The 144179-nt window shown below is 38.4% G+C and overlaps 1 protein-coding gene across 2 annotated transcripts; it reads left to right on the forward strand.

Annotated features, from left to right (window-relative positions):
• The first annotated feature begins 32803 nt into the window (after nt 1-32803).
• On the forward strand, nt 32804-88718 carry KITLG (KIT ligand). 2 transcript variants are annotated; one of them, XM_065656189.1, is made up of 10 exons: nt 32804-32957; nt 57467-57580; nt 67346-67408; nt 71274-71453; nt 73358-73520; nt 74413-74508; nt 81202-81311; nt 81778-81854; nt 83297-83380; nt 84650-88718. In XM_065656189.1, the coding sequence occupies exons 1-9, from the start codon at nt 32943-32945 to the stop codon at nt 83334-83336; spliced, it is 858 nt and encodes a 285-aa protein (XP_065512261.1). In that variant the 5' UTR covers nt 32804-32942; the 3' UTR covers nt 83337-83380; nt 84650-88718. The 2 variants fall into 2 exon arrangements, with proteins under 2 accessions (XP_065512261.1, XP_065512270.1); XM_065656198.1 differs by lacking the exon at nt 74413-74508.
• The last annotated feature ends 55461 nt before the right edge of the window (nt 88719-144179 follow it).

Consider the following 144179-nt stretch of genomic DNA (forward strand, 5'->3'; position numbering starts at 1 on the left):
TTAGCTAATGTGTTTTCAAAGGCGTGTTCCTCTTCATGACATGATCTCTGTCTCTGCTCTTTTTCTTAGAATTTTACTCCTGATGGAGGAAACCAAAACCTCTCCCAGTACCATAACCCAAGAAGTCATTCATTAACTTTCTGGGTTGTGCTTGGCTGCTCCTGGGCCTTATTAATCTGTCACCAGGGATAGTGACTAGTAAATGGTGACTAGTGACCACTCTCTCCTTGTCAAGAAGCTATTTATCCTTCTGAGGTTGTGCAGCAATTGCCCTTCTAGCTATTTATCCTTGATACTGTTTTACAATTATTTACACTTCATTGATTATGTCACATACTCTTGAACGCTTTCCAATCTAACTTATGCTATTGGTATTTTTAACCCTGCTTCCCAAGAGATTTGAGTAGGAGGCATGCTAGACTATTTTCTATTCTCAGCTTTCATTGATAGAAACCTTTGGTTGCAGTGTCCAAAAGCTGACTGAAGACCAGGACTGGGAATGTATGGGCAGAAAGGGGGAGAAAGCACTCAGGATTTTTTTGTGTGAATGCATCATTCATGGTAAGAAAATCTCTGTCATCATTGGCTGCAGTTTGGCATTTTTTTAAATCTCTGTAGACTTTTCTTCACACTCTTTCCCAACGCTCCCTTGTTGCTCATAGTTTATCTCCCACTGTCTCCTAATCTGTTAATTTTTCAGCTCTTTTTTGTATACATAAAGCCCTGTCCTTTTGTTAGGTATCACCGGTAACCAAAACCAGTGACAACAAGACAGCCAGTTACACTTTTTCTTTCTCAGTCTCCCTGTGACACCTACTCAAGCAGCAGGCCTGACACTATCAATCACCCACACTCTTCCATATCTTTTCATCCTCAACTACTTTTGCAGCACAAATTACAATTTTTTTCACCATCCCAGGAAATTTTAGGAATGGTAATACTACTTTTTCATTCCCTCAGTGAAGAATTGTTTTCTTCCTCACCTAAATTCCAGAAATCCTTACATCTAGCTGACAAGCAGCAGGTGAAAAAGAAAAAGAAAAAAGAAAAAAAAAAAGGCATGCTGTTCTACAAATTAATACTATGTCATAACATGATGTCATAAGGGGGGAGAAGGGTGAATTAAATTTCACGGGATGCTCGCCTATACCATTTCATAACTTCTGAGCACTGACCTTGTCACCTTAGATATTCTTAAAACAAAATTTTTAACAAAATCTATTAGTCCAGCTGAACCCACTGTTCTTTATTAAAAGTCTTGTTCTTTTCCTGCACAGTGGTTTCCATTACCTTAAAGAAAACAGGTTTTACTGCTTGAATGCACAGAGGTTTGTTCAGATCTTCAACTCTGAACTTGTTTACTCGAGGACACATCCTTTCCTTTTGAATTTTCTGACACCTACCTTGCTCAATCTACTCTAAACACAGATGCATCTATTTTTCTGCCATTCTGACATTCCTATGCCTACTCAGAATTCTCTATTGAATAAAATTCAAGCTGCTGCTTCTCAGCATCAGAAGTTTTACTCCTCTCTACTTATCCAGTGTCTTGCAAGTTATTCAGTCATACCTTAAGACACCTCCTGCTCTTATAGAAATGCAACATTTCATAACAGATGTCCTTCTGGTTTCTACATTTCCACTTAAAAAACCTGAATTCTTTAAAATTCATTTAACTTATTACAACACCCAACTCAGAAGTGGTCAAAGAGCAGTCATATCATTATTTCGTCATATGGACATAAAGACAACTTATAAAAATATATAATCATATGCCTATTAATTTATCTGTATTCTCTAGCTTTTGTGTATTACATCTGCCTTATTCTTTTGAGCTGTATACAGATACAATTTTCTGGAATGTCAGCAATACATAAAAGCTGAAATACAAAGGTCACAGGTTATAATCACTTAGGGATTTCAACACATTTGAGAATAGTAGATTACTACAAAGACCTGAGTAATGGTAGAAACATAGACAGTGTATATCAAGAAACACACTGTTAGACTTTCTGACATTGAATCTGATTTTATATCATTATCAAACTTGCTTAAATAAAATGCCAATTGTTCCAGATTTACTAGAACTATCAGAATCTGATCCAAATGCAAATAACTACAATAAATTTTGGAGAAAAAAATATAGAGGTAAGATACTTGTCGAGATGCGCTGTGTTTCTGAAAGACAGCATGTTCAACAAATTAAATGTGAGAGATTTGGCAGCAAAAATGCAAGTACAATTTAGGTTTCACACAGAGAAGAATCAAGCCACACTGCAGGAAAGCAAAAGTTACTTTCCCCATTACTCTGGTGACACTACATGTGGAATAAAATTTATGTCAGAAAAATCAAAACATTGAAAAACTGGAAAGTGTTTGGAGAACCACAACTTTTTAATGTGTTTATAGGAGGAAGACTTACAAGAAGAAATTAATGGAGCTTTTTTCTTTTCTTTGTTAAGATATGGTTAGAGAAAAAGACTGTTATTCACTGTTATTATTTATGTCCATATACTAGGAAACAAAACCTCAGCTAGTATAAATCTGTGCATTTTATATGAAAACAGAGTAGTTATGCTGATTTATATTAGTGGAGGATAAGGCACTCAGAAGAGAAGCAAAATTTAAATTTATATGAAGATGTAGTAAGAGAATTTTAGTAGAATATAATGAAAAAAAAAACTGTAAAGAACCATTACATTTTAGAGCAGCCTCCCGAGAGAACTGGAGCAATGGAGACTGCTATGACTAAGAAAGTAAGAAGTGTTATAAATTGTAATTATTAATGGTACAGATGAAGGACATCATCAATGTGACTAGGGCTTTTTCTTTTCCTATTTCAAACTTGTGGGATCAAACTAAAAGAACGAATTAGAAGATTTTAAGGCTGTGATGTGTTTTTCTTACTTTTATACACATTTTTAAATGGCAATAAACACCACAGATTTGTGGTCTCTTGAATTACTATCCTGACATTTATACAAACAATAACAGATGATCATGCTTTAGAAAACCATAATGAAAATATTTTAAAACCTCACTAAACAGCACTGTCTGATTCCTGTAAGAAGTGTTGTGCAGTGGCACTGTCATTTGCAACAATCCGAATTCTGACACGTACAATTATAAAAGGAGGGCACTCTCCCCTTGCAACAGTCATGTCATGTAATCATTTATATGGTGTGGTATATTTTTTATGTTATTTTTGATATGCTGGCATTCCACCTGGCAGACTCACAAGTTTGGAAGACATTCTCTATCTCACTCACTCTCTTCCCTCTCTGCCCTTGTAAAATATAACTGTTCCCTACAAAATGGAACAGATGCAACAGGAGACACTGACAGGTTAGCACAGACTTCCAGCTGAAACTTGAGTCCAAATTCTCTCATCGTGCGCACAGTTTATGTGTTGAATCAAACTGTAGGCTCAAGGCTAGCATTAGCCAACTGGCTCAGCATTAAGCAGAGCTTTACTCCAGAGTGCTCTATGGAGATTATGACATAGGAAGAGGTGGGAATCAATCCAGCTGTCCCAGATCCTGGAAGAGAATTTGGACTACTCTCCCCTTGAGCAAGAAGATGGGCGGTCCATCCTTCTGTGCAGGGCTAAATTCAAGAGGTGCAGTCTGGGAATGTACAATGAGCTGGACTCTTCAGGGAAGAAGTGCAGAGGAACACTTTGACAGATGATCTCAGGTGAGCACAGCAACCAGCTACTCAGTCCTGTCGAGACTGTGGCAGTTCTAATAGACTGGTACCCAAGAACCTCATTCAGGAGACAAGGGGAAATGTAGGCACACACAGTTTATAAATATCCAAACTTTTCACCAGCAGGTGTTGCTGATTATGGTGCCTACTTGGAGAGTACTCGAGCGAGTATTCACTTTTTGTGAACCTTTGGGTGAGTGAAAAAGGGAAAACTGGAAGCAGGACCACCTATGGACTGTTGGAAGTCTGGTGCTGGGACAGGTTAAGATCTACAGCTGCAACTGGGGGAGTGTGGCACTGGGAGATGGGGAGATTTGAGAGCCTGGAAATAGAAGAGAGACAACTCTCTCAAAGCAGTGGGGACAAGGCAAGACGTGGTGGTGACTAGGGAAGGAAGGTGATATGAGGAGTTGAAGAAGTGTTGGTGAGGACATATGTGGGGTCCAGAAAGAAAGACTGTAAGTAGAAGAAAATTGAAAGCAAGAAATATGTAAATGAGAAGAAAGCCAGAAAGAAGGAAATAGAGTTGTCTGTGCCAGAAAAATGGGATTTGGAAGAGAAATCAAGGGTGAGAAAGAGATAGGAGTGGTCCTGGCTTCAAGTTAGAGAACACATGAAAAAGAAAAGAGACCATGTTTTGAGTGAATGGGCAGAAATATATGTATTCAGAAGAGACATATATTCTGAAAGCCTGCAGTGAAGCTGGCATGGACTGAGTCTCTCTCAGTCCTGGTAATGTTTAGAATTAGAATGTTTAGGCCCAATTTTGCAAGTTTCCCATAATCAGAATTTCTAAAAGTCACTGACAAAACAGATGTATAAATTCTCTGTTTGTTATTAATAAATTACTGTATCGTGAAGTTCTTATTAAAAATCTATCTAATATGTTTATACAAAAAACATAAAAACAGAATGTCGCACAATCTGCTTTGCTATACTCTTGGCCAGAGTTAAATAAAATCCCATAATGAAGTGGTTCACTTCTAGCAACACAGTTCTGGTGGCTATACAGTAGATGCTAGTATGCATCTTAAAGGTTTCCTTTAGTTTTGCTACAAAATGCATAGCTCTGTATGAGCAGAATGATAACAGAGGTACAACTAAACATTGTTTTAATCTCTCAGATGGCTAAATGAGAGATCCACAGAGTCATAAGTACTTTTACAGTTTTCTGTCCCTTAAGTCATTTCCAGGGAGGAAAAGCCAAGGATGATTACATTATTCTTCACACTACTAATAGGTGTAACTTCCTCCTCCTCTGATATCTGGAGGTTATATATAATATTTTTGTCATTCCTATCTTAAGAGGAAGGAACTGAAGTAATTCCCTGCACTGACAACATCAGGAATCTTAGTCTACCCTCCCCAAAAGAAAGTTAAAGGGAGAATCTGTTAAAATTCACCTTAGACATCTGCACATATCTGAAAGGAAGCACCTATTTTATTCCTATCTAAATCTATTCCTAAAGGTGGATCTTTGGTCTTAAAAGTATCATACTGTTCTTAAAAAAAAAAAAAATTGCCTAACTGGCATTATGCTTCTAATTTTTTGTCTTGTATCTGTTCAGTTTACAAATAATAAATGTTCTTGTAATTATGCCAGCCTTGCATACTCATTCTGAAATGTCATACTGTGGGCTTTCTCATGTGTATATCAAAGAACAGGCGCAAACACATTTTGAAGTTAGTAGAAATCTACCCACTGAAATATATTCAACATCTAAATCCTAGAATTTTCAGTGGATTATATACGTTTAAATAATCCCAGAATTTCACAGTGGAACATGATTATTTTTTTGTCATGATGCACACGTTAAATATGTGTGCATGTGTCTGTCCCTTAGGACCCAATTAGATCCAACTGTCCAAAATAAACACAAAAAATAGCCTGACATACAACACAGATGGCAGTGTATTGATGTGATACATGAGCTAGCTGTAAACAAGAATCAGAACGTACCAAGCCACAGTCACAAGATACAGCGCAAACCACTGTATTTTGAATGTCAGAGATTTAACCACCCTGAGTGTCATGCCAGACGGCTGCTGGTATCCTTTAGAGATGCCTTGGCTGTCATCACACAGCTCTGCAGCCTGGGGTGCAATCCAATCCATAGCCCCTCTGTAGAGGAGCTTACAATTGCAGGAAAGCAGCATATGAAGAGCAGAAGAAATGATAATATGTCAACATATTATTTTATGTTCAAATTTATCTTTCAAATTTTCAGCACTAAGCTTATAAATCGAGCACTTAATTTGCAACAGTTATAGAATCATAGAATCATTTTGGTTGGAAAAGCCCCTTAAGATCATTGAGTCCTACCATTAACCTAACATTGTCAAGCCTATCCCTAAACCCTGTCTCTAAGAACTTCACCTATGCATCTATTTGCTTTGACATTAAAATCAACATTAGTTCCAGATATGCAGAGATCAGATGCATGGAGTAAGTGTGCTGTTTTTACAGTCTGATTTCAATTACAAATCTCTCCAACACCAGCCTCCAGGACTGTATTTCTGTGAGTTATACAAAATAATACAATATATTATTACCAATATCTTAAACATAGTTATGTAAAACAACATAACAAATGTCACTGTAATTCTACAGTAACATTAGGATATCTAGAACTGAAATTTGAAAACAAGCTTTTAAGCTTAATCAGAAAAAACCCCACCATAGTCAGTTTGTAATTCCACATCTCATAGTTATGTTCACAGTGCCATTCATTGTTAATTACATTTTCAGTACTCTCTATTCCTCTCTGTCTATGAAAACAGACATCACAGAAAGACATGGATCTCTAGTTATGACATCATCACACTAAAAACCAAGCCCAGCTTACTAGCAAGACTGATCATACAATTAGCTGGCTGAAAACATGCTTCTCACTAGAACCAAGCTCTCCTCTTTGACCCCTTTTTCACTCCCCACAATGTCAGAGCTCACACTTCTCATCTACCAGGCTCCTACTTCCCAGGTCTGCCCCAAGCCCTATGCATTAGCACTGCCATCCCCTTCCTCTCAAGCTGTTTCCTCAGAATCACCATGACGCTTCACAAATTCCTCCTGCCTGCCACATAAAGCCCCCTCACCATGCCCCAGCCTAGGAAGGTCTCCACTTCTCCTCACCTCCAGCAGAGATCTGTCCAGTGAAACCCCTGAAACCAAGTGTGCAGCTCCCAGCAGCAGAAGACAAGCGCTTCCTAGGAGGCCACCGAGCACAACAGCTACCTCCATCCCTTGCTGACAGGTGGGATTGCTATGGCACAGCCTGTTCCCTCCTGGGATATGCTTGGCCAGGTCAGGGAATTGCAGCATGACAAACCATTTCTTTCTTCTCAGAGGAATTAGGCAAAAAAAATCCCTTGTGAGGTTACTGGTACTAACGCAACAACAAGAGAGAAATGTGATCGCTATCTGGTATCTCACATTAAAAAAAACCAAACAAACAAAAAAATCCAACTGATTGACATTTAAGCAAACTTAATGTTTGTTTGAATTCAGAATTCTTTTGTGTGTTTTCTTAACTAAAGATTGTTCCCCTCTCTGTCAGTTTGGCCACACTTCCAAAATGAAAATAAATCTAATCACGCTAAGAGATTTGAAGTTTTTTAATGCATCTGCCCATTAGCTTCCATTTTTTAACAATTGTATACTACTTGCATTGCAGTCATTAAAAAAGCACTAGGAAGGTAGCTTACCCAAAAACTAAAAAGCTTTCATTTCTGGCACCACACTGCAAATTGAAGTTGTAGAACATTACATTAGGGGTAAGCAATCAAGCTAATCAAACGAAAATGTTTCAAATGTTTCTCATAGAGATCCTGACAGCAAACTGGTCTCCTATATGAATTTCAAATCTCAAAAGAAAAGAGGCTAAAGCAAGCCGTTTTATTATACAGAAGAAGAGAAGAAAGATACCAGTGAAGCCAAAGATCTATGTTCTCTTTCCACCACACACAAAGATCCAATGTGAAACATTTGGAAGTAGGAGCAGTCAAAATCAAAGAGCAGTCATCCAGATATACAATATACAAATCAGCAGTTAATGAGCTTGTATGTAGGCTTATTACTCAACAGCTCTGTACTTCAACCAGGGACACTACAGCCGACGATGCTTTGAATGCAACCAGCTTATGTCCTTTTCTTAAGTCGCTTGAGTGTTCTTTGGTTGAAGCCCCATTCATCAAGAGAATTGTCCACCATGAGCAGGGGCAACATGCACTATTACTCCTTGAGTGTTGAACCCTCCTGAGGGAATAGTGGGAAGAAAGAAGTTTTGGTTAAACTCTTCTCTCAAACACAGCTCTGTTGTTGGTAAGTAGCAGCAGCTGCAGTAGGCTCTTATCCAATGTGGTCCAGCCACTGAAACTGGGAACATTAAAAAATTAACTAGTTTGTTTTGTTGTTTTTTTTTTTTTTCCTAAAAAGAGAAAGGTCAGATTCTGTAGGCAGTAGGCTGAAGTAAAATTCAGAGAATGCTGCTAAGAAGATAGTACATGGTGGGAAATAAGACAGATCTGATATTTACTTGCTGAGCTTCCCGTCTTATCTAACGGCATTTGTAAACCATACAATCCTGCTTTGGCTCCATTTTCTGAAGTAAGTTGTGGGATAGGCAGTTAGCCTACTGTGATACAAAAAGACATGAGTTCCAGACTTGGCAGCCAGATACATCACATCCTGGGCAAAAATCTGAAGATTTCATAATCATCTGAGTTGCACAACTTCTGGTGGTTTTCTCATAACTTGTCCTTTCATTCAAAAAAAAGGTCTTATTTTTTCTTTTCTAAAAAAATAATATGCAGTGTAAACCACTGTAGTGCCAATCCCTTCACCCAGATTTATTTTAAAATGTTTTCTGCCAACTGCAGATACAGGGAAAATAACTGTGGTGTCTCGACAAATATATCAGTTCTAGCAAGGTTGTGAGAGAATGTGGAAATTGGGGAAAATTCCAGTTTTATTAAGCAGGTAAGAAAAAACATAACTAAAGGCAAGCTACTTTTGGAAACTCTTGCAAAAAAAAGAAAAAAGTTCTTTCTCCACATCCTATTTTAAATAGCTGAAGAAGAATGTTTTTAGAGCAATAGGACTAGGAGAGTGTTAACATACCTATGTAGATTTATTTTTCTGTGTTACAGACTTGGAACATATTTGGGAAAAAGATGAAGCTGTGCAGTTTACCTCTTAAAGAAAAATACCAGTCATTATTAATTCTGTAAGAAACATTAAGCAAAACAAGCTGATGTACTCTGTACTGTATGTTCAGTCACCAGTGAATCACATCCCATATTAATAAAAATAGTTAGAGGTGGCCAACACTACTCACACAACTGTTCGTTAGTTAATTAGAGACAATGGTGAAAATTGCTATTTGGGTGGATATCACAGTTCTTTCTAGAGTAAATTCAGCAGGTTATTTCACAAGGTCAATCATGGGAGATAAGAGAAGATTTATAAAGAGAGGGTAAAAGTAGATATAATAAATTCATTTGAAAAACGTACACTATATATTATACATTTTGAACATATGTTACTAATTATATTAAAACAAAATTATTCAGATGGAATGCAATGAGGCAAAAGGGCTATAACTATTTTAAAGAGTCTCATGAAGATTCCTCTAGGTTAGGTGAATCCCTAGGGTCCAAGCAGCTTGTGTTATTCTGTTCTTCTGACATTTATTAGCATATGCCTGTGCAACAGAGTCTAGCCAGATATACTAAAGCATTTTAAAAATAATTGCCTGTATGTTTCACTCACACTCTTAGATAGACACTGATGCAGTAGATTGTACTACACAGAATCATTTAGCCTATCTCCAGCCTGGAGCTTAGAAGGAAGCTCAATTCCAAAACAAAGAATTCTAGGAAAGCTTTTAGGGGAAATAATGGTACCGAAGAAACTGGACAAAAATGTTGTTTTTACTCTCTGGAGAGATGTTCTATTTCACTTCAACTCAGATGTCTTCGTCATGATTTACTGTCAAAGAACACCTTCATGAAAATGACCATGATATGCTTTAAAATATTGGCAGCAGCAGCAGCAACAACAACTAAAAAAACCCAAACAAAAATTTGAAAAAACCCACAACCATAAAAAAGTAATTATGACTGTGGTCAACTCTGAAATGAAGAATTACCTAAGAGTAATGAAGCCTGCTAAAAAATATGCTAAAAGAGGTAGCTAAAAGATGAAAAAGAAGCTGACTAAAAGAGTTAAATCTCTGTCAGCAGCATGAGCGCAACTTAGAGACTATACCGAAGGTAAAAAGGATATGCATACTTCCTGTCATGAAAGACTTGAGAAAAGCAAAAGGAAGCCAGCATGGCTAAACAACAGCGCAAGAAAGATTAGTAAATGCAAGAAGGCAAGTTGGAAAACATTGAAGTGGTGTCCAAATATGGAAACTAGAGAGGATGAAACTTTGGTAGGTTAAATATAAAAACAAGGCAAACCAGAAGACCACTTGAAGAAAGTTTGCAAAAAACAACGATAAATATTTTTTCAAACATATCAGGCACAGGAAGTCTGTCAGTGAGTCCAAAGAGCCAGCAGATATTCAGGGGATAAAAGGAGCACTCAGGGAAGATGGTGCCATAAAAAAGAAACAAAATTAATCCTCTATTTTTGTGTTCAGTGTAGATGCATGTGAAAAAGCTCTAAGTCCAGAAACTTTCTTTACTGGGAACTCATTACAGCATCTAACTCAAATTTGAGTGTTGGTAAAAGAGACTTTGGCAAAAATAGATAAAATGGTAACAGCCAGGACTGGATTTCATTCATCAAGAAACTCAAGGATAAAACAGCTCAGTTCATAAGTGTGGTGTGCAGCCTTTGAATTAGAAGTGCCTGAGTGTCTGTGGACTGGAAGGGGGCAGATGTGATGCCAGTTTTTAAAATGAGTTCCAGAACAAACCCAATGAGCTAATAACTAGTAAACTTATCATCTCGACAAATTGGTGGTAATTACAGCAAAGAACAGAATCAGCACACACACACATGAACAAATACCATATACTGTAAAAGAGCTCAAGGCATTATTGAGAAGGGAGGCTTTGCCTTAAAAGCATTCTTTGAAGGCAACAAACTTGTTCATCGGGGAAATACCGCCACTGCAGTCTACCTGGATTTCCCAAAACTGTCCAATGAGGTGCTTCATCAAAAACTCTTGTGGGTCTTAGAATAAGACAGAGCATTTACTCATTCATTAAAATAGGATAAAGATAGGAAACACTCAGTAGCATTAATTTGATCCCTGGAAAAAGGTCTACATGTCTGCATGCTGGGACTGTGCTGCTCAAAATTTTAGAAAATAGCAAGGTGATAGTGTTTCCTGAGACTCTTACATTATTCAATGATAGATAGATAGATAGATAAGATAAAGATAAGCATCAGCTATGAAGTGTAGAAAGAAAGCAGGAGCCATAGTGACTGGATGCTAAAAGGGTAGATAAGATTTAGTGACAACCAGTGTAAAGTGCTGTGCAAAACAAAAAAGCTAATGACCGGTACTCCACAGGAATGAGTTCAAGGATTACAGTAGATGTTTCTATGCTCAGTACCTAGTAACCATCAGAAAAACAAACAGTGTTTAGAAGTATTATGAAGAAAACAGACAGCATCATTATGTCACTGAATAGACTGTACCCTCTTCCTTCCAACAGAAGGTGTCAGCAAATAAAACTAGTGATTGACTGGGTCAAAACAAACAAGGTAATGTAGCTGAGCTATGAAACTTTTTGCCGCAGAATTTTCAAAGAGTTAATGAAACACAAAATGATCAAGGGCTATTAAAAAAAATTATCATCCCTGACACAAATTTAGGCATTGAGCCACAAATTGCTGGAAGGCAGGAGAGTATTCTGGGGAAGTAATACTGTAGGCTCTCTCTACTTCTCTATGTGTTGTCATGGAGAAGACTTAGGACAGACCTAATTGCAGTCTTCCGATACCTAACAAGAGGCTACTGAGAAGATGGAGGTTGGACTAGAGATCTTCTGATGTCCCTTCCAACCTGAATGATTTTGTAATTCTATGATTCGTTAAGTTTCGGCACTACTGGAGACAGGCTACTAGGCTAGTTGGGCTGTGGTCCAATCCAGTATACCAATTCTCATACACATGTATGCATTAAAATACACGCTTAGAAACTCAAGGTCAAACTCAACCTCAGTAGCAACTCACTATCTTTGCAAACCAAATGATGCCAAGTGTCGCTTATATTTGCAGCTTCAAGAGATAAAACTGGCTTCCTGAGTTTTACCTTCATGCTTTCAAAAAGCCAAAAATATTTAAGTCTTCACAATTAATAGAGATTAAAATATCATATCTGAGTAATTTAAAAGAAAATCAGTATCAGAGAGAAACTCATTCATAAACTGAATATTTACTGGGTTTTGGTAAATAATGAAGACACCAGTTTAATTGGCAATTTTAACGTCAGTCACAGGACTGACATATTACTGCCAAAATGTGACATGTTCAGGAAGAATGAGCAAGGAAAAATGGGAGAAGGTAGTCTACTGTAAATTAAGACTGTTCTATGTTGTATAGATGTACAAAATTTTAGAGGTATAAAATATATTATCTGATGAAGAGCTGAGAATGTGAATGGAAGAATAACCACAAATAAAAGTAAAAGAGAAAAAAGAATATGTACACTGTCAGCACATGAGACTACTATAGCTATTTTCATTTGAAATAAGTTGGGGTTTTTTTAATGCAGACTCTCCAGTAAGATATTTCAATACACTCAGGCTCACTTTTTTATCTTGGAGGTAATTATTAGCAGGCTATTGCTTTAGAGACTAACAAATAGAGGAAGTAGTTGAAAATAGGAAAATGGACAATCATTTGTATGCAACTGATCAGAAAATACTGCAGTACCACTCTAAAAAGAGCAAGGAAGGGAAAGAGTGAAAGCAAAGAAAAAAAATAAAAGGCAATAAAACAGATGTTATAAAATCTAATTTGGGAATGTGTGGTTTCGTTCTCATGGGAAGGTAGAGGAAGGGGAAAGTAGTAGGAAAGCAAGCACTTACTGAAGGAAACCTTATCAAACACACAATTAATCTGAGACACAAAGAATAGAGGAGGAATGGCTTTTGCTTCATTAGGCACAACTGAAGCAGAAACGAATCGTACAAGAGGTGGAACCTGACAAAAGGCACATCAGAAAGAAGTGGTACAAAGGAACATCAGAAGTGCATGGGGTAAATCAAATGCTATTGTTGACATTGAGAAGCAGCAGGTGAGGGGAGCTGGATGAGAAGAGAAAGGAGTTAGCAGGAGTGCTAAAAGACAAAGCAATGTGGCGTTAAAGGAAGGCAAACAGGGACTGCCAGAGTTTGAATCTCATAACTCCCAATCCTACAGAAAATTGGCTGTGCAATATAAGACATGGGACAGGGAAATATTCAGCATCTGTGCAGAAAACGCAGGCCTGGGCCATATAAAGGATCCTTCGTTTTTCTGCCATTTCGGGATTTCTGCCATTTTGTGTAGAAAGAGAATACAGTCAGATTTTTTAAAAACACAAAGCCCTTACAATATCTATCAAATCTGAGTTTGTGTAAAAACAATACTATATAAAAGAATGTTAAATAAAGTATTGAGCTATTCTACTTAGAGTTTAGATATAAAGGTATATAGTTCTTCTATAATGTAATTTCTCTGCAGTTTTTCTCTTAGTCTAGTGATAATTTAGAAATGTAAAGAGTTGTCTTGGCTCTCAGCTAGAACTCTATTGAGAATGAAAATGTGCAACAAGTAAGACTCCAGCAGTTTCACCTGCCTTGTTGTGGCCCTCATGAGTGCCTACCCAGTTCTAGGAGATACTGATACCACTCTTACTTCTGTATGCGTGTCACCAACATCAAAGGCTGCTACCCTTCAAAAGAGAGGGAAAGTATTCACCATGACCTAAACCAATGACTCATCCATAAGGAGTTTATATTGAAGTTCACACCTGGACTGAGTGGTCAAGTGATAGAAAATGTTACCAGTAAATTCATCAGCTTCTTCATAAACTGAATAATTACATCACTTTGCATAAATTAGCACAGTTAAGGTTCAAATAAAGAAAGCAATATTGCATTGGAATACACCTCTTCTGCTTCCAGAGGTGTTCACAGATAGCATTAATGTTCTTTCATTCATTTTACAAAAAACACAGGGTGCTAAGTCAAACACTATGAAGAACATGCGAGAGCAATATCTCCTTTCCTTAAATGATTAACTGTTCTAGGAGCATGATGTGATTTTTTTCATTGAAATAGATTACAAAAGGCTTGTGATTCTCTGATTTTAAAATCACCGTGAAGCTGTTATCTAAAAGATCTAGTTAGAGGAAATACAATTCGCTGGGCTATATACATGTCACTGCTTGAAATTTTATGCCATATGTGATACAGTATGTGACTCGCTTTTCATCTGTACGTTGACTGTAATGATGAAAACTCTATAAAACATTATATAGATAAAATACATGTAAAATATATAATGTATAGTATATAAAATCTGTAGCATACAACATGTAATATTTAACATTTATTATGATATATAATCACATGAATTATATAAAACAGGTCAAAAAGATAAAAACTTTCAAACACAGCAGCAAACATTGCCTAATTAAATACATAGCGTAGTATGAGAAACAAGTGGGAAGACTGCAAAAACATCTGGAATTTGTTCGCTGGAAAATTTGCTCACAACAGAAAATCAAAACAAAGAAGGAAAAAAACAAAAAAGAAAAGGTTAAGAGTGAGGTTATTCAATCCCATCTGGGTTTCTCTTTTCTTTTTTTTTTTTCTTTTTTTTTTTTTTCTTATGTGGGCTATGTAATCACAATTCAAAATAATCACAGAATCACAGAATGGTTGGGGTTGGAAGGGACCTCTGGAGATCATCTAGTCCAACCCAGTTACATTATAACAGAAGTAATGAAAGAAAAAAAAATCGTTTGTTCTGTACATGTTTAATACATTTGTATAACTTTACATATAATTACTTTCAAGATAAGGATAGAAAAATGGCATTGTTTGTATAACTATTCAGGAGTGAAGCACCAGAGTTATGGAGGAACCAAGCAGCAGAGCCTAATTATCCAGTCAATAAAAATATTGTCTTAGAACTTATTGTCTTTTATATTCTGTGACATGGATTTCTTCACTTTCATCACTTTGAGCTCAACCAATAAATGAGATTCAAAAGGTATATAAAGTCTATGCCTCTGGGGTTTTTTTGCCCACTGGCAAGTACAAGAACTGATCAAAGCTAAAGCTCCAATTGTGCAACGAAGGAAGAGTGTCTGAAAATGCATCTGTTTTGTGGAGTGCTTTTTGTTTCCCAGGAAATGATGGTATGAAGCATGCACTCCCACCAAACAACTCCATAAAATATAAGCCTCTAGGTGTTCCCATAGACATTATCTACCACAGACTAATTAGCCTTTCCTCCTTCTAGCTCTGGGCTAGTTCCATGGAACATCTTCAGAGACCATAAATCTCTCTTCAGGCAGCTAAGGCTACATATACATTAACAGGTAGTTCAGCAAACAAAAGCAGATTGCCAGACTGAAGCTGCTGATACCCCTGCATCCACATTATGTGTTTCGGGGCCTGTCCTTAAGACTAGATCTGTCTGATGCCTTGAACTGAACATCACCATCATGCACATGATTCATAGCTGCTCCAAGGGATGGTCAGTGGTTTGGACTGCTACTAAGGGTTAGAGCACATCTGTAAGTTCATAGGGAAAGCTTCTGGTTTCATTTCACACAGATGGAAACTAGTACACATGCACGAAACTTGCTTTGAACTTGCTTTAGAAACCAAGCCAACGTGCATTAAATGGGGATGACTGAAACTTACTTTCTCAACTGCACTACTGTACTGAATCAACACATTCATACACACAAAGCCTACATCCAATAAAGGAGTGTAACTGGTCTTTTCATCTAGCTGTGCATATGATAAAATTTCTGTTCACAAAAACCTAGCTCAAAACTTTGATTGTGCAAGCAAAACTGAATTCTACCTTTATCTTCAGAGTGGCAAAATTTGCCTTCATATGAGAAACAGACAAACTCCATTGAAACCGCCCTTCTGGATGGTGAAGGTAAAGCCCTGCTGAAAAGGCTGGTGTGGCTGCAATGCAGCCATCTGCAGGGGAATAGAAGAGGACATGATTATGGCTGGGAATCGCTTGGCTATCTGTGCCTTACTTTCCTCCTCCCATTGCTGGAACTCCCTACTACTTTCATGACCTCTCCTCCAGCACAGAGGGGACAGGGTAGAAGCGACTGACCAGACAAGTGCAGGGTCATCCCTGCAAGCAGCAGGGATGTGGCTGACTATTAACAGGAACGAGAAAAGTCACCCAGTCCTGTCTAAGGAGGACAACATCTGTAGAATCACTCCACTGTAGCAAGCTGTAAGACTTTTCCTCTTGTTAGCTCCAGGCCCCTATCCCTTAAACAACTGGAAGGGTGTTGCCTATTCCCCTTAACTTACTGCATGATATAATTCAGTGCTGCTTAGACTGCAAAAGCCACCCTGCAGAGAGCTGCCTGTGCTGTGGAAACAAGGCACAGGCAGAATTAACGTGGGGTACATCTGAATTGGCCAAGCAGGAAACCGGGAGAACGATTCCAATGCTGTAAAAGCTAATGGAGTGAAAGCTCCAAATCTCCAAGTCACGCAACTCAATTTGTGTTAACGGGCTATAAAAATTGTCAGACTCATATTGCTGCCACTGTCAAGGAAGACAGACAGGTGATAAAGGCCAGCTGTGTGACAAAATTATTGTAAATGATGGAATGAAAGCTAGAGGAGGGAAAGACAGCATGGCTATAGAAAAGTTCTGTTTCTCAGGTTGAGTACAATGATTAGATAAACTTATAATTTATATGTGAATCTTTTTCCATGTCAACTGCCCTAATGTTTTCTTCACTCACAGCCTTATTTAGGCAGTAATAAGACAAACAACAAAATGTCTTTCTCAGCACTTGACTTCCTCTATTCCCCAGACCAAAGTTAGCTTAGCACTTACAGGTCTAACCTTGGCTAAAATTAAATTGGAGAAGGTCTCAGAAAAAAAAAAAGAATGTTGTTAATCCCATCAAAGTGCTTAACAATAGCCTAAACTATTTTTAAAGCACTTGTTTAAATTTTAAAGCAGTAAGGGATTAAGAACAAACACAGGCATTTCTTGTCTCCCTTGCGTGTAAGTAATTTTAAAGGTCAAGCATGGCTTTTTTAGTCCTTGAAAAAGCCCTCCACATTTTTGAAAGTTAAAAAGCATAGGCCAGATAATCAGCTAATGTAAATTATCAGAGCTCAGTCACGGTCAATACCAGAGACCAATTTACACTGGCTGAGGTTCTGGCTGCTGTTTTGTAAAATTCCAGGAGAAAAAGATTACAGCATTTTTAAAGAAATATATCCTGAAAGAGGAGATGCAGCTTTCCCTGTTTGAGCCAGAGGGAATGAACTCATAAGTACCATAAATCAAGACAACGAAAACAGGCAGTTAAAGTCCAGTTCTTGCGACAACAGGTATACTGTTTATTTAAGTTTGCAATAGAAAGCCAGGCTGTACATGCACCTGGGTAGGAGCTCTCTACCAAGGCAAAAAACCAAGCACCATACTTTTCAGATGCCATTCCATTCATTCCAGTAAGTGTCTTGACTTAAAAGCCATTAGAAAAGAATCACACATGCCTCTGGCACAATAGTTCTCTCAAAGGACTTTAGAAGCCCTGTTGATGTCCCTTGGACAGAAGAAGCAAGTCAGCAGCTTGGAGTTCTCAAGACCTAAACCAGGAGTTTCCTAAAGCTGACTTTAGAATATGACACTAAGAACACTGTTTTCGTCATAACATGTACAAACTGTTTCTTCTGGAATATCAGAGAAGAAGTTTGTCAGTTTTTAAAAAAGAGTTATAATTCACCTCTGAAATGTCTTTTTGCTGATTCTTGCCATGATGATGAAAAACAGCAGAGTGGTATTCTAGACCTCTCCTTCCAGATCTGCAGCTAGTGGATATCTGAAAGCTGCGTAAGACCTGATCCAAAGGCTAATTAAATCAATGATATACCTGATCACTAGAGGAACAAAATCATTATTAGCAGCCTAATCCTGATTCCATGGAAATCAAGGAAGCAAATTTTCAATGGGAACAGCATCAAATACTTATGCTACTTTTTAGACCTTTACTGAATAACTTTTAAAGTCTTTTCAGTAGGTACTATTTAACTTAAAATTCCTCATGAATAAAGCATCTTGCAAGACATAGTATGAACAAAATTAGTAGCTCCTTATTATAAAATTTTGCTATTAAAATCAGACTCATAATCATTTTCCCAGTGCTTCACAAGAAGACATTTGCAGATCTAGGAGAAGGATTCCTGAATCTGTCTTTTCTTCTGCGCTCCCATGCTGTAATCACTGCAGAGTGTAAAGAGCATATTCATGTAAGAACACTTTATTTTCTAAATATGGACAACTGGTTATTTTTCTGAGTGAATTTCTGAAAAGAAATGATCCTTCTTGGGTCTTCTATTCTAGGCTTAAGTCACAATAAATATGTTTTCCTTCACTTTTACTCTCCCATTTCAGTGCATGTAAATAACAGGTAGGTTGTAGCAAGTTTTTAACTTACTTCTACACCAGAACTGACTTGTAATCACAATTCAAGAACCTAACACGATAAACACTTCTGTGATTACTGCTAACAGAAGCTGAATAGTAACAGAAGAGTCATATAACGATTACTCCCAATGAGTAAAAGTCAAAAAGTATAGGGACAGATACGTGTGCTGGTTTGACTGAAAATGAGTCAATTTTCTTTGTGCAGTTAGAAATCTTTCTTTTTCATAGCTAGCACAGTCATTATTTGGACTTAGTTTGAGAACAAGAAATAACACCCCAACACAGAGTTAATGTTTTTAATTGCTCTGGTCTGAGAGCCAAGGACACTCTGAGCGCTCTGCCCACAGGCGTGAGGCATCAAGGAAGGGGGGCATGGATGGGGCAGAGCTTGACTGACATCCAGATTGATCAATAAGAGTATTCCAAACCCGTTAGCATCATGCTTCATATTTAAAGAGAGGGGGGATCTTCTGCTCTCTCTCTCGGGTGTTCTCACTCTTGCTCTCGGGCATTTTCTCTCTCAAGCCGGGGGAGTTTGGTTCAGGACATTTAGTTCAGCCATTTGCCATTTTGCAAAGGCCTCTGGGCTTTTCTGCCTTTTCCCTTTTTTTTTCCTCTCTTCGGGACCAGGGTGCTGCTTCCTGGGACTGGCTGCTTAGTGTGGACGGAGTTCATGAGGAATTGCCTTGAGTATCTTTTATTTCTGTTTTATATATATATTTACTAGTAGTGTATTAGTATTTTGTTATTTTATTAAACTATGTTTATCTCAATCCAAGTTTCTCCCTTCCCTTTTCATTCTCTCCCCTATCGGCAGGGGGAGGGGGCAGGGGCTAGTGAGCGGCTATTGCGGTTGTATTGCTAGCATGGGTTAAACCACAACAATATGCATACTCCACTCCTGGTTGTTTGAGAGGTTTCTAATTCCACATTTAACAGCAAGCAGCACCAAACATTAAGCTGGTCTACACGCTACATACAATGAGTCTTTCCTAGCAGATAAGTCCTCTGAGATGAGCATGAGGCTGGGTACTGGAATTTAGGCCACCTGAATATAAGCCATCAATAGAATTATTTTAAATGTCATGTTTTATTATTTCGCATTTTTAAAATTCAAATAATTTCTACACCAGGATCAAAGTATAGGATTCAAAAACAAAGATACAAATATCAACATACAAGCAAGACTTAAAATGCATTGGTTTAATGATCTTTTGCAAAAGGGCACTCTTTCTGTGCTCAGAAGGCATTTCAAACTGCATTTGACACACAAGGCAATTAATTATTTTTGGCGCATTTATTTTATCATATTCCGCTCTGTGACATCCAATGTAGAAAAAAAGCTGCTTGTTTAAAATTTATAAAATGCTGGGGTTTAGCTTTGCTTCCTGGGGATTCCCATTCTAGGGTGACTATTCTCCTCTGTTTTTACTCTGTTCAAAACCACTAATAAATCTGTGTGATAATTAACATACTTTAACTTTTTTTTGTTTGCAGTGAGTGATAGATACTTAGAGACTGGATGAAATATTATAAATATACACACAGGAAGGGAAACTATGTTCTGGGTGAAGCATCTTTATTATCTCTGCTCCCTCAAGAAACACTAATAGAAAATGTCACTATATAAGGAACCTCCAGAATTACAAAGCCTGAGTTATCTTTTTAAACCATATGCAGAGATTACTGCAGTTCTAGCATGCATTTTCCAGCTTATGAAACGCTAAAAGTAATGCTATCCTTCTTTTATTAAAATATTTTTAGGATCCAAAAGCAAGGACTAAGAATATAAGGAAATGCCAAATCAACTTTAGTTGCACATTAGTTAGTCAGGACATTTTATCTCTTTATGCATCTGTCTCACACATTAAATGAAAGGGGAAACAGTAGATGGACATATAATTAGACATTCTGTACAATTAATTCATCAAAGACACATAAATGTGGTTTCAACAGACACAGTGTATGTACCATTTATTAAATTCTGGAACACTCACACGATACAGTCTAATGGTTTCTGTACAGAATTTCCTGTCTTTAAAAAAAAAAAAAAAAAAAGAGGGAGAGGTGATGGAACTTTCTGATTTATAAATTAAGTTACATGTCCAGGGAAAACCCCTAAACTCAGTTCTTCAGCATGCATGCAGACCTGAGCCTGAGCTGCCAGTCTCATTTGAATAGCCAGCAGCTAAGGCCAGTTTCTGTTCCACATCAGAAAATAAGCCGCCGCCACCACCACCATTCCAGAAATCCAAGTCCATCCTGTTTTCTTTCCCATCATTAGAAGCCTGTGCTTTGCTGAGTCTGGAAAGCAGAGACAATATGCCCATCTTTCGCCTTCGCCTTCCACTTCCACTGTCATGGCTCTGAAAGCTTTAGGACATTTGCAGTTCTGCATGTATCTCCATGGAGCAGAACAGATTCACTCTCAGGTTGTTCATGTTCAGCTAGTATTTTAGCAGATTGCTAAAGTTTTCCTGGGAGACACAAGTCCCAGAAAAGAAACTGCATTTTTTTCAGTTTCTAATTTAGACAAACTCAAAGAGAGTTTCACGAGATAAAGGAAAACGCATTTTTCTAGGCTAAATTCTTGATCTGTGACAGCCTTAGAGGAGGTATTAGAACATTTAACACAGATACAAGAAAAATGTAAAATGAAAATGGAACATATTAGGCAACCAGGCTGTTTCCAGCTCCCTGTATAATTATTATAAACCTGTTTCCACTCATCCTGTAGATGTTCTGTGTGTTTGGAGACAGAGCGGAGCCTCCTTCCAGTATGCAAGTTCCCCTTGTGTATAATTCCTTTTCTGCCAAGGAAGAAACCTAAAGTGGTTACTAGACGCTTATGTGGTCCCAGAATTCCAGAAGTGAATGCTGCCATTTGTCTCTTCCTAATTACCATGAATTCTTCCTTTGTGTATTCAATGCGGATTGGATTAACGCAGCTATTCTGTTTAAAAATCAAACCTCGGCATCGTCACTTGCAATGCTCTAGTAGCTAAATTTATAGTATCTTATCTTACTGAGGAATCTTTGCTGTGTTCCAGGACCATTTGTCAATGTCAGCACAGTCATTGAAATGGCACAAGTTCATTATATTGTTATTGTACATACAGCATAACAAAAAACTAAACAGAAGGTCAAATTCTGATCATGTGAGTATGTATATAAATCAAGAATATTTCCACTGAGTAAAACGCAATTGTTGGAATAGTTGGCCAAAGATCCAATTTATTATTGTGTCACCCAAAGAAATAATGATTAGAAATAAATATGTGGACACAAGTGCAGTTAGTAGAATATATAATATTATAACTCTGTACATTTAGATTTCCCTTAAAAAGCAAATGGAAAAAGATCAAGAGTACAAAGGGATTTTCCATTAGTTTACCACAAAAGAAAATCCAATATGGAGCCTAAACTGCTTGAAATAAGAACTTCAGTCAGCTAAAGGAATTTTTCAATACGATGAATATATTTTGCTTTAAGCCACTTACTTTTGCAGCCTTTTTTCACCACTCTACCTACCCCAGGAAAACTGGCCATTGAGAAAACAGGTTTCTTAAAATTAAGTGCAGGTTTTTTTAATCCCATGCTTTGATCAACAATTAGTGCAGATTTTATAAAATAAGCAGAGATGAGACCCATTACTAAATCTGTCCCATAATATTTCCTGCTTGGGTCAGAGATAGGATCAGTTTCCAGGACCATTCTTAGTTCTTCTGTTTCTACTACCCTTCTACCCACTCAGGGCCCACTCAGGCCGGCCTGAGGATATTCGAACATGTTTGAAACATCCAAAGCCTGACACATTTCATTTCTCCCCAGACAAAAGAAAAGCACAGAGAGAAGGGTTTTAAACTGCTAAGGATCTAGTTCACATCACAGCACCAGGAAAGGATCAGTCTCTTTTACTATAAGCGTATGGATACATTCATACTTGTTTTGAAAGACCAGTTCTTCTCGGCATCTTTGTCTTGTAAAAGACAAGTTTAAGATATACCAAACTGCTTCCAACATAATAGATTCCATTTGTAGTATACCTCTACATTGGCATGAGGTTTTTTCCTGACTCACAGCATGAAAACATATGACTTACAAGAACTTGCACGACCTACTGATCCTTAGAGTAATGAAGAGATGTGCCACTGCCTCATGCAGGCTAGGGAAAACTCTCTTCTCCCTGTGTATCAACCACTACGTCACACATAAAAATCATACTAGGTGGTTCTATTGCTGAAAGTACAGATTATAAAGGACAACAGTGACAATGCTTAAGAGGGAAATGTTTCTCGTCATTATAAAGAAGCATCACATACCTGTCTATGGGGGCATGCTTGGATATTCATTTGTCGGGAAAAGCAGAGATTAAAGAATTTCATGCACTGACATTCACCAGGCAGTTAGGATAACTATCTCCCCTCTGATATGACAGCAAGGGATGGCCTTGGCCTCCAGCTCTTGTTACCTGCCAATTTCTCCTACAAACACAATATATTATCCCCTTTGTATGCTCACCAAACTTCATATAGGTATGATTTCTTCCCCGTTCCTTTTGGAAGGCCCAAGCTGGCTATTGGCCAGTTTATATCTATATATCCTAGTTTACTGTTCCTGCTTTACCTCCTTATTTCCTGACCTCCACAGAAAAGTATGTCTTAGCCTTTAGCCTTCCAGATGAAGAAAACCAAGACCTTTTTATCCCTTTCCACAAAACAAACTTTCCATTCTCCAAAATAAGCCTTCTTTCCTGGTGTACAAAATATATAATATGAATAATGAATAATATTTTTGGTTTTGTCTTTTCAGCCAGGGTTAATAGAATTCTTCATCCATTATTGAAGGTGAGAACTTAGGAGGGCCTCATGCCTCGACACTTTTCTGTTGCTCTAGGGTGTACGGTAGACCAACTACCATATCTGCCTTCTCCACAGCTACAACCGTTTCTTAAATATTAAAAACCACAACTGATCTTGCTTTATTTCATTTACAAACCTTCTTTTCACTGAAAAAAGTTTTATTACAAACACTAAAGAAAATCCCTGTTTTCCCCATTCGTGATTTCTGCCTTTTAGAATCGGATTTAATATTTCGTTTTGCAAAGAAAATGAATGTGTTGAGAAAGTAAATGTGTTACAGAAGATGAAGCAGGCAGCTCAAAGCTGTGTATTTGTCACTAGCTGCAGCACACAGCTGTAGAGCTCCAGGATCATGCGCTGCCAAGGGAACAGCAACCCACTTCAGGGCCAGGGCCAAGACCAAGAAGCTGGCAAGGATACACACGTCCTCCTATAGAGACGAATGGACATACAGAGAAGGGGGGACAGCTAGGGCTCAGTCTAGAAGAGGAGAAGGAAGGGCCATGAATACAGAGAGCCAAAGTTCTTAGAGAAAGGCTGCCATTAGCGGCAGTAGAATTTGTTGATGGCAATTTTTAGCAGCTGGGTCCTGTCAGATTGAACACCACCATTTCCAGTACCAGCCTGTAGTGTGCTGTCTTCATTACTACATAAGCTCAGCTCCTGTCTGTCAGAACAAACACGCCTCCTTTTTCAGACACTTTTTGACAGGGTAAGCTATGATAAAAGATAGAGAACGGAATTTATCAAAGTCATGGTATGATTTTCCTATTAAAGGCACTAAAAACTTTAAATTATTACTTGAGAAAAGATATGCAGATATATGTTCGATACATAATAAATAATTAAGCACCAATACTACAGTAAGTGCTCTTTTGTAAATTCAACAATAATTAAAGAACACAGGGTAAGCAAATTATACTAAAAGGTGGTTTGTTTAAAATGAAAAGGAGATATATTTTACAAGATGAATACTTAGCTTGTGGAATAGATATCAATAAAATAACGGAGCAAAACTTCAGAAAATTTAAATAAGACTCAAATGGATAACAAAAATGGCACTGCATTTTCTCTGTCTTTCACTTGCTTTCCTAATGCTTTCTGAAATAACCATTCACTAAACCTAGGACTAAGGGAGAAAATATGGCAAATCACCCTTCTGCAACAGCTGAGGATGATGACTGTTAGATATTGCATGACACAGGGAAAATGAAACAAAATGAAAGCCATTAAGCACAGTCCTCCAGAGCTGGAAACTCTGGGAAGAGAGTTGTCACATGAATCTGTCCTTCTAAAAACAATACTTTGAATTCATATTACTTCATAAAGGAAAGCAGACTACATTTCCTTTTTATAACTACTCTTTAAAACTAGCGAGTGACTTAATAGATTGAATATAGTAAATGAAAATTGCCACTGTTTACAAAATCTTAAGAAGAAGGAACAGGAAAATACATCATCCTTTCAACATACAGGTGGCACTTCTTTAATGTCCAGTAGAAGAGCAATGTAGTGGTTAACCCCGCATGAAATCAGACTGAGGAATGACTCAGACTTATGTATTTGTCACAGCTCTCCGTTTTGGATTATTTCCAAAATGGGGAGGTAGGGGAAAATCTCATTTCCACATTTCTTCATTATCTATCCTGTCAGACCTCAGGGACTGCACATGGATTAGTACTGCCATCTTAATGAAATCAAATATCAAAGCAAAATACTTTAATTCTGTATTTTCTTATGGAAGCAAACACATAGTGAACTGGACACTCAGGGGGATTTAAACTGTCACAAAAAACTAATTTAAAATATTTATCATCATTCTAAGTGGAACTCTAGTCCTGCACAGGGCCTCTTCCTACAGCTGCACTGAAAACAGCCCAGTCACATTGAGTCATTTTAAATAGGGAAAAATCATTAACTTTCTACCTTTCCTTTCTCTGTTATCTTTAAAGGGAGATCTAAAGCAAATACATGGTCTCCTTCAAAACGTCTCAACTCACTGCCTGATGTACCTGTCCTCCGTTCTTCAGCAGTTTAAAAGCTTTGGCTGTTTCCCTACAGTAATACATAAGGATAACAAGAGCAGACAATCTGTCAGTGTATCATAACCTCTTGTTGGCACAGTGAAATCTCCCTCGGTGAGCTCCAACAGCAGAGGATCTTCCAGTCAAGGACAGAACACTTATGCATGAGGTCACTTCTGCATTCTCACTTTTTTCCATGTTAATAGAATGCTATGACTGAATTTCCAAACCTCAAAAGGGAGGAAATTCCAGAATTAAGGTTGACTTTTACTACACAGGTGCTGCCGTTGGGCATTTCCTGAACATCTATTTTACCAAACTTTTTTTTTTTTTTTCCCCAATATAATTTGCAAATACTATTTTTAGTGCATGCATTAAAAGAGGCAGTCCAAACCACAGTTTTAGTCCTGGATCCAATGGCTTGCCCCAGGATAAGTGGCAGAGGACGACTCTCTTCCTTCCCCAGAACAGGGGAGAACTGCCTGTTGGAAATGGATCCTGGCTTGTAGCCTTCCTCTGGCTGAGCTCAGACCTGGAGAACATCAGTTGGCTGGACCAAAACCGTGCCAAAATGAGTGCTAAAAATCAAACTCCAGAGGCCATTGCATGTCAGTACTTGAGCCCACGCTTCGTCTCTGCTTGGTTTATTAGTGTACGTATTGCCAGTAGCTCGGGCAGTAGGATCAAAAAGCAGTAGGGAAAGGAAAGAACTATTTATGGTAAAGGATGACTCTGGCCCAAGAACAAACGTATAAATTAGCAATGAAAATATTAGACTTCAAATTAAAAGAGGGTTTCCAACCATGCGATGAGTCAAATTCTACAACAACATTCCTATAAAAGAGTAGGGGCAAGAAACTTAACTCATTTTGTGCTGGAAATGGATAAGCCTTCAAAGGACTTAATGATACAGTTACTCTTGATGGCAGAGGACTCAGCCTGGGAAGTCCTTTTACTCCTACCTACATTTTAGTCCTTCCTACAGTCCTAATGCAATCAGACTTCATCAAACAAAGAGAAGAGTGATGACATACAGCTCTGAAGTCACCATACCTAATACTGTGCTCTCCCTTTCTTCAGACTAAAGGTACTATACCAAAAACAAAAAATATCATTGAACAGGATTAGTCTCAGTTTTCCCTGTAAACAGTGAATATTTATACCCAGTCCCACTTACACAGCTTTTTGTTTTCAGATGAAACCATTTTGTCATGAAACTCCCTAGGGTTGTAATTACTGTGAACAGGATGACAGACTAATGCAAATCGAGTGATGTAGGCAACAAATCTGGGAACAGATATATTTATTTCTCATACATTTATGACCTATAAATTACTGGAATCAAAATAAAAATATAACAAGGAGCTACTTAAGTATGGCAAAAATTATAAACTATGTTATTTTCTTTGAAATAGAAATGTACAAGTAAAATAACATGGGGGTTTTGAGCTTGTATAACTATAATTAATGCATTAGGCTACACAAACTGATCTCATGACAGGCAAACAACTGAATTTCAGACATAATAAGCAGTGGTTGTCTTGTCCTGTAATAAACATCCAGTTGCACTATAGATGTCCAAGATGATATATCAGCTTGCGTCTGCCTACCTCTAACATTGTCTGGGTTGCTGAATGTAGTGTATAATTGTCTTATTTTCTCACAAAGTGGAAAACAGGGCAAAACGTGAGGAAAGTTAAAAAACATATGAACATTGGGGAAATTATTATTATTTAATACAGTAAGTATTACTCTTTGTAATGCTGTAGGCAGTGTGTTTTACACTGTCTGTGAACATGCTCCTTGGAAGCACGAGCTCCAGTACTTTCGAGTAGTCATGTCAGTGCCTCTGGTATTCCTGTTTAAGAAGTAATTACAAATCTCCCTGTTCCTTCATGACTGGAAGACTGTGGAAACTAAAATAACCCCTACTATAAATGTGGGCATAGAATTCCATCCTTAGAAGTCATATCAACTACAGCATCTTAAAGAAACCAGTATTTGTAGCATAAACTGCTCTTTTTTCATCCAATATGTCAGAGGCATGCCACAGTAGATGGGTGGTAGACTTCAGGAATAAAGTATTCAGAGTTAGGACTACTAACTGCATCTGTCAAACAGAGAGTTGAGCACTGTTCTCCAATCAAATCCAGTACAGAAACCTTTGCAAATAAGAGTAAATTGTCCTTGCAGCTTGGGTACTCCATCATTTCAGAAACAGGACAAAGGCGGTGTTTGGCCTCTGGTAAACTGAGCTGTGCTCAACACTGTCAAACTTCACCACTGGCAACTACCACAGCATGGTGTACTATGGTTACATGCAAACTTGAGGCTTAGAAAAAAGCTGATCTGTCCATCTCAATATATACTCTGGTCTATTTCTGACCAAATGCCAAGACCAGGGTTGGATGGGCACCATTCATCCCTGCAACCTCCTGCACCACAGAAGGAAACAGAGGCATGCCATCAAAGTAATCACAGTGTACTCCAGCAGGTCTCCCTGATCTGGACAACTAAATAACTTTCAAGATCACGCTTGTAAGTAAGTCTTCAAAGCACATGTAGCTCTTTTTAGTGCAATCGCAGATGAATCAGATCCCTCTTAGCACACCTGCAGACAAAAAAAAAAAAAAGAGTCACAACCAAAAAAAATATTTTAATGCTGCTGTCCTCTGACCTTCTTGGAGTCTTAGTGGCTGTAAAACTTTACAAGAGTTTCGCAGAGCCTCACGTTTCTATTAACATCTACTAAACCATCAGTTTTTCCCAAGTTATGTTCTCCATGTACCAGTTTTTTTCTAGCTTAAAATTCCCTCATGACAATGAGATCTTCAGATTCTTATTTTAGACTTCTTTAAAACTGTAGTGTATTGAAAGAATAGTAGAAAGAAGCTTTTATGTAAGTCAAGAAATGGACATCTACTTTTTAGCTGCTACCACTACATTTTTACAGGCTCCGATCAAGTTTTATACAACATCAGTGTAACTTCCTGTTTTGGGCTAGTCTTCCCTGTCAAAAACTTTTCTTAGCAAAAGAGGGTATCTTTTGCATGTTAATTATCCTGCTGTAAAATCCCAATGGAAATAAAACTGTCACTTTACTGCAAAGTAAACCAGCAAAGACACTAATAGACAGAAGCAATTTTAAGCTTTCAGTAAAAATCTGTCATTCCTTCTCTCCATCAGTATTCCTGACCAGGATGGAAGTCAGATGAACAAAGTCCACTTTCCCTCCAGGGAAAACAACGACTACACTCCAGCTTTGCCTACCTGCTTGTCTCCATAGCTCCCTCTGGGCAAACAAAACTCACACACAATCGTGCATCTCTAGCCTCCTTCACTGGCACTTTTTAAACAAATTTCCAGCAGTCTGAAGCCACCTGGCTCCAGTTCTGTGCTGTGCTGCTTACTTCTTCTTTTTCCTGTATCTAGATAGCTTTTAGAGTGCACAGGTTTTTTTAAAGAAGCATCATTATGAGGTACCGAGCGACTCATACTGTCATTTCAATAAATAATTGATTTTCAATTCATTTTTTTTAATATGGAAATATCTCTATTCATCCAGAATATTGCATTTACCCCCAGCTGGTCTGCCGATCAGTCTGACAAATGAACTGGCTAGTTAGTGATTTTACCATATCACAACATCATTACCCCTAAAATCCCAGTCTGTACTAATATATTATGAAGAATCAAACAGTTACATGGAAACTGCCTTTCACAAATTAATCTTTAGAGCCAGATCACGTGAATGAAAAAATGCAGCTGAATCCTGCGCTCTTATGGTGCTCAATGAAATAAAAGCAGCTCCATAGTGGTGTAGGTGTCCCTGTGGACCGAAGTCTTGATTGACTCATTCACTTACTTGCTGATTAGCTATACTGAATAACCACTAAGGTTCTCCCTGTCATGTATATAAAGCACAAAGGATGTATGGTGCTCAAAATAAACCAACGTCACTTCAGTATCTGTTAAGCATAAGAAGACTCAATTAGAAATTCAAAACACTTACTTTGATCCAATATTAAAGTACTAATACTCAGTTGTGGTTGTGCTTCAAGACTAGAATATATGAGTTCTTAATCACAGAATAACACCTAGTACATTTTGTGGTATCAAAGATAGGGAAGATCTCTTAAGTTAGTTATCTCAATATACTTCTTCAATATCAAAGTAATTCACATAACTTCTGTAGATCTTGCAAGTTTGCAAAGTTTTTCTTTTGTTCAGAGAAGCAATTCCTCTATCATCAAGTACTTCTGTAAATAAAACCTAAGGAAGCTTGCAGGCACCTTTTGAGTTTGACTGTATATACTTCAATTTTAACTCTTATTTTTATTTCTTTCCGCCTAAGGTAGGTTACAAAACTTGTATCTATTACTCCATGTCCCCAAAAAAGACCGAGGGGAGTGGAATTAACTGAGCTAATGCTACAGAATGGGCTTCTGTGCCAGTAAAGGCCTCCACATACTCAGGGTCTGTAACAGATTAGATGGGATCAGTGTGTTATCTTTCTAATATGTACACACTGGTGTTTGTTTAGATGATTCCACAGGAAAAATTTTTCAATTTTCCAAGCTGGTGCAGAGCACTTTTTTAACTCAGAAACCTCAGTAGCTGAGTCTGGATCTAATTCTGCATACTCCTGAATTCTGGCTGTTCCAGCCAGCAGCCAAGCTATCGACACGCTGAGCAGGGTCATTCTTCTCACAGCTGGAACTATAGAAACCACGGCAGACATGCCACAAAATTCCAGAATAAACAGCACTTAACAGCCATTTCTCACCTGCAGAAGATGGTGAGACTCTTCCATTCACACTAGACTGGAAAGGTGTCATTTATGCTTCAGTTGTTGCTATTTCCATGTACGCAGAATGGTACTCCTGGTGAAGGACAATCCTGCTGAGTAGGTGGAACCAAATCCTGTGAAGAGATGAAGAAGAGCTGGGTTGACCAACACTATTTTCCATAGCTTCCCTGTGAAGAAACAGGTTTACACAGAGCTATTAGAGGAGCCTGTGCTCACCCTCAAGCATTTAGAGGTGCAAATGAGGTAGGCCATAAAAGACTAAATGTGGTTTGCAGTTTTGCTTTGGAAACCTACCACTCAATGCGCTAACAGTCCATGGCTTACTAGTTCTCACCTGGTAAATCAAAAGTTGGTACCACATTGGACATGGCCAAGACTAATAAAATCACGTTTTCTTATGGGTTATGGACGTAAGTTATTAACAAATTTAAAGTATTAAACTCTGAATTTCAAAGAAAAGACTTCCCAAACTGTACTGAGGTCAATGTCAGCAGCAATACCCTGGCAAATTGCCAGCATAAAGGAAGAGATGAAAAGGCCATTATTTGACTATAGCTGGGCTCATTTAAACACAAGGGCAGATTCAAGAACTCAGATCAGGGATGGAGAGAAAAGGTGCATGATGCCAGGGTGGTAAAGAAACTTAAGTCTTACTGTCTCTGCACAACTATCAGTAAGGTAACTGGATGCAGGGCATCCACTAAAGCTTTCCTGTCATGACTAACAGTGGACTGTGACAGAGCTCAAGACCAAGAAAGACCAGAAGAGTTTTCCATAATGTAGGTAACTGCTATGACAGACTACTCTTTCACACTTTCCAGGGCTTCTCCCCAGGAGACTAAACCTGTCATCTGTTCTAAGGAGGAAATATGCCATGACATTTTAATTTCCTGGCCCTATTTGCTAAACACGTAAAGCGTGGAAGCAGATTGGGTTGATCTCCACTAGGTGATATAAAAAATATCCTTTCAGTGAGTGTGGTCCTTGATTTTTTTGTTGTTTCAGGCTTCCTCCCTTTCACTGCTTGTCTATTGCTTGAATCATAACCTTTTAGATGAAGAGACTATTACTATACACTATAAAACAGTCTGACAAAGCTCAGAGTGTAACACAAGAACTCCAAGGTAAAACAGCAAGGTAATAATCCATAAATGCAAAACAAACCTGTAACGAATTCATCACCAATGTCATGCTGTAAAAGGAAATTATCAATCCATTTGTCTGTATTGGATGCAGAGTCACAAGAGATTAGGTGTTTATCTGTCCTACACTTAAACCCAAATATATAGTGGAGTTGGGGATTGGTTCAAAATCTTTCTGTACCTTAACAGCTCATCTTTAATTTGGAGAAATTTAGTCTTTTGAAAGCTTGCCATTAATTCTAGGTTAAAACTAAGCAAACTTTTCTAATGAAATATCTTACTGTGTACTCTTAGCATATCTAATCTCCCTTAGGAAATGACCTTTGACTTGGGTAGACTATTCTTTCTTCATTCCATGTTAATGTGCTTTTTAATCATCACCAAAGATTGCTGTCTCAGGAAATGCTAGTTCCATAAAGCACTCTGCTTTCCATTTAATGCACACTCAAGACTTACCCTGTGTTAACCTGACAGCTGTCTTCTCTGAAGAAGACTCAAATTCTATCGCTACTGCTGGGATGGATTTGCCAGCAGGACTCCATATGGTATCAAGCGTCGTTTTTCCACACCCAACACATATACATTATTTACACAATATGCAAGCTGTAACAGCATGTTAAAAGACCTGCAAGATCACCTTTACAAAGCATTAGGAGGCACTGCTCAACAACTTTTCTGTGGCTGGAGCAGGTAAAAGGAGTTCTGAAGCTCTAGTTGCAATGCATATTACACTGCCTAACTTGTATTCGCCGATTATGGAAAAGGCAGCACTGAAATGGAAGTCGCAAATCCGGAGTTGCTTCCCGGCTGTGCGCGCCGCTGCTGCAGACGGGTGCTGCGCTGAAAATACCGGGCGCTGGCCGGGAGTCCTGCCAGCCCTCTGGGCCCGCTGCCTTCCCCGCCGCGGGCCGACGCGGCGCCCCGGCGGCGGGAGGGACCTCCAGTTCTCACCGGCGTGGGTGGGGGAACCCCACCCAAGGGCTTGGCTCAGTGCCGTCAGCCTAATTGCCCTGGAGTGCGGCGGCGGCAGGAGGTTTCCCTGCAAGTTGTCAGAGCCCACCGCGGAGGAGGCCGGAGACCCCCGCCCCGCACGGGCTGCTGGGGTGGCTTCTCTCGGTCACTGCCGAGCTCCCGGGCATCGGATGGGACAAGCCCTCTGCCACCCTCCCAACCCCGCGGCCGATAGCGAGCGCCCCCTGCTCCGCATCCCACCCCGCATCTCCCCGCGCATCCCCGCCTGCCGCTCCCCGCGGCGCTCAGCCCGCGGCCCCGCCAGCCCCGCGGCGGGCGCGCTTCCCTACTGCGCTGGGGAGGGGCAGGCTCGGCTTGATCCTGCCTCCAACTTCCCCAACTTTACTCGGGTTTCCCCCTCCCTGCAGAGTCTGCCTGGGCTCCCGGTCCTCCAAGAGGGAGGGAGGGAGGAAGGGAGGGGAAAGGCGTGTCTTGCAAGGGCTGCTGCTGCCGCCGCCGCTGCTGGAGGCAGATCGGAGATATAAAAGATCTGGCCGGGGGCCGGTTGTGGTTCCAGTCAGTGCGGGCGCTCACGCCGCGGGGAGAGGGGCGCAGCGGGGCGGCGGCGGGGGAAGCGGGGCAGGCAGAGGCAGCGCGGGGCTCGCCGTGGGCAACCCCAATGCGTGGACTATCCGCTGCTGCATTATGCTGGAGCTACAGTTCCTCTGAAGGGAGTTTGCACACGGCCGGCTGGGCTGGACTGCAGCGCTGCCGTTCCTTATGAAGAAGGCACAAGTGAGTGAGGCCGGGCGGCGGGGGCGAGGGGCGGCCGGGCGCTGCGGGGGGCGATCGGTCCGACCTGCCGGGCAGCGCTGGACCGCGGCTCGCCGGCGGGGAAGGTCCGCTGCGGACCGGGGCGCTGCTGGGGTCGGGGCAGCCGCCGGGCGGGGAGTGCGAACCCGCGTCCGTGGGGGTGTCCGCGGGGGGCGGTAGCTCTCAGGCGGCCCGGGAGGTGACAAATTTTACAAATATTACCGCACGGTCTTGCCTTCGGCGCCCGCAGCCCGTGGAAAAGTTGCAGGAAGCGGTCGGATCAGCGGCTGAGCCGTGGGAGATCACAGAAGGCACTTGGAGTAATTGCCTCAATAAATCAGTTGCCTGTGTTACACTAACGAACTGAGTGCGAAAACATGAAATAATCGGAGGCAGCAGTGCCGCGGCTGCTGTGCTCAGTGGCTCCATTCAAGCCGCTCCGGCGTGCGGCTCCCGGTCGGTGTTGCGGGCAGCCCCCGGTGTGCCGCCCCTCGCCCTCCCTCACCCCGCCGTGAAGACCCCCGCTGCACTGTTGTGGGGGGTCCCTGCCTTTATTTCTCCAAGTTCTGTAGAGATTGCAATCGCTGCATTGCCCATTAAAAAGAAAAAAAAAAAAAAAAAAAAAAGGAAGGATGGGGACAGACACGAGTGTAAAAATTATCTCGTAACAAGAAGCAGCTCAGGGAAACTCCACAGAGAAAAAGTTTAAGGCTCGACTTTGCAAGGTGTCGGTACCCTCCATCCTGGCTGACCTCAGTGAGAGCCAGGGGCTACTCAGTGCCGAGATTGAGCTCTGGGAAAGAACAGTGCATGGACACACCGCTGGTCCTGCACTGAGGGCTTTTGCCTTTGCCTACACTTTTTGGTTAGAAGCAAGATTCTTATTGCCTTTGTCTATTTCTTGGCAATTTGCTGTGTCGTCCACACACCAGTAGCCTGAAGACACTTCAGCATATGGTCATTGGAAAAGACATAAACTATATTATAAGAAGAAGGGAAAGACCTTACTGAAGCCTTTTGGGCAGTTAAGTAGTTTTTCAAGAGATGTCAGGAATTAGAAATATTCGCTTTTTGAAGTATTTAAATCTCAGCTGGCCAAAGTACTGGAGGATGTACCCATGCTTAAGGAGTTATAACTTGGAGACAATTTTTGTGATGCTGAAGTACAGTGAGGTATTATCTTAAATGATCAGTTCCGAATTCTAACAGCATATATCTCTTGCTGTTATTCTCTTTAGATGACTAAAGATGCTTTGTACCTCAAAGCCGTTGATTCAGACCCTAAGTACAAACTCGGTCAAATATGCTGAATAGATTATTAGCTGGGAAGCGTCTGTTAAAGTGTAAGAGCCATATTTATGTGAGCTTAGTTGTATGCATTCATTTGATATCAGAGTGGATAGCAATAAAGTCACAACACATTATACTAGCCAATGCAATCATATATGTAGGGCTGTTTCTTCAGAGAAGAAAAAACTGTTCAGCAAACAAATGAGGATTTATGAGTGCAAGTGGTCAAGGATTTTATTTCATACAAACTGTAAACTTCTAAAACCAACAGAACAGTTCTGCAAATTCAGAGCAAAGCAGGAATAATCCCTCTCTCCCAATAAACTGGGAAAGACAGGCAGTCCTGGCATTCAGGACCATATGGCTTGACTCAGGGGCTTATGAGCTGTAGCCTGTGGAACAGCTTCTTGTCATGGTGTTGAAGCATCTGTCAGCCTTCAAGCAGTTATGCTTCCTGCTTTTTGGAGATAGTGACAGACTCCTAGCTCTCCAAAGGATTGTTTCCTTCATTTTAAGGATTAGCAAACAAATGTGATACCAAACCATTAATCATTCCAAGGGGATCAGAGCAGGAGATACTTCGAGAAAGACTTTGCATTAAAACCGTGAAGACCATTGTGCAAAGAGAGAGCAAGCGAAGTGGATACAAGGAGGACTTCAGTGCATTGAGGCACCCAGCACCTTCAAGTACATTTTTGTCTTTATGCTCTCATGTGGCTACTTTTGCCCTTGTCTAGTCTGGTAACTGGCATAGTGTGAAGAACAGGATTGGGAAGCCAGGAAAGAAGTTTACATTTCTTAAATAAAATATTCTGCAATAGACATAGTACAGAGAGTGAGAACAACTACATCATTGAGCCTTGAAAACAGTAATACCTGGATAGTGCTTAAACTAAATCGGGGATTTTGTTGTTTGAGGTAATGTTACACAGGGATAATATATAACTAGTGCAGCTGAAGGTAGCTGAGTCATACATCAGTGCAATGGAAGTGCTGAAAGAGAAGCGTCAGGCTGAACATTAAACTCAAAGTGAGCAGGTTGGTCAGTTTATTTAAATCAGTCTTAACCTGAGAAACCACAGGAGCTGCAGAAGCATGTTCTCCAACAGTGTCAGTCCTAGAAGGATTGTTTCTGAAACTATACAGTTTGATAAATATATAATCCCTTGTTTTAAATGTACTAAGACCTCCTGGATATATTTTTTTAAGTAAAATGCCTTTGAAAATGTGATTAAGCATTGAGGGTCCAGTCATACAAATCCTTTTTCAATGAATTAATCTTATTGAAGGATTACTTTTATGAGAGGATTTGCAGGTTTATATACTTAGTAATTAAAACTGTTATGAGAAGTGAGTTTATGTCATTTTGCATGCTAATATAACAAGAAATAAAATATCACTCATGTTGGACAGCCTTGGTGCTAGTGTGATACAATCTTGCAAAAACATGTAGCAGATTTTTTATTTGCTTGTTCTTTGTTTGATTTGAAGACAGTCTAAACAGGATTAAGTTCCTAAGAAATACGCCGCAAGGAGGGGTCACCCATGGGGCTAGCTCAGAAGGTTGCTGATGTTAAGGTATCACAGATACTTGGTACAGGCACTTGATCTTCAGCAGTGGGTTAGATGCACAGCCTCTTAGAAACTGCAGTATTAGAAGGGTCTTAGATCTCAGCTCAGCTTTTTACCTCCGAATGTGTGCATTATTGCTGGTAGTTAAAGGACCTTCTTAGGTTGTCCCATCTGTAGTATGTTTGTGTCCCTGAAATGGGAGCCTCTGGAGAAATTATTATAGAATGGTACCTGGAAAAAGAATTAGTACACAAATTGCCAGTTCCAGTCTCATATTGGCAGGCAAAATCAGAAACACAAAGTAGATATCTGATACCTTGCTACAAGCTTGCAGAGTCATTATTTTAGGGGAGATAGTGAGCTCTGATCTCCAATGTTTCTTGCTCATGCTGCAAAAAAAAATGAACACTAAGTACTGGAAGACATTTGGAGCTCACAGTAGGTATAGATCTGCTGCTCATCAGACAGAAAAAGAGAATTTGCTGGAGCCAGAAAGATGTTGTGCTATTCACAATGAGCAGTGGACTAAGGTCTCGTGTTTTCCCTTGGTTTTGACTCTGCTTAGGGAGGCCAGTTTTCAAGTGCTGCAGCTGGAATGAATGTCCTGGAATAAAGTGTTATATGGAAAATAAACAGCAGATGACCTGGAAGACTCTAGGGTGGGGGAGTATTTTGAAGGTGTGTTTAGTGATCTTTTTATTATTTTTTTCTCTGCCTGCTTGTATTGGGTGCCTGTAAGTTTTTATCTCCATGAACTGTGTGGCACTTGGCTTTGTAGTTTAAACTGAGGCCGCTAACCCAGTATGCTTCTGACCCAGTTCTGCCGTCGTACTGAAATCTGGTTTCTCCTTTCGTGCACTGCATGTCAGTTGTTCAGGTACAGTTCTGCAAGCTGACAGTGCCATTCTCCAAGTTTTGTTATGCGGCTTAATGGTATGCTGGCTCATGTAATCGCCATATTGTACAAAAGTTAAGAGTTGGCAAGATGCAGCCCTTGGCTTCGGGTGGGCAATGCTCAGTATGCAGTATGTAAACACAACACCCATTTATTTGAAGCAAGGCAGGAAAAATCTCCCTACGCAATTCCATTTGAGTGGTGTGGGAGCTGACAGATGAAAACGAAAGTGTTTGTTCTTGCCCTGGTCTTTGGTAAGCCAAACCTGAGGTTAGTCAGCCTTTTAATCACACTGCAAATCCACTTGTTTTTTTGGTCTGTTTCGTTTTTTTTTTTTTAATTGTGCACTTGTGGAAAAAGGAGATGGACAAATGTAAGGTGAGTGGAGAAGGGTGGCGCTCCTCTTTATTTTTGTTGATTGGCCTGCATTTGCATTGCATAAAGCCGCAATACCAACGTTTGTAAATATTACCAGTGCTGAAATAACTGACTGCAGGAAGCATGTAAAATACAGGTTTCTTTGCTGGATGATTTTAGTTATTGATAAATGGAAATTGTATCAGACATTATTAATATGAGAATGAAAGTAGAAAATATGCTATAGTTACTAGCAGAGAGAACAAAGGTAATTTTAAGTATTTCATTTGATTAAAGCTGGTAGCACTCATAATATCTGAGGTCAATGAAAGTAGATATTCTAATGAAGATATTATTTCTACTGTACATCTAAATAAAAGCCAGTTTAAGAGTTCAAATTAATTAACACTTTGGATCACAATGAGGTAGGAAATAAATGATCATCTCATTTTCTATTATTATCTAATAACCACTAGGCGAATGATTGGTTTTTGTTGCTGTTTGAATAATGTTTAAATTATATGAGGTAGATGGATGCAATAACCATTTTAAATCTGATTAGGAATTTTCTGCTTTGTACAATTTTTGTGTTATTGTTGCTGTATGGAGCAGACTTAAGTTTGGGTGCAAGGCAAAAATAGCATCAGGTCTAAGATGTCACTGCAGGTATTGCTTGAAGAAGGTCCTTATGGTACCAGCTGCTTTGAAGCTGTGCTTTGGAGCACACTGTTTTACAAACTGTCTAAGTCCCAAACCTCCAGCTATTCCATCACCACTTGAAGCAATGCTAGAAGTGAGACCAGGTGGTGCAAGCCAGGGGAGGGTGACTGCAGGGTCCCCCTCTGCAGGGCCAATAGTTGACCACTAGTTAACAGTGGTCAATACTCCTGGGATGATCTCTCAAGCAGGTCTGCTGTAGACACCCCTTTCAGATACCTGCCAGGCCCAAACCTTCACTTCTGTTAATGAGCACTTGTAAGCATGCAGGGACTGCAGTATTTGCTTATTTTTATTTTTCTTCCTTTTTTGCTGCAAAACCTAGTGGCCGGAGAAAACCAGGTTCAGGAATAACCATTGAGATCCTACTTAGCCCAAGCCTTGAGAGCTGCGTTTTCTCCCATGTGTGATTTGGCACCTGTATAACAGCCTTTCACATGGTATTTTTTAGTGTTCCAGTGAAGAATTTCTAAGAGTCAGGATGGGTATCTCTGTGCTCTTCCACCTTCACTGGCATCTCACTGGCATTGGGCAGCAGAGCTGGGAAGTAAGAGAGGAGGGTGTGCTGGAAGCCTTGGGGCCCGGGCAGAGGTGAGTTGCACACTTCAGCTCAGACTGATGTTCTCTAAAGCCTGCAGGTTTAGTCTGGCCTGTCGCAGGAGGGTGAGATTACCTCTGGGTTTGTGAACAACCTTGATTCAATCCAGACAGAAAAAGGCTAATCTAAAAGAATTTACCTGAGCATTGATTCAAAAAATTCCTCTCCGTTTAAGGAGATTCCATAATTGTGTTTAAAATGGGAGCAGGATATCAAGGTGCTGACTTTTGTGGTCTGACTGAAGTAAGGCAGTTAAGGAGTTAGTCATGATACATTTAAATTAATAATAGGCTGCACATATGCAAAGTAATTTGCTAAATGAAAAGAAGTGCTTAGAAATTTAGGAACATTGAAATTTAAAGATGCTCATGTTTTATTGTAAAGTCCTGAGTTCCAGCCCTCTAATTTCCAGCCTCCATTTACTTGTTATTAAGTGAACTCAGCAAAATTTGTCTTTTGCATTAAATGGCAAGCAGACAATATTATGCATTATGTCTTTAAGCTGATATAGATCTGAATGTCAGTTCTTCTTGAGATTTGTTTTTCTTTGACTACTTCGAAGCATGCAGGAATAAGAACATTAGTCAGCCAAATGAATTTAGGAAGCTTGTATAACACTGCTTGGCACCCTCTTTCGTTTGGATTAAAAAAATTATTCCTGAATAAACAGAGCTTTTTAGTGGTTATATTAGAAAAGAGGGGAAAATATATCTCCAATATTTGTAATTGCTGTATTTTTCAAATTACTGTGGTTCTGCAATGTGTGGACTGCATTTCTATTCTAATAGCAAAAACTATCAATGCTGTATTTTACACCGGTTTAAATGGTTCTGATGAGTATTGCATTCTTTATTTTCAAGGAAATATGAACCTTATTTATAAACCATAAGTTTAAATACTGTCACTGAGGATGCTTTGATCTTCTGTATTATAATCCCTGGCAAAGAATGTGCCCTAGATTTGCCATGCATTCTCTAAATCCATGTCCTTTAAAAATCCTGGCCATAATCATAGTCTGTTCCAAACTGTTTTGATAAATTTCTTCAGTATTTGTTCCTCTAATAGTGTAAAGCTGGGCAGTGAAAGCCCTCTTTTCAGGCTACTAAATCGAGTGAAAATCTTGCTATTTTTAAAAAATAGACTCCATTTCCAAGCAAGGTGGTGTTCATAATCCCCCACCAATTTTCTTCTGCTAGGGATGTTGGAAGATTTTGTTGCCTCCATGTCTGTGACCAAAATTTCTGGATTTTTTTTTTTTCTGTCTTCACATCTCAAGCCCACATTGAAAAATGATTGTTCATTCTTCAAGTTTTTCTCTCCTCTCCCTATTCAGACAGTAAACTCACAGTGCTACCCTCACTTATTTGTGCACCTTTCCTGGCCTCTGTTGTGTTTAAATCAGCATCCTCACCTCTGACAATACAACTTCAGTACTTCTGGTAGCCAAAATACTGAAGGTGTCTCTGTCACCATCCTGTTTCCTTTCACACAGTGTAGGCTTTATCTCTGGTGAATGTTTTATATGGTTTTATAGTAGTCTGTACATCTTTTTGAGACCCACTTCAAATATTAATCATCTGAATAAACTGGTTTTACTGTATTTCATCTTGTCTGTAAAAACGAAGCAGTTCAGAATTAGGATGAATCCACTGTTCTGTGGAATATGTTGTTTATTTATATGACGGCACTCATAAGCTATTAATATGAAGAGTCCTCTGAAATACTGGCCTGCCATTTCTAGAAGCAACAATACCTTTTTCTCTGTAACATCAGTAATTTTCTTAATATATTAAGAAAATCCTTGCTTGCCTTTTTTTTTTTCCCAAAAAAAAGCTCATCTACTTATTGACACCAAAGGAAATCCTTTTAGAAATTGTTACTACATTCTCCTGTATCTCAGCTTTGTCACATAACCACATTAGAAATATCTGATTCAGTGTTTTCATTTGGCCTTTAAAAAAATCTGGCTTAAAACATTCTTTAAATCAACTGGAGCGAATTTCCTGTCTTTCTTCTCTTTCTTCTCAGCACATTTTTAAGAATCTCTTCTCACACACAGGTTTTAGTGATCAGCTAGACATTTGCCAGTACTTTTGGTCATTCCCACTGTAACAGAATGTTGTCGACATTTGCAAACAGTCTGATGCATATGTGAAGTTAATCTGATTTTAGCCTACTGGTTTCTTTCTTTTGAAACAAGCCCCTTTTGCTTTGCATCCAATAACATTGTTTCAGTTACTGTTGAATTTGTACCTGTTTAAAGTGCTAATTGTCAAACTATGATGTGCTTTTTGGCTTTATTCACTATGACAGATTATTTTTCTTAACATACGTACTCCATTACTTATTTCAGAATAAATGGCACAATTCCTACAAAACTAGGGAGAATTTTTTTTACTGCACGAGTTGACAAGTATCACTTAAGTAAACTTGCTAAGAAACTGCGTCACTTATGAAAATACCTAACTAGCCTTATAGGAGTTTCAGAGTGTAAACATTGAAAAGTATATAGTCTGAGGAGATTTGCACTAATCTGGGATATATTTTCTGTAAGATTAATTATGGAAGCCAAAGAAATTTCATGATAGGCCAAGCGTCTTCTTTAAGAAGAGTAGTCCTAGGAAACTTGTGAGAATTACGTGCCTAAATCACGTAAGAAGTCATATTATATTTTGTCAATATTTGCTTGAGTTTCTCTATCAGCACGTCTATAACAAGGATGCTGCTGAACATATATCAGAAGGGTAGTTTGACTACTGACAACTGTGGTTCTTTGTAATCCACACTGATATTTTTGACCATATGTAAAGCTCTATAGGAAGCAAACGCTCTGCACAAAATCTACAACTGCATTTTTTATAAGTGCCCTCTGTGAAAAATCATCAGTAAAACTCAGGTAAAGTAGTTGTTTTTCCAAAGGGTTGTGTTCTGTCTCATTGTTGTAAATCTTGTGAGTATACCAAATATTTCATATCATTTATTAACTGAATTCAAAGTACTGTATTACTTGTGTCTTTAGAATTATATTTTATAGGCACCTCTATTTAATAGACATCTATATTTCTCCAAAATAGTACAGATTTTGGGAGCTTTTTTCCTCAGATTATTTTTCTTCCAGTTGTATCTGCATCTCCACAGTCATACCGAGCTGCAAACTGTCTGACTCAACATGTTCTTTCAGTATGCTTACCCCACAATTTCTGCAGTTTTTAAGGAAAGCCACAAGTGGAGCTTCAGGTTTAAGTTTAGGTATTTACAGTTCTCTCTAGTTACCATAACTCAAGCGAAAACATTGAGGCAGCATTTGAATGACATTTGTATTAATTCCGTGGTCACAATTCTGTGACAACGGAGTTAGCTGTGCCTCTTTGTTCTAAGCTGAGGGCACTTGCACGTTGATGTAGATCATGGGAATGTGCCTGTTCTTCCTGGAAACACAGGGGAATTGTGGGGCAACACTGAAGCGCTAGAAACACTTTGGTGGAGTTTGTAGTCGCCAGCCTCTACAAATCCCAATCGAAATAAAAACCAAACGATAAAAAATAAAATCAAAAAACCTAATGCCAGCTACAAACCACCAGGACATTAGAATGACAGTTCGTGTGGACAGGTTTAAAGTTTGGGGCAAGATATAAATTATGACTCAGGTTAATTTTACGGGAAAGGCAAGGCGTTCATAACTTGGTAAAAATAGCTGATCATGGTGTTCCCTTCTTTTTCTTAAATATATAGTAACTCTTCACTCATTAACTCCTAATTATTGTCTTTAGAGTTAATGAATATGCCCAGAGTTTAAAAAAGAATTTTTCTTAACAGCTTGCCTCTATTGTTGCATTGTCAGCAGATCTTGCTGTATTTAAACCAGTCAGTGGAAGAAGATGGGAACATTGCATTAATAGAGTTGAATGAAAGGAGTAGAAAAGCCCAGCTCCTGCAACACAAATGCTTTCAATGTACTAAAATTCTTTGTGCTTCAAAATGGGTGAATAAAGACAAAATGTTGAAATTACTTATTTAGCTTTAAGATTAAAAAAAAAAAAGCCTAAAAAAACCGGGTAGACCCATATTGTATCTCCCTTAGGGACAGAAAGCAAAATGTAGGGGTAAGCCATTAAATTATAACATGGCAAAAACCTAAGAGGTAACGTTCTCGAATTGTCAGCAACCTCGTATAGTTCAATCTGGTAAGAGGGTTCACAGATTGATGACAACATGTGCAAGCTACATAAATTACTCAGGTTAATTGAAACTAAAAGAGATTCCGAGGAACTTTGTAAAGGTTTAGAGAAGATAAAAGAACAGATGGCATGGTGGCAAGTGGAGTTCATTGTGTCGAAGTGCAAGGGGGCTGCATTTTGGAAGGAATGTTTTGAACTAATTGTAACTACATTAATAAGAACAGTTTTCATCAGTTTGTACAAACTTTTTACAAGCTCTTTTAAAATATTCCTGTAGCAATACTTGGTCAGGAAAAATGGGTGAAAAAAATCCCTATATTTCACCTGTGCTAGAACAAATCAACCAACATATTGAGATGCAGTAGGAGCAGGAAGAGAAGTGTAAAAGGAGAATGCTTTTATGATGATGATAGTCAGCCATCCTGAAAAAAAGTCCTGGTTGCCCCATCAGAAAAAAAGAATATAAGAGCAATGGTGATCCTAAAATAGGGAAAAACATTATACGGAAACAATGCATATGAAAGGGGACTGAAAGCTGAGGGCAAGAAACTACTGAGAGATCTGTATAGTGGTACATAAGAAGTAGTAGTGAGAAAGATTACTGGACATTACTCATTTTTTCTTGGTACAAGAGCAAAGAAATACTTAACACAATTGAAAGTCAGAAGATGCTAAAACGGGCAGTGCTACCTTCACACACAATTAGCAGTCTGGAAAGCTTTTTGACACTAGATATAATATGGCTTGAAATTCAGCTTGATAAATGTCAGAGTGAGCCCAAGAGGTCACTTCCACCAAAAGGGGTAGTCCTAGTCTTCTCATCCTTGCATGTCTCTTCTCCTCCTCCACTCATTCCTCGGGGATTAGTTTTCTGTCTCTGAGCTGAATTGGCTTGTCACTGGCTGTGAATTTACTCACTTGCGGAGGGGTCGGGTGAATGTCAGAGCAGGGAAGCTGCAGAGGAGGAGATGCTGAGAGCTTCTCTCAGCAGCAGGGAGCTGTTAGGTTGCTTCAGACCATCTCATTAACCTCGACTGAAGAAAAAAGGATTATACACTTAAGTAGGTAAAAAGCCATGGTTACTTTAGTTTATGCTCTGAGCATGAAAGGTTGCTTATCTTCTAATTCATGCAATTAGGGAGAAATTTTCAAATAGGCAATATATTCTGTAAGTGTGAGTGATCAGGCTTCTTCAGTTTTCTGTGGCTACCAGACTGATCATGTACCAATCTGACACTTCTTATTTTCCAAATCTTCATTGCCTTAATTGCACAAGTCAGATTTGGCCTAATTATAAACTCAGTTTCATACACAACCATCTGCCAAAATTACCATCTGTAACAATTCAGCCTTTAGTTTTGAAAAAAGGAAAATCCTTTGAAATAAATTGTAGCTGAACTCCAATTACATATGAAAGTAATGACAGCTGAGAGATACTGAAAGATCTTTATTTTACCATGTGAGTATGAATGGTGAGAACCCACAAGATTTTATGCAATGCTGACACGTTGCATAGCCCTAGCCATTGAAAGACAGTGGAGTTTCAATGGACCATCCCTGAAAGATGCTCTTTACAGTATTTCAGTATCAACAAGAAAAGGCACTTAAAGTATGTCTTCCCCTTTTAGGGGTGCACAGGTATTCAAAGTATCCTTGAGTTTCTGACGCAGTAATGCAGTCGCTGGCTTTTTATGTTGTAGGAAACATTTTGATCAGTCCCATCCCATTTTTGCCATCTTCAACTTACATTGTCCTGAAACAACCTTATACATTGCTTCAAATTCCTAAAATGGCCATTCTGGCAATTTGCTTTCTCTAAAAAAAATAAATAGTGCATATGTCTCATGAAAATAATTTCAGAAAGAACTTTTAAAATTAACAGTGGCACAATGCATTTTAGTAAATCTTGAAAAAGGAACTGATGTTCATTTTCTGTGGTAAAAAGATGTGCAGTTGGAATAGTAATATCTCTTAGGTATTTTTGATATATGAAAATTTTTCAATTTAGGTCAAAAACTTAAAAAAATGTTGCTGATTTGTTCCTACTAATATACCAACTTAATTACTTTAAGACAAGGCGTAATGTATTTGTAATTCCAGCTTGCTGAGGTAAATGGCTTATTGCCTGCCCAGTGCTTACGTTGTCTTGCAAGCATACTTAAATGTTTTGAAGATTAGTTTCTAATTTGATGTGCCAGTTACCTGATTTGTCTGCAGTCTCACAAGCTTTAACTTCAAGGCATTTGAGATTAATCTCATCCATGAGTATACTCCTTTGGATAAATATTATTGTCACAAAAAATATAGATTTGTTTTTAATGTACTTATATTTCAATAACAGTGTAAATATAAGATTGTGTTATTCTTTCACAGATCATTACCTTAAAGCTATATTGTTCAGTTTGGTTCTGAGAATGTATGGGAAAATGTCTGATTCAAATGATGTAGGAAATTAAATGCTGAGCTTAGAGCATTTTCTGAAGGTAAAATTATTTACTGGGTAGATTGCATGAATACATATGAGAGAACTGAGTTGAAATCAGGATCTGGAATTTAAAAAGTTGTTGGTTTTTTTTCCAGTCAGAAAATGATTTAAATTTGGTTTTGGTTTACTCTGTGTTATTTGGAAAGAGCTGAGATAAAACAGCGTGTTTCTCACATTTCTTGGTGCGCTACTAATACGTGCAGCTCAGCTTGTCAGGTACAGTGATAAAAAGAAGTACAGCATTCTGAACAACCTACTGAAATCTTACAAATGAATAGTTTGAAATAGGTACAGGGAGAATGTAAGCCTGGCCATGTTGTTTCTGATGGGCTCATTGGAACTTCGTTTTGTTATTGACAAATGTGCAGTCATATGCTCAAAGTTTTTGAATGGTAAGGTTTAAACTCACACATTTCACGGGAAATATTGCAGGAGACTTCCTGGTTAGCTCACTACTGTATCAAGAAATGCTATGTAAATGAACAAAGAACAGTAGTATTTTTATTGTGACAAATCAGTTCAACATGCCCAAAGTCCTCAGGGTTTTTCCTGGATCTCCTGATAAAGGAAGATGAAAACTTGGCACCAAAGCCAGGAGATGACCAGGAGATGCAGGTTTCATTTTTCCTTCTTTCTTTTTTTTTTCTTCTTTTAAATAGCTTGGGGTTTTTTTAATCTTTTCCTCTGACAAATTCTCTTCCCAAAACCTCCTGCAGTTTTTGTAAAAATTGACTACAGATTATTATTAAAACGTCTGCATTGGCTGTTTATGGGGCCAGAAGCCACCTTCATTGCCTAACAACGTGTTTTGTTGGAGATAGAACATAGTGTGGAAAGTTTTATGTATTTGTTTTAAAACTTACACTGTTTCTAGCAAACTAAACAGTGCTAAATTCTCCTCTGCATATTCACTTATGGCACATACTAGGTCTTTTATTGACTTAGTGTTTTGTACATAACATGCTTGTAGAACACGCTCGTGTTAAATCCATAAAGCCACATTTCTGAATCATTAATGGGTATACAGGCACATAATTTATAGACATTATGTCCAATATAGTAAATTTCTCAATTAAATGAAAGTAGACCAAAGGGCCAGAAAGTCAAGCTTCACTATGGAAGACCATGACTTGGCCCCATTTTTGCAGCTGAGCTCTGCACTGATGACACTTTTTCATCCTGCAGTAGAGCTCTATGTGAAGAATGTTTTTCATCCCTGTTACATGCTCCAAGGTAATCATATAGGTTTAGAATACTGCTTATTAAAGAATCTTTTGAATTCTGAAAGAATGAGTAACAGGTTTTATTACTTATGTTCAAAATTTGAGGTGTCACTACTGATGATGGAAGTGAACCTAAAACATCCTTTAAGTATTTCCCAAAAGATCCAAGATGAAAAGCAGCTGAAGAGCAGAGTGACTCTTTCATCAGTGTTGTAGTTAGTGTTGAAAACTTTGACCAAAGGCTTGGCAAAAAACAAAACAAAACAAAACAACAAACAAACAACAACAACAAAAAACAAAAACAAAACAAAAACCAAAAACAAAACAAAAAAACCCTGCAGCTCCTGGCTTTGGTGTCAAGTTTTCATCTTGTGTGAAAACTTATCAGTTCTGGTGCACCTAAATTTCCTGTTCCAAGCCTTTTTAAATTGATGCAGATGCTGTTTTCTGGAATATATCCAGAGAAGCCAGCTTTTGTGTGAGTAAATTGGGAATACCTTTTATGTCAGCTATTACTGGCATAAATGGGATAAACCGCTCTAACTAATGAGGAACAATGCTACTTAAAAGTTGCATGACTTTGATTTTAAGTTGTTTGCTCCTCTTCAGAAACAACCACCTGGCTGGATAATGCATCTGTTGTAATATCTGCAACAAGGCTCAGTAAGAGTTGGGGTAATCCTCTATTTACATTTGCTGAAGAGCAGAGCCTGTGAAACTAAGGTACCATAGAGAGTAAATAAATGCAGTTTCTAATCTGAGAAGAGGTAAGAGAAAGGGAATGCTTGCTTTATTTTCCATGGGGTTTTGAGTTTTTATTGCTTCTGTGTGGCACTGGAAGTCAGATGGGCTTTTTAATTAGGCATAAAGAAGATTCGGATTGTAGGACTGATCTCCATAAATACATCAAGAGAACAAACTGGAAAGATGGGAGTATAACTGCATAAGCAAAGGAGCAGTGTTGCCATGAGAACACATTGATATAAACTGCTATCAGTACACTTAAACTGGACAGTGCAAGAAGGCTTTTAACCATTGGAACAGTGAAGAACTGGAACGATTTCCCAAGATTCACCTCAAATATTGTGTTCAGTTTTGGGCCCCTCACAAGAAAGACATTGAGGTGCTGGAGAGAGTTCAGAGAAAAGCAATGAAGCTTGTGAAGGGCCTGGAGCACAAGTCTTATGAGGAGCAGCTGAGGGAACTGGGGCTGTTCAGCCTGGAGAAAAGGAGGCTGAGGGGAGACCTGATCGCTGTCTACAACTACCTGAAAGGAGGTTGTAGCATGGAGGGTGTTGGTCTCTTCTCCCAAGTAGCAAATGACAGGATGAGAGGAAATGGCCTCAAGTTGTACCAGGGAAGGTTTGTATTGGATAGTAAGAAAAAATTCTTCACGGAAAGGATTGTCAAGCATTGGAACAGACTGCCCAGGGAAGTGGTTGAATAACCGTCCCTGGAAGTATTAAAAAGATGTGTAGATGTGGCATATAAGGACACGGTTTAGTGGTGGACTTGGCAGCATTAGTTTTATGGTTGGACTTGATGATCTTAAGGATTTTTCCAACTTAAATGATTCTATGATTCTATGATTTATTCCGTTCACTCCCACTTTACTCCTACGCTATTTCTGTTTGGTTATATCCAGTCCTATTACATATCTAAGCTACCTGTGACATCAAAGGAGTGGGGTATAACTGAACTGTTATCTGAAGCCTACTTATCCCAGGAGTTACCTGAAGTCCACATTGGCTTTGAAGACTGATATCTGCTGTGGAATGGGGCAAATCAGTCAAGAGATTTGTGCTCTAAGAATACCAGTTTTTTGATTGCCTTTTGAGGAGGACTGCCTACACCTAGCGCTGTATGTTGGAATTCAGGTGCTGATACCATTTGCATTACTAGCAGATGATGCCAGAGCTTTTCTGGATGGACTGCAGAGTACCACATTTGTGTGATGTTGGTCATGAGATCTTCACAATGGCAGAGAGACTGAGGAAAGCTGCTGGACCTCATTGCCATGATCTTTATCATGATGTAAACCACATAATTCATGGAACCTCTGTTTCTCACCTTATCCTGAGTGCTCTTGTAGACCAGCAATGTAGACAGCTGCTATAAGAAGTCAGGAAATGAATAGTCTCATGATATATAGTACAATACTGATGTGAAAAACATCGTTCTTCCGTGCTGTCAAAGTTTATACTGGTGTTGGCATACCTGAGAGATCCAAATAGTGTTCTTTAATCACACCTAAGTTCATAATTGTAAGGATGTAATACAATTAAGGTAGGTGGATGAAACACTCTTAATCTTGGCTGTACTGGCATCTAGGTTTAGTCTGTGTTCAGCAATTATATTTTTGTAATTAGATCTGTCATATTGAGCAGGTCAGCAAAATTAGTTCTGAATTTGCATCCCTGTAAAAAATACAGGGCCTATCAGGGATATTATTAAATAAATTCAGAGTTCAGAAACAGAACAATATCTTTCTGTGGACGTGTGTTTGCTTTAAGACCAAGTTGACCAGTCTGTGATTTACATTTCAAAAATCATCATCTGGTTATACAAGAAAGTATAAAAGGATTGGAGGAAAAAAAAATAAAAGAGAGAAACATGCATAAAAACTTTTAAATTTTGTATAAGAATTTCTTTTTCCTGATGTTCTCTTTCCAGATGCTCAAGTGTGAACTGAAAACTATTAACATTTATAATATAGTTTACTTTCTAGGAAAGTTGATGTGCATGAAAGAGTAAGAATGCACTTAACCTATTTTACTTCATACTACAAATGAAATACTAGGGAGGACAGAGACATTTTCATCATGTACCTGAGTTTCATTGTATGCCAAGTATCAAAATAGCTGATGTTTTTGCTGTTCTTGATTTTTTTTTTTTTTTAAATTTTCAGTATAATAGTTCTCCCAGCCCAAATTCCATGCACTTTGTAGCAGATGGTAAGAAATAAAGATCCAATACAAAGTTTCTGTAAGAACTCTTATTCCATTTTCTTTACTGTTTCTTGAAGGTCTAAGATTAAAAAGTGTGGCTCTGTATAGATTTTCATTATAATTCAAAGGAATATTCAAGATAGTGGATTTTTTGCACAAACTTGGCAAACAAGCAGGACATCTGAAATACATTTTTAAAACTGATCTTGAATTAAGTATTTTACTTAAGAGAATGACTTTTCATTCCCTGAGGAAGTCAAATTATCCACCTCCATACAGTGTGAAAATCTTGTCTTCCCTACCAAGAGAATCTTGTATCTTACTTTGCCTTTCCCTTTCAGTTACTTAAAAATGCCTTTGGATTTATGCTAGAAAACTTTCATAAGTGCTCAGGAGGGGGAAAAAAAAAAAAAGGCAACTTCCTCTTCAGAGCTTGTGGAAGGTTTTGTTGAGTCAACTCAAGTCTGATTTTCTACTTATTTCTGTTTTGATTGTGTAGATATTTTGGCTCTCAGTGTCTCCGTTAACAGAAGAAGTAAATATTGATCTCTATCACTCTAAAGTGGTATAGAAAAATGTCCTGGGTGATTGTAATGGAACCTTACAAGGAGGGGGAAAAAATAACTCTTGCCAGTACTTATGTCCTAAAAAGACCTATGAAGACCTTTGTAGGTCCTCATAATCTCTGATTATGATTTAACAGGAAGACTTCTTTCAAAATATGTGGGGGGGTTGTTTGTTTATTTGTTTGTGGTTTTGTTTGGTTTTGTTGGTTGTTTTTGTGTGAGCGGGCGTTTGTTTGTTTGTGTTTTTTTCCAATTTAATCTTTTTTCCTATTGAGACATTTTTGTCCATAAAACTGCTGGTTCTGTGCAGAACTAGAATGGCACCTGATGGATGCTAATCAGTAAATATTTGTTTTGACACCATTACCACAAGGTCTGGAGGCAACATCCATATATAATTACCTGTCTCTTGGTAACTTCACTTCCCAGTGTTTGGGAACTAAACAAACTGACTGTCATCCAGGACACATGGAAACTGCCTGAATCCCTGATTGTCAAGGGAGATTAAAGAGTGGACAAAATATATTATGGAATGGATAACATTTTTAAAGAGACAAAGCCAACATTTTTATAACAGCCAAATATTTTGCATTGGTATCCTTACAGGGATGGCAGATAAATATATTAATTTACACATTAAAAAACACTGTTTCGTAGTTTACTGAACATAATTGCAAAATACGTGGATTACATTGATTTCCAAGGCAAACTGTATCAATTTACACTTCTTGCTTATTGTGTTCATCTTGGTTACAGCTGAAACACAGCAGGAGTGTGGTTGCACCTTGCTAAGTACAACAGAAGCACATTGGCTGGAGCAGCCTGCTGCTTCTGCATCTGTGAAAGAGAGCTGGAAGGAGTAGAGGATGATAGTAATTGGCCTGAGGTTGTATGAAATGAAGTTGGCATATAGTCTAAGCAGCTTCCTAGTTTGCCCAGGATCTGGATGGTGGGAAAGAATAGCGTGATTCATCACTTTCTCAGCACAGTAAGACCGTTATCTTGAATTTGTCTGTCTCAGGAAAAAGATGTGCATAACTTGGCAGAACTAGAGAATGGTTTCTCCTTCCAGATGAAGAAAAAGTAGTGAAGAATAAGTAGTTCTGCATTAGCATTTAACAGATTTGGAACTATTTTTATCCATTGACCTGAACAGAGTTATTTCTGATTCATTAACAGTGTACCTTAGAAGGAAACAAGGTCTGTAAGCATCTGGATATAGCAGTTGTCTTTTCCTTTGCACATGTGGCTGGTGGAGTCCAGCAAGTGCCACTTTAGCATTCTGCCACTAAATGGAAAATTAGCTGAAAAATCCTCTTCTTGTCAGTTGTCATTAGGCATTCCATAAGTACTCCCCAAGAAAGTGAGTGTACAAAGGTTAGGTGGAAGAGGTTTTATGGTTGGAAACATCACGGAAAGGCAAATATATAATGTCACAAAAAGATCAAACAGCTGTGAAAGCAGGTTGCCTGTTGAACTCCTTTGAATTTAGGGGGCAACGGCACCTTTCCCTGCTTATGTTTGTAACAAGAACTCATTAATTTCCTTCCCCCTTATCCCATGAAGTACCCTGATATTATTTGTTTTAGATATTATATGCAGAAGTGGGTATAAGAGTATTCTGCACTTCATAAATAACTGAATATATGTTCAAATATTTCATGTCTAAAGTACTCCAAAACTTAGTCTGAAATAAGTGACCAGCATTTCTGTAGTCTGTGTTTAAATCAGAATCTAAATAAATCACTCTGATACTCCCTGATGAATTTTGTTTACTTTTATCATAATTCTCCCTACTACACATCATTGTTTAAAAAAATGAAGAATAGTATCAGTCACTAGAAAAGTATGCATCTGCTTTTTGTAATCTTAACAAAGCTTGTAGGGCGTGATCCAAAGATTTTTTTAGGTGTCTCACCCTAGCAGGGTAACTCACTGAGCTGGAGTTAGCCTCTGTTTTGTTCAATGGGCTGCCAAAAGGTTATTCAAGAAAACTCACATGTTGACTGGGGAGCTTCCCAGAAGTTAGGGCGCCCAGATGGAGGAGCATGTGCGAGGCGAGGATACACATAAACGTTCTGATGCCTGTGCAGCGAACTGTCTTTTTTTTTTTTTTCCTATGTAATGGCCTGCCAGTGTAAAATGCATAAATGTTCTGGAAAATAAGGTTTGGGAGTACCAGTGTACCCCCATTTTGCCCCTTCTGGCTAGGAAGCCATCATAGGTGGGAAAGTGCCTCTGGTGGTAATTACAAGGGAGATGTCAGAGGAACAGATCCCAACTCCCATGAGTTGGAATTACCTTGGTTAGAGGAAATTTAACCTTGGTCTGTCACTCATTAGTGAGTACCCTGGTCGTTAGGCTATTATATTTGGTGAGACCAGTGCATATTTTTTGAAGGACGGGGATGGGTGTACACTGGACTTAATGCTTCAGCTATGTGTTATTCAGGGATCATGCAATGTTTACTCCAGCTACACTGAAGTTATCTCCAGGGTACCTGAGAGCATGTAGGAACCTTTCCAGTTCCAGTTGTGCTTGCCAAAGTACTTCACTGCTTCCAGAACTAGATGGTCATGTGTGGGTGACTTTTTTTCCACACCTAACTCGCTCTTTTGGGGTTGGAGCAATATTTAGCATTTAAGCAGTGTTTAGGCACAGCCATTTAGACTATTAAATTTAATGCTGTCATTGGCACAGGTGAAAGTATCACTGAATACCATGAAAATGGGAATTGGATTACATTCTGTATAAATGCTCTTCTTTCAGTTGAAGATAATTCCACGCTGATGGTGAATTTCTTAATTGGTTAAAGACAATCCTTCCATGACTTTAATTATCTTGATCACAACAAAATATCTAAATAGATTAGTAGACATATGAAATAATTATTGTGCTTTTATGCTTCTGGATGCTTTGTGGTTAAAAAAAAGTAGCAAGATCTTTTCTTGCTATTTTCTTTTTCTCTGAATCTTCTTACAAAAAGCTTTGTAAGGCATAAGTATGAACACTGTTAGCTATCCCAGACTGACTAGCCAATGTTGTCTATGGCAGAAGTTCAGAAGATGTGACTCTGCAAAGCAGCATGCAAACACTGCCTGAGGAGCCAATATTGAGAGATGTTCCTACCTCAGCACTAGGAGAAGTGAAAAATAAATTTGGGAAGCCTGGCCCAGGGTAAATGTTATTCCACATTGTCAGCTAACCCTACTGCAGCCGTGGCTTGGTTGTGGTTAACTGGATGATTTATTCAAGAAACTGGACTGAAAAATTCTGTGGCTAACATGCTCTGAATGCAAGTAATTTTATAATGAAGAATCCATTCATCTGTGTAGTTACTACATCTCCCTGTGCTTAAATAGGTTTTTTTGCATTTTATTATTTGCCTTTTTTTTTTTTGTGGATGATTTCTCCCTACTTATGATTAGAATTGTTAGCAGAACAAACAGATATTTGGAAATATCCAGACTTTCCAATGTTTGTCTTATTTAGCAATGTGGTATTCCCCTTGCTGCTTTCCACTTAAGGAATTAGATGAACATTAACCAGCATGACTCGATATCTTTGATAGCATACTGTAAAAAAGTCACTAAAGCACTCATTCAGTAGCTTTTGTCAACACTCCAGATCATAAATGAAGAACATATATGCAAAAGTTGTTGATTTACAACTGAAAGAACGCTCTGAAAGAACTGAAAGAACACTCTGGATCACTAGCTAAGCCTCTAAAATGCAGTTAACCGAAATTATAGATTATGGCATATAGGCAATAATAAAAATCATTTGCAGAAAAATCAAAAGTGTATACTGTAAGCCTTTGATCTGAATTATCCTTTCCAGTCTAATCATTACTTTCCACCCTTTCACAAAATCAACTTAAATATTCAGTATTTAAGAGATTTCAGAGTACAAAAACAATTGAATAACTTTTGAGTCAAAAATAGGAAGAGGCCCTGTGGTATACAGGTCTGCCTCCTGCCTGCCACATATCTTCAATTTAATGCTAGTAGATGATGTGTGATTAAATCCTGTGGCAGCTTTGAAAGTGCCATTTTAGCTTAGAAGTAATTACACATGGAAATCTGTTACAAGTGTTGTGTGGGTAACATTCATTTATGCTTAGTAAAGTGTAAAACTGGAATCTCTATTTATAAAGCTGTTGTTTAACGTTCCCTTTTGTTCTGTCCTTGATTTAATTCAGTCTATACAAGTTTTGCTCAAACAGCAGGTTTGGTCATTAGTAAATAACACAAAAATAGCTTAGCTCTTTGATCTGAACAGTTCTTACATACAATGTGCCTGTAGGCATGTGTAATATAAATATTTTGTAAGTGCAAATAATTAAAAGATTTTGGATAATAGGCATGTTGAAACTAGCAGTCTATTGCAGATTTTCAGTTCCTGTTGGATGAGACAGGGAACGAATAAGCAAGAAAAACCTCAAACCTTCTCAAAGATTATAAAGCATTTGTTTTTAATAGCAGTTATAAAAAATTACTATGCTTTAAAATCCCATTATTTACATAGGAAAAAAATGTGTTCTTGTTGATTTGCATAATTATAAAATGCGTAGTGATTTTAAGCTTCATGTGTGGGGTTTCTTTAGATCCAGAAGTATGAAAACTGACAAGATGCATCAGAGTTCTGGTTTTATTTGGAGAGTGCTGCTGCTTTTGTTAATATTAATCAGTCGATCTGGCAAAAAAGTATTTCCAGTTAAAAAGTGTTGTTATTTTTTTGATTGTTAGACTGTTAGGTTAAACATCGTCCTATGACAGTGACACAAGTCAGTGAACAAATCCCATCTTCCTTTACATACTACTCAGTGGTGAAGAACCCAGTAAAGAAATCAGTGATTTCTGGTGTGGACTCCATCTGCAAAGAATACATCAGGGAAATATCCCTGAATCCCAGCGAGTATAACTGCAAGCGTACTGTTTAACCCTGAAGGTAGAACTACTTTTTTGAAATTCTTAATAGCGGTATAGTTAGTTCATTTTGGAGCTGGTGTCATTAATTTCTTGCCTTTTCTATAGCAGTTGTGTTCCAAAAATCACAGTGGGGAAGTAGTCTGTTAACTTGAGGTCACCTTTGCTTTCCTCTGTGATTCTGGAATTTATATGAGGAGAAGGAGATGTTTCTCTGACTACTTAAAGCTAGCTCTTAAATGACTTTGAGCTTCTATACTCTGCAAGGAAATCTCAAAGGTCCTCTCAGATATTAGCAGCATTGGTTTCACTGCTATATGCAAAAGACAGAACCATAGAATTGTAGAGTAGTTTGGGCTGGAAAGGACCCTCAAAGGTCATCTGGTCCAACGTGCCTGCAATGAGCAGGGACATCTTCAACTAGATCAGGTTGCTCAGAGCCCCATCCAGCCTGGCGTTGAATGTCTCCAGGCATGGGGCATCTACCACCTCTCTGGGCAACCTGTGCCAGGGTTTCACCACCCGTATTGTAAAAAATTTCTTCCTCATGTCTATCCTGAATCTCCCCTCCTTTAGTTTAAAACCATTAGCCCTTGTCTTACTGAAGCAGAAGTACAAACACACCAAGGCTGGCGGAATTACTCAAGAGGAGGAATGTCAGCAGAACCAGGTTCCCACATTCCAGGTCTCAATACCCTTTCATTAGAAAGCAGGGAATAGATACGGGGTTGTTATCTCTTTTGTCTCGAGTGTGGCTCTAAACATCTACCAAGAGCTTGGCTTGTGCATGTATGTTTAACTGCAAAGCTGCTGCATAGCATAAGATACAGAGGTTTTGTAAGACTGTTAAGTACCTAACTTCGTGTTAGGTACTTAGTGTCAATTCTTCACATAGGCAATTCTTCTTAAAAATTATTCCTACAAATATTAAATTAAAAGTATTTCTAAATTCTAGTTATGTTGAAAAAAGAGGCATTCTCAAAAGACATGCTGCATATTCAATGTGTGCTTTGCTTAGAATATTTTCGTGATCCTGTGGTGTCTGAAGGTACAGTTTAGGGAAAGCTGAGCGCAGGCTCCACCAAAACGGGTGGTCCTGGCTTGTCCCATCTGTAATGGAGCATTTCTGCTGTCTCAGTCACCTGGATCAGAAAGCTTGTCTGCCTGAAAAATAGCACAGGAAAACAAAAATGGAAGTTGTAGGCCTGGTACAGCTGGCTAAACCGTCTCATCAGTGCCAGTGCAAGAGGCAGGGAAGGAGGCTAGATTGTCTTTTCTAGCAGGAGCCCACACTGGTTTTGCCTAAGTGAGTCAGGAAGAAATATTCTAAGAAAGCAAATGACCAGTTTTGCTTCATATGTAAGATACATGTAAGACTTAAGAGATATAAGATACAAGAGAGAGATTTACTTGTCATTTAACAGCTCTGGAGAAATTGGCTGACACTGCTCCATCATGTTTATGTAGCTCCCAAGCGATCTTCATCATCATACTTCCCTAGCTCCTCTAGGTTACTTAATCTTACTTAATGATACTTATGATACTTAATCTTTTAAATCTGTGATTTTTCTCTCTCTGGTTTTCTAGGGATCTTCATCTATGTTGCTTGATTTACTTTTGTTTTAAATGGAAAGGTTGGATAGTGTCTGAAGGCAGTGCTGGAGATGGGAGCTCTCTACTTGTCACAGGGAACAGACAGGGCTGAGATGCATCTTAGTTCATGCAAAAGCAAATTCTGGTCTCAGTCGTGTGCTCATGGAGGCTTGGGAGCCTGCAGAGGCAAATTCCTTACTTGCAGTGAATGTACATAATCATCGGCTCCTGCTGACAGCTTCAGTCAGCTGGCACAAGAAGCTTCACAACCCGAGGCAACTTTTCATTATCCATAACTTAAATGCTTTAACATTCTGGAAATAAAGATCTGTAGCTTAAACTTGGCACAGGGCTCTGTGGGAAACCAGCAAAGCACAAGGAACAACAGAAGGCGAGGAAGTTCGGGCAGTGTAGCCAAGGAGACACCCAGGTGCATTGCAGCTAGTTATCTGGTGCTTTTCTGGCTGTGTCCCACAAGCCCGTGTGAGTACATTGCTTTGCTCTTCCTAACAGTATTTAGGAGGGGATGTAGTGCCAAAGCCAAGCTGCCACTCCTGAGATGCCAGGGCACATCACTTAAAGAAAAATGTATTGTATTGCTGCTTGAGATCTCAGTGTTTGACCAGAGTTCAGTTGTAGTTTTGCTTGCAGTTTAAGTACCCAAATGTAATGGCCATGATTATGAACTTTCTCCTTTTATCTTGCTATCCATTATCACATTAGGGGAACAGGTTTGTCAAATGTCCTATCAGGTGAATGACAAGTATTTAGTTAGTTTTGTGTCAATGATGAAGAATATTGCAAAGTTCGTCTCTTGCTTTTCTTTGGTATTGGTAAACTTTGCAGAAACTCACCTAAGTGGGATCCTGTGCAAGTAATCTGATGGCTCAATACCAGGTTTTCCATAGTTACTCTAAAGGTATTTGTTTCCAGAAAAGATCAATTAAGTGCATTTCTGTGGATCCCTGCCATGAAATTATATTATAGTGCTACAAGTATGTCCTCATGAAAGATGAAGAGTATAGTTGCATCTAGACTTCGTATAGGAAAAAACATTACTACAGTCTCTTGTTACTTCACATTTGGAAATTGCTTACTTAGGGTTTCTTGTTTCTTTTTTTTTTTTTTTTTTGCTAAATAGACTTGGATTATCACTTGCTTTTGTCTTCAACTACTCCTACTTAATCCTCTTGTCAAAGCCCAGAGTTCCTGTGGGAATCCAGTGACAGATGATGTGAATGACATTGCAAAACTGGTAAGTAGCTTTTATTTAAAATTATTCTTTATGTTAAACAATAATCAATGGCTAATGGCACTTAGATTTTCAAGCAAAATTAGCAAATCTATATTAGAACCAGGGAAATATTAAAAAAAAAATCCGTCAACATCTGTTACTTGGTCAAAACCAAAACCTCTATTGCAGAGAGCTGAGAATAGTTTCAGTGTTCACCTTCTTGACCAAGCTGAAGTGTATGTACATATGTGCTTTCCTCCCTCCGAACTTCCATAAAAATTGTCAAAAGTCTTGATTTCCTCAAACATTGCCTGGAATCTGATTATTTCCCGTGCAGATGAAAGATTATTGCCTTTGTGTTACTGATTTGTGTGGAGGAGACTGGCAGCAAAAACGACTGAAATGAATCAGAAGTCTTTACCTTAGGTATATGGGAAACATGTGCCATATATGAAAATAGTACGATATTAGACATTGTTGTAGCAAGCAAGGCAATAACAATTGAACAGCTCTTACAGTCTTTAGGTGTCAGTGGGGTACACTCATTGCACTTTTCTCTCTCTACTTGCTGTACCTAGAAGTTAAAGTCTGAAGGACTCATGGCTTCATGTAAGAACTGAATCAATTTAAGTACATTTTAGCTGTTACTTAATTGAATACTGCATTAGCCTGAAAAACTGCATCTCCTTGTGTGGAGTCAGTGATTATGCTAACTTGCAGTAGTGCAGGATTTAACACCGAAGTTTTTGAAAAAACCATATATACTGAACACTTAACAAGCATACCTTCATTTACATATTAATTTCAGCTGAAACGTATGGCTTCATTAAGGAAAAACCAGTGTTAATATTATCAAACACTTAATTTGGAGTCCCTTGCATTTGGTGCCACTGCAGTGTTCTTAACTTACTTTCTTTTGGCATTGTTATATACGTTGGCACGTAATGTAAGTCACGGGGGGTGCTCAATAGTTCTACTCAAATGCTTAGTGCTTCACATTAGTTCCTTTAGGCAGAATTCTGAAGTATTGGTATGTTTATTCAAGATAATATTTAATCTCTTGAAAAAGTATTAAGCTTTGATTTAAACCTGTTGAAAGCATGACAGAACAACAGAACTCCTGTGAGGGCTAGTGAAATTGTCTAGTACAGGTTTAGCGACAACTTTTTGTCAATTATGTATCCTCAGAACAAATGCTTGAACTTTCCTTTTAGGACTATTTAAACTTCAAGAATGTATAAATACAGGTTACAAAAATTTCCATGCAGCTTGAGCAATCACACTTTGCTTTTGAGATAAATTATGAAAGAAATTAAACATCATAAAAATTAGGTTAGTCTTTAGTTTGACTGTGATGTTCCATATCATGTTCTTACCTCTTCCTCCAGACTACTCCAGCAACTGAAGTTCTTGCACATATCCCTGCAGTACTATGTTTCCATTCCCCCACCCTCTTCCAGATCCCCTCTTAGTTCTCCACATGCAGCATGGTTGCTGGTTCCCTCCCATGCACCCTGGGCATGATGCCCACTTGAGCAATGTTTTGAGAGCTTGCCAAATTTTTATCCCCTTCTGCTCGGGCTGCTGCTGGGCAGGAAAGACTGTGTGGTGACTGTTTCGGTGTATATGCTGCTTGTCCAGGAAGAAAACCTCTGTCCAGGTTACACTGCGCTTCTGCTGCTGCCAAGCCTGAGCAGAGGATGGTAGGGCTGAGCTCCTCTGGCCACTCCTCGGTGAGGATGCTGTACAGTCCTTCTCCTGATTTACACCCATACCTTTCAGATCTCTCTACCAAACAGAAAATTTGGATGAAGTTAACTAGCAAGTTCAAAGATATTTTGGGTTGGAGAAATAACAGAGAAATGCAGAAAATACGAAGCCCAGACACCTGGATTCTCTCTGTTTTGAGTTGTGCATCTAAAAATGTTTTGAGGAAAGTCCCTGTTTGTCTGTCTGTATTAATATTTGCATAGATTTTTCATGTGAAAATAATTTCTATAAATCCACTTGAGAACTGAAAGGATAACATGGAAATAAGTTTAGTATCTTAAATTTAGTATAAGAACTCTTGGTTTCAGTTAAACTGACTGTATCGCAAGTTGGTCATTCTCTTTTGAAATGCGACACCATGACTACTTGACACTGAGAACAAAATGAAAAAAACCCTATATTTAATAAGGTTTAAAGTACTTTTAAAACAAAATATCATTAGCTGACTGATCACATTAGTTTCCTAAAAAGTACAATGTTTTTTATGCTACACTGAGTATATCCTTAGTACATATAATATGGGCTCCAACATGATATTGCTTAGAAATACAGTCGTAGAATCATAGAGTAGTTTTAGTTGGAAAAGACCTTTAAGATCATCGGACCCAACTGTTAACCTAGCACTGCCAAGTTGACCTCTAAGCCATGTTCGGAAAAAACACATCTACACGTCTTTTAAACATCTGCAGGGGTGATGACTGAACCAGTTCCCTGGGCAGCCTGTTCCAACACCCGGCAACCCTTTCAGTGAATAAATTTTTCCTAGTATCTGACCTAAACCTCCCCTGGTGCAACTTGAGGCCATTTCTTCTTATCCTGTCACTTGTTCCTTGGGAGAAGAGACCAACACCCTCCATGCTACAACCTCCTTTCAGGTAGTTGTAGACAGCGATCAGGTCTCCCCTCAGCTTCCTTCTCTCCAGGCTTAACAGTCCCAGTTCCCTCAGCTGCTTCTCACAGGACTTGTGCTCTAGACCCTTCACCAGCTTTGTTGCCCTTCTCTGAACTCTCTCCAGCACCTCAATGTCTTTCTTGTAGTGAGGGGCCCAAAACTGAACATAGCATTTGAGGTGGTGCCTCACCAGCACTGAGTACCGGGGTCTGATCACTTCCTTAGTCCTGCTGCCCACACAATTTCTGATACACGCCAGGATGCTGTTGGCCTTCTTGGCCACCTGAGCACACTGCTAGATCATGTTCAACCGGCTGTTGATCAACACCCCCAGATCCTTTTCCTCCAGGTGGCTTCCCAGCTACGCTTCCCCAAGCCTGTAGCACTGCATGGGATCGTTGTGACCCGAGTGCAGGACCTGGCACCTGGCTTTGTTGAACTTCATACAGCTGGCCCCAGCCCATCAATCCAGCAGGTCCAGATCCCTCTGTAAAGCCTTCTTACCCTCCAGCAGATCAACACTCCCACCCAACTTGGTGTCATCTGCAAACTTGCTGAGGGTACCCTCAATCCTCTCATCCAGATCATTGATAAAGATATTAAAGAGAACTGTCCCAGTACTGAGCCCTGGGGAACACCACTCATAACTGGCCACCAACTCGATTTAACTCCATTCACTACAACTCTTCGAGCCTGGCCATCCAGCCAGTTTTTGATCCAGCAAAGAGTATGCCCATGCAAGACACGAGCAGCTGGTTTCTCCAGGAGAATGCTGTGGGAAACAGTGTCTAAGGCTTTACTAAAGTCCAGGCAGACAACATCCACAGCCTTTCCCTCATCCACTAAGCTGGTTACCTTGTCATAGAAAGAGGTCAGGTTGGTCAAGTAGGACCTGCCTTTCATAAACCCATGCTGACTGGGCCTGATCGCCCGGTTTTCCTGTATGTGCCACGTGATGGTACTCAAGATGATCTGCTCCATAATCTTCCCCAGCGCCAAGGTCGGGCAGAACCTACAACTCTTGTAAATTACTATAAATGTTTTTGTACCACTTCTGCTTTTTGAAACTAAATATACTAATTGAATTAAGGAATAATATTCTGATGACTTACGTCTTCAAAATTAGACATAGCACCCATAGGTGGCTGGGTTCTTGATCCTATTGGCAATTAAAAGTTTTATTTCATGACTGATCCAAAGAGTTTGTGCCAGTAGAACACACTGTCTTTAATAAAAGTCCTCCTCTTTCACACTGAGAACAAATTGAGGATTTCAGAGGAGCTAATGTTATGTGTACAGTTATTTCCCACAGTTATTGTAATGTTATTTTTCAAAAACTCTATCACACTTGCCAAGATTGGTATGACAGTTGTTTCCAAAGGCTTTATTCTTGGCCACACTGTCATGTTCTTTAAACCCTTTTGTCCACAGTCGTGAATATAGTCCCGTATCTGTGCACGATTAACTTGTCATTCAGCAGTAGTACAAAAGTCCCATCATTTAGCTTAGCATATTGACCCGTCTGCCTCCTATCTCATCACAAATGTTCAGACATAACTTGAATTCAGTATGGCCTGAATCCTCCACTGAGGCAGATTATGATCTCTTCATCTCCCCAAAATGTTGTTTTTTCCTGGGCCTTTTCCTCTCACTGTAAAGGTATATTACCATCTGTCCCCATCCATTCAGGTCTATAACAAAAGTGTCAATACTGGCTCTCACCACTTCACAGACCCTTGTAAGTTCACTTTTAATACCTCCATTGTTTTTCCTGTCATAATAGGAAAAAATATTTTTGTAGCTCTGTGTCCATACAAACTCACTTTCCTTCCAAATTCTTGGTGAATAAAAATCCAGTCTACTGAAAAGTCTTTTTCTGGCTTCAACTTCTATGGTTTTGCCCTTCTGTCTATTAATTTCCTGCTCTGACCCTATATCTTTTACTTCCTTCAAGCTGTTCCTCCTTTTTTTCATTGTCAACGGCAAGCTTCTTGTTTTTGTCTCCAAAGGCACTAAGTATTAACACAGCCTGTGCTGTCTTAACACATGCTGAGTTTGCCCGCTTGTCCTAGCTCCTCTTCATTATTTCCATGGTATCTGTTACACTGCTCATAGCTGCAGGAATGGTGCTCTTTGATGAACTCCAGACAGATTCTCGTCCTCTTTGTATCTCATGCTAAAATTCTTTGCAGCATGAATCTGTGCCTCTATCCTTTGTTGTTGCTACTCTGTTCTTTCCTACCTCTACTGTAGTTCACCTACAGATAGCAAAACAGTGTCACAATTCCCTACCAAAATCTTTTGCGTGTAGCTCGATCCAACCTAGTCTTCGTTTATTCGTCTCTGAGTTTGTTGTTTCAAGTACTGCAAACCCCCTCTATCACTGGTAGAAAACTCCTGCGTATGACTGCAGCTGTGTTATGCTCAACTGTGCTGTATTCTAGGAATGTGGGAAGAACATGCCTCAGTCAAAACTTTCTGTGAATGTAGACCAGGGATGTATACTAAACCTAAGCTATTGGAGAATAAATAAAGCACGCTGTGCAGTGCCTGAAAATGTGGGTCATTTACCTAATCAACTTTGTGTTGAGTAATAAATTGAGAACAGATGTATTGTGTAACTTAGTTTTAGTGGTGTTACTCTGGATTTTCACTGGCATCATACTAGACACATACCAGAAGCTAGAATCAGAAAGAAAGCGCAGATTCAATAACAATAAAGTTTCTGAGCATTAATCAACTGAGATGAAACCAGGCTGGTGTCTGTTCATACAAAAATGACTTGTATTTTATGTAAGATTAAATTTATTCAAATCTTTGTAACATAATTTTGTCATATGAGGAATGTGTCCTCAGTAAAATGATTTTAAGAAGCAAAGAACGATTGAACGATCATTTTTTGTTCATTTTTTAATGGTGAGAGCTTTAAAAGAGCATAATTTCATACCTATAGAGAATGAAAGTATTTAGCAAGTATTCGTTCTGCATTACTAATCACTTGGACTCCTGCTTCTTATTTGATGAAGATGTCTGGAGGGAAACACATTACCTGATGGACAAGTGTTTTGTATTGTGAAATTGTAATTGCAGCACCTGTCAATAAAGCCTGTCCTCATTGTTCTTTTCAGCATAATAAGTCACCAGAAAGATGCATTGCTGTAATTGTGACTCTGATTTTGCATAAGAATTAGGAATCTGTTGTATATATGTTTCTTAAATATGAACATCAAACCCCTATATAAGTGGAATTTTCACTGAGCTGTGCAGTATATATAGAATGTACCTACATATTTTGGTTTCATCCATTAACGATATCTAACATATTCACCTCTTCTTCCATGATCTATTTCTCTAAAGCAATTTTTTTCTTCTGAATGTTGGAACCCCAAACAATAGTCAGCATTTACTGACCAGGTTGCCTGTTGGAGACGCACTATTTCAAACACTTTGCCTTCACATTGCATCTTTGCTGTAAATGTGTACTTTACACTCTCTGCAATATTTGATATTTATTTTTAAATGGATCTAACTCTCCTGAGTGAAGGGGTTATAAAAAATGATCCAGTGTTGTTATCCTGCAAATATTCTGCCACTATGGCTGTAAGAAGTGTGAACGGAAATCGTTAGCATGTTGTCTTAAGCCAAATGATGAGGATTTTATTAACTGCTTCATTAGCAGATGAGATACATTGCAGAGATAATGGACAGAAAGTGAAAGCTCCTGCAGGAAAAGCCAAGGATGCAAGGAAGGGAGATGCAATGGCATTAACGAGTAGGAAAGGAAAACGAGGAATAGAGAAATGGGAGGCAGAAAAGGTAGCCAAAAGGAAAGTATGGTTTTCCCATCATATGCCTCAGAGTAAAAAAAGAAATCACTGACAGTGATGAATGGTTATTTTTACTTTAAGGACTTACTTTATCTTTGATCTGTGTATAAAAAAATATCATCATATCTATGCTTGTCTCCTTAAATTTTTCTGAACAGTCATAATTAAGAGAAATTTCAAGAGCAGTAGCCCTCATTTTAAAGCACTTGACTGTAGAGATACATCATCTCATTTCTTTTATTCTGTTGTGATGAAAGAGTAGTTTATGGAACCCAAATCGTTTTTGCAACATCCCTTTTTCATCTCTCTATCTGACCATGAGCATACTTTAAAAGTATATTTGGGTTATGCAATGTTAACAGTGCTGTATTAAATATTCAGACTCTGTATGTCAAAAGGAATCTTACATTCCCCAGTTTCAGATTTTGTTACAACTGGGAATATAGCACTTAATGTTAGTTTTATATGGATTTAAAGACATAAATCTAGATTCCCTGTTCTTCACCTCTTCTCAGAGCCTTGTAGGAATTCTACAACCACACACCCCCACTAAATCAGAGAATTTTTGGTGACATTTTAGTTGCAATGCAGGGTTATTTTATTTCTATACATTACTTTGCAAGATTATCAGTTGACATTCTCTATAATCATCAAAAATATTACTTTTGTCTGAACTAAAGAAAATCATGCAGGCAGGTGTTTTGTGGCCCCCAAATTTATCACTGTACTTAAGGAGCTGAGTACAGGAGCCAGAAAAAGCCAGTCCAGGACTCAGAGAGTTTCAAAGAAGTCACTTGCCATCCCCTTTGCTCAGGCGACTCACAACCCTCTTGTCCTTCGCTCCTTGTTCAAGAGGAGCCACAGCAGTCGGGCAACCCGCACAGAGCAGGTACTCAGGGTCCTTTCATTTCTTTCAGGATCATTTCAGCAGTTGCAAATCAAGTGCTTGGTTTTGGATCATAGTCTTGGTGGTTAGTCTTCAATGAAATTTCAGGGTTCTTTTCAGGAAAGCAAGGCAGTACAACATGCTCAGATTTAGTACAAACATATCCTTCACTCTTACATCAGGGGCTCTACCCTATTTTCTATGTGTGAGTTGGGAAGTCCAACTGGGATACAAATATAACTCCCTCACATTGACTGAGCTCCATCATTTGCCATCAGCAGAGCATCTGGCATGTGGAGTTTAATCAATAAAACTTTAACAAGTTGTTTCATCTTTTGCGTTTGACACCCTCCCCCCTAAGTGGTCTTCATTTTTAGTAGTAAATTCAAAAATATATTTTCTGATTCACAGTCTGTCAAGGAAAAAAATATCTGAGGCTGAGCTGTATTCTCTAGCTTTGTTTGAGAAGCTGTAAGAACTCTTGGGCACTTAGATTTTTTTTTTAACTGTGCATGAAAAGTGCTTGACAGGCTCTGATGCCAGTAAAGTAGATTGTATACATAATGCATATCAGTTCTTGTAGTGTTCATTGATTTGGAACAAATTTAATCTTCCAGTGACCTTTCTTAAAGAGCGGTGCTTTTGCTGACATGGCAAAGTGTTGAATCCCTAGAGAGTGAGTATGGGAAACTTTGCACATACAGTAGCATCTTCACTATCTTTGCTGCTTGAAGTGTTGCTAATCCTGCCTCTCTAGGCACGCAAAGGAAGCTGGAAAATAGACTGGATTACCTGTTAGTGTGTCGTGATGTCAGGATGTTTTTAGAGGAAGGAAAAATATACAAAAATTGTCGATAACAATTTAAAATAAATCAGATGCTGCAAAGAAAGAACAAATGAATTGAAATATTTTTCAGTATTTATAGCATCTTGAATCACCTCCCCCAAATGCCAGGTAAATAGAAATTGATATAGAGAATTTTAGTGGCATTTTGCAACTGCTGCTTTGGGCATATGTAGGTATAAAAAATAAAGAAAATTGATCCGTGGAAAGGAATTTACCAGGATAATTTCTAGAAAACTTGTTTTTTAAAGCTGGAGGAGAGAGCTAGATGTCATTGAATTGAAAGATTGTGGCTAAGCCCACGTTGTAAATAAAAAAAATGTTTGGAATTCACTAGTGACTGACTGTGCGTAAGTAATGTCCTCGCTCATTTCCAGAACCATAACATTTTGAAATTGCTGTTTTAATTTTTAATTTAAACTAAATTTTAATTAACAAATAAAACATTCTGTTGTGTCAAACAAAATACTACCTAAAAACTGCACAGTAAAAAAAATAATCCCTGTGTTGGTTGCTATAGCAGCAGAATTAAAAGCAGCCATAACAAGATGATCTTTAACCCGAACAAGTAGAAATGCTTTGCTGAACAAAGTGTAGATTCTGTTTCACCAAAGGAATTATGTATGTTTTTATCGTCTTTTGACTAAATGGGTGAGAAATACCGATTGAATATTTCACTGATACAAAGGAAAATTGATTTGCTGTATCACTAAGCACCATAATATTGGTAAACCTTTTGAAAAAAGTACTTCAAGAGATTGTGGACTGTGACAGCATCTCCCTCTTCATCTCCCCACTCAGCACATTTCCCAGATGATCAACTATGCCTCATAGTAGTGTTGAGTCCCATCTGTGGCAGATTGCATTATATCATTCAGTGAGAACCCTTCTTCTGCTCCTTGTCTTTGTTTTAGCCCATCCCATGCTCACCTACATCTGCAAGGCCACCCTCAGCCTAGGTGTATGGAAGCTCTCCTTTGCCCCAGGACATTGCTATGATATGACATATTGCTTATCATTAGTAAGAGGCACAGCTTCAAAGTTAAAGTTGTGCTCAAGCGTTTTTCTGACCTGGTACAGAACTAAGCACAAGGCTGGCAAGTATTTCTTTAGGTTCAGATGCTTGCTGAAGTTGGAAGTTGAAGGAAAAAGGCTTAGAGACTACTGGGTCCCCTACTGTGTGGAGTGGTTGGGGTTGCGTATAAATTGTCACATAAACACATCAAGATGTCATTAAAATATGAAAATGCCTTGGAGTTTCTGCAGTAATTAATAAACCCAGATCACTTCTCCTCACCACATTACTGACTTTCATTCTACTGGGAAGGAGTAGCATTGAACATGATCAGATCAGATCTGGGAATGTTACAGAGGTGTGGAAAGATACTTCCCTTGTGACGAATAACAGTAGTAGTTCCACAGGAAACTGAATATGTAAGCTGTTGCACCTGGTAGGTTACTGAAAACTTGTGTTGAATATTTTATAGATTTTTTTGAATACAGTGATGGAAATTAAGTCTTACTTTGTATAGTCAGTGATAACATTTTTATTATCTGTTTATTGTAGGTCGGAAATCTCCCAAATGATTATTTGATAACCCTTAAATATGTCCCGAAGATGGATAGTCTGGTATGTAAAACCATTTCAAGTTAATCCACTAAAATGGCCCACTGGAACCAGTGATGGCTGCAACATTTTGTACCTAGTCCTGTATCTTAGTAAGTTACAGTTAAATAATGGTTCTTTCGCTTTTCATATGCTTTGCAATTATTCATTTAAAAGAAAAGTGGAGAGATTCCTGCAGTCGCTTAAAACCTTTTTAATTACAGAAATCTTAGAAAAATGTTTCTTCATATTAAATTTTTTAACATTTTCTCTGGAAAAAGTCAAACTATTATTTCATCATGTCGATTGAAAATTGTTGCTTTCTTAAAGAAGTACTTTCTAATTGAACTTTGGAATATAGTGTAGAATGTCCTCCTCATTTCAGCCATTGGAAATGCCATTAAAGCACAACAAATACTGAGTAGACAATAAAGAGAACCCTAAGTTCGGCAAATGGTAGTGTCAGTAACTAAACAAACCAGTAGAAAAGGAGGACACTATTTCATTCAAACATGCTTGATACATAGTGGTATTTTCAAAGAAGCATCATCTGCCCTCTTTAAAATTTTATAATATTTTGTATTAAAAACTTTTTCGTGTTATCTTATTGCTTATTCTACTAAATATTTTGTATGTTTTTCTTTAATTTTTAAAAAATATTTTTAGAATGATGCATTGAAAATGCTCTCTTGGTTGTTGCATACACTGCAAGAAAAACGAGAGAGGGAAACAAGCTGAAAGAAATTATGCTGAATGCTGTACTGTACTATATTGTTTAAGGAAAGAAAAATGTAAGAAAAGGACTAGTTCATCAGTTAAACTGAACAACATTGTGCCTTCCTTAAGAATGAAACATTGTACAAACACATCAGTAGTTGGGAATAATATGGTAGATAGTTTTGTACGAAGTTTTCATTATGAAAATCCAATTTGTGTGTGATACACATACGAAAATGCATCCTGTCCTACAACATTGTAGCAATTCTAGCAATATTCCCTATTGATATTGGAGAACGATGCCAGAAGCAACATTCTCTGAGTCCCAAATAACAAGGAGATGACTGGAGGAAAAGGAGGTTGTGGGATAATGAAGGACCCTGAGTTGTGAATTTATGAGGTATTATGGCAGATCTGGCGGTGTTCTTATGAGTTTTGTTGGAAGGTCAAGGCTTTTACTAAAACTTAGAGTACTTTAGAAAACCCAGTTTAAACTTAATTCTTTAGACAGAAAAACTCTGCAGAACAAATGCTATGGAAGTCAGGTACTAGATCCTCTAGAATGTAATTCAAACTGATGGAAAAAATTCCATTTCCGAAAATAGCCAATATCCAGACAAAAGGGAAGTAAGACTGGCTGTCACCATCCCCTGGTTGCCGTGCTTTTTGAAATTCAACGATTTTGGTGCCTGATGTGATGAGATTCACATCTGGGGAGGGCAGCCATAGCTGAGCACAGCAGCTGATGGGCAAAAGCTGGATCAGGGCTGTTCCCTCTGCTGTGCTCCCAGGGAGGCTGGCACTGTGCATGAAGGCAGCCAGGGACCCTGCTTGAGCAATGAGTCCTGGTCGTTCTCCCTGCTTAACTCTTACCTCGCTCCGTGGTTCGGTTTTGGCTGCCAGTACACAGTTGCTTTTCTATAGTTAAATGTCATGTCATCTTGCTGCATCGTGTCTAGAAACTTAGATCCAGTTTACATTTATGATGTGCAGCCAAGAAATAAATAGAAGGAGGGAAGTTTAGAGCCAGGATTTCCATATTCCTTTTGCTCACACACCACTCTCATTCGTGGTGATGGAAGGTGCAGCTTTTGGCCACATGCCTTCACAGGAGGAAGTATTCAGTAGTATTCACATCCCACTTTGCCAAATTCCTCTCTGGGGATTTCAGGTTGTGTTACGCATACCACAGCAAAGGCTGGCTGAATATGTAGGTTTTGCTCTGGGTTCTGCAAGGTCCCTGCAAGCTGGGAAACCCACAGCTTTGCCTAAGGCGAATGCTCTTTGTTCAGCTTGAAAAGGAGTGAAACAGTGCTCTGCAATTTTTTTCAATACGTCTAAATCTTCAGTGTGTGCATAAAGTGGGAAATGTACTCCAGGTAGCAAGTCTCAAATGTCAATGACTGAAGGTAGAAAGGCAGGGTGAAAGCAAAGCAGATGGGAAGCCAGTGTAGTGCATGTAACAGGAACAGACTGACCCGATCCATTAAACAGAAGGGCTGTTGCATTATGCACTAGCTCAAGGCATCTGAGTGGCTTTAAAAGTAGTCTTGCATCGAGTGAACTGTGTAGTCTAACCTAAGGTTAAAAGGCAAAGATGACAGCAGCAGGGGCTGAACTCAGAAGAGGAGATAAAAGTGAAACTTTTACATGGATGCAGAAAGAAAAAGCTAAATGAGGGCTACCTGGAAGTTTAAAGGAAGTCAGGTTTGCAATTGCCCCAAAATTTAAATCTTGGCCAAACTTTACCAAAAAAAAAAAAAAGCAGTATTAAACCTCCATTTCTCCTTGCAAACAACATCACATTTCTCAATTTCAACAGTTTCATCCTTGTGTTTGGTAGGTTTTGAGAAAGCAAGCAACTGCACATCTTCATATTACTGAAAAGAACACTTTAAGCTCTCATGAAATACAGCTTTGCAGGTCAGAACGGTTCAGTCAGAGGAGACTCCCACACACACGCTAAATCGCAGGAGCAACAAAATAGATTCCCTGCTGGAATCACCAAATGCTCACTAGGAGAATCTGCAAGCTTTTGCTAGTCCCTGTCAGAGGAGAATGTACACCCACCAGACAAAAGGCTTTCCAGGTTTGCAGCTCAGGGAAGCACAAAAGTTCTGTGCCCTTCCATACGCTAAAACAGAGGAAAATGCGTGGTCTGTCTCATGAGGGCTGTAGGACATGGCACAACTCATACTGCTTGAACACAGTATGTTTCAACAGGCTTTCTCTGATTTATTTCCTTCTGCTTCTCCCCTCCGGTTGTTGTGCTTGAGGGAAAAAAGGGAAGCAGGATCAAGCCAAATGCCATCCATTTCATATTTTGTTTTATTCTTTTTCAAGTCATTGCTGAGATGATTACAGAAGGTGACAATACTGACTTGCCACTTGTTATCAGTGTGTGAGAGAGTCATATACAAAAGTGAAAAGTCAGGTGGAGCTGAACAATGTATTTACATTTGGTTCTCTAAGCCTGGGAGCCTAATAGTCTTGTTAGTCTTCAAAAGTGTGAAGTGTGTCAAAAACATTTACACATCAAGGCAGAACAACACCTGTGTCACTGAGAAAGTAATTTGTCGCTAAGTGATGATATTGATAGTAATAGATAAACTTATTAGAATAAGGAATGTGTATGCAGGTTTATTGCAGAAATTGAGTAAAATGAGATTAAGTCTAGAAGCAAAACATTTACTGTGGAATGGATGGATTCAGTGGATGCTGCCCATCCATTGGGAAACAACTAGAAACTGTTTTAGTGATATTGAGAGTACTTAGGGGTTGCTGGGCCAAGAACTTAATTGTTTAAGCAGTAATTATTAAAAAAAAAAAAAAAAAGGTTAATGAAAGCGTGGAATAGGGTTTGTAGTAGTATGTCCCAAGGCTCGAATTCTCAACAGACTGATGTTTAGCATTCATTAAGAATTTAATGAAGGGATGGCATTTAACAGCCAACCATAAATATGTCAGTATCAGTGAGAACAGAAATTTTACCAAAAGGACTGAAGAGAAAGTTGGCCACACTAAAGAAGACAAATTTTAATTTAAACTTTCAAGATTATTTAAATTGGAAAGAACAGTCTAATCTACTTTTGCACATTGAATTGCTTAACCAGTTTTTGCAAAAGTCTCATATTTAATCTACCTCTCTCTTTCTCTTTTTATCTCCTGATAGCCTAATCACTGTTGGTTGCATTTGATGGTTCCTGAATTTTCAAGGAGTCTACATAATCTTCTCCAGAAGTTTTCAGATATTTCAGATATGACTGATGTTTTAAGCAACTATTCAATCATCAATAATCTTACAAGGATAATTAATGATCTTATGGCATGTCTAGCTTTTGATAAAAATAAGGTAATCTAGTACAAAGTTTCCACTTTTATGCTCTATATTTTTATTTGAACTTTCTGTTGCACAATGCTCAGTAATAGTTTAAAAATGTCCAAAGCTTCATTAAATTTGTACCTATTTCTATTCCTGTACATCCAAAATCCTACTTTGTTTAGAAATGCAATGAATACACTGTGCTAATGTTGGCTAATCATTATCTCCTGTTGCAAAGGAAAATTACTTACAAGGAATTACAGTACATACCATGACCTGTATACAGTTGTTTAAGTAGTCAAAAATGTAACCGTCATTTTAAAAACAATTTATTCATTCTGGTCTGTTTGAAACTGGCAGAAATCTTCTTTTTGCATCCAGCTTAAATTATTCATTTTGCTAGTGATCTTAATGTAAATTTAAACATGATGTGGTTGAAGCTATTAATATACTCTTAGTATGTATCACAGTGTGTGAAGCTCTGAAAGCTTCACCATGGTAAAATGAACTTTTTTATACAAAGAGACAGCAAAGACTAGAGGATATCAGCCCATTTCCATGTGTTTCTGGATGCCAATAGCAGCTGGAAGGATTCCAGGAGTCTCACTCAAGAGATGTCTGATTCTCCTGTGTGAAAATGATGGGTAAAAACAAAACAAAACAAAACACTTTGTAATCCCTTGCCCGGCTCTAATCACCTATCAATAATTAAAAATAAGCCATGTAGGTGAAGGTTTTGTCCCACTGAACAAAATGGGTAAAAACCATCATGTTCTTTAGGGCACGGTTTTCGTCTTCTATATGCATTCATTTTTGTTAAGTAAGTCCTTAGGTGTTGTAATTGCACTTTTTTAACATCCAAAATTAATCAACTGGACTAAAACAGTCAATCTCATTTAGAGTGGCATAACCTTGTAATCTTGTCATATATTGGCATTATATTGCTTAGAGTATTTAGACATTCCTTACTCTTCAATTTCAAACAGAATTCTGTCCAATCTTCAGTGTATTTTTTTTTCTGGTCCTGATGATTCGAAGCACTCAGCTGGGATGTGGTTGGGAATAGGAATTTTATTCTGTAGAATGAAAAGTAAATATCCTGTAATTCAGAGAAACAACTAGCTGTTGATTCCCTCAGAGAAGAATGGTCTTAGGTCTAGTACTTTGAGCATTAAACATAAAATAATTATGGAGCCAGAACTAGGAAGTTTTCTTTAGTACATATTTAACTTGTGTTCTTACCACTGTCCTTCCTGGGAGTACAGAGTAACCCCTGGCCATATTCAACCTGCTGGCATAAAAAACAGTTGTTATAAAAGCCAGAGTCAGGTATAAAGAAAAAAAGAAGAAAACCATCAATGATCATAACATGGACCTCAATCTTGTTGTTTAGTCTGGCATAACATGCTTGTCTGTTAGACCTCAGAGTGATTTGGCTTCCTTGTTTATAGTCCTGCTCGTATTTTTAGGTACATTATCAGGAATCTCAGCCTGCTTCTGTGTAGTAGTATATCCCAGCTATTGTATTCTGTTCCCTGTACTCTTATGACAATAGCTTTGATTGTGTTGTGTTCCTGTGTTCAGATTAAAAGGATCATGTGGAACATTGCAAAGTAATGTGAAATCAAGGTAATTTTTTTAAGGAGGGAAATAAAAAAAAAGTCTCTTCATTTTCAGTGTAGGATGGGAGACTGCCTTTCATTCCTTCAGAATTTTGTAACACTGGATTAATAAATTATTTCTATTTGCAAATCTAATTTGAAGTCCTTAGATTGTATGTTTTATGAAGATTGCATACAGCAAGTTTGGTCTTCTGCAGCTTAAAAATTTAAACTATTTTGTGTGAACTTTGGGTATTTTTATCATCTGTTGAGGTGCTGAAATGAGCAGCTCTCTTAGCCTTCTTTCAAGCTGAATTTTATATTTTACCCCAGGATTTTGTAAAAGAAAATGGTCACCTTTATGAAGAAGGTCGTTTCATTCCTGAGGATTTTTTTAGGCACTTTAATAGTACCATTGAGGTCTACAGGGAGTTTGCAGACACACTGGATAAGAATGACTGCATTCTGCCTTCAACAGTAGAAACACCAGAGAATGGTAAGATGGCTCTGATTTTGGGGAACAGAATTTAAGTAGATATAAATGGGTGATATGTCTTTGATTTCAGAGATGCTAAGGATCTGATGCTGTACCTCCATGTCTCCTTTTTACTGCCAGTTAAAATTACTACTAATGCCAAAGCTTGTATTTCTGTTCTAAGTCAAGTTCTATCTGGCAGTAAAACTAGTGCCATCGTTCCTAGTGACATCATTTATTAATATAATCCAAATAACCTCACCATACTCTGCCCTGTTTCTTTTCATCCCAAATATATCCTGGATCATCTTTTTAGATTGTTCTTCTTATCTTCTATTAATGCTCTATTTAATTTTTATAAGGCAGTAAAGGAGCCTTAGATTGCACTACTGAAAGGATAGGAAGCTAGGAAAAGTTGTAAATTGCAGCAGCCTCAAGTCACCTCTGTAGTCATCCCTCCTCTCCTGAAAAGAACCATGTTTACCTCATATAGAAAATTTAACAAGCTCAAGTCAGGCTCCTGCAGTTCATTCTCATCCCTCCAGTAATTGGTGGTTTTGTATTCTCTTTTAGTCTCTCTAGTGACAGCTATTAGATTTTTTAATTAGGGCAACATATCCAGTTGCGCAGTTACACCAGTAGTAACTAGAATTAGATCAGTGCCATAACCTAAGAACTTGTTTAAAGCAATTGCTTTTCCAGAATAGCTACTCAGTAGCAGCTCAGTGTGTAGACACATCTGCCTCATAGTAAGACTGTCTTTTTTGGTTTAATCCACTCTATAAACAACCCTGTAGCCAGATTTTTAAAACAGCCCTATAGCCACATTAGAGTAACCCTATAGCCCGTCATCTTATATAGAGAGAACTGTATTTTAAGTTACATAATGCTGACACACTCGTTTTCTATTTAGATTCCAGAGTCGCTGTCACAAAAACATTTTTGTTTCCTCCTGTTGCTGCCAGCTCCCTTAGGAATGACAGCATTGGCAGTAACACTAGCAGTAACAGTAAGTACAAGTGATTGAATTAATATATGTGTCTCCATTATGCTCTGGTAGCTGGTTGTTGTGAGAGCTCAGAGGAAAAGAGTGTCATTAATTGTGCAAATTAATGGGAAGTTACTCGTGCCTGATGGTGTACCATGTGTTTCTCAGCTGTCGTACTGAAATGCAATGAGCTTATCTAATCAAAATTTAGAGATGCGATCGAGTTACAATGATGTGACAGCTCTCTAGATCTCAGAGAGGGCAGGTCTCTTTGTTTTGGCTGTCATGATGTCTCACTAGTCATATGGCCTCAGCAAACTTTGCTGTTGCAGACACCTCATTGTCATTCTCAGAAAAGGAATTTGCTCCAAATGAACAGAATAGCTGTCCTGAATCAGGCCCAGAGTACTGACATGGACAAAGAGGTTGCCTGTACATTGCATTTTGAGAGTACTGTCAGTGCCAAGCTTGACACCAAACCTGAAGGCACTCCTCGTGATTGCTTGCTGTAGTCACAGTAGGGCCAACTCCATAGTCAGTGTGCTTTTGGGTGAGGTCAAGGACAAAGTCACCACGCTTTCGGCAGGCTCTAAGCTTCTCTCTGACCATCTCCATGTTCCTCATCTGTCGTGGTCAGTGTATTACATGACTGGTCGCTGACAGATAAGAGAGCCTGGAGTTGTTGCTGTAAGAATTTCAGCATTACCCATCATGAGGTCAGAAAGGGTATAGGAATCAGAGGTGAAAAGAAAGAATGAAGTTTCAGGGGCTTGTAGTGACATCATGTATAACAAGGTGAACATTCTCTGGAGCTTTCCATGTGAATAGAAAGAAGGGGATTTTCCTTAGAGGTTCCTGGTTAAAGCTTAACCACGTTGTTGTTTCCTTTGTTCCTGTTTCCTGGATGCATCAGGATGACAATGTGTATCTCTCTTACAATTTTCCCCTTTCACTTCACAAGCATCAATGTTATCTAAATGTGTGATGATGAAACGTGTGGCTGGTACTCCTTGTACTCAAGAAAACATGGGCAAGGATGCATCCTGATGTAGTCTGGCGGGAACAACAGCAGCTCCTGATGTTGGGACAGATACTACTAAGACTGGGTTTCTTCTCATGCTACTTCTCTTGGGAATATGTAATCTAGTTATTCTGCGGGTTTTTATCACTGTGCATGCTGCCTCTTATTTGGCTCACAGCTGCTGTCAGGTTTCAAGCCCTTCCTGATCGCTTTCTAATTAGGAGAAGGTCTTAAGTCATCATTCCCCAGAACCCTATGAGTAGAAGGCTGGAACAGAAACCACCTTCAACTCTTAACTGCAGCCTGCCTCTCTGAAAAACAAGGGTCACTGCCATAAATTCCTCACCAAGAGGTCACAGAGCCTGGCTGCAAATAACCTGATGAGCCCAGAGCCAATTATGAGGAACCAGGAGGGGGCTAAAAAGCATATACCTGTCTCTTTCAGGTCTGAACATGTGATAATTTTTGCTGTTGCTGCTAGAGGAAGAATATTCGGCTACAGCCTGAAGCAATGGGAATGCATGAAGGAGCCAAAAGACAGGCAGATAGATTGCAGGAGCAGTTCAGATGAAAGGAGTTTGACCCAGAGCAGTAACAGGAGGGATGCTGGGCAGCTCAGTGGAGTGTGGCACTCATGTCTGTACTGTGGAGGGGAGTACAGAAGCAGGTTTATTAATCTTATTTTATAACTGGAACTGATAATCCAGCAGGAAAAAACCCTAATTAAAATAATGCAGTAAGTCAAATAAATTGCTTGGCTGGCCATATGCTGTACAGGTGTGTTTTAACTGATTATCATTCTCTTAAGCAATTTATTGGAAAATTGGATATCAGCTAACAGCCTTATGTAGAAATGACATGAGGAGTGCATGTCTGGGGCTTGGGACAGTTTGAACTCCTAATCAGATTAAATTACTTTGGATTCTGACTGGTTACAGTAGAGTTATTCGTTTGGACTTTTTTTGCAGGGAGGGACCTGTGGCATCTTTGTTGCCATCTCTGTCTTAGTTGCTGGAAATGGTCTTCAGTGCGAATTTTAGTTTTGTCTTGGCTGTTTATTGCTGAATAAATTTTCTTTTTTTTAGTTAATATTTAGCTTCTTGAAAGGAACGACAATTAATAACTCTTATTACTACTTCTGTGAAAACTCCCTAGCACAGAAGACCCTGTCTGGTGGTTTCAGTATTGTTCTCAGAACAGTACCATTAGATTCAAATTTCAAAAAGGAAAACATTTGGAGAAGAGGGCAAAAAGATGGTGGAAAAAGCATCTCCAGACATGACTACTGCAATATTTTATTTAAATGACCCTCTTTAATTTTAAACAGTTTTAAATTGACCTGTTTAAAATTAATGGTTTCTAGACCATTTAGGAGCATTCACTGTTTGCAAAAGAACACCTCAGATTAATAATAAATTTTTAATCCATTAATAAAGTCTGTGTAGTCAGATTATTTGAACTGCTCTTAACTCTGAATTCAATTTAGACAAACCTTAAGTGCATCATCCAATAAAATCATTTGTGAAATAATTATCATAGAAACTGTATATAATATAAATTAGCTGAATTAAGTTTTCTTTGTGTTATTGCTTTCTGTTGAAAGAGTTCCATTTCATGACTTCATTGTTATGACACAACAATAAAATTAAACTACTATAATAGAGTAGAACCTTGATTAAGTCTACACCACAAGTCTCGCCCCAACTAAGAGTACAATGAAACAGTTATCCCTGTCTAATTTTTTCTGAATGGCAATAGTACTGTTTTCATCCTTGCAATATTGAATGTAGATCTGTGGCATGATCCCACTCCATCTTTTCTCCCATAAAATTCTCAAACACCACCACCCCCTCAATTTATTTAGGTTGGTTTGTTTTCTTCTCTTTGTGTTACATGACCGTAGTCCAACTTAAATTCAAATTAACTGTTTAAGACCCAGTCTCATTGACATTTCTTTGAATCATTAAACCATGCATAGTCTGGAGAATTCAGATTAGATGGTTCCTATGAAAAGAACAGGTGTCAGGGTAAGTAGTCTTGAATCCTGATCTGTTCTTTTCAGTGCCCAAACCAAACAATAAAATCTAGTCCTTTTTTTTTTTTCTTTCTTTCTTTTTTTTTTTTTTTCCACAACTCACTCAATTTACTGCCATGGTATTATTTATATTTTCTTGAAAAAATCAGTGTTGCTTTCTTCCATTTTTGCCTATAATTTCCTCACAATAATTTAGTTTGATTTTCCAGTACTGAACAGCTCAAAGAGCACGTAAACACAGAGATCTCTGTAACTGTTTTCAGGCAGAAGGTCTACTTTTATGATTAAGCAAAGAATATCATAGCTTAATTCAGTAATTGCACAACAATTTGAAAACGTGAACCCATGGCTTAATGCAATTGGTGTTACCTTCTGTGCCTTTGTTCCAACTTTATAGTTAATGGAAAACCCTAATGAACAGGTGAGAGCTGCTCTGCATTTTTTAGATAAGATCTTGTGGTAATTGTGTTGGAGCTGAGCTGAGGTAAACTGAAAATTCCTTTGAGATATAGATGGCAAAAAAATTGAGCCAGCGCTTCGAATCATAATTGGTTGCTAAAATTACACACATGGCTCAAGGTGGAGAGCAGCTCAATAACTTCATTGTGTAGCTGAGTGACTTTTAATGTAAATATATTTTGTTCACAGTTTAATATCCCAACATTCATGAAGACAATACGTAAATGTACATCAGATAAGCTCACTTCCAAAGGGTTTCTTCCAGAAAGTGCAGAGTGAGAGCTCTGAGAGGTGCTAGCCTGCTTCCACACCCCTTTTGCACCTTGCAGGATAGAGTCTATTTTAAGTCAATAACACACTAACTGCAAAGCCAGCAGTTCCTCTGGCATTTCCCAGGGAGTTCACAAAGTTACTGATACACCTGGTTCCTCCTACTCCTTCTCCTGCTCTGCCTTTATAACTGCTGGGAGTGGGAGTCTTTCTGTGTGGAGCTCTAAAGTTTCTAAGAGAGGAGAAGGTCTCTATGGCAGGAATAAAAACCTATTGGCAGCCAGCTTGCTTTCCTTATCTCCCTTTTCTTCATCAGGACACAGGTCCTTGGGAGTTTCTTCAGGCTGAAAATTCTCCAACCTGTTCTGTTTTAGATGTTACTATAAATAAAAGGCACATGAAGAAACCTGCCATGACTCATTTCATTCTCTCCAGATCTTTCCAGACACTTTTTTTTCTGAACTTGAAAGTGGAATTAGATAATCCATATTTGTTTGCTTTTTAAGGTAGCTATGGGTTACTTAACCTTCAAATTAATTCAGTCAGTATCAAGTTATGAAGAATATCTGTTGCCATTTTTAAAAGGTAGGCTGGGGAGGATGTGACAAGTTGACTGTATTTAGGCTCTGTCCCTAGGTTGCAGGTCCCACATGGAAAGCTAATTATGCATTCCTTTTGGTATTCTATTGATGGTGAAGAAAGCATCTGCATTGGTGATATCTTTTCAGAAATCAGATTTTTCTACTTTTAGATATCTCCTTGCAAAGGGAGCTTTTCTCTTACCTGAGACTCTCTAAAGTTTGTGAAAAATAATGGTAAAAATGAAAGTGCTAAACTATCACTGATTGCCCTGCATACAGAATATTTCTCTAGAAATTCATGTAAAAATCAGCATGCTTGCCATGACATGCTGCCCAGCATTGCAGAGTAGGCAGAGGATTTTTGAGGTCATACACTCTACCGTATTAAATAAATTATGCTCTATATGACTTGAAGAGTTTTTCCTTTGATTTCTGTTTCACTTTTCTATTTTTTCTGAAGTTTGCAGGGCAGAATCCGGAAAATATGACCATCCCCATAGGATTCACATAATTCAATTGTATAACTCAGTGGTCTCTCACTGAAAAGAATGGCTAATGGTATTAGGCAAATCAGTGTTGCATTTTTCTTGACTAGAGCACAAGAGCAATGTAGAAATTTCTTCTGCAAATATGCTGAAACTACAATTCAGATAAAGTAATGACAGGATTTTTTTTTTTTTTTTGAGATGTTCAGTCTGGCTCTACCCGACCTGAGTTTGTCCAGATTTCTTGAAGGTCAGTTATGCAAGCAAACCTCCTGCCTAATCTGGGACAGACAGTTTGAGAAAAGATACACCCCTCCAGTTAATTTATGTTCTTGGTTTTAATGTCTGAGCAGACAGAGGCAGACTAATCAGTAGCCTCTCTTTTTCAGCTGATGTTCACCTCTGTAGAATATTGTCTGCTATTTTTTCCTTCTCCTCTGTAGACAGATTTTTTTCATGGTAAGCTAGCATTGGTTCTGCTTGACCAATGTTTTCTTTTAGTGTGCCAGGTCTGCTGGATGTAAGTAAAATTCAAGCCCCTAGATTGAGAACCTAGAGTTTGTAAACAATGTATGAGAGACAGAGATATATGTAGTATATGAGCATGTAAGATACAGACTTTTTGTTTTCTTACTCTTTAGTTCTACCATGCCTCCAGAAAACACAGCTGAATTTCAGAGATGAAAAGAACATTTGTGTGAAAGCTTACAAAATGACAACCAGAAAATCTCAGAGAGTTGAAAATGAGTTACTAGTTAATTAAGAGAATGCTCCTTTCTAAACTAGAGTGTTTTCTTAGAGACTGTTTAATAATATACTAAATGCACGTTGCTTGACTCAGTGTATCATGCCATACGTGCTTAGACATTTGCTGTTTGCATGAGTCACACAAATTTCCAGTGCTGTCAGTCCATTTTCATTTCTGTATCTAATCACCGATACTATTCTGGTTCTTACAGTTTGGTTCTTTTCCTGTAATCTGACAAGACACCCACCATTCGAGCTGCAGACACCAAATCTTGAAATGAACTAAGACTGGGTGGATGGTGTCTGAACTGGCAGTCTCCTGTGGCTGGCTTTGCATTTCAGAAGGCAGATCCTGGGGAGACTCTGTAGGACTTTTCACATCCTGCTCTTGATTAAGTAACTGAAGGGCCACATTCAGTCTCAGCATGCATACAGCTCCCTGTGAGGGGAATGGAATTGCTGGTGTGCATAAAAGACTAGGGTTTGGGTTCTCCCATATAAAATATAAAAAACTGTCAAGAAATGGTTACAACAAAACAACACACAGCTAGACTTCAAGGTACAAGGGTTGGATCTTACTGAAGGCAATGGGATCTTTCCAGGAAGACATTAGGAGTGAAGTCAGGCTTATTTTGTTAAATTAACCTTCCTCAAGAGGTCTCATGTTGATTGTTCATTGGTGGCAAGGCAAAGTGTCTACCTGCAGTCAGTGGGATCTGTCTTAGCGAACTTAAGCAAATGCACAAAGTGACAGGTATATCCTCTTCCAAATAAGTAGTTTGTGTTACAAAATAAGACCTTTAAAAATTTATAAACCCAAAACTTTAAAGTATGGGAAAGAGAAAATGCTCTACAAATGACATAAAATGTACTAGTGTTGGAACTACTCAACACAACCATTTCAGAAATGGGAGGAGCATCCTTGTGGTCAAAAATTTCCTGTGAGATTTTGTATGAAATGAACCTCACGTACTCAGCACTTTGAAGTATCTGTTCTGCTATTTAAGATGCCGTTATGTAGGTGGTGCGTAAAAGTGGTCTTGCTAATACTGTTGCCCTGAAGATAGTTTTCTGCTATAAATTTATCTTCCCTAACAAGAACATCTGTAATTGCAGAAGAGGCAGTTGGCTTCATTAGCAGCTCCAGCCTGCAAGGGATCAGCATAGCACTGACATCATTGCTGTCTCTTCTTATTGGCTTTATTTTGGGAGTCATATACTGGAAGGTAAGAAATATTACATTTGATTGTTTACATAGGGATACTACATTTCTTAGCTATGGGGAGGTGGGAAGAACAGTACCATTCTGCATTTGAAAGCAAGAGATGTTTCTTTTTATCTTCACTGAGCTGTGTGACACACAAATGTAAATTTTTGTCTAATTCTTGAATTCCACCACCAAAGTGCAAATCTTATCAGCGTGATAGCTAATTGGCAATTAAAAACATGGGATTCCCATGATTTCCCAGTTCTTCTATTATATCTTGAGAAGAGGATTCTTTTACTTTTGCCTCTTGTTCCCCTGCCTACAATATGAAGGCTTTTTTTAGTAAAGTTCTACCAAGAGAAGATGTATGTTAGAGGACTAGATTTGGCCTACATTTTGCAAGATGACTTTGAAAATTTGAAGCAAACTGAAACATACAACTGGTTAAAGAAAGCTGTAGAATATATAATGCATTTTCTTCCTAGAAAATACATCCCAAATCCAGACCAGAAAGTGATGAAACTACACAACATCATGACTGTCAAGAGGAAAATGAGATAAGGTATATTGTTTTACTTTATATGCATATATACAAATGTAAGTTTATCTTTGAAAACTACTTCCTGAAGGTTTCTTTCTAGCTCTAGGACAAACACAAAAGAAGCCAAACACAAGGTCTTGCTTTAGAGGCAAAATGTGTACTTAAGGTGGATCCTTTAAAGGAGCTCCTAGTTTAAATACAGAAATTGATATGGAGGAGATCTCTGTATACAAAATTTTATTAACAGGACATTAGTTTATCTGTCCTTGCTCACACTGTGAGAAAGAATTGCTGAGACCTATAGGGGAAGTAACAAAAAAAGTGAATTTTGTTGTTTGCTGTGTCGTGTAAAGCTGTTTATTATATAAGTAAATGAAAAACAATGTCTTCTTGGTAGTGCTTCTAAATCATTTCAAATATTTTTTAAATTAACATTTTTTATGTTCTTTCACTTTTTTACATTCTCCAGGGTAGGTGTATATAAACATCTGTGTTTTCTGGGGTTTTTTAATGTCCTTAGGAAGTTAATGAGAACTCATTCAAATCCTAGCAACTTCATAATGTCATCCTCAAATGAGTCACATCTTTGTTCATACTTAAACACTGCTTTATCTGATTTTTAAGCAGAAAAAAAAAATTTGTCTAATTCAGTCAATCGAGTTTACCTTAGAAATTACAACTGGCATTCAAAGTTGCTTGGACATGACTTGGGCAAAGAAGTCTGTGCAATTCAGAAAAGGACTTAGGGATAATTTAAGTTCATGCTAAAGGATTTTGAGATTATTATTTAATCTTGTATTTCAGGCTGTTTATTCAAATTTTAACTATGAGGGATTAAGGGAAAGATCTGATGGAGGTGGTAGAAGGACACATCTCATACTGTGTGAATGCCTGGTGCTGCCACTGCTGAAGGCAGGAATAGGCAAGGTTCTGATCTAGCAGTTTTGGTCACAGGTGCCAAAATTTTCAGTGTTTAAACTTTCTAGAATAATACATTCTTAAAACAAATTTTGTTCATGTACAGTACATAGAGTAGAAGACTGTGTATTCACCAAGTATGTTAGTTGCTAGAAATAACTCATCCTGTACTTCGTCCTCACAGATATTAAAACTTCTGAAATGGAACATACATCTTCATTGTAAATATAAAACATTGTTTTATAGGCGGAAAAGTGGAAAGAGGAAATAGAACAGTTAGTTACATGCAGGACGTGGCCTTACCAGGAAATTTAAACAGGTTACATTCTCCATCGAATGTCTTCTTAAATATATGGTGTGTGTTTTTTTCTCCCTCCTCCTTGAGAAATTTGGAATATTCATCTATAACAAAGAAGACCTATTAGGAAACATAAGCTGTAAGACTTGGGGGTTGTTTTTTTTGTAACAAACTTATAAAACCTTCCATTCTATTTCCTTGAAACGCATTGCAGTAACAAAGTATGGGTTTTGGTTTTTTTTTTCAGCATGTTGCAGCAAAAAGAAAAAGAACATCTACAAGTGTAGCTGTTGCTTTTTCTCCCTCAACACTGTTACTGTTTCGTGTACTGGTAAGTTGTTACAGTTGAGAGTCTTACTATAGACTTAATAACTTTTGTCTGCTGAAAGATAAAGTGATTTGGAGTCCATTTTGGGGGAAGAAAACAAAACCAAATCAAATCAAAACCAAGAAACAAACAAACAAACAAACAAAAACTCCAACAAAACAAAAAAAAAACACAACCAAAAAACCCCACAACAACAAAAAAACCTACAAACACTTGTTCTCTGTAGGCTTCATTTGCACCTAAGATCTGTCTTTAGCTGCTAATGTAATTAATCCTGTATCATTAATTTAGGGATTTGACTTTTAACCCAAATGTTACAAAATGAAATATGGTGGAATTCCAAAATCAAGGACAGCTACCGCTTCTCCTTTTTGGCCTGAGAGCTGACATGGAGAAGTCTTCAGCTGTTGTCCTACAGCTGTTTCAAAGCAGCATGACCTGAAAAACACAATCCTTAAACTAGCAGGTGAATGTAGGAGAACAGGCCAAGTAGAGCTGAACTTCTATTAATTGTTGTTTACTCAGCATAGTTTGCAGTCTCTGTAGCCTTATCAAATCCATGATTCTTGCTTCAGTAGGTAAGAGTGAGCAGCAAATGTGAGTGAGTTTTCTTGGTCTCAGCTGTCCTCCACAGGACAGCGCAGGTGTCTGGCAAGGGGCTTCTTACTGCAGTTGTGCTGCGCTTAACCCACAGCATTTCTCACATGGGTCCAGAAAATTCAGGCAGTGATGAATTATTCGCTTATATCAGGAGTGAAAAGAACGGGCAATCCAGGTTTTGCAGTTCATCCTATAGCGGTCACTCAGGTGTGTATTCCAGAGTGTTTGTTGTGATCCGGTTAGCTACAACTGGAGAGATTTCCAGTCTCCTTAACTTTACTCACCGAGAAGGGAAATTGTCACTGCATTGGACAGGTCATTTGATTTTCTCAAAGGTGTAAACTCGGTTTGGTGTTGGCTCATCCAGATGATTTCAAAGGGAAGTTTTCTGCCTGAGATTGCAGATACCAACACGCACAAACATAACGGTTCTGTAAAACCATGAGAGTTGTTTTATCACCATAGACGGCATCAAGGAGCTTTTGCAGGCAACTGTGTCAATCATTTTTCTTTCAGAATAAGGGAATGTTTATGCAAGTGTCGTTGAATTTATCTGTTTCCAAAATTATAAGAAAAAATGTCTATGTTGTATCTCTGTGAAAAGCTTAACCGTTTAGTAATACAGAGAGCAAAACTAACCAGTAATATTATTATTTCTATTTTTCTCTTCAGGCAGGTAACAGTTCCATGTTCGCTTCATAAATGAAGCAGCTTAAAGCACATTCGTATTCCTTCTGGAGTGACAGACTGAGTCTGCATCTGTTGTTGCTGCCCATGACTCCATAGACATGATATAGAAATGAGGAGAATTTGTGTTTGTTACTGTGAAACCAACACTGAATTGAACAACGACGAGAAGAGTATGCACTTAGCAGGACTGTATCTTATGTGAATATCTACTTTGTATGGCATTTGGGGATTTTTAATTGCATTAATACTCGCAGCTGACTCTGGCAAACAAAGCAATTGTCCTGAACAAAACGCATCTTTCAAATGCCTCCAAATGTGTGTAATCATCGAAAGTCATAAATACCTTTGCATCCTTAATTTAAGTTCTGTGTCCTCTGCCTTACCTTGATGTCTTCACATGGAGTTCTCTGAACTGACAGAAAACACAGAAATGGATACAGATAACATACTCTTCATTATTGTATATAAAACTTGAAAGCAAAGTCATGCCATGGACCCATGTTCTAGCCTTTTACTTACAAGGAGCTGCATTTATACCTGGTGAGGGTCATGTGTACAGCAACATGTGATCTCTGTCGGGTGCTAGGTGGCTGGTGGCCCACCCCAGAAAGACTCAAGAGTTCATCAGCATTGGTGGTCTCTGTTCAGGAGAAGCAAATACTGGATGAAGACAAAGGAAACAGGAGGTGGATGTACCTCATGGAGCTTAGAAGCATTGAGAGTAACTGCTGGGTATGCGAACACTGGTGAAATTTCCAGCCATGCCAAGGGAAAGTAAAGAGTCTGAATTGCGTTCAAACATTAAAGATGAATCTATGAAATGCATTTTAAATGCTGAAGAGGCATGCCATTGATACCTTGTCTTTAAATGTATAGCACAGAAAGTCTGAAAGATCCTGAGAGTGTATTTAGCTTTTACTTACATCAGCTGTAATTAATGTTTGCATTGTGTTTTTAATGATTAGTAAGCGTTAATATCCTGGCATTCTCCACTCTTACAGTTAATTCTTTCAAACCAAAAGAGAAAGCTTTATTTCCCACTTGTCTTCTGCATCTATTGCTGTTACAGCATCCAATGAATCTGTACAGGACTGGTGTACAGACATGTATTTTCAAGTAAATCTTAAAAATACTGTGGTAAAAGTTAAAAGTGTAGTTGTGCATCTTTTCTTCCTGGATTTTTCCAGACAATGGGTGTGAATTATTTATCTTTATTAGAGGTTTGTACTTCAGAAAGTAAAGGTGGCTCCCTTTAGATGACAGACTGTCATCTGTGATCAAACTGACCAGGTCAGCAAGAGTTTTCATTTAAGTGACTTGAAAACTTAAAAAAAACCAAAAAAAAACCACACCAAAAAAAAACAACAAAAAAGCAAACAAAAAACTACCCCCCCACATTATCCTTTTAATGTTTTGCATAAATTTTGAGTTGTCTTTAAAGTATATTGTTACTTAATTTTTAAGAATTATTGTGCAAATTTTAATATTTTAGTCATTTGCTGAATTTTCTGAGAACCATGCATAAAAAGAACATGACATATATATAATATATACGTGTGTGTGTGCATGTGTGTGTGTATTATTGGTTAAACTGATCCATCTTTCATACTTACCAAAAAGAAAAAATCTCAAAACCTTACTCTGTTTCATGCCATAGCTTATGTGTGCATGTAGCCACTCTGTGTGGAATTTTGACCCTACTGAGATCAATGTCAAAACTTCTCATTAATTCACTGATACAAGGATTTGATCATGTGGACCTATTTTTTATTTATACTAAGGCTTTTTTGTACTTTCTGCATGTCAGAAAATGATCCTCAAGTCCTTGTCAGCTGATATAAATTAGCATAGTTCTATTAATGTTAACAGAGCTTTGGGGTTTGCATCATCTGAGGAACCTCTCTTAGAGTAAATCAAAAGAAGCTTAATGTGAGAATTAGGCTTTCATTTTTATTCAGAAGATGCCAGAGCACTCACCACTTAGTAAGAAATAATAAAGTTTGCTCGTCACTTCTAAAAAGCGAGTGCATTGCAAATTTTAGCTCTGCAAAAATCAAACAACAGAATTCTACATCTGCAGCTTAGTCTCATTTGACATTGTGTAGTTCTTTACGTACAAGGCCCTCAGACTTTGTGTTTCAGACTTAATTAAGAGTTACCCTGAAAGAAATGTCAGCATGACCTAATTGGTGGGAAACTTTCACCTTATTGGTAATGCAGAGAATAACTGCATATTGCTTTTGGCAGAGAGGAAAAGTATCCACAGTAAATGGAAGCAATTATCCTTATGCATTTTACAAAAACCTTAAATACTTCATGTTGCTATACAATATGTTCTCAAAGCAAACTTATGCATTTGAGGTTTTACAGTATTTTTCTTAAATTCAGTTTAAAAAATCATGTATTTATTTATGCTCTTTGTTCATAGTTTTCCTAAATGCATTTTTTCCAGAAAATCAAATACACAATTATGTTGCACATTGGTGTGCCCCAAGTTATACTTTGATATTTAAAATGCACAATGCCCTAGGCTTCTTAACCTACTGTTCAATACTAAAGAAAATATCGGTTGTAAATTGAAACATACATTGAACCCAGATAGACTGCTGCAAAATGTTCACCTTCCAAGAGTAACATCTTAAAATAGTAGCTAAGTCACTTCCAAATAATGTCAGATACTTTAATCTCTTCCATGAAACAAGGCAAATTTAAGGCTACATAACAACAGAAAGAAAATTTGTGTATAAACCTTCCAACTGCACATCACAAACATTGTTCTTTGAGTGTGTACCAAAGTAGTATGACACATGGAGTAGCAGAACTGTTGTCGAAGCTCATGGTTTTCCTGTTCTCTGTACCCCCTTTTGGGAGATCTGAATGAAACATTGGGTGTTCTCAGTCATTTTGCAAAACAGGACACTTCTAGACATTCATGGATACAGTGGATGGCATGTCACTTGAAAATGTGATCATGGAATTATTTGAAAAATTCTGTGCCCAGTTTGTCTACCCACTGAGGAGGCACTTACTTCAGATGTATTGAAATTTTGGAAGACTACTGACTTGTGAGACAACTTTGAAATCAATGGAAATAGAATAAGTTACTGTTCAGTGCAAGCAGTGGTGGCAGGAATAGTCTCTTAATTGCTTCTTTATCCAGTTGTAAGCTGTTTACCTTCTGAAGAGTAATCAGTTTTTCAGTCTTCTTTTTGGGTAGACAACAACCCATGCACTAACACAGTTAGAAAATGAACGGTCTTTCTCTTAAAATGAAACAGGGCCAAAGCAAGTGTTTTATTGTTTTGTATGAAAGTCAGCCGAATTTGGTTTTCAAATATCTGTGGTTTTGTGAGAAACTAAGATTTTTAGGTTTCCTTTGAAGTAGTTGAACTTTGCATGCAATTAATAGTGGCCTTGTGAGAATAAAAAACAGGTAGTAATATACTGAGTAACTCAATGTGCTACTTTAGATGTGTGTTTACTTGAATAAATTGATGGTACTTATTTCATCACAAGGTCATTTTATAAGTAAGGTTATAAAATGTGCTATACTATGGAGTATGTGTACAACCGGCACATTTTTTTCGATTCTAGTTTTCACCAGCTGTTTTCTCTGTTGCTCTCTCTTTGTAATATGCTGAAACTATTCAGTACACACAATACGACTTTTAAATTGAAAAGCTAACCATATATATAAAATACAGATATTTTGAGTTAGATTTACATTTAAGAATTATCCAACATTCTTTAGTTCAGGAATCTGATTCAACTGTCTATTAAATGCAGATCTACAGTAATGGTGGCATGTTGCTATTACATTATCAAATTGATGGAACGCGAAAACTTCAGACTCTTTAGTGATAGAGACACAGACGTTTGCTGGTTGTATCATGGGCAAATTCATTTATTTCAATGTAAATGTCAGCACAGTCTTGCATAGTTACATTCTGACTGAAGGGAATCAACAAAGTTTATAAAATGTGATGTGTATGTATATATGTGTCCTCTTAAAGATAGATGTTTTCCCTGATCCTTTTTTATACCAGTTCAAATTTGGAATTTGCATTATATACATATACTTTATTGTTCTAAATAAAGATATTATGCACTGCCAAATAATTAATGTATTGCCTTGTGTCAGTCTGGTTTAAGACCTTTTTTTAAGTCCTGTCATCTCCTGGAAGAATTTTCTGCCAGAATGTATGCTACTTAGCTGCAGACTTCTTCATTACACGTTTCATTTTTTAATCATGCATTTTGAACTCTTGTGCCACCGAGGTGTATGTCCTCATTATCAGCTTTCAGTTCTGATCCATAGTGTATCTATGGTTATGAAAATTATTCCAAATTCAAAATTAAAAGTTTCTTGTAGCTCCTTAATGAGCTTAAGTTTGTGCCCTGCTTTAGGCAGTTTTTCACATCTTGCTATTAGCCGCATATTGGGATTTTAATTTAATGTAGCACTACAATGTCTGAATGTTGTTAATGCATTTCTTTTGCAGTAAGTGGCATTTACCAACTCAGAAAAATGATTAAAAATAACAGGGTTTTTCAGCTGAAAACAGAGCATATCCTGTAAGGATGGCATCCTTCCTTTCAGGTTTCAACAGTCCATTGTGGATTTTCAGTAAGAAGCCCAGGAGAGGTGATGAGGTTTTGAGGAAAAACTGAGCTGGTCAGGGAGCTCTGGCACCTCTCCACTCCTGAGAGCAAATGAAAAGACACCAGCCTAAGAGGAAGAGATGAACCTGCTGAGGCTTTCAGCCTGCCTCGGAGAGTAGTAAGGAGCCTTGGAAGAAAGAGAACCAAAGGTGCAGTAGGCAGATACAGAGAGCTTACAAATAGGAGTGAGGTGCAGGCAGGACTGATGAGAAGGAGTGTAGGGAGAGGCTAATGGGCTGGGAAACAGGGGAACAGAATTTGGGTATGGCAGAATTTGAGGCACAGACAAGAATGAGACCTGTGGCTGTTGGTCTGGACACAGCAAGAAATGCAGAGCTGATGGGCTTGAAGAAGGCCATGGAGCAGCAGGATCTTACGCTGATGGTGTAGCAGAAATAATGTCCTGAGGAGTAGCACTGGTGGCTCAGGTGAGTTGGACGTACAATGGACACCTGGTTCAGCTAGGGCTAGGTGAGCACCACGTAGCTGCAGAGGTTGGAGGAGAGCATATTTGTGTGGAAAGCAGCATTAATATAACAAAAAGGAGGCAGACTTGACCTGGCAGTTCAGGAAGGCAGAATTAACAGCAGGGCACCTGGAAACGAGATGTGAAAACTCTGCTAAAAAAAAGTGCCTCTCACTGAACTCGAGAGCTGGTGATTGTAACACAGATGGAGTAAAGGGTAAGAGTGAAAATCTGGGAAAACAGATGTAACTCTCCAGCCAAAGAGGGACCACCATAACATTTTGGTACTCTGACTTTAAATTTTTGGTGCCTTATATAATGCTGACTAACTACTCCCCACCACCACCGCCACCACCACTTAATCTGAACCCTGGGGACTTAAATGTGCTAATGAAACAAGATAAATGTTTACCTTCAGTTTTCCAGTTTCAGCATCTCCAAAATAATGCACATAAATATCTCATTCAGCATACAAAAACAAAGACAATCTTTGTTCAAGGCATGAAGAGCATGAATGTTGGCATTTTCCTACTTCTGTCAAGTAGAAAAACAATGCTTATTGTAATAAACTATTGTTTCTTGATAGCAATACCTTTGAGCAGCTTAACGCTTCCATGAAATGGCAGTATTTTAGATCAGCTGGATATATGTCCATAACCCGTTACATTCAAGTGTAATTTTATTCCATGTTAACAAATATGCATTACTAAACATATTTTTGCCCAGACTTTCTGAAATGTAATACCTAAGATGTTTTTAGTTTAAACAAGATGGGTTGTTTCAGGATTTCACACTACATTAACAATTTACAGAAACACTTCCTTACTACTCCTCATGTAGCCGTTGATGATAAATTATCTTCTAGAGTTTAAACTTTCCTAGAAGGGATTGAGTTTCCCAATAGCTACACTGGAGCATGTGCTAACACAGTTGAGTTTCATGCTGTTATATGCTTAAACAGAACTGTTTTGTGCTGGTGTGTAGTAGAAAATAAGGCTAAATTGAAGCAGACTGCCAAAGTTGTGAAGAGTAAGGGAATGAAAGTATTAGCACTCTTTTTCTTCCACCATATCCTGAGGAAAGTTATTTCAACATGTAACAGGAAAAACCCCAAATGCGATTATAGTTCTTCTGACTTGTGGCTCTTTCTGCAAGATCCGATGATAAGCAAGCAGGAAGTAAAAATACAGATTAGACTTTTTCCAGACGACGTGAGCCTTGGGCTTCTGGCCAGTCACAAAATACAGGGACAATTTTCATTCTTTTTGGCAAAGAAGATATTTTCTTGAGCTCATGGAAATGTATTTGACTGACATCACAAAAGCCTCTTTGTTTGTCACCAGTTCTGCTGTGCAGGATATTAGCATGATAGTAAAATTGGCCCAATTAAAGTAAAGAAGCTGCAGAGCAGAATGTATAGCTTTTGTCAGATTAAGTGACTACCACAAGTGACAAAATGTCATCTTAGAAATTTCACCTTGTCATCTCCTACATTGTGATTGATAATTATTAGGACCCCACAGGTTATTTAATCTGTCATGTTCTTAAAGTTAAATATTTTAGACCTTCCTTTTTCATGGCAATGCTGTCATCATTAACAAAACACAGAACAGCCTTCACCTTTAGAAATGACAAAATGGGGATGTGTCTCAAAACCAATTAATGGCATCAGTGAAGCCAGAGACATAGCATCTAAATCTTTTGAATCACATCTCCAAGAATAATGCAATGAGTTCTTCAGAGTAATTACTCCTTTGCCAGAAGTTGAGAAGAAAGTATCCCATCAACATAGCTGTACAGCTCAGCATTTGTTGTTAAGTCTTTGTTCATACTGATCCAGAGGAATCCAGTTGTCTCAGTCAGTAAGCACAGTGTTTCTTGATTTTGTTGTAAATGTTCTAACCTTCGGATCAAACAGACAGTTGTGCAAATGAACAATGCTGTTACATGCTATAATTGGGTACTCGCTACTTTTCAAATGGGATCGCTGTACACACTGAAGTTTTAAGCAGGCATACTGATATACACTTGTAATATAGTGTCGGCACATGTGTGTAGTATGGGGTGTGCTGGGGCAGGCAGAGTGGAAGGTGGTGTTGGGATTTTGAAAACTTTACAGGTAACTACCATGAACTTCAATCACACATCCTGAAGGAATGGCTGCATGTTAAAGAATCTTTTCACAAATCCCACCCTTGGTGAGAGTGAGCCTTAGGATTGCCAAATTCTGTGCACTGATCAAAAAGCTTGCTGTGCACCCCACCCTGCGTTGGGCTCCCCAGCCATCAGCAGCTCAGCAGTGTCACCCTTCTTGCTCCGTGGCTGCGCATGCCAGAACCACACACACGTACCACATCCCTGGGGGCACCTGTAATGAATCCATCTGTATTTCCATATAGGCCACCAAGGTCGTTTCACTGAGACTCTGGGTTGCGTGACTCAAATAGGTCTTCTGCATTTCAACCTGGAACACAACTGGAAACTCCCCAAAGCCCCAGGTTTCCCCTCTTGCATGCATACAGCTTTGTGTCCTGTCACTATCCAGTCCCTCCTTCAGCCCTGTGATGTGTACTGCAGAGCTATACACATGCAGGCTGCCAGCACAGAGACACCCTGAGAGCTTTTCCACAGAGAGGAAAAAAAAGAATTACGCTGCATAAATATGTTAACCCTGTTTTACCCTAAAAGCATCTGCACATCAAATTTAAGATAGCAACAGCTGGTCAAATTAATCAGATGGTCATTTTTGTAATCAGATCTTGTAGAGTTCCTGTCCGTAGAGCTGCCTGAACAGACTGACTGAAGCCTAACCTCTCCTTCTGGTGAACTTCTTGTTGGTCTTGCTCAGACTGATTATAGCCTGAGCTCATTTTTCTGGGTTTTGTCTTGCTGCATCCCTACTGCCTCCTGTGACCCTTGCCTGTCCAACCACAAGTCAACTCAAACCCCATGCTCTTCCCACCCCTAACTCCGTATCCCTTACCGAACCTTGCTATGTTGACCAAGGCTGAGGAGCAGTGCGTTTCTTGATCTGAGATAGGCAGTGCACCCAGCCCAGCACTACCTGCACCTTCTTATGGCCACCCAGTAGTTCAACTTGCATGCTTGGGCCAGTCAGACACCTAAAGGGAAGCCTCGAGGGGCAAACTGTCCACTGTGTCTTCACCCCGCACCAGCAGCGCTGGTCCACAGGCTGTGGGAAACCATGCCATGCCTTTCTTTACCTTCCCTCTGCCCTGGTCCCAGGAGCACTGCACGGTATTTTGCACAGCAACCCTGATTCAAAGGGAAAGAGGAGCATGGCCTTGCTCCTAGACAGGCGAGCAGGTAGTTTAGAAGACCTTTATTTCATTTTCCCTCCCTCCTTCCCAGGCAAATGCGAACAATTAAGCTATTTGGTAACAGGAGGAATATCCATCATTCGCCTTGGTTGCAGTGATGGTGAGGTAGGTGACTGATCCTATATATTAAAAAAAAAAAACAAACAAATTCTAAAGAAAATGTAAAGATAAGCAACAATGGAGGAAGTCAATATGAGTAAACACAGCCTGAGATTGTTGTCAAATTTCCTCATGGTTTTGTAAATATCATGTCTAAATATCATGACAATAACTTAAAAATAAACTGCAAAATTTGACTTCTCTTCATTTTTAAATATTAGAAAAATGAAATAAGTCTGAGAAACTGTAAAGCAGCAAAAAGCTAAATAGTCTTCACAAAAATGATATTGTTTTAAATTATACTAAGTCTGCATAGCTTTGTATATAGTGACAGCGAGCAACCCAAGAAATTAAGAAAGTAACATCAAAAAAAAGTCAGGTTGTATAACAGTTCTGCACTCAAGAGATCAGATTTTGGGGTTTTGCAGGTCATTTATTTTTCAGATAAACTTATTTCCAGGTCCTGGAATTCTATAACTTCTTTGGAAGGCCAGAGTAAGCATAGAAGATAAGAGCATAGCAAATTATTAATTCACATTAACCAGTTAATTATATGAAACTCGTGCATTTACAATTTCACACAGAGATTCCTGAATTTAATCTGACAATTTATAATGGAACTTGTACATTGCAAATATCCATTTAATCTGAACTGAGAGACATATGAATGCAAATTTGCTATGCAAAAAACTATTAAGTGTCATTATGTAAAATACTAATTTCATTTCCACTTCAAGCTTTTTTGTGTGGTTCTATAACGTGATAAAAGTGCTCTAATAAGGGCAAAGTTCAACTGCAGGAGACAGAGGCAGCCACCAAATTATTTTGGCAATTACATTTGAAATATCAGAACATGCCATCTACTTGTTAAGATGTTACTCTTCTTGGAAATGTAAAAATCTGTTCATGGAAGAAGCAGCAAAACAAGAAAACACAAGGTTTTTTTCTTTAAAGAGTATAAAATAACCTTTCTGTTCACAACCATTTTTATGACCTTAAATACTACTCTGCTCTATCAGTGAGGTATGTAACTTGCTTTCAAAGCCACTGAATACATTTCTGAACTAAACTTAATTCGTGACTGATTCTTCATTAATTGTTTCCAGTCTCATTGAAAGTTTCTTTCAGTTTCAACACATATCTTGGATCTTAGCACTTCTAGAAATGAACCAAAGCTACAGCTGTAGTAAAAAGCTATCTAAAAAGAAGTCTCTAGAGGTTGTATGTGTTGCATTTTGCCAGCATTTATCACAGCTTGTCTGCCCAAGGTTATTGCTTTCAGAGCAAAGCTGGCAGAACAGCGCTGGTAAATATTTCTCACTCATTTTGATAAAAAATTAGCCAGACCAACTTAAAAAAAGACACTGTTATTCAATAAATGAAGCTGAGCGAGGCAATACATCACTGCAAGAGTTGAGGACTTCACCCATCATATGTTCTGCCGTCTCTGGAAGCAAAGACAACGTCCAGCAAAGGACTGCTAATGGACACCTGAAAATGTGAAAAATCACATCATAGCCAGTGGCAATCAATCTGACTGCAGTCTGCTACTAAAAAATAAATAAAGAAACATACCAACAGAGTGAGCTGGCAAATCACCCATCCAGAGAACAGGCATGTTGACTGAGCATAGCAACACAAAAGCTGATACTTGTTCATACCATATCATCTTCAGAAATATCAAAGCACAAGTTCCAGTTTTGAAGTTATTCCCTAGAAACTAGATTTACGATAATCGTGAAGATTAAACCCTCCTTTCTTGCCTCATTTCCAGTTATATGAGGCACACTTTCTTCATTCCAGGCAGTGTTTCTCAATGACAACCAGGACCTCAGAGCACCAGCGGGTCAAAAATAACCAAATCCACTGGCTGTTGCATCTGCAAACAGCAATGGAAAAGAAAAGAGTTTTAAAGTCCTTTTTGTAAAACATTACTTCTCTGGGTTCAAAAAAAAGCTTTGGAGTCACTCTGTTTATTTGTTGCAAGTACTGATGTGCAGAATTTACTTCCAGCTGTAACCTTGAGGACAAAGATTCGAGTTTTTGCCCTAGAAAATAGTATCTGTTACATTTTATCCATGTATTGGGAATACCTACTTTACCATGTACAGAATAGATTAGCGTCTACAAAAATTTTCCAATTAGAGTTCAGCCAAGCATAGTATCTGAATTGTTTATTCCAAGGACTATGGTACTTTTCCTTTTTCTTTTTTCTTCACTATCTTTTGCAATTCTTTTCTCTTAAACTTAAACCGCTTCTGGTTGTTTTTCTCTTCAACTCATTTGACCTTTTCTGCCTAGCTCCCATGCCTCTACAAATATGAACTGAAATGTTTTATCAGAAATTCCTACTATGTTGTAAGGCTTTAAAATTGATCTGTTTATTATTTTGTATTTTAGGAAAACAGGCTAGAAGAGTAGCCCATCCTTCTATTCAGTAGAGACGCACCAGTAACTTTGTCATTTTTACCTGTCAGTCATAAAAAGCCCATGCTCTCCCTGGGTCCACTCACCTGAACATCAATCTTTATTCTTAAAATAATGTCCTATAGTGTCTCACTTATAGCTCCCACACTATGTTGTGTTACTTACTTTCCTAAAGAATGGAGAACAGACTATTCCCTTTCCCTCTTCAGAAGCCTTCTGTACATTTGAAGTCTATTAACCTGGGTCTTTTCAGCCTTTTCCAGATTAAGCAATCCTACTTACTACAGTCCTTCACAGGCCATGTTACCAGCAAGCTTCATTTGCTGCTGTTCTCCGGACTTTCCAACTTATTCAAATCTATCCAAAATGTGTTGCCGATAAATTAGCAGTACATTCTTGAAGTGGCTTTTACCTGAAATAGGGTGAAAGTATTTATTACTTCTCTGGACTTAATCAGCAGATGCCGAAACACTAGAACAAATCCCCCAAAGATTTTACTTTTCTCCAATGCAACATAGATATGAGTTAGCTCCTGTTGTTTATGTATCTTCTTGGTCAGCGTACTTTCTGTGAACTCTATCCCCTTTTGAAGAATACAGCAGTAGCTGTTCCTGTTTATTTTTTATTGTTTAATGTACTGTTATCCAAAATATTGAAACATTTTTGTCTTGCAATTAGAAGTGGTCCAGAACAAAACAAGTTAAGATCTTTGCTAATGAGAAAATTCTGAAACTAAATCAACAGTCAACAAGTGAATTCAGCCATATAGTGGCTTTAATCAACTAAAGTATGTTGTATATTGAGAGGCTGTCTTTTTTTGAGTGTGTTATGATGAAATTAGACATAGCCTTTTCTGATTTGGTTTTCAGCTAGGAAGTCACTGTGAGCCTCAGCACCCAAACTGCACCTTCTCCTAACATTGAATAGTCAATGTGTTTCTGAAGTTTTCTGTTAAGAAATGTTTACAGGATGTTTTCCTTGGACTTTTTGAAAAATGGTAATTGTATGTGACTTTAAAACTTCAGCATTTTTCAGATAGTACAGCATTTCCATAAAGAAGGGAATTCCATTTCTGTCTCTGAAGGAGAAGTTTGCCGACATGGGAGTTGTTCCAGAATAGCTACTTCTGATTAAATACAGAAGTGGGCCTTCTAAATCTAAGCTAATACTGTCTACTTCCAAATAAGTTAACCCATTTTGAAAAGGGATGAAGTTCATTTGATATAAACAGTCTCATTTTCAGTCAGGATGCCCAACACCATGTACAAATTAACTACGTAACAGAGATAAAGAGGAAAAGGTTTTTTGCTTTCATTTAAGCTTTGTTTTGTTAGAAATTAAGAAATAAGTCACCAAACCAACCACATTTCTGGTGCAATAGAAATGCCAGCAGTGGAAAATTGTCAAAACCCATTAGACAAATAGGTTGTAAAAAGCTGGAAAATATACATTATCTGGGAACTAATTATTTGATTATTACAGGACTTTCTCAAAATTTTAGTGTAATTATTCCACCACCTTCAACAAATGCACATTATGTAAATAATATAGCAATTATGTCTAAATATCTGTTCATTTAAGTAAAAATGCTATCCACTTTTGGGTTCCAGTCATTACAACCATTCTAAGTCATCAAGTTTTATATTTTTAAGAAAAAATAGAATAAACACACACACAAAAACGAAAGAGCTCTCCGACATATTGAAATGAGATCAGTAGGCACTGGTGCTTCAGCAGCAAACAGCTACAGTGAAACACATGTTTTTAGACATAGGCTTTACAATCCATTTCTCTCCTGCTTAGTTGAAGAGTCACCCACTATCAAATGATAACATCAAAATTTAGCATTCTTTGGAACACTAGTCTATTCAAGGCATATGGCTTGTATTACCAATGGGCATGTAATCCATTTGGTTTGCTTTTCAGATAAAATCTCTTTGGTCAATTCTGTGTCACAGGCCAAAAGCATAAAAGAAGCAGAATTTAAATCACACCTACCTATCATTACATATTTTAATGGTCTCCTTTTCTCTGGAAAGCCACTTAAGTTCGCAGGAGGGATGCAATGTTTCAGACTTTTTTGTATTTTCTTACCTGCCAGCACCTGAAGCTGATTCAAGACATGAGTGGGAACAGTGTGGCAACACAAGACTTGGCAGACAGGCTGGTAACTTGTCTAGCTGTATGAAGTTTTTACTGCCAGTTGCAAGGGTTAGACACCATACTTTTGCCTCAGAGATTATGGAAAAGACCTGCCCAGCCCAGACACTGGGCAGGTCTGCAATTTCCTCTTTCCTATGACTTCTCCTCAAGAATCTGGGTGTCCTTTTTTTTTTTTTTTTTCCCATAGACCCACCCATGTTTGACAAGAAAGCTTGGGAAACAAGTGAACACATCAAAAGATGAGAACTAGTGAACCACAGACTGCCTTAGCACAGATCAGCACCTTTAGTGTGAAGACCAACCTGTGAGGGCATCCCCAGTGGTGACATATTTGTCTTTGTGCATGATGGAGACATTATGGGAGGAATACTTCATCCTTCCCACCACTGTGTTAAACCCAGCTTTCTCTGAATTCATTTGCAACCTGCTCTCTCTGTTTCTTTTTCATCTCACCTAGCTAGGAGCTGCTATCTCTAGCAGTGACACAAGAACAATACTTCATGCAAATAACTTCCAAGTGGAGGTAGTCATTAATGCAGATAGATCTGAAGGCAAGTGAAACAACATTTGGCAGCAAGCACCATTAACGAGACTATCTCTTAGGATTGTAGTCTGATTCAGAACATGCCTTTCTGACTTCCTTATTTTTCACTTTATTTCCACAAATAAAATCCCCTAAACCGTAAGGCTTTCTCCTGTTGCAGCAGAGATTATTTGGGAAGTTGTTACCTCCAATGCAGAGAGGAGATAAGGAGCAATTAAGTGCAGGATGGAATGACAACACAGAAGGGAGGGAGGTGTTCAATATCCATCATTAGTCCACAGTCTGTAGGTTGCCAGCCTATACAAACTCCAGCTTAAAGCTATATCCACAGCCACATGTACACAGCTGCCCACGTTCAAAATTCAGACAGTGTTAGGTAAGTGCCAGCTTGCCCTTTGTGAGTGGCCTGCTCCTCTCCTCCTGCCCCAGCACACACTCACCCAGACACACAAGCACAGCAGCGCGCACTGGAGCATATTTCATCTGAATATGCACAGCCCCATAAAACATTCTTGTGCAGATGCCAGCTTCCAATGGCTGGACACAACAGACTGATCTCAACCGAAGGCAAGAAAAAAGCAGAGCTAAGTGTCTCATGTAAAGGGTTTTAGGGGAGGATGAAAGAACAAGCTCTCCCTTGTTGGCAGAGACACTGCAGAGTGCTTGTGGGATGTGGATTATTTTGGTTTTGATTTTTTTCCTATAGTACATAAAGAAAGCTGAAAAATTAGCAGGGAAGCAAGTGAACATCTATTTTTTCCAGCATGTGTTACTGTGTTACCACACACAAAAAAACTCAGAACCAGTAGCTGATCGATAAATGTGCAGTTAAGTCCCCAAAATGGGAGAATTAGCTGGTACATGCTCCCTTGTCCATGCTTAAGCCACGGTATCAAATCAAAACCATAGGATAAGAATGTATGTTGGAAGGAGCACCTGGAGATTGTCTTGTCCAACACTTGCCGATGTTTATCAGGTCTATTACCAAAGTGATAGAAGGTATTCTAGCCTTTCAGACAACGTGAGAGTACTTTTTGGTGTGGGAAATGGGAGTTTTAACTCTAGCACTTGAGTTATATAGACAAGTTAACTACAAGGGGAAGACACACCTAAATGATGTGAAGAAGAACAAAAGAAAAACACAGTGTAGAAAAGAAGTTGGAAATAGAATGAGATGTAGGAAAAAATATAAAACAATAATCACAGTTTCTGAAAGATACCATACCCACACTATGTCTTTTCTTAAGGACCTATTGCTCTCTGCCTCACACCGTGTGTCCCTGTGCCCTTCCTTAACTGTAGGGTAATGAAATACACTCAGTAATTTAATTCCTCCATTTTAATATAAAATTTGTTGGAACACAATGCACTACATAAACACTTTTGCTTCACCCTTCAGAAGAATGGCTGGGAGACTCAGAGCCAATGCACAATCTGCTCTACCCTGAAGTCAGTTTTCTATGGGGTTTGGGTTTTTGCTTTTGCATAGGCACCAAGACATGAAATAACTTTCTGTAATTTACTAGGGAGACTGGGAAAATAAAGAACTAAGTATTTTGAGAGAGTGAATTAATGTGGTATTGTGGCAAAGAATTATGCTGTGTGTATGACCAGTGACTGGACATGCAGTGAATCAGAAACCTGAGCCTGAAGAGCCTGTATTTTTTTTCCAGGTATTACCTTAATTTTCCCAAGAAGAAAACGTTCCTTTCTGGCCTATCACAGTGTAGAAAACATAGAAAAGTTCAACTCTGTATCCTTATAACAGAAATATATGTTCTGCCTTAGTCCAAATCTACTCATGTACTATGCTTTCATGCATGAGTTTAATCTCTGTGGAACTTCTTTTCCATTCCTTATTAGTTAGTAGACAACGAAAAAAAAAAAAAGAAAAGAAAATTGAAAACAAACACCATGATAGATGATGTGGAAGGAAAAGGAGGAGCTAAGTGAAATTTTTTACTGGTTTCCAAGTAGCAAGAATGACTAAATTGCCTGAAGTGAGTGATTCCTAATGACAAAAAGATGGGAAAATATATAGCCTACATGATGTGGAATTTTCCTAGAATAATCACTGGAATATTATCCTTTCTATACTAGCAATTCCAAACATTCCATACACAAGTGAATGTCTTGCCTCCTCAGTGGAAGAGCATGTATAGAAAGCCACTTTAGGACAGCCACCATGGAAGAGTTCGTACCAAAGTTTGTGTTCTAATCAACTTTACTATGTTACACAAGATTCACAGTGGTATTTCTAAGTCTATATTTGTTCACATCTTGTTTTGCAGAGGGGAGCAAACAGCTGCAATATGACACAAGTCTTGAACCAAAAGGAACTACTCATACAGCCAGTGAGATTCCCAGTCACACATCATCAGGCACAACAAAAGATCAACTAAGCTCTTTTGGGTATTAAAACAACAAATAGTTTGGAAGGAAATTCCAGAGTACTGAGATGTTGGACACTAACACTTGGATGAGGGTTTTCATAAGTATCCATTTAGTTTGGTATTCCATCATGACTGCACAACAAACCCAGAATAAAATAAGCTGCAGATAAAAAGGGCTACTGTTCAAGCATCTAATCATGAGTGGGAACTAGTGTAGGGGTGATGGTATCAGCACCAGCTGTGGGTTTCTGCAAGGGCAAAGTGGCAGATGGGGTTAAGACATGACACTAGGAAGAAGGAAAGAAATCAAAGCTTTTGCAGCAAGAAGCTTACTTGCATGACGTATCTGAGTATTTCTGAGCAAGAAAAATGCTTGCTTTTTAAAAAATTTCTCTAGTTAGGCAAGCAAGACACTGTGTTTATATTGTGAATAAAAATTTTACTAAAAACATAGATATTTCATGTAATAAACTTTTTTCCTAATTAAAAAAAAAGTAGCAGGGCCCTATCTTGGTCTTTAAAAATGTAAACATATTTAAAAATATTAAATTGTCATTAGTATCGAAGTTTCAGCAAAATTTTCAAGTGCAATGTTATTTCACAAATTATTTAATTAACTTATTTTGTACTGAAGCGAACTAGAAGCATATTTATAGATACAGTTGATCTATAGATACAGACATAGGAAATTACAATATCTAGGTTAAAAGGTGATTAAATTTGCCACATCCCAACTGCCAAACTTGATCACAAGACCTATCCTTTAGATGCTTAAAAACTTACTTAGTTACTGAGCACCAAAACCGCCCACTGAACCTACTGAAGACCACAGAGAGCATTCTTATCCATAACTTCTGAAAGGCAGGCCCTGACATAAAGCAGAGGTTAGAGATTTTGAGCTGTGTACCTTTGCTCCTTCTATTCATATTTCAATGTATTTGTAAACATGTAAGTCATCTGTCACTTAAAGTTTGGAACTTTTCAGGCAAGTGCATTTTGATTGAAATAAAAAAAAAAAAAAAGTGCAGATCACCTATTGCTCAAAGACACCACAGGCACTGAAGAAGGCTAAACTCTGAAATAGCAGTACATTTGTAGGTGAGGTAGGTTTTAGACCAGTCAATGTACTAATTGACAATCTACTTATTGAGGTAACAATGAAGTATCAAGAGAAAATCAAGGCCTTTCTGTAATCCTGCCCTACCTCCTGCCTTCACTAAGCTTACAGGATCAAAAGTACATTTCAGGGCAGCTTAACAGTTATCAGACTTCAAACAGAAAGAGAAACATCCTTTCAGGTTCTACATCGATCTCAGCGAAAGCTGAGAGAAAATGAAAACTTTCCATGGCAATCAAGTTATAGAAGTGGATGGAAAAGAGCTGGCACAGCTCTCAGCTTGTGGGGACACCAAGCAGTGTCACAGTGTGCCCCAGCCTCCCAGCATTGCTCCTTCCACAAGAAATACTGAGAGAGTCTCCACAAACAATGCTGAGTCTCAGAAATTTTCTGGCAGGCTTTCAGTGATGGTCTTCTGCGTCATCCTCAATGGTAGTGTGCTCAGCCCTCAACCCTTGCCTCTATCTCCTGCTGTCCCTAGTCCTGCACATTTTCTCTCTTCCCCTTGCCCTCTTTGCTCATCCCCACCAAGCTGTTCAACATTCAATGCCTCCTTTATGTTCTTCTACTTAACTCTTTCTAGATCCCTGAAATCTTCTCCTCTCCACAGTGGAGGAGCAGCCAGATCAGTAAGCAGAAGGGTGCTAAGAGGAGCCAGTAAGTCCCAGAGACAGCAGCACAAGGGCCTTTCCCAGGCAGGGCTGCGTGCGAGGCAGGAGTGAGGCAGGAGCCAACATCCATCTTCTCTGGCAGGCTGCTAAGTCCACCCAGCCGCTTGCAGACATAAGGCTTCAGCTTAGGACTATGCAGGAGTTATATAAGGTCTGAGTGGAGGTTTTTACAAGACTTCCTATAGACAGCAAGAGGTTTGTGACATCAGTGGGTCAGCAGGGAAAAAAATAGAGACAAAGCCATGATAGGCTATGTGGAAGAAGAATGCCCAGGTCCATTAACTGAAAACGTGACATGCAGCCTTCTGTTCAAAATCAAACCAAACTTTTTTGCACTTGAATTGAAATTGGGTTAAGATGTGGTATTAATGCAAACGATGACAATTATTTGTAGGATACCATTCATGTATGGACTTACTTGGTCATTTATAAACTCAATAAATAACTGTTAAAACCCTATCCTTCCAGTGGAGAAATAGTACAATATAAATAAAATTTAAAAAAAAAAAAAAAAAGACAAAGAAATGCAATCATTGCTATCATATTCATTGTTCTTTCACTGGAACAGGCTGCCCAGAGGGGGTGTTGAGTATCCTTCTCTGGAGACATTCAAGACCTGCCTGGACACATTCCTGTGAAATCTGCTCTAGGTGACCCTGCTTTAGCAGGTGGGTTGGACTAGATGATCTCCAGAGGTCCCTTCCAACTCTAACCATTCTGTGATTCTGTGATTCAAAAATTTTAGTGTCAAAGACTAATTTCACATTTTTTGTCATGCTGACTGACAACTTTTTCTCATATCTGAGACTGATAGTATTGCTGTCATCTCTATTTCCTCCCTTCTGTCCCTCCCCAGGAAAGTTACTCTTTTTCTCTTGGCAAACTTTAGTTCTCAGACCTGAGGGACCAAATGCTTCTAATTATGACAGATGACTCTCCATTTATTTTCATCTTCTTATTTTTTGGTTCCCTCTCGAAAAAATGGTATCAGATCTGCTTCCTTCCATATGGAACAGTTCTGGAATTTTGTGAGGAACAGCCAACAGTAGCCACTTCAGATATATTTAGCTTGTTAACTCTCTTTTCCCTCGCTCAACTCAAAGATTATGTCAGCACAATAAAAGTATTTTTAATGCTAAAACTCCAGTTTTGCCAGTTTTTATTATCAGATCCTTTTTAAATGAACAAAATTGTTCTATGTATCCATACTGTGTTAAACTGGCAACTACAGATAGGAGTATACAAATATCTTAGTAGGAAAGGAAGCCCGCAAATGACTAAGGAATTACTACTACACTGTTCCCACTCTCCCATTCCCATCCTTCTCAGAAAAACCTTTAAGATCTTCTCTTGAGTGAATGAAGCTGAATAAACTTAGACTAGAGTGCAGGCAGACTAAAAATAACTAGATCTCAAATAGAAGTATGGTTTTTATTTATAGAAGCATTACTTGCTAACAAGCTAGATCAGATCAATTCCATCAGAAGGAGTATAAGGATTAAGTTGAAGCTCTTAAATTTCACAGGGTCTTATCTGATAAAAAAAAGTCACATCATACTAATCATAAACAAAACTTTCACTAAATGAAATTTAGCATTGAAGCATATAGAAGTAACATTTGAAATGAAGTTAGCAACATTTCACTCATTGCTTGAGTAATTGTGCATTTGAAATGTGAAATGTGTTTCCTGTTAAAGTATATTGGTTATTATTTTAAGGATGCCATATGGAAATAATCCCCTCATAATCTTAGGAAAACTCAGAACTCCCATCAGTTATTCTCGCACACATTGAGATAAATCTAAGAAACAGACATCAAGAGAAGTTTTATAAGATTAAATTTCACATCAGTGGTACTGAAAATGAGAGAGAAAGACAGAGAGAACAGGCTGGCCCAAATCCATTTCATTAATGCCTAGGGAATTCAGTATTAAACCAGTTATTCACCTTAGCCAACAAGATGTGTTTTTGTTTTATTTTGTCAGATTTAACTTTTCCTCCTCTTTCTGTCTATCTCTTCATTGTGTGAGAGCAAGAAATTAATAAAATTTGTAGAAAAACATTAGCTTTTTTGGAGAATGTTCTGCTTTGTCTCAATCCAGCCACACTTAACACACGGCTTGTGTTTAATTGATGTTAGGTGGTGATAAAAATTAGCCATCCTAGGCTCAGTCTTCAAAGATTTATGTTTGTGTTTGAGGCATAGGGGTTGTTCTTCATTGCAGCAAATGGCTCCTGTAACCTGTGACTGACATTTGGAGTTCCGCTATAGTGTGCGCGTAGCCCCAACCCATATCAGCCTAAACTCTGAAGCTACCCATGAAACAACACCGAACTTTTTAAGTAGTAGTTTTCACCGAGAGCACACATTACTCTACTAGATTATAACTACATCTATGCTGCCAGTGACTTTGTCCCTTGGGAGCATTGCCTGAAGCCCAAGCCAAGTTGCGCAGCATGGGTCACGTTCTCACTGCAGATGGCAATGCTCTTAGAAGCACACAAGCTGTGTGCGTGCTGAATAATACTAGGACCAAAGTCTTCCTCTGAATGTCCTCTGAATCTTACATGGTACTCATCTGAACTGTGAAAGGTGTATCATTTTGTTGCGATTTTTCAGTTGAAAGTACCTAAAATAACACAGAGAATGCTGCAGAGCCTAATGGCATGGTAGGATGTTGATGGTAGACATTGCATGCATTGAGGTATGAAGCAAAGGTGAGGAGAGTTAGCTGAGGACTCGGAACCTACTGAGGTAGCGTTAAAGGCAGCACAGAGCAGGGAGTCTCAGAACTCGTCCAGAATGACTCTTAGAATTCATTACTGAGGCAAAGCACTTCCTGAGTTACATCACAGAAGGAGAACTGACTAATGTGTTCCAAACCAGAATTTAGGCAAGAACTGACATATTTATTATGTGCTAAAGAAGCTGGGACCTGAGGAAAAAACAGAGAATGAAGTTACTGTGAGCTTATCTTCCCTCATGGCTGTCTACTTGTTCTGAGCTGGAAGTAATGTGTCCAGATTCCAAAGAGGTTTTGTGAACCTGTCTCTCACCTTGCCAAAACACTGATATTGTGTAACAATCTCCATCGTCTGTTAGAATTCCTCTTTATGTTTCCATATTTAACAGTATATTTATATATGAAAAACAAACTTTGCAGAATGGCTTCTGATGTCTACTGTCTTGTTTTGATTGAGGGAACTTTTCATAGAGAGTAGTGTTCTAAGATCACCCAAACAGAATACGAAAAACAGTTTTCCCTTTAAATATGAAAACTGTTTTTAATGAATAATGATAGGTCAGACTTGGATAATGAAAAAGGTGGTTTTTTTCAACTCAGTTTAGTCTTACTTAGCTATGTTTTTTACTCCTTAGTAAGAGAGTAAAAAGTATCCAAGAGGATTTGGGCGAAAAGGGTATGAAAAAAGCCACCATTATCCATACCACAGCCCGGCTCTGTACCTTCTGAAGGCTTCTGTGGGTGAGGCAAGGGTTTTCAGGACAGCACTGGCATAGTTTATAACTCGTGTGCCTAAATCATGGTGCGGGACCTAGATTTCTTGTCTCAATTCTTGCATAAAGCAGGGACGATGCTGCAGCCAGGCCCCTGAAGTCCTCTAAATATCCTTTGATCTCAGCTTAGTCCTTAGCTTGTCAGTGTTTGAGGCTGGTCAGAATCTTTTCTATTTGCACAAGCCCTTAGACTACGAGGTAAAAGGCACACAACTCTGGCTCCTGTTCCGTCTCCAGAGCTCTTGGCTGGATAAACCATGTCCCTCTGACGCACACCCGACCTCTGCTCAGGTCTGTGCCTGCTCCACAGGAACAAATTGACATTTATTTGTGCCTAGGGGATAAACCTTGCTTCTCTTTGAGCATTGTTTGCTGTCATTGTTTTCCCCAGGATAGATGGCATTTGATGCCTATTTAATAAGCTGGCATTTCTCCTAGTGCAGGCAATCCTTCTCAAGAAGTAGCTTTAGGTCTTTCTAGGTTTGATAGCTGCATGGGCTCTTTTGGTGGTGGTTTTATACATTTATTTTTAAAAATGTATAAAGAAAAAGATATAAAGAATGTGGTCTGTGAAAAAATTGCAATATTTTTTTCTTTGTCTAAAACAAGTACTAGAAGGCCACTCAAAAAGATTTTTAAAGGGACAGAGGTTTTTGGCCTCTCTTCACAATTAGCTGGGACACGATAGTATCATTTCTCTTCGGAAAAAGCAATTTCATTTTTGGCCATGTTGCAACAGCTTACTATAAGATTTGTATTTTTTTATTCATGTACATTACTCATAATACATAGATATTGAACAACAGAATTACAGTGATACATGTTTCTTTAAAAAGAAAGGAAGAGACTTATTTGTTTGCTTTTTTTGGTCTGCTGGACAATACAATGGTGGGAGTCAGTTTATTACAACTTTTCCCACAGGCCTGCCCTTGGGAATATCTTTCTATAAAATCCCATTCTTGTGGCCCTACAGAAATAGAACGTAGCGCCTTTTTTAACTTGAAAATTATTACACCAGGCACCCTACTGCAAAAGAGCTAGAACAAAGCTGTGTCCTGTAGTGTGATACCAATTTTTTTGAATATATCCACACACTTTCGTGATGGGATATTTAGGGAAAGTGGCACAGCTGCAAAGTATATAAACAAAGAATCGGTAGATGTGGCATTCCCAGCATTTTTTTGGTGTCCTAAATGGGAATGAATTTTAAAATGCAAGCAGTCATTTTGATTTGGTCTTTCTGAAAAGGTCTGTCACAATCACCCTAGCTGAGGCATGGAATACCTATTCTCCACCTGTAATGTTTAATATAATGCAAAAAGTAAGAAAATATTTATATAGCATCACAAAACATCCATCACAAAACATCGACTGGCACAAAGTGCATACAATACCCAGAGTCGTCTGCAAGGAACAAAAAACCTAGCCAAATCCTGGAGATGCTAATGTAGATTCCTTGGGATTCTGTCGATTGTCTCCTGAAGCTGCAGAAATGCTAGTGGCTTTAGATAATACAAAGAGCTTGCCAGAATTTAGCAGGGGGATGGGAGAGAAAAACATCTCTTCACACAGGAAGGTTAGATGATTTATTCAAAGTGACTTTTATCAGGGTAAGGTTTTTACAGCCTCCTAAGACATTCTTAATAATCCCTGCAGATCACAGATTTTCTCAGCATTTAACAGAGATAATCAAATTGCAGCTCTCTCTCTCCAGTGTCATTCTGTTTGCACTTGCATATGCAAATTGCTTTCTGTCGGAAGTTCAGCAGAATCTGCTAGGACCTTGTGAGGAAGGAAAAAGACACAAAATAGAAGAAAAGCAGTTGGAAAAATAGATGCAAGTTTTGCATAGGTTGCCACTTCTTGTTTCTATGCAACATATTATATTTATGCATAAGCTGCTAAACCCAGGGTTGTAGCCAAGTACTCAGGCACACTGTGATGTATGTGGAGATCAATTGTCTGTGAAGGCAGAAAGAGTTCTAACACAAGCTGATACTTTTAAATTAAACAAATTATGCCACCTCTTTTTGCATAACCAAAATGTTTACAAATATTACCTGCTCATATGTTATGATCCTTTCTTTTTTCACAAAGGCATATAAAAACTAGGTTAATTTTGTTTGCTATGAAAATCTGGGGCTGTAATCTACTTGTTTTATTGAGACCTCTTTCAAACATTCACTGACAATGTTACAGGAAGTGTCTCCCATAGCCTGCAACAACACTTGAGACTTAACTTTATAACTATCCATATAGATAACCAGAAATGAAGAAGGAGGCACAATTTTTTTCTCAGTAGAAACTCACTTTATTAACATAACTTGTCACTGTGTGTAGTTTCTTCTGGTGTTACACTGTTGCTCAAAGAAACACATTTGAAATCCACAACCATACAAAGTGATCCATTATGTCATGTTCGTTGAAAGTGCCTTTCAATCAAAAGTCAGAAAAAAGCTGTAGTGTTAGTACAATGTATATGTCAGTATAATGTGTGGTTGTCCAGTTATGTATTCCTAGACAATATCAGGGTCAATGCAAAGAGATACCATTCATTGACTTAATAAATGCTTTTGCCCCACAGTGAATGGCTTAGCTACTCACTCAGCTCCCCTTGCAAATAATCCTTCATTTGGTGTATGGAAAAATAAGGTTAGCCCTGGATCGTACCCAAAAGACATTAGCTTTTCCAAGTTAGATAAAGCAGACACTTTTCTGGTGGCAGGAAAGTTGAAACTTTGCCCAAAATCCTGAGTCTCACAGAGGGAACATTAATTCTGTTAAACCTCAGCAGGAGAATTATAATATTTGTGAACTAGGAACAGCAAATCCAGGATCTACTTCCACAAATGTAGTTGGACAAAGTCAGGTTGCTTACAAAACAGGCTTCAGACAGGAAGGCTGTGAAGCATCTGTCAGCTTCCCTCTGCAGAGTGGAATGGACTTTGAAGCTAAAATGCTGGGTAGATATATGCACTTCTTTTTATTTCTGAATGTTTGCAAACAGTGTTGTATATTTATATTTGATAAATAAATACTTCTTTTGTTTGTTCTTATGTAGCCTGGTTTGAGATAAAAGGTGATTTAAGTGTGTCACCTGACCTCACAGCATTCCATACTTACTGACAATGGAGGGTTTAAAAGCAGGTCCTGGTCCAGACCGACTACATTCAGTCCCCCGGTGCATTTCATTGAAGTAATACAAGGGCAGTAAGGCTGTGCTTCCATTTAACCCAAACAAGCTGATTCTAAAGATGTTAATGCAAATGTCTGAGAAGAGAAAGAAAAAAAAATGCTGTTATGGTGAGCTGCTAATATAATTTGATTTCTACCAGAAGATATTTTCTTTCATGAATTACACCTCAGCTTTACTGTGATGAACATGAATATATTGAGTGCTGTGTAAGTCTATCAATGCAAGTTACTCCATCAATGCAGTATAGTAAAAGTGTCATCAATAGCACTTGCATTACATTTGATTTCAATTTCTCTTTATCACTTGCACACTTTACTATCCCATACTTTTATTACTATAAATAGATTAATTAAAAAACCCATACATTTTATTTCCATTATACATGGCTAAAGAAAGCCCAAGTTGGTATTATTGGAATTGTTGGAACCAGAAACAGCCTATTATTCTCATTTTGCAGATATATGGTCAAGATAATATAGTAAGGTTAGGAAGTTGCTTTCTTAATTTATACACTTTATTGCAAAACCACTCTGGGAATGCTCTTCAGTTACAACGGTCCTATGAAACAAATTCTAGTTATCATCCTTGCTGTCCAGCAGACATAGTGTGCTTTGATACTGATATAAAAATAGCACTTTAGAAATTTATTTAAAGAGTTTATAAGAATAGGATACAAATGACACCTGCATATATGGGGGGTTTTATTAACAAAATAATATTGGTTTTGATCAAACAGGAAAGACAAGCAAAGACTGGCACAGAAGACCTGTCCAGCAATGAAATAACCACACAAAGACCTCTATCCCTAAGCTGAAGAAGTTTGTCCCAAACATAACTTTTTTAAAAGTCTTACAAAGTATTGTGACTGAAAAAACAGATGCCACAAGTGCCACAAACATGAACTATTTATTTTAAGAGTCAATGCAACAAATAAATTTTAATAAGTACACACAAAAATAGCATCTTCAAATGTAAAACCTGGTTAAAAAATTTTAATGTAAAATTTTTATATCACCCCTGCTATTCATCCCAGACAACGTGAAGAGATCCTAGATACAGATAACTAGATGGCTCTGAAGCAAATATCCACTGTTCTTCACTTTAAAGTGCTTCCAGTGCTAACATAAGACCATGTAATTATGAAATAACATAGTTTTCATGTGACATATTTAGTTACTTTCTAAGGTGAGCAACCAAAAGTATCACCCCCCCCAAAAATAAAGGAAATTTGAAGTAAGGTTTTGCACTTGATCCGATGTGCAGAATTACGGGTGTCCCTGCCTCAGCAGGTCCGCACCTGAGCTGCTCTGTTCAACCACTACCATGTTCTACTGCTCCCTCCCTACAATCCAGGGGACCTGCAAGCTGCCTCCAGCCTGTTATGGCCTTGCTCATCCCATACTCTCCTTGGGCCTCCTATGAGTACGGTAGCATCCAGCACTCATCCCACACTCTCCTGCATGCATGTGCACCATGCATACCCCATAACTCTCCACACCTCTTCCAAACAACTCCACTTTCTTGTTCTGACACAGTTTTTCCTTTCCTTTCTCTGCCTCATTTGCCTATGGAGGCTTTCCCTCTGTTGCCATCACAATTTTTGAGGCTGCTCAGCCCACTCAGGTCTTCCCTGTTCTCTTTTATCAAAAAACATCTCTTGTGACTAAAATATAGCATCCCACCTACTTTCTTCTGAATTTTTTACTATTCGGTTGCCATGGTACTGAAGGCTTGTGGGGGCTGGCTAGACTTCTGTGCCTTGGTGCTCACTGCCCAGACTCACATATCTCTGCATTGGCCTTGTTCTCCTAAGAATGTGACCTGAGGGTCATATGAAATGCTCCCCATTTGGAGCAGAGTTCCTCCTTGCCCAGATCAAGGCACAGCTCAGCGACTCTTGCACTCCACCAACAGTGGGGAGGAGAGGTGGAAGACAGGGAGGTAAAAGCTCTTTGAATTCAAGAGAACAGACACAATGATTTAGAGTGCAGAAATATTTTCTTACTGTCAAACATGAAAATATTTTTCTTTTGGCAAGTACAAAACACATTGGTCCTGAAAACCAGTCCATGCTTAACAGAACTTTAAGGACTAACAGCTCTCTTAGAAAACTGGCAGAAAGCAACAGAGAGAATATTTACATCTAGGCTAGGCCTTATTACTGGCCAGAATGCATTAGTCAAAGTGCAATGAGAATACATCAAGAAAAGTCACCCTTTCCTACTGAGGCCATCTGGAGTCTCTCAAAGCCTTTGAGATTTATGTGCCCAAAGGCCCTCTTCAGGCTATGGTCTGGGCAGATTGCTCAGGGGAAGTCATGGCACGCAAATAGAGGCAATGGCCTTTCAAGGCAGTTAAGGAATAAAGTTTCAGCTACAACAGAAACCTGTGGACAAAGAGCAGTTAATAAGAATGAGGGCTGTTTATACTTTGCCTTCATAATAATGAATTATAATTGTGAGTTTTAATAAGTGGTAAGTGGTGTCTCTGTGAAAGCTATCAAGAAAAATGGTCCATTGGGAGAGGCCAGTAACACCCGATGGACCTTTATTGTCCTGTAGACCCATCCTGCCAGGCACCATTCCTAAACACTCCCTTGTCTCTTCGTGCCTGTTACAAGGGCCATCGCTTTAGGTCTGGAAGACTTTGCTGGCATCACTGCCATTCTGACTGCAGGCCAAGGCCCACACGGACATCTGTGGGGTTACCCATTCAGTGAATTTGTGAGAATGAGTAGGGAGAACAGATCTGATCTGACTGGATTGCCAAATATTTGGAACCTATAGAGTCCAGGTGCCATCTGTATCTGAGCCCTAGTGCCCTTTGACAATGGGAGATAAGGCTGCAATTCTTTCACCAAGTCCTGTGGCACGATTTTGTCATGCCCCGGTCATGAGAAATACTGCTGGGACAATGCCAAGTTATATGCCTTTGGAAAGAGGCATCTTGCTGTTATCCTGCTTATGCTAGTGGATGTTCCAGTTGGTTTGGTCTCACAAAAATATGAGGCCTATGTATATTGTCCTCTTCCACATCAGTATCAGAACCTTAATTTTTTTCCTCTTGCCTCATCCTTTCTTCTTTGCAATGAGGAAGAGTGATTTTTGTCTTCCCAAACTTCTGAGGAGCATAAATGCATTTCATTCTGTGGACATTTTACCCTCAGGACTCCTGCTGTAGGTCTACTTGACCTTGTCCTGTTTAAGACAGAAGAGCTGCTGCTTCTCTGTTCTTCCTCTGTCTCTGCTCTCTCTTACCTCCAAGCAGTTCTGCCCTTCTTTGACCTTGCTGCAAAAGTGCTTTCAGCTTCATCCATTGCTGATCTCCTGCCCTCATATAACACAACCCACCATCTGATCAGAGATGTAAATAGCTATAAAGAGTCTTTCAGGCATTTATATTCTTCTTCTTCATGGAAAGGAACATATGTGTCTTCTTGAAGATTCAGAACATGCAATGTGTCCATTGGAGACAAGCATTATTAGATTTAAGTGGAGTCATTCAAAACTGTGTATCCATCCTCCAGACTGTTCCCGAAAATATTGTGGAGGGCATGATGGCTAAGTTGTCCTAATATTCTACTCTGAGTGATATTTTAGCCCTCAACATATTACAAAGGGCATTCCAAGAGCTAGGAAGTGGGAATGATCAAGGAGTTTAGCCTTTAGGATGACCATGCTGCCGTTGTATATAACAGTATAGCACAAGCCATCTGTGTCTAGCTGATTTTGTAAAATGTGGTATATAAATATGATGCTAATGTCAAGGGTTTAGAAATCTGCAGCCTTCCCATTAATCTGACAACATTCATGCTGTGGTACCATTCTCAGTCTGGTAGCATATATCCCTCTCTGTCACATTCACAGGTACTCTGTCATTTCCATGAGCCAGAGAGTTTGATCTGCAGGATTATGATACACAGGAGAAACCTTGCACTTCAACTGAGGAGCATATCACATAGTGAATTTCTGAATTTATAACACCCCTGCTAGAAGAGACCTGAGTAAAGCATGGTGTCAGATCCTTCCTTCATTACATAAATTGATCCACTACATACTCCTGATCACACAGTGGAGAAGTGGCAGTTCCCTATTTATGTTGCAACAGCAGTTGGTACTGCAATATATACTGTAGTTAATGGCAGACTTGTTAAGTAATACATTACAAAAGGTGCATATAGATTCTGTGTGAAGTCCGTCTAACTGTTGAATCAAGGGAGGTAAATAAGTTGACTGTGTTGTTCTATTTTGAAGACTAAAGAAATTATTTAAAGATAAGGTCAATCCATATACTTTTAATAGGGTAAGACAGTATGAAGAGAAGTTGAAAGACCTACAGTGCATCAGTATGTCAGGAACACTGTTTCTACTGAAGGGCTATGTTGATGTTGTTATCAGATGCATAGAAGCCAGGATTTAAAAGATTGACTTAGTAATAAGCTTAGCTCCAAATGAATATGGCTAATCTTTTAAAACACCGTTAAAGTATGTTCCTTTCCAAAATGTGTCAGAGAAAAAATCATCTACTTTACTTCTGTATAGAGCAGCAAAGTCATTAAAATATCATGTAGTGTTTTATTCTGCAATAAACCGGGTATGCAAATAAACTTATGGATAACTGACAGCTTGAGTGTGTTAGGTAATATCCAGAACAACACATAATACAACTATCAGATGTCCTGTTGAGAAAGACTACCTATAATGGGAAGTTATGTAGTTAACATTTACAAAAGCTATCAAAAATAATAAAATACTCACAGTATATGGTAAAATGTTCTAAATGCATTTTGAGACTTTCCAGTACCTGATTAGTTGAGCTAGAAGACAAAAGATTTGCTTACATTTCCAATGATGTTAGGTACCAACTGAAGAGTTGTCAATGGTAATTGAGGAGAATGTATCTGCCTACATGTGAAATTCACAGTAGCTAGACTGATCAGAAAAATTGGAAAGAATTTCCAGTGACCTAAATTGAAACTGAAGACAAAAGTGAGGGAAATTTTTGGTCAAAGGTGTTTAACTGAGAATGACAATGCTGGTAATTCATTTTTTTAATGGGCTTCTTAGAGTAAAGAAGATAACAGTAGGACTTTTAATCTGATTAGAGTAAGTATCTTGTTAATAATCTTGTCTGATTACTCTATAGTTAGTTAAAAATGTAAGAGTTAAAACTTTGACTAGAAATGTTGATAAGATTGTCTCCTTGTAGTGCATATGATTCACCTAGAAAGAAAACTCTTTGTGGAAAACCAGAAATACTCACCTAAATTCCCTGGCAAACATATGCTGTCTTTTTAAGCACAGACCTGTAACTAGATCTAACAATGAATTTAGAGAGTGGAGGAAGATGCTTCTCCTGGAAACTGAGAGGAGTGACTTCCCTCAAGTGGAACAGAGAATTAAACCTTGACTTCTCACTTCCTCTGCAAATATTTTAATCACATCAAAAACAAACTCTTTCCTACCATCATATTTCTAGGGGAAAAAAAATATCAAAAAACTCATTTTGAGAAGAATCCAAAATTAGCAAAGCACAGTAATTATACACTTCTACTATATTGGCCCATTACTATATTCCTTCTAACCAGTTTTTGGAAATGCATTCCAGAAGGCATCTGCTCATTTGCTTTGGTAAAGACAATACAGTATGTTCACAACAAAATTCTGTTAAATATGCAAGGGAATTGTCAGGTCAAAATGGGAGAGAGATAACCTCTTTAGCTACCTTCATGGTTGGCTTGTTGCTGAGCATTTCAAATGATAATTTGGGATTGGGCACCTGAAATGCTAGAGTCCTGAAATGGTGTGCCAATACACTGGGAGATTTTAAAATATAATAAAAAAGTACTCATTTTGCAACATGAGGAATAAACTTGATGGGGCAGGCATGAATGTCCTATCCATTTGAGAAGAAGGAGGAGGGAGGAACACACCTTTAACTGTGAGAGAAAAGTCAAACTGTCTGTATGTTTGGGGATTCCTTTGGCACATTCTCTTAACTGGACTGTGAATCAGATTAATACCAGACAAGTTAAGTTGTCCGGCGGGGAATTCTCAGAATCTTAAGGTGCCTTGTTTTTAACAAATGAGTTTTGTATAAGAAATGTATTTATGAAGCAAAGGGCCTGATTCTATGTTGTTATAACTCGTCACAGTTCCACTGATTTCAAAAGCGCATAGCTGATTTACACCAGATGAGAGTGTGGACCAATGAACAATGTCACAAATATGAGACCATCTTATATAAAACCGGCTTGAGTCCACAAACAGGATATTCATTATCCCCATTATTTCTTTGAACTGCCTGCGCTCAGGGCTTCCATAATATTTTGAACAACTTCAGAGCGCTCGAAGCCTTCCTGCTAGTTTGAGTCCTGAGATAGTTCCCAAGAGCTCACAAAGAAGGCTAATGATGCCAAGACTGCTGAAATTGGGAAAGCCTGTGTTTTAGGCTCAGTCCAGTACTGGAGGCTAGTGCAGATGAATGGAGGCTATGTCAACAGTCAGATTGATGTAACAGGTTGGCCAGTCTCAAGCCATAGCATCCTGCTTATGGCCAAGACTACCTAGATAAGAGATGTGCTGCTGGTCTTAAGCTTTAAGCAACTGGATGGGATTTGTCTACTGGTATATATTCTGTGGAAATACAACTTTTTCTTTCAGACACTGCTACCTAGACATGCCAGGCTTCCAAATGAATATTCTTCCTAAGTTAAGAGGAGCAGCGCGTCAATGACAACTCCACTCATTCCCATAATGTAAGAAAGAATAGATGTTACATAGTGCTATGCTACCAGGGATGCTATATTTCCATTAGCACTACTTTGATACATCTAAGTTTGTTTTTGCTGGCTCAATAGGTGAAAACATCAAACCAAGGAACCTACCCATTCACTTCTGCAGTCATGAGTCAACCCCAGAAGGAAGAGTATTGCCAGAGGGAGACGTTTACCTGCCAGCTTCCCATGTCAGCCCATTAACTTGTGGTCAGTTGGCCCTACTGAGCTCTGACAGAAAGGCTGCAAAACTCTGCATGGTTCCCACATGGGATCCTACAGCTGGCTGAAACTGCACTTGCAATTTTGGCAATCTGTAAGCAACTCTTATTATATTTTGGAAGGGCAGTATTGTTTGAAGGAGACTATGGATATTTCTGTAGAATACTTTTTTTTCCCCTGATCTTTTTGGCCTAGAAAGTGAATATAAAGTAAACCTCATCCTTTTCCTATAAAAGCTTGGAAAATTTTGAATGTGTGATGTGTTCCAGAAGTCAGAGAGACTGTGTACAAATGTACGCATTACTGCACTGCACAGCAGTGCTGAGTGGCAGTACATGGAGGTTTGTTTCAGACAAGTCTTGCTACCTTTTTTTCTCTAGGTAATGGAAAGAGATGAGCTACTCCAGGGGGAAATTCAGAAGATCCTAGAGTTTCTGAATTGTCATCTGAAATAACCTCTTCTTATTAACCTCTTACTATTCCTCTTTCTAGGAACCTCCTATTTGCTGTAGGGAGAACCCACAAAAATATCACTAGTCTTTGATCTTGTTGCCTTTCTTCCCTGAAAAAAAAAAAAAAAAAAAGAAGAAGAAAAGAAAATAAAAGAAAAAATGACAGTCAGTGTAGATTCTGCCTTAGTCACAACTCTTAGGAAATGAAATTTCAGCTTTACCTACCAATCCATACTTTGCCTAGAAGTAGTGCTAGTGATACAAACTTTTGCATTGTATTTCTCTTTCTCTTTTGTTCTTCTTTTCTTTTTCTTTCTTTTGTTCTTTTTTCTTTTTCTTTCTTTGTTTATCTCCTTCCTTCCTTCCTTTCCTTCTTTCTGTCTTTCTGTCTCTCTCTTTCTTTCTTCCCTTCTTTCCTTCTTTCTTTCTCTCTTTCTCTCTTTCTCTCTCTCTCTCTCTTTCTCTCTTTCCTTCTTTATCTCTTTCTCTCTTTCTCTCTCTCTTTCTTTCTCTCTTTCTCTTTCCTTCTTTCTTTCTTTCTCTCTTTCTCTCTTTCTCTCTTTTCTCTCTTTCTTTCTTCTCTTTCTTGTCTCTCTTTCTTTTCTCTCTTCCTTCCTTGTCTTGGACTATCATGTAACTTTGCCCAAACTTGCATAAACACCCTGTAGCTTATTATAATACAGATAATTAAGGGTAGAATTTGAAACTCTACGAAACATACTGACTTGTTTCACTTAGCCAATCAAACAAGTATCACACCTTAGCAGACTTAATCTGTCATAATCAAAATTGATAAAGGAATTTTCCTGTGAAATAGCTTTTGTTGAAAGATGCTGATTGACTGAAGCCAGAATTATTATGAAGTTACTCAGTTCTGGGATGAGGTAGCTGATGAGAACTAGTTCAACAAGAAAGGATCAGCCCTGTAGCAGCCCTATAGGGACTGTAGCAACTCAGCATATAGCTATTAAAATGTGTGGACTCTAGCAGCTCCTATGTTTAGTCATTTGTTCTGTCTACATTTTCTACAAATTAAAACTGATAATTGGATCTGCTCCACTTTCATGACTGGTTGTTTCATATACACAAAATTAAAAGTTTCATTAACTAGTGGCAGGGGCACTCCTTCAGTTTGTGGGAGACCCAGCTTCAAGTTACACCCCTAAATTAGACAGAGAGGGGAATTAAACTTGACCATAACACAGTTTATATGAATGGTTTGGCTAGTCAGTGGTTTCCCTTCTTGCGGAGGTGTGAGAAATTTCAGAAACCTCAGTTTCAGCTATATAGAATACAACCAAATTCCCCTAAGCCACATTTAAACATGATGCAGCCTGATTTCCACCAAGCAACTTAAAATTGTAGGCTCTGAAGCTCCAAAACCTCTCCTGCATTTCCTTTTATGCAAAACAAGGATCAGATGTGCTTCCAGACCTCACTGGCCCTTTCCCCAAAGAAGGTGATGAGAGGCAGGCCTAGAAGGAACGAGAGATTTGGGCAAATTGTTTCACATTATTCCTATTTCTAAATTATTATAAGTGAAGATTGTTGCCAACTGACCCTCAAGTTAATATGAAACATTTATTTCTTTTTTTTTTCTTTGTAATTTAACTTTATAACAGAAGTGGTTTGGAGAAAAAAAAAAGTTACTTTATGGAGTAGTGGTGTCTGTCTTATCAAAGCTACTCATAATATTATGGTTGCTAATGATATTCGGTATGATCAGCACATGTTAGAACACTACTGCGTCAAAGCAAGTGATGTTTCCCTTTTTGGTATAACAATAATGTTTTTTGAAAGTTTTTCAATTTTCTGAATTTTCTACCCTATAAATATAGCAACAAAATAATTATATAACAAGCTGGATATGTTCTGTGTTTACATTGTAGTTTTGCTAGTTTTGCCTTACAAATGTTTTAATTAAATGCCATTGAACAAAACCCCTCACGTGCAGGGTGTTTCAAAGCAGTTCACATTTTGTGCTTCTCTTGAAAATGTATTACAGGCATATAGACGGAGCTGCTGGTTTTCACGAGCTGGAGCAAAGGAAAACACAGTGTAGCCCCAGGATTTTATTCACAAAAGATGTAAATGGCAAAAGATGGAAGTAAACACTGAGATCAAAACTCTTTAAATCACTTTCCAGTTATTGCCCAGTTCTTAAGGCAGTAAAATATGGAGGTTTCAAGTTCTTTGCAAACAGGAAACCTGGAGTTCAACCTCTGGATATGACCAGGAGTGATGTATCTCACCTTCTGGTAGACATCTGTCTCATGTCTAAGCCTACTCAGAATTCAGAGACTGGACATTTGTCTTCTCCTTTGTGCATCCTACAGGCAGTCTCGCTGCATCCCAACAGATCCAATGGAAGAAAGTACACCCAGTAACTTCAGTATTGCTTGCGACACAAGAAGTTAAAAGTCTGCCCCTTTCTCTGTTACATGTCAATCACTGTCTTCCAGAAAGATGACCAAAAAAGCAATTCTCAAGCCTTTTGTAACTCCCACTGCTATCATACCAGAGTGTCTGTCTCTGCTGCTTTACTTTCCTGTACCCAGCCCAAGGCTACTTCTTACTCCTTTTCCTCACTGCTCTGTAGATTTAACTATTGAAATTTACCTTTTGCATCTTCTGCACTTTCAGAATACCCATTTCTGAGAGAACTCATTTGCTAGGATTGTGTCTATCATCCTGAGTGAAGACCATGGTTATTATGTGTTCCGGAATTAGGTTTGTTGTTATCACCCATTCAAGCTGCTCCACTTTACATAGTAGAATTGAATATTCATGAGACAAGAGAATGTAAGAAAGAGTGAGATCCTGAGGGCATTCACCTGGGAAGGAGAAGAACCAGACTCCACAGTCTGTTTCAATTAATTATTTTTTTTCTTAATTTTTCTTTGGTTCGATAAATATTTCCCTGCAAAGCTGAACAGCTCCCTCAGATGTGTTTGAGAAAATCAAAGCCAAGAGTATTTCCTAACAAAGATGAGAAACCCTTCAGCCAAGGTTTGCCACGTCACTTCTTACGTAGGAAGTGGACAGTTGTTTCTGTTGCTCTACCCCTGTTCCCTTCTGCACTGTAACTGCACATGCCACAGGGCCAAAACCCATGTAACAGTAAAAGAGACTATACATAGCTCCAGGTGCTAAGGGAACAGATAACAGGTCAGAAGATTTTAATTCTCGCATTTGGTTTCTAAGGTATCCTGATTGCATAATATCCTGGTTTTCAGTCATACTGTCAAATAAACTCCCCAATTATTTTGATTTTCAAGAAACAGAACGTAGGGATTGATCAAAAATATGAGCATGAAAAACAAGATGAAGAGATAGAACAGAAAAGTAAGATGTAAGATGTTATGAAGTTTTTTTTGTTAGCAAGTTTGACTACTGTCAGTGAAACAGGTCAGGAAGCCTTTGATTCCAAATCTGTGACTACAGCGTCATGCCAAAGCCACTCATGCTCTCCCTAACTTCTGCTGCAAATTGAATTATTCCAAATTTGTATCAGACATGAGCACATGCTAAGGCATGAGACTTATCACCACAGAGAATAATTTGCCTTCTGATGGAAACAAAAGGGTAACTGTCTCTACTGGGAATCCAGTATGATGAATGCCTAATAATATACTATTATTTAACAATCCCCATGTATGCTTTTAAGTAGAAGAATGGCACAATGATTGCTTCAGAAGTACTGTTCTTTTATTGTTTCCCTGATGTTACCAGAAGCTGTTCTATAAAATTTATGTTAAATATCACTTTTCCAGTTCTTATTGCACCCTGGAGAAGTTAAAGTTTAATCATTAATACACAAGGGAATTTTTAGAATGAAACTGAATCTTGTTTTTAGGGAAAGATGAGATCAAAAGATAATCACTAGAGACATGTGTGATATAATTAGCAATGAAACAATGACACTCATGCCATATTGGCTTAATTGATGATATTTTCCTGTAAAAATATTTACAAAAATAAATATTAATAACAAATTAATAGGCTGTGGATGTCTACAATGAAATATTATGAAGTAGAAAACTTGTTAGAATGTGAGTCACTGTTCAACAGAAAACTTTTTTTTATTGAAAAGGGATTTATTAGAATGGCCAAAAGTCACAAATGAAGGACAGCAGGACCAAGCCTGAGTATATGACCAATATCAACACATCCCTGATTCTCCCTGTTATGTTAAAATCCTTATTTTCAAAAATTGTCCTTTTCATATGTGTTCATTATTTTCCTCCTATAAAATTATTATATCCTTTTCATTGCTAGATACTTTTTGCTCAGCTTTAGCTGACTTACGGTACATGAGGTTTCGAATCAAATCAGAAATGGTTCTGATTTTTGGTTGCTGAGCTCCAGCTGACCTAACTGTTATCTGCTTATTAAGTTAATTTAATTAACTGCACCTAATTTGTGTTAAAGGCAACTGGAATTATAACAGCCAGAAAAGTTAGATATTAAAAAAAATATCTTGAAGTTTAAATTATTATAAAATTTGCTAGAGTGGTTATCTGGAGCTTGGTGACTTCAGAAAGTTTGCTTTGAGACTGACTTCCCATTTATTCCATGTTTATCTAGAAACATCCTTTAAGTAGTCAAATCAGAGCTCTGAGATCAAGTATCAACTATCACAAATTTGTAATTAGACATTATAATCTATTTTGTGTATAAATCCTTCCAGATAGTAGATGATACTCTGTACTTAGAGAACTGTTTCCTCTTTCAATCTTCAAATTCAGTGTTTGCAGAGTATTTCAAAAGAAGCTCTTGGGGGCAGGGTGGGGACAATGATGACACATAAGCTGCAAAGTTCTTGCACAAAATTGATTCAATTAGTGAGAAGCCAGAAGAATTACAAACACCTTTTCCAACCTAACTTTGTATTGATGGAGTGGGTGGGGAAAAAAAACAATATAGTTCTCTAAATTCCTCACCTTCATGCAAGTCTTCTTCCCCAGACAAAGATAAAATCAGATACACCAAACACTTGTCCCAACTTTCTTTAATATCTTGCAGCCATGGAAAATGAACAAATTGAGATGAACTTTCCTGCATCTTACTCTTTTTTTTTTTTTTTAATTGGATACATTTTCTTGGTGTCTGCTCTTACTGTAGTTTACATTTTAAAAAATCTTTTTGTTTTATTTATTTTTTACTACTTCTTTCTATATATTTTTCTCTGGATTAAATATACCATTTTCTTTCAAGAATTCATTGCAGATGCAGATCATTTTTCTAAACTTTGATCACACAGCACCAGATAGCACAGACATCATGCATTTCACAGAAAATACTTTGATTTATTTATTAATGTATGGCTTTTGTCTTTTTATAACAATATGAGATTTACCTCATTTTCCACATGTGGTTTACTATAACTGTACATTTTGCTCTGAAGTACTTGTGCATCCTCCCTCAAGCTGTATTTGTACAGCCAAATATTTCTCTGTAAAGATAGATTTTCATATTTATCCTACTGAATTGTAGACTGTTTTTATCAGACCGTTTATTTGATTTGTCAGGATGATCTTGAATTCTAAATTTACCTCAAAAACGCATGCAGCCTTTCATCCAAGTCACTAACAGAAGTGTCGAACACTCATAGGTGCAGGAGAGATCCCCATAGAAACCTACTTTATTTAGCTGCTGGTGAAACACGACTGACTGTTCCTCTGGATATATGTTTCCAATCAGTTGTGCAACTGCTTCATCCAGCTGTCATTTTTCTAGCTTACTCATGAGAGTACCTTTTAAGTAGTACCTGACAAGGCAGACAATATCTGCTAATTTCCTCCCTTCCAAAAAAGTTTGCCACTTAGTCAAAGTAGAGGAATAATTTTGTTTTTAAAAAAGTAGTATTTTTGGTGAAGTCCATCTTGATTGTTACTTATCTCCTTGTTATGCTCTATTTGCTTAGAAAATATTTGCAGGTTTTTGTTTCAGCAGGTTTGTTTGTTTTGGAACTGAAATTAAATTGACTAGCTTAGAGATCACTAGTTCCTTGCTTTTATTAAACACATTTGGATGACTCTGTTAGGCCTTCGAAGTATTTGCAACTCATCCAGCTATTCTACAATCCATTCTTCCCTTATCGAAGCAGTGTAAACACTTTTTTCTCTGATGCACCTGTACCAATAGTCTGATCACAGTTCACATTTTTAGTGGAAAAAAGAGACCATGAAACACATGGTCATATCAAGATAATAGCTCTCTATCCTACTTCAGCAACAAAGTTTATTCTCTAAGTCAATATTAACCCTTTTGTCTTGTGTTCATTTTGCACCTTGGACTTTTTGACCATGTCCCTTTATGTCTGTGCAACCAGTTTATATTCATCTTCAGAAATATCAGTGAGAATCTGCTTTCAGTGCTCTCCTTTCTTGTTTTTAGAGTGACTGAAACCTAATCCAATCATCACGATCTTTCAGCCTCTGCGTGACAATTAATGCAACCCTGTACCACATAACTGCAAATTGTGTGTTTTATAACAAGTCTGTGGCTGGGCAACAGAAAGAGAGGCTCCTTTACCTGGCTGACACCACCAAATGCTTTTGGTGCCCCTGCTTCTGGAAAGTTTGCATGTTCTTAAAGAAATGTATTAAAATAGAAAGACAGACCCATTAGAAAATCTCTACCCAAAGGTCAGTCAATTTTGGAAGCAGTTGAGACTTCAGCTACCATTTAGAGATCAAGATAAGTGTCTTATAAACCAACGATTCATACTGCCACATTTTAGCTACATAAAGAAATTTAATTAAAACGTCAAAAGTGTCCTCCTCTTCAGAATGGGTTTGTATTTTTTCTGTGGTAGCAACCTAGACTTTCCTCTTCTACTCTATTCTAGCAAGTGAGAAACTTAGAACGGTATTTGTAGACTAAAGTTTTCAGTAGAGCATTGTCCCGTCCCACATCGGTGGGGTAAGGGCAAAGGGTCAACTTTTGAATACTCTATGTGGTAACCCAAGAGTAATGACAATTACTCGAAAGGTTCAATTAAATCACAAATTTACTAAAAACACTCAGTGGAATTACAGAGAATAGTGACTTGGCAAAAGTTCGTAACTGTATCATAAAACTTAGCAAGACTTCAACAACAAAAGTCACAAGATATTAATCTTATGTGCCCAGAATAAGGTTAGAAACGTGGAAAGAGAGAGAAAGAGAGGAGAAAGACAGATAGATCAAGATATCAGAAGAAAGGTAAGATCTCACCACTCTGTTCTCTGTAGCTGTCTTGGTGGTGGGTGCGATGAAACTTTGTTAACGCCATGCAGCACAAACACACACACACATATCAAGTGTCTCAAGTGAGGAAGTTTCATAATCCAGTCCATTTGCATGCAAGATAGGAGAGGGCAGTTTGTCTCCTTCCTCTGCTCACTCTTCATGCTAATTAAGAAGATTGTTCCAGGAATAGGTCTGGGGTCTCCAAAAATAGGTTGGTGGTCTCAAAAGTGGTGCTAGATGACCCATCTTGGTTCCAGCCCAGGACTGAGGCCTTGGCAGGACTTCCACAAGCACTGTTGTCTTTATCTCAAAAATGTATGCCTTCATTTTGCAAGGCCTTGAAATAGACACAAGTACTATCTCCACAGTATTTTAATCTATTCCTGTCAGAAGTTGCAAAAACCAGCTGTTTAAGACATAAAAAAAAAAGCTACTGTTATTATTTGGCAGTGGTATTACTGTAGGTTTGTTATCATTGATTACAAGATTATTTAATTATTTTTTTATTCATGCATACCAAACAGCAAAGATCACGAATTATGCTATTTGTTTTTATAAGTATTTTATATGCTTTCAGCAATAATGAGTTGTCAACTTGTCGGTATCATGCAAGTATTTGTATATTGCTCAAACCATAAATTGACCTTTGAAGTACAGCTATAATCATATTTTCCCTTGTATCTTATTTTTTTTTTTTATCATCTGAAAAGAGTCATATTTCAACTTTCTCACTGCTTCTTTTAAATGAACAGATGAACCTCTTCTCATCACTGGCCTGGATGCAACTTCCTGTTGTGCTGCAAAACGTAACCTTAAATATTTATAAATATTTATTGGCGTTAAAGTAGAAATGACGTTTTGTTTCTCACTTTTTATTATGAAACATACACAAGCACATACAGATAAATATGTACACAAATATGAATAGATTTCATTTTTCAACTCTCAATACTTGAATTCACCATACATCCAGAGAACATGCTGTTACACGGTTTGAATAAACGTTGTGCATATCCAAAGTATTTCTAGCACAGATTGAACAAATTCTTCCTGCAAAACAAAAAATCATAAGCAGTTTTATCTAAAAATATGTCTGTCTCTATTCTTCAAAACCTATTTATGTAGTCCTGAATTATGTATTTTAACCACTTTTTCCAGTATTCCAACAGGCATACCAGGGTCAAAGGAAATCTTAGTAAACTTTTGCAATCTAAACACACCGAATTGCAATTTTTTTTGTCTCCCAAGATAGAAATTATAGAGAAAGGGAGAAAATAAACAAAATACTAGCTAGTATAAACAAGCAAATGAAGGTTGCTGCCAGAACAATATTTTTTTCTGTTTTGAACTTTCTCCCACACCAGTCATAATGCCAGAAGATATATTTCAAATAATTTTAAACACTGTTGAAAATAGCTCAAAGATTATTTTGACATACAGAATCTGAGAATCACAGAATGATTGAGGTTGAAAAGGACCTCTGGAGATCATCTAGTCCAACCCCCCTGCCCAAGGACAGTCAGCCACAGCAGGTTGCCCAGGATCGTGTCCAGTCCAGTTTTGAGTATCTCCACGGATGGAGATTCCATAACCTTTCTGGGACACTTCATCTATATTTGACCACCTGCACAGTAAAAAAGTGTTTTCCCGTCTTCAGATAGAATTTCATGTGCTTCAATCTGTGCCCATTGCCTCTTGTCTTGTCAGTGACTCCCTCTTCTTCATTCCCTTCTCTCTTTTTTGTACACATGGATAAGATCCCCCTGAGCCTTCTTTTCCCCAGGCTGAACACTCCCAGCAATCTTAGCCTCTCCTCATATGTCAGATGCTCTAATCCCTTAGTCATCTTCATGGCCCTGCACCAGACTCAGTCCAGTAAGCCCATAACCTTCCTGTACTGGGGAACCAAGCACTGGACTCAGATCTCCAGATGTGGCCTTATCATTCCTGAGTAGAGGGGAAAGATCACCTCCCTTGACCTGCTGGCAACACTTGTCCTACTGCAGCCCAGGAGTCTTTTGACATTCTTTCCTCCAGGAGCACATTGCTGACTCAAGGTTTGCTTGTTTTCTATGACACCAAATTCCTTCTCTGAAGAGATGCCTTTTAGCTCATCAGCCCCAGTTTGCACTGGTGCCTGGGTTTATTCCTCCCAAAGTGCAAAACTTTACACTTGCCCTTGTTGCACTCCATGGGGTTCCTGTTGGTCCATTTCTCCAGCCTGTCCAGGTCCCTCTGGATGGCAGGATGACCCGCTGGTATATTAGCCACTGCTCCCAGTTTTGTGCCACCTGCAAGTCTGCTGAGAGTACACTCTCTTCCATCATCTAGGTCATGAATGGAGGTATTAAACACAATTTTTCTCAGTATTTATCCCTGGGGTACACCATTTGTGGCTGTCTTCCAACTGGACTTTGTGCTGCTGATAACAGTCCTATGATCCCAGCAGTTCAGTCAGTTTTCAGCCCACCTCACTGACCATTTGCCTAGTTTGTATTTTATCAGTTTTTCTATAAGGATTTTAATGGAGATGATAGTGTCAAAAGCCCTGCTAAAGTTGAGACAAACAACATCTGCTGCCCACCCCTAATCTGCTAGGCCAGTCATCTCATCACAGAAGTCCATCAGATTGGTCAGGCGTGATTCACCCTTCACAGTTGTATGATGCCTAGTCCCCATTACTTTTCTGCCCTTCATGTTTGGAAATGTTTTCCAGGAGGATTTATCTCCGTTACCTTCCTGTATACAAAATAAAATGTTTAGTATACAAAATATATTGTATATCTCAAAGAGGATTGGAAAACTAAGAATACTGCTACAAAGATCCTGTTGTTAAAACCACTGGATTGTAAGATAGTAAGTAGAAGTGGAAGTTTCTACTTAAGAAGTCTCATATTTTATATGAAATACTGTTTTAAGGGTAGCCTGGCTAAAGCATGTTCAGTATTTTTTCGAAAACTGAGGTATGAAAGTCCTTTTTATCTTTACCATATTTTTATATCTACCAAGACAAAGAGAGAGAGAGAGAAATTCTTGGATATGCCGCCTAAAGTAATATTTAAAATCTTGGAAAACTTTATCAATTTCTTTTTACATTCATACGCCTTTGTAGGTTTAATTCTGTGATCAGATTGCTTACTTAAGAGGAGGTCTCAAAGAAGCATAATTAAGTTAACACTGTCCTAGAGAGACCTTATTTTTGAGTATCAGGCAGAGTATTTCCGGAGACGTTAGTAGGAACTTACCAAATGACCACGAGGAATTCAGGGATACACACTGAGAGGATATAGGGTGAGGAATGCCATTTTTAATCATCTCGATGGCCTGTTCTTTGTCCATGACAAACAGTTTTGTGCTGCTCAAAAGGAAAGAAGCAAAATGCTAATTCAAAGATTATTTCTTTAGTCTGTTCTCTGTCCTTTTCACATAACAGTTTGTATTCTTCTACCTGATCTCTCTCCTTTTTCTCAAGAAAGGTCACTGTTTATTTAACAATGTAAAAGCCTACGTCAAGACCATTATTGCCTATACCCTTCTTCTTATCTTGACTCCTTTAATCTTAGAAGATCAATTCTTGTCTTCATTCAGAACAGTAAGGCCAGCTTGGGATCTTTGTAAAAACTACTTTATTGTTCCCTTTTAAATTCCTCTTTAAAACTCTCCTTCGCATTGATGCCTACTTCACCACTCGTTTGTCAATGTTGATCTCACATCTTTACTCCTGTGTTTATAGGCACAGCCTTCAGAAGTTGCCAATATTTTTTCCTGTATTTATACAGTATTTAAACAGCCAGTACTGATCCGTCACTAGTGTTCCTCAGCCATATGCTATGAAAGTAATCAGTAATAACTTTGTTAGTCTAGTTCCAGAAGTTTGGAGAAGGGTCAGCATTTGAGAGGATTTGAGGATTTCAGCCAGCTGATAGTGTGTGGCTGAGAGGAAACCATATAAACTTGATGGTATATAATAAACAGCGGAGGGAACAGCAAATATTGTTGAAGAGGTTGGTGATGATCAGAAATTGCTACAAAAGAGCTACTTCCTTTTAGTCTATTATTTCTGTCATTTAGGAGTGCTATTATCCAAGACAGTAAGGGGCAGAGTCTGCTAAGATTTATATCCAGAAGTAGAGCTGCATACAAACAGTTCCATCGATGTCAAGTATCTTAGTTTCTTATAGTAAAAATATACTAAAAAAGGAAAACAATTATGTTCATGCAATCAAAATGTCCCTTTCATATGCACTTAGAATTGTTTTATTTCTTAATTATTAGGAAAAAAGCACACAGAAAGAAATAAGAGCACCTAATTTACAGATTAATTTATGATCTAATGGTTGCTGGGAACATCCTTATGTTATGTTTCAGATGGGTTTTATCTCAAGTGAGGGCTCAGAAGCTAATCATAGAAAAGTACACTTAACACAGAGAGTGTTTAGCTGTGGTTGATGTCTCACCCACAGCATTCGCCATTTTAGGCAGTGAAATTTTATGGATCAGATGCTCAAAAAGCATTTTTTTATACCTTGTTCTCTTGTGATGACAATCAGATACTGCTTTCAAAGAAAAAATCCTGGTATACTAATGAACAACATGTGACTTCAACAAAATACTGAATTTTTCTCAGCTAATCAGGCTGTGCAGAACCCCACACCGATGTGTCCAAGCAGTTTTGAACTGCGTCCCACCGCTGTGAAACACCCGTTTGCACTTGACCATGTCAGGTCATGCGCAGATTGGATATTAGGAAAAAATGCTTCACAGAAAGGGTTGTCGGGCATTGGAACAGGCTGCCCAGGGAGATGGTGGAGTCACCATCCCTGGAGGTGTTTAAAGGGCATTTAGATGAGGTTCTTAGGGACATGGTTTAGTGCTAGAGTTAGGTTAGGTTATGGTTGGACTCGATGATTCGGAGGGTCATTTCCAGCTGAAATGATTCTATGATTCTAGGTTGTCAGAAGGGTGGTCAAGCTAACTGTGGAACCAGGAACCAGTGCCAGACCCTTAAGATGCTGTAAGCAGGAGATTTTTTCTAATTGCTAAGAAATACAGAATACACATGCTAGTAATAACCCAAGCTAACATTTTTTGGGGCGGAGGGAGGTTATATTCATTTGAAAAACTAAAATCAAACTCAGATTAATATTGCATTGATTTGACTTCTCCTACGGCTCAGCACTATGCAGTTTTGCACATCTTTCAAGCGCTATTTGCCTGTGACCAGGTTAACCCAGCACTGAAACATGTTTTTTTCCTAATCAATTCCCTTCCTATTGAAAAAAACTTCCTGTAGGCTTGATATCACTAGCACAGGTGATTATCAACCATTGTAACTAAGATACATTGTTGTCCACTTCTATCTCAGACAGAATATAATCATATCCTGACAGATATACAATTTTAGGCAGGGGAAAAAAAAAGTTCTCCCTAGGATTAAGAGATCCTTAATTAGCATATTGCCTATTTACAATCTAACTATTTACCATTACTTCTGAAAATGACAACAGACTGATTTCATTTGTCAAATAGTTTAGTTATGATTAACATTAGGAATTCAAATTTATCTATCTATGCTTTTGAAAGCAAATTTTCTACATGGCCATCAGGTGAAATGCACATGATCAAACTAGGAACAATCATTTAAACCAGTAAAAAAAATATTTTTTATGTGCTGCAAAGATTTTCTGGCCATATATCCCTGCTGACAGCTAATCGCAACTAATCAATTAGAGACATCTGCTAAAGTAGATAAAATAATCCCGTTTTGCTGATATTGTTGATAGAATTTTTAAAAATTAGAATTTGCTTATCACAAGAAGTGGAGTGATAATCAGAAGATTTCTTAAATACCATGAGGCATTCCAAATTCAATTAACAAAACTTGTTATATATCCTTTAAAGAGGACTGAAGAAGAACAGGCCTTTAAGTATGTACACATCTCTGCTCAGAACATACATCTTGGCACTGCAACACTCATGCTTGCATGCCACATTCAGGTCACACTAACGAAGAACCCCTTATGAGAAATGTACAAACACTATTGTGACCTGCTTGTGTTGCATCATCCCTTCTTGTAGTGAGGTGGGAGAGTTCTCTGCAGTGATTCAGTAGCCTAATTGGCTTTTGAATTAGCTTGATTCAGCAAGGAAGAGTTTACAAAACAAGCAAAAGCTTTGTTCCCTTTCAGATCCAGCTCCTGTATCCTCTGCTTCCACAGACACCATGTTAGATATTGGTTTTAATCTAACATCCTCCAAAAATGTATCTGAAATCTGTTACATAAATAATTTTGCAATAACTTTGCTTTCAGTAGAATAAGAGTCCTGTAAATTTCATTTCATTTCTAATTCTTAAGAATAAAATCCTGGCAATATAAACCGTAAGTTTCCTTTTAATGTATTCTCACTTCTACAAGAAAGTTTTGTCTTTTAAAATGTTGCCTTTGCATATAAATACATGTCTACTTTACTAAATAGGTCCATTTAGTAGAAACTTGCATTGACATGTTCTCTTTTTTTACAGTAAAATATTTTGGACTATCTTATATAATTTATGAATTTTGAATACTCTATACAAAGGAAAAAAATCTACTGAATAGTTCACTAGGGTAACTTACAGCCGATAGATATCTGAGATTAAAAAAAAAAAAAAAGCAATATTATTCCTTAACCTCTGAGAAATATATCCCTGCACTATTTTCATGTCATAAAGATCTAGACCTTTACTGAGAGCACAGGATTTGTTATTCAGAGTTTTTTGTGACCACTCTGGTTAATTTCTTTCCCTAAACACAACAGGTTCCCTACATAAATACTAAAATGTGCATTCAATTTACGACTGCTCGCAGACTTGAAATTTATTGGATTTACAGAAGAGAAGAATAAAACGTGTTGTCATCTGTATGGATCAAAGCATTTCTTTATTGGTAGGATGTGCACAAAGAGCACTGCTAGTGACAAAATAGTATCTTCAGAGCAAGCCCTGTAAAGATTTAAAGCTGGGCTAGTATTCAGAGATGAGGAAAAAGGACTTGGCAAAAATAAAACCGTTAAGGTGGTTTAACTTTTTAAGTATGGAATACAATGAAGTAGAAGAGAGAGCGTTTTCTTTAGCAGCATTTTCATAGTGATAGCTACACTTGTTGTCTTGTTTCCTGAATGTACAACTCGTTGCCAAGAGCTCCATGATATCCAAAAGAAATTAAATGTCAGATGTTTCTCTATTAGATTTTGCTCACACATATGAGTACAATAAAATAATACATACAGCAAGTGTTGGCGTTTCATTTATTTCAATGGGATTTGTACCTGGACTTCAGTGAAATTAGCTTTTTAATTTCTGTTTCTACTTTTTCGTATGCAGTGTAATCCATTACAAAATATAATAGCTAGTGGCCTCTTTAAAATACTACCAATATGCAGCTGTTGTGCAATATGTAAATACAGGATCTGAAAGTGACACTGTCACTCTTGCCTAGAGGATGAATTTTGGTGGCATTTTCTTTAAAATCTACTCCCATATTTTCAAAGCGACAGAGAGACTTCAGGGTTCTACTTTTCAAAAGTACTGTTACGCTCATAGTACTAAAGGTACTATTTTCAAAGGATAACTGAAAATCACCAGAATGTCAAGAAAACTGTTGCAGGCTTTTTCTCGTTACTACAGCATGTTCCCTGTACACTTATGCAAACCCCACAGGTGTCTACATTTTATAATACAGAGATATTTTCAGCCAATCCATCATGCATACCTTACTGCACAAAGTAGCTCAACACAGGCTACAACTTGCATGAAACCTCTTAAAAATCTACACCTGAATCACTACAAGTGTTAATATTTACATTCACAACCTCGTTTGCCTTCAGGGCTTTGCAGATGCTACAGCCAAAAGATGACACATGTTAGCACCTGAAAAATAGTTACATAAAGCAAAGATATTATTTGTGAAGTTGTTTATTAGAGGATGTGTTTAAGTACTGCAAGACAGAACTAAACGAAGACATCTAAGATAACTCTAAAAACACATTGTCACAAAGACGAAAAGCCATAGTCATACTAATGTGATATTCTGCATTGGCTGTGGTGTATCGTTTCTCAGCCAAACTAATTTCCTTGGATGCAACTCTATACAAGATGTGTGCAGCTCTCTAGCACTGATTGAATAAGAATGCTCTGCACTAGCCTGGATATCTCTTTGGTGTTCCACTTTGCTGTGTAGACTAACACATAAGACAAATTTTGGAGGTTTGGTCCACTGTTCCTCTTTTCACAGGACGTGACAATTCACAGCTCTTACATGAACTGCAAAGACTCTAATTACACAACTCTGAAAATTAAGAACTTGACAGGCCTAAGGTCACAGAAGATGAGAATGCCAGAGGGTTTTTGTGGCAACATTTTTGGGATCCTTTGTGAGTAACACTGAGTATATGATTAATACAAAACATATATGTTTATGAGGAACTAAATAGAACTGTGCAGATTAATTTGAGAACCTCTATCATGGGATTAAGAGTTGATTAATACGGCAAGATGAAAAGCTGAATGGAAGGTTTATTTTCTTTAATATGTCTAGCAGCATTTGAACAGAGAAAGTAGTTGCTTACACAATTCAAAGGTGGATGACAGATGCTAATCCTTACCAAACAACTGATCTATCATGGGTTTGATTTACATAAGGGCTCTTCTTCCTCTGAAGTATGTTTACTGAAGTACTCAGGTATCTAGGGAGGGTGAAAATTGTCCTAGAGTGACTAAAAGGATCCATTTTTACATAAGGCTTGTGGTATGCTTTAAGAATCACTGCAGTTTTCTTTCTTAAGTAAAAGTACATGAATGCAAATCCACATAAGGGAAATAATTTATAACAGTTTTTAAACCCCAAGTTTATATGGATCTATGGCTTAGACACGTTTCTTCTTAGCAGTGACTTAAAGGACTTGAAAAATGCACAAGATGTGTAGAAACCCTAAAGAACCACAAAGATTGTGGTGTGGATAAAGATGATCCCATCAGAAAATCTAGGACTAGAGAGAAGTTTGTTTACCCTATCTAACCAAGCTACTAAAAGAGAAAACCTGTTTTGGCCTGGAATTCTGCCTTGGAGGTGGGCACCAGAAGAAGTTATGTTTTAGGAAGTTATTGCGTTTAGAAGTTATTGTTGGGAGGGCAACAAAGGAAAAGAGTGTCCTCTCTTCAGCTCAGTTTCTCTAATATCCTGATTGTCATGAGATACAACATTTTCTGTCTTTTCAACCCATGCTTACCAGATCCTCCTTTAACCCTTGTGGTAGGTTGACCATGGCTGGCCACTAGGTGCCCACCAAGCTGCTCTATCACTCCCTCTCCTCAGCAGGACAGGCTGGGGGGAGAAAATAAGATGAAAAAGAACACACGGGTTGAGATAAAGGCAGTTTAATAAAGAAAAAGCAAAGGCCATGATGAAAGCACATGTCCATTTCCTATCAGCAGGTGATGTCCAGCCACTTCCTGGGAAGTAGGGCTTCAATACATGTAGCAGTTGCTCCAGAAGACAAATGAAGCTTTTATTGCTGAGCACGATGTCCTGTTGGTCACTTTGGGTCAGCTGTTCTGGATATGTCCCCTCCCAACCTCTTGCCTACCCGCAGCCTACTGGTCTTTGGAGGGGACACAGTTTGGAGAGACAGCCTTAGTGCTGTGCAAGCACTGCCCAGCAGTAGCCAAAACACTGATGTGTCATCAACACCTTTCTAACTACAAATACAAAGCACGTCACTATGAGAGCTGTTTTGGGGAAAATTAACTCCACCCCAGATAGAACAAATACATCCCTGCATAATTTGAAGGGCATTCAGAATTTACTTCCTGAAGACTATCTTAGCCATAAATCCTTAAAACTGAAGGAACCAACATGCCACTGTCTTCTGTTGGGTGGAATATGTCCCAGTTCTGAGAAATACTTGAGTGTTGTTTGTCTGAAAGTAAACACAAACTTGTCACGGTTCAAATCTACTGTGTTTTGCAACAGATCTCTGATTTATTTAAAGGGCTGCAAAAGCTGATTTCCATAAATGAGAACCAAAACATACATCTGCAACCATGTTCGAGTGCACAGAATGAAAAACGCAGCATAATATCACCTCCAGCAAAATGCCAGTTCCTTCTTCCTCAGATCAGGTAAGTTTTTAATTTCAGCTACTATTTCAGCTATACACCTTTTATGTCTTTATTTTTTTAAGGCGAAGAGACAACAAAATTGTCTCAGATTCAAAATGCTTCAATAAATCCACTGATTAATCTGTGGCAACTGCTATTCCCAACTCAATATCCAGCCCTGAAGAAGGCCCTATAATCCCAAAAAGAAAAACATTTTCTCTAGCCCTGACAGTTGAAACTAGGGTCTGAAATCATCATCCAGTCCCAAGGACTAGAGGGTAACAGTGGATTAATTGCTTCTATAACATGGATTCATCTCTTCTATAATTCTTAAAAGGGCTGGTGATAAAATACCTGCACCCTTTCTTACTGGCAATCCCAGTAAAATAAATTCCCATGTTTTTCAAACTGTGAATGCTTATGGAGAGCCTATTAGTATATAAAGCCTGTGTAATTTACATCATGCCATGTCTATGGTGTATGGGTATATCCACAAAAGCTTATCATCCCAAAGTGGGACCAGTAACACAGGCAACAGGAGAACTAATGTTACTTTTTCTAATAGGCATTTATGAAATATCCATCTGTCTGAACAAACTCAAAATGCAGATTTATGATGAAATCCTTAAAAGGTAGGTCAGATTTCAGACTTCTGGAAGAGTCACATATCCTGCCATAGAATACAAATGAAAATGTTGATGAACACACATAGTGTCTCATTACAAAGTAATGTACATGTATTTATATATAATAAAAATGATATTACATTACTTAAACTATCTTAAACTACTAAACATTTGCATTGGATTCCAAAAGTACTCTAGAATTCCCTGGTAATGGATGGTGAATATAGCTCAAGGAAACTTCACATTGCAAACCTTCCTGCATTTTTGTAGTTGATGCACAGCCTGGTCAAATACATGCTGCCACATCCATCAGCCTTTATCAAACCACAGCCACCACATGTTACCTAACCTCTGGCAGTGGGCACTGTTCACTGCACATCTTTCCTTCACAACCTGGCCCATCTGACCCACAAGTTTCGCAAACTCAAGTTTTTTTTGTCTGCTCTGATTTTATCAGGCTTAACTCCTGTTATGACAAATGTAAGCAATTTTCTTCTCATTAGCCATGTCTAAGACATGACTAACAAGTGGTATTCTCTCACAATATTTCAATGTGAAAGTAGTGGCTTCTTAATATCTCTTTTTTATTCAATATGTAAGTTTCACATGTGGATGGTAAAACATTTTACATGAAACTAAAACAGATTCATTTTTACACTATTCAGAAGTCTAACTGCCCATTAAATTGCTAAGTTGAATGTAAATTCAATTATTTTGTGTAATATTTTATTCATTTATTTGAATTTTCAATTGTCTCTTTGGGCTAGGACAGTAATGGCAAGAAAATGTTCCACTATTTTAGATGTCAGAAACAACTTTTGACATTGTGTGGATTTAGACCTAACATGTTTATTTTTTCCTGCTGTTCTTCCTCAATTTTTCCACATCTTGTTGCAATAACTCAAATATTCAATACCTCAAAGTATATATATATCACTATTTTTTTTGGCTCTCCTTATGCAAATTCCATCCCATAGGTTTCTATTAGTGCTGGTTCTTGTGAGGTCTTCTAGGTTATAAATAAAAAGGATTGAGTCATACTGTGGGACTCTATCTAATTCCTATCTTCAAGTCAAACCAATTAATCTTATTTTAGCCTTATATGATTTTGACCAACTCTTACATAAGACATGAATAGTAAATACTTGTTTTCATAAACTTTTCTGGAGCTAAATAGTGCTGCTTCATCAGCCTGAGGTTTTCTGCCTTGGTTGCAATCCTCAAAAAGACACTCCATAAAAATATTTTGCAAGGGTGTCGATAATGTGTTTACACAGTAATTTTTACATGGAACAAAGCAACCATCAGGGACCATGGATATGCATCCTGTCTTTGGCTATTTTCCTGAAATCCTAGTCACATTAGACACAAAATATCTGGATGACTGCCCTTTCATTTTATTTTATTTGCATGTTACTTATTTAGACTTACTATTTAACTATGTCCTCACTTCAACTAGATCTCTTATGCTTTTTTCCCACATAAAATCTTGCAGTTACTAGAACACAGCCAGATTTCACTTTTCTTTATGGATAGCTGAAGGGTGCTCTAAATGTAAATTCTGGATAGTATCCTTTTAACCTGACTTTGATAGAATACAAAAGAGCATGTTTTCACATGTTCCCACAGTTTCTCTCAGGTTAAAAGAATTGACAAAAATAAAGAGGGATTAGCAATACTGATCTCTGCTGCAAGTAAAATTTGTACTCAGATCAAATACAACAGTTTATCCTTTAGTTGTCTGTATCCCAAAATGCTACATTTCAGAATATGAGAAAACTTCAAGTTTCCATTTTTGTGTTTCAGCCTGGCTGTATAATGATTTAGGGAAGTCGTGTCCAACAGTTCTGCAAAATATTCTTTATTTGACAGTATCTATCCATATTGTTAAGTGGGAAAGAAAAGTTTGATTGAATAGAATTACAAGTCTGTATCTCAGATAAAAATTCCTCATTTTGTTCTATGATAGCTCTCAAAAAACAGACACTTCCTTCAGCTCAAGCATCTTTCACTAGGCTGCTCTGTTAGTACGTCGCTGAGCCATAATATAGTCTTCTCATCAGACAGAGGCTTATTAAAGGTCTGCTGCATGTCTCTTTCTACTGACAGAAGATCTCAGCAGGGAGGAGGCTAGTCAAATGCTTAATTTGGTTATAAATAAAGGATTCAGAACGCAGTTCTCCATTCTTGACAGATCCATTGATTTCCTGAATTTTGGCAGGTTTGTTATGGCAGATGTGCTCAGTAGAACTGCAGGGTATGCTTATAGCTACTTACAGATTTTGGAAGCTGCTGTTTCTGCTAAGTTATTCAGTTTAGAACTGGAAACCCACATTTTATAATAAAACTTGATGACATCTGTCACAGCTTGATTACTTACACTGAGGTAGTACCTTAAGTCCCGTAGTATGAATCAATAACCGTGTGATAGTTTGTATGTAATGCTGCCATCTATCCAAAAGCTAAAATCAGTTTTCTATCAAATCTTGAAACAAAAAAGGCTCCAAATGGACATAAGGACAAACTTTTCACTATGAAGACAGTCAAGCATTGGAACAGGTTTCCTAGAGAAGTTTGTTCAGTCTTCTTATATGAGATTTTCAACTCAGGCAGGATAAAGCCCTGAACAATGTAATCTGACCCTGCTTTGAGAGGGACCTCTTGAGGTCACGTCCAATCTGACAGCTGGCTGAATATGAGCCAGCAGTGTGCCCAGGTGACCAAGAAGGCCAACAACATCCTGGCATGTATCAGGAATAGTGTGGCCAGCAGGACTATGGGAGTGATCGTCCCACTGTACTCAGCACTGGTGAGGCCCCACCTTGAATACTGTGTTCAGTTTTGGGCCCCTCACTACAAGAAAGAAATTGACGTGCTGGAGAGAGTTCAGAGAAGGGCAACAAAGCAGGTGGGAGGTCTGGAGAAGCAACTGAGGGAAATGGGACTGTTTAGCCTGGAGAAAAGAAGGCTGAGGAGAGACCTTACCACTCTCTACGACTACCTGAAAGAAGGTGGTTGGTCTCTTCTTCCAAGTAGAAAGTGACAGGATGAGAGGAAATGGCCTCAGGTTGTGCCAGGAGAGGCTCAGATTGGACCTCTTCATGAGAGAGTTATGAAGCACTGGAACAGGCTGCCCAGGGAAGTGGTTGAGTCACCATCCCTGGAGATGTTTAAAAGATGTATAGTTGAGGTTCTCAGCGTCATGGATTAGTGTTTGGGTTAGGTTGTGTTTGGACTCAATGATCTTAAGGGTCTCTTCCAAACAAAATGGTTCTATGATTCCATGATTCTATATACCATAATTTGTAACAGTTCTGCTTTTGTTTATCAGTTCTACCTGTAAATTGCCCAAAGCTGTCATCTGCCTAAAATAGAACATTTATAGAGCTGGCACTGAAGGGCTCAGACTTAGGGTGGGCTGTAGGAGTTCAAATGACTTCGTAGTATCAGGGAATCAAATATAAGTTTTGTATTCATTGCAGGACCAAAAGCTCTCTCCTGAGACTGAATTTCTCACATAATAGTGGAGTCCATTAAAATTTACTGGAATATGAAAAGACTAGACTAAGGCTTTAGGCAGAAATTACTTTATGTGAAATGTAAATTGGATTTATCCAAGATCTTTGTTTCTAATTAAGACAAAACAAAAGAGATATGTATACCAAGCATTCACAATGTTAATCTGTTTCATTTTTCATAGTTTAACTATGAAATGCAGAGGAATAAGGCAGTGATCATTATCTTTGGCTATCTTGAGGCGCATTCTCTTTGTAACCTTAAAATCAGGTAATTTCTGAGTACTTCATGTAGAACTAAACTTGTTCTGCTGAGTTGAGAAATGATGATTTTAATGCCAGTAGTAACTTAGGATTTTGTGGAAGTATTGTCATGTGTCCAATGTAGGTAATTATCTGGTAGATTTTACAGGAGTCCTCAGGCACTTAATGTTCACTGCAAACTCCATCTGTGGGTACTTGTTTGTTGTACTTAGCTGCTAGCAGATGCATCTAACATTAGTATCTAACAGTAATTTTCAGAAGTAACTCAACACATACACACATACACAAGTTCAGTTCATAACAAATTAATCCCATTAATCTGAGTTTGGAAAATGTAATCATTTTTCTGGGCAGTGCCTACAGGTAAGATACACCCAGGTACAGTAGGCTTCATGTTTTAAGTATAACACAACTAAATAAAAATAGTAATTCAGGCAGTTAGCTGAGATGGAGCTGGGAATAAGGGCTAGAGCTTTCAACAGCCAAAGTCCCTACTAACTGCTTCATGCAACAGATGCATTCTAAAAGTGTAGGTGTGAAAAGTGTATTTCTGGCATCCTTTAAAAGAAATCAGACGGCTTAACACAAACACCCCATATAGGAATGATTCAAATCAGAAGTCTTGCTTCTGCTAAAGCCCATATTGATCTTTGAGGGGTAAGAGTCAGTAAGGTAATCAATGCTATGAACATAATTGCCTACAATCACTCTGAGTGAAGTGATAAAATGAGGCAAAGACACTGACTACGGCATCCAGGCAAACTGATCCACTTGCACTTGATCAGCCCAACTATAGAGTCACAAAGGAGAGGTGATATTTCAAAATATTCTGTTGTCATAGGGAGTGCTACACACCAACAAGGCAACAATTGTTCTATGGAAGTAGTTTACTTCCAGAGAGTAGAGAGGACATTCTCAGTCTGTGGGTTTATGGCGACTGCCTGCACTGTGGACTGCTGTGCCTCATGGTGCACCCTCAGTGCTGATGTGAGGGGCTCAGCAGGACCAGAACTGTCAGGTACAACTGAACCTGCACATCTCTATGGACTTGCCATGAGCTCAGCTGGTACCAAGGCAGAAGGAAACATCTGTCTGCAGCTAGAATGACAGAATAAAACAATCTGTGAGGGCATGGCTGCTTAGGAAACAAACTGTCTCTTCTCAGTAAGGTGGGCATGAATTCATGAGGTTTCAGGGAAAGTGATGATTGTCCCCTGGTTCTGCCCCTCTCTTTCCTTAGCAAGCTGACTTTCTCCTTCTCGCCTCTGTTCTGCTTAGACAAGCCAGAATGCTGAGGCTGCCCTAAAAATGTTCCTGATGCCAGGACTCCAACAAGAGAAAGCCATGAGCTGACTACTTTCCCTAAGTCACTGAATGAGTTGTGTATGAACTGGGCTGACTGGGCTTCCCTACTGCTGCCCTTGGAGCTACTGGATCTGTGCCAGGTGCACTGCTCTCTGACTGGGAAAGCTCAGGTGAAGTAAAAGTTTCAGTGCAGAACCTAGACCACAGCTATCGCTACATCTTCTGGATCCAGGGATCACACTCAACACTCTCATTTGCTGGAGGTAGATGTTAAGGGTAGGATTCAGTGTAGAGGTTAAGACAGCTACATGTATATGTATGTGACTGTTTGGATTCTACTGATCCGTACTCTTCTTGCCAGTGGAGAGCTACTCACTCCAAAGGAAAATGACTTTCAGCTGTTTCACTGTATAAGCTTCACTGGCTGTATGCCAAGATCTCCAGTCACTGTAATTGCAATTTAGAAGAGTAGTGCACATCTGGATGTGTAAATGTAGATGTCTTAACTTTGGACAGAATCCCACCCTCAGTTCTTGGAGATGAACTTTTCTTCCAAAGCTGTTAAGTGTATAAAGGACATTTTCTAAAGAAATCACACAAGCCCAACAAACTATTGAACTATCATGCACAGCATCCTACAAGATAGCCTGGTAGGTTTCTGTGTTCATTAGATGACAATAATAAAACAGATTAATCTAGTATGAAGGTTTATACACAGGACAGAAATTAGAAGTGTTGCACTTCTACTGATATTTTTAGCTACATAGTTTCTGTACAGAAAAGTTGCTGTTGCAGCCCATCCCTATCGAAGCTGCTGTTGCTCTGAATGGACCAAAGCACCATGGAGGTAGGTTAGAATGTCTCTAAGAGAAAAGGACCAAAAAACTAGTGGAATGGTGGTCAACAAAGAAAGTCTATGACAGGCAGGTAAATAATAAGACATTTCCTGTTCACTTTGTCTACTATTTTTAAACTATGTTTGGGTTTTTCTACAGTAAAGGTCAGAAAACTATGGTCAGGTTCAATACATAGGGGCTTTCATAATTTTTCTCCAGTTCTGAAATGAGACAGACAGGAAGCAGTTCTCTTTTAAACAGAAAAAGAGATCTCACAATAACTTGAAAGTTTGGAGATCTCTGTGTCATTGTTAGAAAAGATCCCACTATGAAAATAACTACACTGATGTAGAAATCTTCCTTGAGGAAGATCATGGGGTTATCTACATTCTCTGGCCCTCCATATGTCAGCTTCACCCATGATGCTATCAGAAGTAGCAGGTTTGAGACTATACTTATCAGGATAAACAATTCTAGTATGCTTATAATTAAAAGAGCTGTCATCGGGGGAGAAAAACCTGAGAGTAACTTGCTGTTACTACTCCAAGATGATCCAGTTCGAAGTTGCTTTCAGTAAGACAAGAATCTGTATGTCAGCTCTAACAGAGCTGTCAACTCCTGGCTCTCAGCAGAGGCTCTTAGGCTACATCTGTATCACAACATTAAATAGTACCAAGCCATAGGCTCAAGTCCAGGTGGAAATCATCCATGCAGCACATCTCCTGGCATATTTTGCCCCATGCAAATTAGAACTCCATGATTCAGATACTGTTCTTAGCTGGCAGCATAGATAAGAGCAAACTATTTTGCAGGAGGAGATGGTTATGAACGCTTTTGTGATACTTGTCCTCCAGGAGAAATAAAACACCCCTGAGGGCACTAATGGCCCTGACCAACTTCACCTGAGACCCACAGCCATGGGCCCAGAAGTTCTATTTAAGCTCAGACTTGGGCTTGAGCTGGAGGAATGTTGGTTTCTAGTTCTGCCACAGTTATGGCTGGTGGTGGACCTTGTTGATTTAGACACCAACCTGCAGTCTGAACTCCTGTTTTTACTTTGGTCTTGCCTCATCACCATGAGTCTGCCAAATGACTGCTGAACCTGATCCCGAACTGCAGGTTGGTTTCTAGGCTTGATTGCAGAACTACCTCATCACTGTGCTATAGATCTGAGCTGATGGTTAGACCAGGCTGCCACCTGTGAGTCTGAACTGCTCTCTGCCTGCCCCAGGAGCTCCAGCTGGCCTCCACTGCTCCCTCACAGCCCAAGTCTATTTTATTTACTAGTGTGAGTTTGGGTCTGCAGTGCCTGTACTGCCAGGGTGTCAGATGTCCAGCTCCAGTGCTGATCTCCAGAGCAGCTGCTCGAGGCAGTGCTCCCCAAAGAGGCATCCTTGGGTAGTTCCTCTGCCATGCCATTAAACCAGATGGGGACATTAGTGGTTCCAGATTCTTGGCCAGCAGTGATTTTGGAAAAGTGTTTTCAAAAATCGTTTCATCATTTTTTTTTTTTTTATGACACTGAGCATTTGTGAAGACTTCTGTCAATCTGCTCTGGATCAAAACTAAGTTTTAAAAAAGAACTCATCACATTTCTGATGTATCTGGCCCAAGTCAAGACTGGATATGCAGCCTTCCCTTGAGCAGACTGCTTCTGACTGTCATTGCTACAAGGGTTTAGTACACCTGCTTGTATTCCTGTAGCCACATTTAAGAAAATACTTCTGTAGCATAAGCAGAAACGTGAAGGAAAAAAAAAAAAGCTATGCTACAGTACAAGGGTATCAGCTGGAGTCTGTAGTGCATATGAACATATGTTCTCAGCCACTGTCACTATGTTTGACTAAAACTTTAACACGTGATTTTCTATTATGTTTCTGTAAGAGTGCAAGTTTTTTTGCCTGACAGTCGTATTAAAAAAATAAGCTTACAAATGCAAATGTTGGCACGAAAATGCAGTGCTAATTTATCTCTATTACGTAGCCCTACCATGTATCACTTGTAGATCTGCCCAGAAAAAGCTTTCCTTCCTCTAGTAGGAATCTATTTCAAGAGTGGTCTATGACAAGCCCTCTGGCATTACTTGGTAATTACACCAAAGGCTTCAGCATTAAACATGTCCTAAAATACTAAGCAAAATTTTATATCGTTTAGGATACAGTCTTCTAGTACCTAATTTTGCAATTCATAAGCAAATAACTTCTTTGATTATACAGCTGTAAACCTTTATTTTAATTGGCTATTTGCAAAGTGATGAATTTTACTGGAGATAGTAATTTGCAGATTTAAGCAGCCTGACTTTGTGTGGCAAATTATGAAAATTGTGAACTTACTGTCTGATACCTGTAAAATGAACAATTGTCTCTGCAGGAGACCAGATGACTGCAAATCATCATGTTGTGGGGAAGCTAGCATGGGTTAATCTATTTATGGTCTGTTGTCCTTTTCCCTGTAAAGAAATTGCTGCCTTTTAAGCTGATTTGTACTCCTGAATCGGGCATGTTAATTCAGTGGGTGTTAGGCCACCTCCTTTCTTTTTCCCTGATGACTAGATGGGACTTCAGATTGTCTATTAGTGACCCTAAAATTTGAACTCAGTAATTGTTCCTACAAAACAAAGCCTAGCAGTGCGCCTTCCATGACGAAATTAAAGCCAAAGAAGTATTTATATGACTAGGAATCCCTTTATTATCTTCAAAACTGTCACACACTAAGAAAAATGTCATTTTTTGTCAGCAAGGGCCCTTGTTTGGTAGGCCTGGACACCTCTGCCCTTTGGGTACTTAATTAAGAGAGTAACATGAAGATAATTAAGACTGCAGAAAGAGGGTGGCATTCACAGAATCATAGAATAGGATGGGTTGGAAGGGACCTTCCAAGGTCATCTAGTCCAATCCCCCTCCAATGAGCAGGAACATCTTGAACTAGATCAGGTTGCTCAGAGCCCCGTCCAGCCTGGCCTTGAATGTCTCCAGGGATGGGGCATCTACCACCTCTCTGGACAACCTGTTGCAGTGTTTGACCACCCTCATTGTAAAATGTTTCTTCCTCATGCCTATCCTGAATCTCCCCTTCTTTAGTTTAAAACCATTACCCCTTGTCCTATCACAACAGGCCCTGCTAAATCCATCACCATCTTTCTTATAGGTCCCTTTTAAGTACTGAAAGGCTGCAATAAGGTTTCCCCAAAGCCCTCTCCAGGCTGAACAACCTGAACTCTCTCAGCCTGTCCTCATAGGAGAGGTATTCCATCCCTCTGATCATTTTGGTGGCCTTCTGTGACCACTCTCCAACAGATCCATGTCTTTCCTGTAGGACTTGCAGGACTCCAGGTGAGGTCTCACCAGAGCAGAGTAGAGGAGCAGAATCACCTCCCTCGACCTGCTGGCCACTCTCTAATGTGAAAATGGATTTTTTTTTTCCATAGTACTTACATTTTTGAGGTCAAGGAGTGAGTTCCATGTGTTTTTAAGATATTTATAAATGAAGTCACAGTAGTGATGGTATTGTCTTAACAGTGGTGATTTTAGAGAAATATCTTCTAAAT

This window comes from Caloenas nicobarica, chromosome 1 (genome assembly GCF_036013445.1).
Source record: "Caloenas nicobarica isolate bCalNic1 chromosome 1, bCalNic1.hap1, whole genome shotgun sequence".
Taxonomy (NCBI): domain Eukaryota; kingdom Metazoa; phylum Chordata; class Aves; order Columbiformes; family Columbidae; genus Caloenas; species Caloenas nicobarica.

Excerpts from the sequence above, each read along its gene's own strand:
- KITLG (XM_065656189.1), top strand. Across the intron at positions 71,454-73,357 it reads TAGCTTTTGATAAAAATAAG|GATTTTGTAAAAGAAAATGG; the intron begins GTAATCTAGTAC and ends ATTTTACCCCAG. Across the intron at positions 73,521-74,412 it reads AGTAGAAACACCAGAGAATG|ATTCCAGAGTCGCTGTCACA; the intron begins GTAAGATGGCTC and ends TTTTCTATTTAG.